This window comes from Castor canadensis, chromosome 18 (assembly GCF_047511655.1).
Source record: "Castor canadensis chromosome 18, mCasCan1.hap1v2, whole genome shotgun sequence".
In the NCBI taxonomy this organism is placed as follows: domain Eukaryota; kingdom Metazoa; phylum Chordata; class Mammalia; order Rodentia; family Castoridae; genus Castor; species Castor canadensis.
In genome coordinates, this window is record NC_133403.1 from 28,535,265 (window position 1) to 28,677,672 (window position 142,408).

A 142,408-nucleotide genomic window follows, 5' to 3' on the forward strand; every position below is an offset into this window, starting at 1 on the left:
TCTGCCAGGCAGAAACAGGGCAGAAGCACAGGCTCTGGGTCACGTAACCCCAAGTCAATGCTCGTTTGAAATAATGTCCACCTCAGAGAGTTGACATGAGAAATAAAGGGATTACAAATGGAGGGCCTGGCACCAAGCACAGGTGCTCAATAGATGAATTCAGTGCATTTGTCCAGACCTCTTCAGAAGAGTCTTGGAGAGTGCAAAAACCAAAAAAAAACAACCCAACTTGAGCTCAATGAAGGGCAGACAAGGCCCTCGTGTGGCCGAAAGTCAACCTGCCTGGAAAAGGAGTCTGTGTAAGTTAAAGAAAACATCCTTTTCTGGTAGCTGGCCTACCAGGTTGCAATGCTTGGGCTGAGGGCGTGCTGTTTGGGCTGTTCGTGGGCCACATCTGATGTGCAGAATTCAGCTCAACTTTCAGAGGATGTTAACTAGACAAGAAATCTCATATTAAAATCACAAGGCAGTGGGGAATTGTGGTGTTGCCACATATAAGGGAGAGACAGGCCCAGTTTGGAGGGCCCCTGAATTACACAGATCACACCGCACAGGACAATTTGACATGGTTCCACCCAGGGTTCTAATTTGAGATTCTGATGGAGGCGCTGGCCTGTGGTGTCCTCCAGACTGGAGGGTGCGGCCTTTGAAGTTCTGTGCTTTCCACCAGAAGTCAGAACATGGAAGTTTTTTTAAACAAAGGAGGTATATTTAAGAGGCAGCCAGCTTGTGCCTGAACAAAAAAGCCACCATTAGAAAAACCAACACATCTTACTTTTGAAGCTTTCAGGATCGTGTTTCCACTACAAAACGGGACTTTCTTTACTGAGATTTGTGATGTGGGTAGTGCAAAATGTGTGCACCTCTGGACAGGAGGAACAGCATTGAACGCGCTATCTGCCCTGAACCAGAGATGAATGTTTTAAACAATTTTAGGGGCACTGTACATGTACAGACAGTTCAGAATAAACCACTTAAATGTCACACCGGTGGAGGACAGAGAACTGACAAGGTTTTTCCCTATGGCTGCTTGACTCATCCCACACCACACAGAACCAGGAGGCTCTCAAAGTTTGGGGGTGTTGGCACCCAGACTGAAGTCAGACACTTGGGCCTAGAAATCTGCATTTTAAAACTCATTCCAAGAGCTCCTCACACATCTGGTTCACAGGGTATAGTGCATTACCTCAGCCAATGTTCCTTGGACTTTAGGATCTCCCAAATCGGTAGTTCCAAAAGGAACCGCGACCCATTCTGAGTTGTCTAGTACACTGCGGTAGCACAGTGACAGTGATAGCCATTTCCTTTCCCTCGCTTCCTAAGGCACTACAGTTCCGAAAAGCTGTTCACGGCCTTTATCGTCTGGTGGTGAAGAAAGCTAGGTATGTCACTGTCCTCTAGCTTTAGACGCCCCAGGGAGCTTTGGGCAGCACTCAAAGCAAAGGATCCAAGAGACAGGCTTACTAGAGAAAAACGTCATCTTCTATTACATTCTTTTATTATTATATACGTACATATGCAGATCTGGCTTATGTACAGTAACCGGCTCTATCAAGTAATCAGACCAAGGCATTCTACTGGTAATCTTCAAAGCAGGTTTAGGAAAAACTAAGTATTTATGAACTTCAGACTCAAAAATTAAGACTTCATGATTGATTTTAGCTCTGAAGCCGCACACAATCCAACATATATACATGAACTGCATTAAGGCAATAAAAGTGAGCTGAAAGAAAGCACAGGATTCACAATAATTCAATGATGTATTTTGCTTGTGTTAGTGTAACAGTGTGCATGGCAAATACTGTGACTATCTCAGAGCTTCTCTGCCGTGTGCGAGGCCTCTGAACATCTAGGTGAGTGCACGGTAGGCAGGGCAGGGGCAGATGGCTGCCATTCTGGATGGCGCATCATCCACAGCTCATTTCTTCTCTGTCTCTCCTTTGGATTCCTGTTTCAGTTTGTAATCAGCCAGGGCAGCCTTGATTGCATCCTCTGCCAGCACTAGAAGGAACAGAACAAAGAGAGACTAAGGTTCTTGATACTGGAGAGACAGTCTCAGGAAGAGACCTTTCTGAGCCAGAGGACACTGTGCTGGGGGAGCAGCTGGCTAGCTGCTTCCTGAGCGCCATGGCTCCTGCAGGTGGCTCTGGGGACTCAGCCTGGGTTCCTGGGCTAGTTCCTTTCACCTTTTCTGTAAAACTAGGCTAGTCCTTTTCCTGCTGGGAAACTAAAAGGATGTCCAGAAAGTGCCTGGCATAGCAGGGATAGAACAGTATCAGTTTCTGTCTGCTCCTGTGAAAGTTTGGACTAAATGCTGAGAGGCTGGGCTTGCTGGCCTATCTTTAGTCATGCTGAACCGTTGCTAGATAGCGCTTATCATGTTATCCTCTTGTCATCCCAAGTTGGAAAGCTTTCATTTAGGAACTGATACTAAAAGTGAGGGAAGGTGAAAGTTGAGAGTGGGAATGACAGCAGAAAGCAAGCAGCAGATAACACAGTTGAAGGCTTTAGTACCCAAGGCCAAACAAAAAAGCACAGGTTTTCCTGGAACCGTGTGAAGATGTTTTCAAGCTCTGACCTTTTTTTCTTCATGAGTACTTAGAATTACAGCTCAAGTTCCCATCCCAGCTCCTGGCTCTTCTCCTGAGCCTTCCTTACCCAGCCAGGAAGTCTATTCTCTGTTGACTTGTTTTAATGCAGCACTGGAGTTAAAGTGGAGTTAAACTCAAGGTTTTTGTTGCTAGGCAAATGCTCTTCCACTGAGCTATAGCACCAGCCCTTTTAGCTTTAGTAATTTTTCAGATAAGGTTTTGCAATTTTGCCTGGGCTGGCCTGGACCGCCATCCTTCTCCTTATGGCCTCCTGTGTGGCTGGGACCACAGCTGTGTGCCACCATACCCAGCTTATTTGTTGAGATGTAGTCTCGGTAACTTTTTGCTTGGGCTAGCCTTGAACCCTGATCCCCCAATCCCTGCCTTCTGAGTAGCTGGGATTACAGACATGAACCACTGTACCTGGCCTCTGGGATGAATTTTAACTAATTAGGTCAGCAAGCCTCCAGCAGTGTGTAAAGGCAAAAGTCCCTGAGAAGGGTTAGCATACAATCTAACACAGCGACTGAACTGGAGAGCCACGTGCAAGTTTACTCTTAGGACCGCGCATAGGGTGTTGCATAGCCAGGCTTTCACTCTCCACTCACAGATGCAGACACCAGCAGTTGACAGCATCTGGCCCAGAAGTGAGGAAATGCATGATGAACGGGGTGATGATGAAGGCTGAGTTTTCTCTTCTATTTGTCCTAACTCTGCTCTAAAGTTATGGGAACAGCAAAGATTCTGAACAAAGAATCTGTTCAGTTTGGCTCTCCTGCTTATTTTGAGACCCTACTTCCACTCTGTAAGAGGAGAGTGGTGGCATCTGCTGAGTGCTCGGGGCCACCTGAGGCTTCCAAACGATGCCATCAAGTCTTAGTGTGGCTCCAGTGCACAGCACCTGGCACAACTCTTAAGAGCCCTTGGCTGTGAGTGTATAGGGCTCTACCCTCAGAAGGCTACAGAGACAGACTCTGTGCGCTCTATTTCACAGGGGCCCCATGACCTACGAGGACCTCGTCACCCATGTGAGTTGACATGACTGCTGAGTGTCCTGCTGGCTGACTCACTGGAGCAGTGCAGTTTCACAGGGGGCAAGCAGAGCTCTTTGGCGATGTCTGTGTTTTTGATGGTCAACGCTTCCTCCACCTGAAGGAAAGAGGAACAGTGTCAGTGAAGCTTTATCTTGAAAGGGCCAGATAGTAAAAAGGAAGGCCAAAGAGACCCTCAGGGTAGGTTGCTGGGGGATGATTTCTGCTTAGTAAATCAAAACGAAGAACTGAGAGTCTTCTCAGGATGCCCACTTGTGCGCCAAAGCTGTAGCTGGGATCGAAAGTATTATTACACACACCTGCAATGTTTGCCTGGGTCAGCAAGAACGGCCAGGACACTTCCGCTAGAGAAGTGTCTGAGGGATCTGCTGGAGGCCAAACCAGTCTTTTTTTTTTTAAAGAAGGTGATTTCCTATGCTTGGGCTCTGGGCTGAGCTGTTTAGACTTGTCCTCTGCCTAAAGTAAACAATCTCTGCAAGAAGATGCCTGAAATCTGGGGACAGCCGCGGGGGATGAGGTGAGGCAGGAGGTCCTTGCCCATGCAGAATGGAGCCCCCAGCATTAAGGAAAGCCAGATTTCCAAATAGCCAGACTCCCAGGCTAGTTGTTGAAAACTCAGCTGTGAGGATCTCAAAGGCTCTCCCCTCATTCTGATCACAATTCAGGGCTCCCTGAAGCATGCATGCCTTGTCTTATTTCCCTTTCCCTGAGGTTAGTCCTTAACCAGGCACCACCTCAGAACCACCTCCTTCCAGAACAGAGTGGGCCTTGTGTTTTCCTGGCCTGCAGGAGCTTGCCAGCCAGAAGTCCCAAGCCACAGGAAGCAGGTGGCATGAGGCCTGGCAAATTGCTTTGCCTAGCACCCCAAGCCTGCTCCTCCATGACTCAGCTTGCTGAAGCAGGTCCCTTGGGGTTGCAAGGATGAGCACCCCATAGGCTGGCTTTTCAGAGCAGTTTTAATGGCAACTGGATTTTAGGAAGTCCAGCTCTTCACAGACTTTCCATGCCCACCACTGCTGGGGAAAAAGACTTTGCTAGAGAAAACGATGGAAAAGATGTTCTGGACTGCCCTTTTTTGCACTCAGAAGGCCTTGCAGACCAGGCACCTGGACCACTGCTCCCATCACTCTGTTTACCCTCACTCACACTTGCGGTATTTTTGATTTTTTATTCCCTTTTTAAATACAGGCTAGCTTATTCCACCACTCTGTAAGCCACCTGGAATCGTTCCTGAAACAGGATGGGAGGAAATAAACAAGAAAATAACTATTATACGTCACCCCGACCCTCCACAGGACTCAGACTCCTGAGAAACTTAAGAACATTAGTGACTCTAGAGAAGGCCAAAGATTCCTTTTGCAACTATATTTTGTTAGAGGGACAGGCAAAGAGCATTTTTCGATGCAATTGACAAAACACCACCCAACTTTCTGAACAAATAAAAATGATCAATAAAAACCCCAAATAACTTAACAAAATGGTCCATAATCATAACTCCCAATGGAGAAATGTAATCAATATCAATTAATTTCTCCCTGAGAAATTAAAACAGATTTTTTGAAAGAAATCTTTTTTTTTTTTTTTTTTTTTGATTCACTAGGCCTTTTGGAGAGCCAGGGTAGCAGAGAATGTGACTTAATTCTATCAAATTTGCAAGCAACCTTACCGTCTTCCCTTTCACCCATTCAGTGGCTAATGAGCTGGAGGCAATTGCAGAACCACAGCCAAATGTTTTAAACCTGGCATCCACAATCTTCCCCTTTTCATCTACTTGAATCTAGAAAAGAGACAGGAGTTCAGTTGGGATTTCTGGGGCTGCCCTCTAGAACCCAAGAGATGGGGGCCCTGGGAGGCCTTCCTCACGAGCTCTGGGATTACTGTCCACACTGGAAATTATGCTAGTAACTACTACTGACTTCACATTCTTTTAAAGCACTCAGCCATGAAAAGTGAAACTTAGGAACAACTGTATAGGGCTAGCTGGTAAAGATAAGCTGGAAAATGACTTCCCTGCACTGTAGTTTTATTTTGTTTGCAACCCTAGCCTGCTGTTTGGTTATGAATTCCTGTTTGAGGAAGTCTACTCACAGATGCCAGGGCAGTCTGCCTCCTTAAGACACTGGGAGAGCCTGCAACCAAGGTCTTGGGTTAATACTTTGCCTTGGGTGCCAGATACACTTAGGTTCCCTCCTGCCTCAATTCTGTGTTTCAGGATAGGTGTGAAGATCTCTGTGAGCTGCCACACACTATGAAGGAGACTGAGGATAAAGATATGGTTTACCCACTACCTTTGTGTCACTTCCAGGCTGGGGAGAGGTTTGTTTTGGTGCACTTTCCATCTCACTGGGCAGTGCTAGCTCACTGCAGTTTTCCTTTGCTCAGCAAAATTCACAAAATCTTCAACCCAGCTGAAGGTGGAAATTTAAACTGGTACTGCTCTAGTCATTTACAACAGACTCATCCCTGCTCACAGCAGTAAAGATGGAGCTCATGTGGAATGCCTTCTGTGCCAATGCTTTGCCAATATGAAGCACTCTGTAAGCAAAGGGATTGAGGTTATCACTGTCACACGTGAGCCACTTGGTACCTGTAATTTCATGACATCGCCACATGCTGGAGCACCCACCAATCCAGTTCCAACATTTTTAGATGTCTTGTCAAGGGACCCCACATTTCTGGGATTTTCATAATGATCCACGACCTGAAATGACAAGGTTAAGAGAAATCACGATCACTTTACTGGTACTGGTTTCCCCTGAAGTCAGCACCCTGCACCTGGCGGAGTAGGAATACTCACGTCAAGAGTACCATTTATCTCTGGCGGTACTGGGGTTTGAACTCAGGGCCTCAAGCTGGAAGAGCACCATGTGTGACTCCAACTCTTTTTGTACCTCCCCTCTAACCACCTTCAGAGAATGGAGATTCTATCTGAGATACTGGCAAAAAGACAGTGGTAATGTCTTAGATCCATAGGGTTTTCAACCACACGAAATCACTTGACTTTTACACAACCACATCACCAAGATCTGGGCTCAAAAACCATTTGTGGTAGTTCCACATAAAGTAATCCTCAAACAAGAAAGATTCTTTAACACTATGGCCCTGGAAATGGACGGCTTTCCCAAAGCCTCAACGTGACTGCTTCAGAGGAACAATGCTATGGAATAAATCTGTGTCTATTAAAATAAAAACAGCCCTGAAATCATCACGGCGCAGCAGCACCCCCTGGTGTTGAAAGGTTGTAACCCACTTCCTTAGCGCTGTAAATAAAGGTCAACAAAACATTCCCCGTGTGGGGGAGTGAAGTCCTTGGCTTTTAAAAGGCAAGCCTAACTATTAAACACTCACCAGAATAGGCACCCGCAAGTCTTTGCTAACCTTGAGGTTTACCAGTTAACAGTAAGCACCCAGATCTTCTAGTCGTCCCCCACTTCCCATACGACCACCGATTTTGATCCTAAATCCCAGGGACCCACAAGATAATCTACAATCTGAACTTTTTTGCATGATTGGCAACATTCTTTAGTTGTTGCCCAAATGTATCTATCTCACGTCCTGGGCGCTCTACGCCCCAGAAGGCAAGGGGCCACAAACTGCGCATCTATCCCTCCTGCCGTCCGCCAAAACCCACAACTGTGCTTGCAGGCTCCGCGCCTGACTCCTTTGGGAACCATCGCACCCCCTACACCCGCTCCGCGTGTTGGGCCTATGTGCCAGGAACCCCGCCCAGGGCTCCACACACGTTACCTCTTGCAGGGGACATCTGGGGTCACAGGTCCAGCGAGGGGCCGTGACTTGTCCACGGTCACTAAGCAGTGACCGGGCTGACGCCGGAGCCCCCCAGCTCAGTGAAAGTCCTAACAGAACCTAACATTCCGGACTGTCGACAAGTTTGAACTAGGGACGCACGAAGTGGCGGACAGCGGCGGGCGCACTAGAATTCACCGCCCGATCATCGGTAGCTGTTGTTCGGGTACAGCTGCCGTGGGTATCGCTGGAGGCTGGGGAAGGTAAATCGAGGCAGAGAAGTGGGGGCGGGCCGCCTCTCCCAGCCCAGGGACCTGCCTGGAGCCTGGTCCCTTCGCTGTCCGTGCAACCGCTTTGCCCGCTCCTACCTTCTTGTGATAGAGCCGGGCCGGAGCTGACAGCTCCCGGGCGGGCAGGCGGGGGCTCCGCAGCAGCAGCGCGGACGCCGCCCGCCTCAGACAGCCAGCTCCAGCCGCCGCCATCTTGCCGGCCTGCCAGAGGCGCCGAGGGGCGGGGCGCGCTGTCGAGTCGCTCTGACGTCACCGCGGCTTCGCGCCTGCGCTCTTCAGCTCCAAGCACGTGTCTCCCTCTTGGCCCCGCCTTGGCCACGCCCCTTGGGGGCGCGGACGGGTGCGGAGCGGGAAGGTCTGAAGTCGCGCAGGGCCGGATTCTGCGTAGGAATTCTCAGGCTAATGGAGTGCAGGACTCAAGTTCACGTTCAAAGGCTCGCAGCTGGAATGCAGTGCAGGGGACTACTCAGGCCGCCTTTCCTAACCTTACATTGCAAAGGCCGCTTTTCCTAACCTTTTTTTGAAGCGAAGGAAGCTGACCTGAAGACCTGCCCAAGGTCTCTCAGAGAATTAGGTTCATTTGGGATTAGAATTTGAATAATCCTGGGTTAAACTGTTGGTTCTGGCTTTGTAGCCTTAGACGAAGGACGTCGACTCGCTAAGATTCCTTCTTTTCTTTTGTACTAAGTTAAGGACAGTGCTTTCATCCATAGAGCAAATTAATACGTGTTGACTACCACTGTGTCTAAGGTGCTCTACTGGACCCTGGGACGCCTACGGAAAGTGAACCAGACATAATTCCTGCCTCATTAATCCTGCTAATGAGGGAGAAAGGGAGAAAACAGAAAAATATCCCAATACTTTCCTACCTCAAAAATGGGAAGCTTAATTAAGGGACACAAAACACCATGCCCTGATTTTTAAGAAATACGTTTTTGTCTATTTTTGTATAAAACAATAGCAAACGGTTACCATTTTTATGATGGGTTGTTTCTAAAGCAATGCTTATTATAATTTATTAATATTGGCTTGCCGAATATGAGTTTATAAAATCGGAAAATTCACGTGTAAACATCCAAGTAGGTTAAATATAGGGAGTCCATCAGAAAATAGATCTTTTTCTCATGAATAGTACAGACGGTCCTTTTCCGAGGACTTGGAGTTTTCCTCTGTATTGCTCGGTTGCTGGGAAACTGAACCACGCTCCAGGGCCGAGTAGGTGTTAAAGCATTATTCCAAAAAAAAAAAAAAAATCCTCTTTGACCTTCTCAAGATGGCGTGAAGCCCTCCACTGCAGGCATCACGCTCACTCCATGACTTCCTCTATGGCCTCCACTTCCTGCCCAAAGACCCAACTGCTGTCCGACGTTGTGACGGAACACATGCTATGTTGACGGGTTTTTTTCTTTGATAGAGGTCTTTCGAAGTATATAAAAATATTATAAATTGCGTGTATTTGGTGATTTTCCCATCATCCAACTCTCCCAACTTCCCTTCCGCTGGCAAGAAAGCGGGATTTTGATCAGGCGCGCGCCTTGGACAGCCCTATTTCAGCGGGTCTTAGGCGGCGGGGGGGAAAGACCTGAGAGTCACTGGAAGCGCAAGATGGCGACCGCGGCCGCAGCCTCGGCTTCCGAGTCGGAGGCTGAGCCCAAGGCGGGGCCCAAAACTGAGGAAGAGGTGGATGAAGTTAAGACGGCTAGGACGAGGAGGAAGATGTTGACCCTCGAGTTAGGGTGGGACCAACAGGAGGAAGGTGTGAGCGAGAGCGACGGGGATGAGGAGTACGCCATAGCTTCCTCCGCCGAGAATTCCCCCGGGGAGTACGAGTGGGAGTACGACGAGGAGGAGGAGAAAAACCAGCTGGAGATCGAGCGTCTGGAGGAGCAGGTGCGCCTGGGGGTGGACGACGGGCGCCTTCCCTAAGGTCCCCAGGCTCTGGCCCGCCTCCGTGCTCCTCCGCGGCAGTGATGAAGCCGCCGGAGTCGCCCGCCCGCTGTCACCCACGGGGCTCCTGTCACCGGGCGCTAGGGCCCGCCTGGGCTCTTCCAGCGCTGGCCCGTAGAATCCTTGCCGACCCCGGGAGGGAGGTGGTGTTACACTCCTGCAAGTGCGATCCGACCCAGACCTCCCCAACAGCACGGTTAAACCATGTCCCGACAGTCGAAGGAAAATCCCATTCGTAAGAGACTCACTTTCTTGTAGGGATAACGGCGATGATGGAATGTGATGTAGCAGGAAAGGTACTGACCCAGGCGGTGGTGGAAATGGAAAGATAGACGTTTCCGCGTCTGAGAGTTAAGGCCCTCATTCTCTTCCTACGATTCCATTCATCCTAGGGCGAATTTCTTAACTTCTTTGAGCCTTGGCGTACATCGGGAGCTACAGTTCCCACATGATAGAATTCATGATAACTACAAAGCTGTACTTGGTACCTAGTAGTGATGTGATTTCTGATCCATAACTTACGGGGTGGCGATACCTTCTGTATAAATAACCCAGGGTCCTAGCAGGAAGCAGTTGGCAAAAACTCAAATGAGGATTAATTGAGCAAATACCAATAAAGGGATGACTGTGATTAAAAAGCGTGGGCAGGAGAACCAGGAGTGAAGGTCCAACTACTAACCTTAGGCAGGAAGGGAGAAAGGAGATGAATGGCAAGTGCGGGGGGCACCTGAGAGCTGCTGAGGGATTGGGGAAGAGTCTCTGCCCTCCCTCCTGCTTTCCTCCGTCCAGACTTCTGTGCCTCCCTCTGGGCAAACACATCTCCAAGCCGGAGAGCCAGAGCCCAAATGTCTACCCTGGGAGCACAGAACAGGGAGGAGAGTGGAGTAGATTTGGAGCTGTTGGCCTGAAAGAGATTGGGCACATTCTCTCTCTCTCTCTTTCTCTCTGTCTCTCTCTCTGTCCTTCCACTGTCTCTTATCTCTCGATGGGATTGGGGTTTGAACTCAAGGCGTGGTGCTTGAAAAGCAGGTGTTCTACGACTTGAGCCACACTTCCAATGCCACAGTCTCATTTTACAGATGAGGAAACAGGCTCAGAAGAAGCCATGACGTCCTTTGTCCTTTCCTTAAAGTCATTCAAAATGGAATTTGAACCCTTTAAAGTTATCTGTGGGCCAGACACCACATTCACCATGCAACTTGTGGCTACCCCAGCTTACTCACATAACCTTGCTGTCACTTTTCATAATGTCCCCTCTGGCATGGGTCTTTTTGTTCAGCTAGGAAATGATACCCACTGGTAGAGTTTGTCCCTTGTCATCACTCTGATTGTCAAAGGAGCCAGTTGGGGCAGGCAGGTGGTTAGTTTCTCCTTTTTATAAGTGCTGATCATTTAGTCTTATTTAGCAAATACTGTGCGGTATGGCATGTCAGACTGATGTGTCTCTGCCCTTTATTGAACTGTTTCGTTAGGCTGCTAGCCTGGACCTTTCCGTGAGCATACTGTTTACTGACTTGGAGGAAATGGGGTCACCTGTCTTAGAGGGGAAGGGAGGCTGGAAGCAGAGGGGTTCCGTCCTTGGTGAGAGGCCTCAACTTCCTGTAGGGGGCGGGTCAGAGCAGAGGTCTCCTAACTGTGGGCGCCCTGCCCCGCCCCAGCTCACTGAGGGTGGGATGGAGCTCAGAAGGTGTCTACACAGGATAGAATCTGTCAAGTGATGGAGACTCTTTGCCGTATTCTGTTTGTCCTGGGGTCTAGATAGCGGCTTTCCCGTTTTTCTCACCCTCCCTCCCACTTTATTCTAACCCCTCAGCCTCTCCTCCTGCTGTAACTACACTTAGGGTAGTTACAAGTAGGCCTGTGAAGAATGTGATACTAGGGTTTGAACTCAGGGCCTCATGCTTGCTTTGTCTCTACACTTGAGTCATGCCTTCAGCCATTTTTTGCTTTGGTTATTTTTCCTATAGAGTCTTGAGTTTTTGCCTGGGGGTTGGGCTTTAACAGCCATCCTCCTACCTCCATCTTCTGTGTAGCTAGGACCACAGGCAAGTATCACCACACCAAGCTTATTTGTTGAGATGGGGTCTTGTTAACTTTTTGTCCTGGCTGGCTTTGAACCATGATCCTGTAACTCTTCTCCAGCTGGGTTTACAAGTGTGAGCCACTGTGCCTGGCTGAAATGTCTCTCGTGAACCCAGTTCAGTATGCATTTAATACGAATACATTTAGAGTACTTCTTCGTAATTCCATGTAAATATCTTCATTTGGCTAAAAAGTCAGGAGTTTGGACCAGAAGCCACCCTAGAGGCAGTTTCTCCACATTAGTGACTTTTATGCCTTTTTCTCCTGCTGCCTTACACTCCGTACTCATGGGAAGGCACTTGTATAGGTATTTCTGACACTAGCTAGCAAGGACTCTTCCACTACTGTTTGTGTCAGAAAAACACATTTGGACTCAGGTGCATGGACAGAGGTGACAACTGTGAATGTTCTTTAATGAAGAAATGAAGAAAGCATGCCTTTCATCAACTGTACTTTTTAAATTTGTATCTTTTCCATTTTATTAGGATATATTTATTGTGACATTTCTGAATAGCCTTACCATCAACTATACTTTAACTTTTTTATTTGAGACATTGTCTTACTATGTAGCCCAGCTGGCTCCAAACTCATGATCCTCCTGCTTCAGCCTCCTGAGTGCTGGGATTACTGCCATGCGCCACCACGCCTAGCTTAAGTGCTGTTATTTTGTATGTCATGCTTGACACCTGATTTTGAAAGTATGTCATGATAACCCACATGAGATCCAGAGCTTTGCTCCATCACTCCCATAGCACCAATGAGGAAAGTTGAGAGTGGGGAGGGCTTCGATAAGTTGTCTCCTGACCTGGGCCAGTGCTTTGCAACCCATCATGTGCTCATCGGATGGGTTTGGCTTGTCACATTTTGTGAATCATGAGCAGGAGAACATCACTAAAAGTTTTAGAGCTTTTTTCCTAATTACTGAGCATGTTCTTATGGTTACTCATTCTTTATTCATCTTTTCTAGTTCCCCTATATAGAAGAATTTCACTAAGTACTGTTTTTCAAACTAGGGTCACAGTATGGGTCATGGACTTATTTCATCAGGTAGCAACCAGTGCCACCACAGTTGTGTACTTTTCATCCACATGTGGCTGTTTCTTGGCTCTGTTTCCTATTCCGTTGGTCAGTTTGTCTTATCTTGTGCCAGTTCCATAAGTCCAACTTCTTATTCCTGAGGCCCCATATCTTACAGGACAAATCCTCCTACCTGATTTTTTTTTTTTTTTTTGGTGGTACTGGGTTTGAATTCAGGTCTTCAGGCTTGTTAGGCAGACACTCTACTTCTTGAGCTACTACTTCTTCTAGTCCTTTTTGCTCTGGTTATTTTATAGATAGGGTCTTGCGTTTTGCCCATGTGGACCTGGACCACAGTGCTTCTATTTTGTGCTTCTGCCATAGCTGGGATGACTGTTATGCACCACCACACCCAGCTTTTTTCTATTGAGATGGGGTCTTATGACCTTTTTGTTGTTATTTTTTTGCCTGAGCTGGCCTGGAACCATGATCCTCCTGATCTCAGCCTCCCACATAGCTTGGTATGAGAGCCATGTGCCTCTGTGTCCAGCTGTTGGTTGAAATGGTGTCTCTTGAGCTGTTGGCTTGGGTTGATGTCTAACAGTGATCTTCCTGATCCCAGCGTCCCAAGTAGCTAGGTGTGAGCCACTGGCGCCTGGCAGCCTTCACCTATGAAAGACATTTGAGCTGCTTGTTGCTAGGGCCAACACTACTATGACCATCATGTGCAGGTGTGGGTGAATGAGCTTTTCTCTGTCTCTGGGCACATGGCCAAGAGTGCACTTGCCAGGTGTGGAGATGGTAGTAGTGTGTTGAATTTCCATACTGTTTTCAGATGTTACCTTCCTACAAGCAGTGTCTGAGGTATGAGTGGTCCAGTGTTTTTGCCATCATCACTAGCTTTTGGTGTTGTCTCTGTTTTTTATTTTAGCCATTCTCAAAGCTGTGTAACGACATTGTGGTTTTAATTTGCATTTCCTTGCTGGCTAATAGTGTTGAATACCTGTTTATGTGTGCCTGTTTGCCATCTGTGTGTCCTCCTTGGTAAAATGTTTTATTTTTTAATTGGAGTTTTTTTATGATTGAATTCAGAATTACATCTTTTAGCTATTAGTCTTTGGTTAGCTTGCAAGTTATTTTTCCCATGCTGTAGCTAGGTTTTTCATCCTCTTAGGGCCTTTTATAAGAACAAAAGTTTTAATTTTAAAGAGGTCCAATTTAATCATTTTTTCCTTTTGTTAATTATGATTTTGGTATCAAGGAATTCTACCTAACTGTTGTTCCTGAAGATTTTCTCCAATGTGTTTTCTGGATATTTGATAGTTTTATGTTTATCCTTAAACCTGTAAAGCATTTGGAGTTACTTTTTGTGTAAGATGTGATGTTTAAGTCAAGGTTTATTAACTTTTTTTTTTGGTGGGACTGGGATTTAAACTCAGGGCTTCATGCATGCGTAGCAGGTGCTCTACCACTTGAGCACACCTTCAGTTCACTTTGCTCTGGTTATTTTTGAGATGGGTCTCTTGAACTATTTGCCCAGCTAGCCTTGAAAGGTAATCCTCCCATCTCAGCCTCCCAAGTAGCTAGGATTACAGGTGTGAGCTACTGGTATCCAGCTAGATCAGGTTTATTTATTTATTCTCTCCCTCTCCCTCTTCTATTCCCACTGCCACTCATCCCAGTGTGTAATCCAGGCTGGCCTTGAACACGAGATCCTCCTGCCTCCGCCTCCCTAGTGTTGGAATTACAGGCATATGCAACCATGCCTAGCTGCTTTTTGCCTGTAGATACCCTGTTGCTCCAGCATCATTTGTTGAAAAGGCCCTTAGCTTCCCTGAAATACATTTGCATTTTAGTCAACTATTTTTGCATATGTATATGGGTCTATTACTAGGTTTTATTTTCTTCCATTTGTCTTTATCTAATATTCTGCCAATTTCACACTATCTCGATCATTGTAGCTATATTGTAGGTGTTGATATCAGGTAGAATGATCCTTACCACTTTCCTTTTTAGAGACTTATTCTAAGACCTGTGCTATTCCATGTAAATTTTAGAATAAACTTGTCTACATCTGCAAAAAGTTCTTGTTGGGATTATGATAGGAGTTTTATTAAAGTAATTCAATTTGGGGAGAATTTACGTCTTTCCTTTTTTTCTTTTTTTGGCAGTGCTAGGGTTGAACTCAGGGCCTCATGCTTGCTAGATAGGTACTCTGTGACTTGAGCCACTCTGCCAGCCCTTCTTTCCTATTCTTTTGTGGTAATTTTGTATCTAAGTATTTGATGTTTTTGAAGTGATTGTAAGTAGTACTGTGTTTTTAATTTTGGCCTTTATATGTTCAATATGTTTTGTATATTGATCTTGCGTTCTGTGACCTTGCTTACCTCATTCTAGGCAGTTTTTAATTTTTGTTTTGATTCCTTGGGATTTTTTATATATACAGTCATGTCATCTACGTATCAGTCAGTTTTATTTCTCCCTTTCTAATCTCTGTGCTTTTTTTCCTTTTGCTTGTCTTACTGAACAGGTTTCAACTTCTAGAACTCTGTTGAAGAGGACTGGTGAGGGTCCCGATTTTAGGAGGAAAGTAGTCAGCTTTTTCTCATATGAATGATGTTAGCTGTAGGTTTGGAACAGATGCTTGTTATTAGGTTGAGGTAGTTCCCCTCTATTCCTAACTTGCTGAGAGTTTTTATCATGAGTGCTTGTTAGGTTTTGTCCAATGTGTTTTCTGCATCCACTGATAGCACGATTTTTCTTTTTCAGCCTGCTGCTATAGTGGATTAAAGTGATTAATTTTCTTATATTGAATTAGTCTTGCATATCTGGAACAAATCTCACTTGTTTTTATACATTGATATACTGGGTTTAGTTCTTTTAAGTCTCCCTCTGCTCTGTCGCAGCTGCATCCTATTTATTTTGATTTGCTGTATTTTCATTCTGTGTAGTTTTAAATTTACTTTGCAACACTCCCTTTGACCTGTAGATTATTTAGAAGTGGCATTGCTTAATTTCCAAGTGTTTATAGATTTTCCTGTTATTGGCTTCTAGTTTGAGTCCAGTGTGGACAGAACATCTTTGTATGATTTCGTTTCTTTTCATTTTGTTCAGGTTTGCTTTATAGCCTAGGATGTGGTCTTGTTGAATGCTCCATGGTCACTTGAGAAAATATGTATTGTGGTGTTGTTAGGTGGAATGTTCTGTTTTTAAAATTAGATCGTGTTTGGGTTTGGGCTCTATATTCTTGCTAAATTTTCTGTCTAGTAGTTGCTGGAAGAAGGATGTCTAGTCCTCAAATAAAATTGTGGGTATGTCTTTCTTCTTTCAGCTCTGTCAGCTTGTACTTCCTGAATTATGAGGTGTCAAAATTGTTTAGGATTGTGATGTCTTGGTAGATTGCTTCTTTTATCATTATGTGATTCTCTTTTGTCTTTGCTAATTTTCTTTGCTTTGAAGTCCACTTTATGTGATATTAATATATCTGTCTTGACTTATTTTAATCCATGCTTGCACTTATGTCTTTGCTTGTCCTTTTACTTTGAATCTGTATCTTTGATTTTTTTTCTTTTGGTGGGACTGGGGTTTGAACTCAGGGCTTCACACTTGCAAAGCAGGCACTCTTCCACTGAGCCACACCTTCAGTCCATTTTGCTGTGGTTATTTTGAAGATGAGGTCTCTTGAACTATTTGCCCCAGACTGGTCTCAAACTGTGATCCTCCAGTCTCAGCCTCTCAAGTATCTAGGATTATAGGTGTCTTTGAATTTGAGGTGAGTTTCATGTGATCAGTATGCAGTTAGGTTTTATTTTTATCTATTCTGCCTTGTAATTAGTATGTAGACTGTTTACATTTAACTTAAGTATCCATATGGTTGGTGTTATTCTCTGTTTCCTTTGTTTCTCATTCTTCTGTTTTTTCTTCTCTTGGCTTCCTGTGGGTTATTTGAACATTTTAAGGGCACCGTCTTGATTTGTTTACAGTGATTTTTAATTTTTTGTGCTACTGGGGTTTGAACTCAGGGCCTTTACTTTAATCTAGTCCACCAGTCCTATTTTTGTGATGGATTTTTTTGAGATAGGGTCTCATGAACTGTTTGTCTGGGCTGGCTTCAAACCTCGATCCTCCTGATCTCTACCTCCTGAGTAGCTAGGCTTACAGGCGTGAGCCACTAGTGCCTGGGTTTTAATGTTTTGTTTTGAATAATTTCTTTTTGTTTGCTTTGGTTATTAATATATACCAATTCAACTGATGTGGTATTATTCTTTTACTACTTGAGAAGGGTGGAAAGCTTTCATTTTGGCCTCTTTTCCAGTCTCACTTTTGTAGATCACTGTCTTGGGTAGCAGATGGTCTTAAAATGTCTGTGTCCTCATTGTATATGATTTAGAAACCCTCCGCCCCTGAGGAGACAAGGATTATCTATTGGGCTTACCCATATTTCTGCTCTTTCTCTGTTCTTTCTTCCTGTCTGAGCTCCAAGAGTCCTTCTTCTATCATTTCTTTTGTTTGAAGTTCTTCATACATTCTTTGGATGTTCTTCAAGGATACATCTTCTAATGATATTCTTTTAGTTGTCCTTTGTCTCAGATGTCTGATGACTTTAAAAATATTTCAACTTGTTTTTTAACTTTTAGTTTGAAAAATTTCAAATGTAAAAATAAGCCTTTATATGCTTGTATTCAGCTTCAATAGATACCAGCTGTTTTAGAGAAACCTGATCACTGTGTGTGAGAACTGACTGGTAGGCAGAAGGGGCTATGAGCCTGAAGACAGCAGATAGAGCCAAGATTGCAAAAAGTGCAGTTACTGGGAACTTATGGATAGAAGCATGGCTTGGGTGGCATCAAGACATGGGTGGATCCCTGCATCCCAAGGCAGGATGAAAGGGGTTTAGAAGGCTGGGCCACGACCAACCAGAATGTACCTGGCCTTTCCCGAAAACTTTTAACATGACCTATATCAGCTATAAACAGTCTGTACATCATTGACTGGTACTGACTGTCTTTACAGCTTTGTCCTTACAGGGCTTGGGTTGTGTGCCAGGGTTACCTGGAGGGCAAAATGATGGTTATGACCAAGATGGCTGTAGTCATGTCAAGCTGGATTCCTACTCCAACCTGTTGCCATTGTCATTTCTTTAATATAGGGATTTTCATCTTTTGTTTAGTAAAATAAAAGAGCTCTTGCAGTGCAGCTGTCGTTTGCTAAATTACTCTTTTTAAAAATATTTTTTTTGGTGGGACTGGGGTTTGACCTCAGGGCTTTGCAAAGCTGGTGCTCTACTGCTGAGTCACACCTCCAGTCCATTTTATTCTGGGTTATTTTGGAGATGGGGTCTTGGAACTATTTGCCTGGGCTGGCCTAAAACCACGATCCTCCCAATCTTAGAAAAGTAGCTAGGATTACAGGCGTGAGCCACCAGTGGCTGGTTGCTAAATTACCTTTTAAAATCCTTACATGAGCCTATCAGCTAGCCTGGCAGTGTTCCGATTTTATAGATGAGGAAATGGAGGCTCAGGAAAATTGCTCACTTTCTGTTTGTTTTGTTGAATGTCTCCTTCATTTCAGAGGACCCAAGTGTCTTCTTACAAGAACTGTAAGAATGATGGGGCTTTATGTTTATTGTAAAAAACTCCTGTTGTGTCATATTTTATCATCGTCTTCCTGAGCGCAACTGTCGCATTGCCATTTCAGTGACTCTCCCACGAAGCACATTAATTTTGTTTGTGGCAGAAAAGTGCTGTTAGATTGAAAAAGGCCCAGGAGGATAAGCAGGAGATGGCTCATTGTTAGCACAGGTTTTAGTCGAGAGAAGAAGCCAGCAGATACTGGAGCCCACTGTCACTTACAGACTGCAGATAGTTATAGGAGGGTAGTGGGAAAGTGCTGGGAAACTGGCTAGGCCTGAGGATTTTGTGATTGGCTTGTTGCTAGGGGTAGGCGGTGATTAGGTCAGTTACTCAGCTAACTCTTGCCCCTGTTGACAGTGTCAGAAAGTGGATTTTTATCACTCTTTGGGGCCAGGTGTGATTTTTCCAGTAAGTGAGGGGGTGTTTCCAATCAGCTGCCCACAAAGGGGAGGGGTATACTCCTAACATAGCAGTCACCAGAGGCTATTTTGTGGCTGGCATTTAAAAGACCAACCTTGGCTACTTGTTCTTTTAGCTGTCCATCAATGTCTACGACTACAACTGCCATGTAGACCTGATCAAGCTGCTCCGCCTGGAAGGGGAGCTCACCAAAGTGAGGACGGCTCGCCAGAAGATGAGCGAGATCTTTCCCTTGACCGAAGGTAATGCTTCCTTGATGCACAGAGAATTGATGAGTGCACTTTTTTTTTTTAGTGCTGAAAAAATAGAAAATTTGGAACATATAGCACAGTGGAAAGAAAGGCTATCATTAAGAGTTAGCTATTTTAGGTTCTTGTCTTGTAGTTTTTTTGCAAAACGTTGTGATTGTGCAACACAGATTCACGTTTGAGTCCTGGTTTCTTTTATCCTAATACTAGGATGAAGTTTTTTCTATGTAATTAGAATTATGTAATTCTAATGTTATCCTGGTCTCTTTCCTATTCCAGTATGTATGCACTTAACCCATTCTCTCAGAACCCGAAAATTGTAAATGTAATCAATTAAACTTAGGAAGTTTAATGACAATGTTTCATATGTTAATTGTTACACAGCAGTTGTGCATTTAGGTTATTTCTATATATTTGCTTACTAGAAGCATAGTTGCCCTAGGCAACTTTGTAGTAAGTCTTCATGAATATTCTTAAGTGCTCTTTTGGGCCGGAGTTGGAAAACCAGTTTCTAGGCCCAGCTGTGTCCCTGTTTCCTCCAGCAAAATGCTGCTGAGTGTAGATGCTGAAATTACATTGTCCTGGTTCATTCCTAGCTTGACTGCTCACTAACTTTGAGGCCTTATGCACATCATGGAAACAGTCTAAGACTCAGCTCTCCTAGCAGTAAAAAGAGGGTAAGAGTAGTTTCTGTCATGCAGTGTGGGACAGAAGAGGATAAGCTGTTTGTAACAACACTTAACACAGTGGGCAGGTTGTAAAGCCTTAGATGGATGCCAGTATCATTAATGTCACTGTCACCTACCTTACAGGGTTGAGATAAAGACTGAATGCAAAAAAAAAAAAAAAATTACACACACACATACCTACCCTTTGCAAAATATAAAATGCCTAATAGGTGTGGGCTATAATGATTTTAGTAATTGCATCTTATTTAGAAGCATAACTTCTTGTGTGTGCTTGGTTCTAGTTTTAAGAATTGTATTTCTGTGAACTGGGTAGTTAAAATGGATGAAATATTTGTGTGTGGTGTTTCCCGATAAAGCCTGCCCTTAGCACACCTTTGGTGGTGGTGATAACACAGTGGTGCTGTTCTCCTAGAGCTCTGGCTGGAGTGGCTGCACGATGAGATCAGCATGGCCCTGGACGGCCTGGACCGCGAGCACGTGTATGAGCTCTTCGAGAGAGCCGTGAAGGATTACATCTGTGAGTTCTGGGGATGGTGGCTAGGGGCCTGGCAGTGCCACCTAGATCAGTCTTTGCTGTCCTGGATTATGTTATGAGATGCTGCTACCTGGAAAACAGAGCATTGGCCTACCAAGTAGAAAAATTTAAGTCTGGTTTTCTTTGTCATTATCTTTTATATTCAATTGAGGTATTTGGTTTTAATATAAAAGTGGAAATAGTAGCAAGGAATGAATTTCACCCTCTTCATCATTCTCACTTATCTATCTTCACCTACCCCTAGCCCTTTTTAGCTTTAGTTATTTTTCAGTTAGGGTCTCTCATGTTTTGCCTGGGGTTGGCCTCAGACTGCAATCCTACTTAGGCCTCCCATTTAGCTGGGGTCATAGGCATATACCATCACGCCCAGCTTATTTGTTGAGATGGGGTTTCACTGATTGCCTGAGTAGTTAGGATTACAGGCATGCCTCACCACGACCAGCTAGTATTTTTAGTTTAAAAGGTTAGTGGATAGGCCTCTGAAATTTTTTTCACATACCTGGAAAGTGACTTAATAAGCAGAAAGAACTGATGCATTCATGGAGATTAGTCTGGTTTTGCTGGGGACATGGCTCAGGTGGTAAAGTGCTTGACTGTGATGTTCAAATCCCAGAACTGCCAGCAACAACAAATCATATAATTAGTCACTTTGGTCTTAAAGACCCAGGGGTGAGTATAGAAAAAGGTTTAAAAGAAAGTGAAAGAACCAGGCAATCACGTTTCTTCTTTTTGTTTGAAGATCATTAAAAATGGAACTTTAAAATACAGATTTCTAGGCAGGCTCTCTACCACCTGAGCCATACCCACTCACCCTGAGCCCACTAAAATATAGATTTCTAATGACAGGCTTAATGCTTTTAATTTATTCTTTCACTTTGACCAGAAGATGTGAAAAAGAATTAGGGTTCAAAAGTAAAGAATTCTAGGCTCTGAGAGTTTTCTGAAGAGCGACTCAACTTTATAACCATTGTCCTTGAAGTCCAATAGGGTTTCTTCAGGATTTTTCACCCCTGTGCTGGGGATCAAAGCCAGCACCTTATGTATGCTATGCACTGCTATGCCATTGAGCTGCATCCCCAGCCTCCTTCAGTTTTAGTAAACGAGCTTTATATTGCAGTTGTCTTACTACCTGTGGCATATACTGTTTATGCAGCAAAATCTCAACAGTATTCCTAGTCCGAATGTGTATTAGGACGTGATTCTTTTCAGGCCAGAGTATTAGGCAAATTGGGATGCATCTTGATGATGCTCTTTTTTGCATGAATGGGCACTTTTTTGGTGGGCACATGTCCCGTTATCCTTTTACGTATCTGTTTGGTATTTGGGTATATTGTGTCCTGAACTAATGCAATGTTTCTCATTTTTAGGCCCTAATATTTGGCTAGAATATGGCCAGTACTCTGTTGGTGGTATTGGTCAGAAAGGTGGCCTTGAGAAAGTTCGCTCTGTGTTTGAAAGGGCTCTGTCATCCGTCGGCTTACACATGACCAAAGGACTGGCCATCTGGGAGGCGTACCGAGAATTTGAAAGTGCCATTGTGGAAGCTGCTCGGGTAAGTGCCAAAATCTCTGTGGCCCAAGCTTGCCTCTGAGTGGTGAGGGACTGTCCTTGTCACTTCTTTGGATGTGTTACTTTGAAACAAATATCTAAAATGAGTCTTAGAGTTAATATGGTTAAGCAAATGGTCTGCCAGTCTGTTAGTGGATGGGCAGTAAAACAAATAAAGCCAGTAGTCTGTGGAGTAGCAAGGATGATTTCTTTGATTTAAAAGCAAATGACTGCTTTTTTCTCTTGAAATTTAAAAATAGAACTATATAGTTATGTGGTTCCAAGTTGAATGTACAAGAATAGCGTTGTCACTAAATATAGATACAGATCTATATGTACATGTCTCTCTAGCATTGTAGAAATGTGGCATGTGTCATGTTTAATTATAACTGAGGGGAGATTGACCTCATCAGAATTGCACTTTAGACTGTGAGTTACAGAATCTCACAGCTGTGTCCTCTAACTGCAGGTGAGTAATCGACACGTACTAGAGCCCTCTAATGCATACATCATTCATTAGAGGCTGAGCATAAACTGAAAATCCAAATCCAAAATGCTGTAAAGTCTAAAACTTTCTGAGCACTGACATGATACCACAAATGGAAAATTCCACACATGACTTCATGACAGTGGATCGCAGTCAAAATACAGGTGCTCCAACGATATTGTATAAAATTACTATTGGGCTGTATGTATAAAGTTTATGAAGCATAAATGAACCTTGTGTTTGGATTTGGCTTCTGTCTCCAAGATATCTTATGTATATGCACATATTCTAAAATTTGAAAAGATCTGAAATTCAAAACTTCTGAAGTAGCCCCAGTAACATCTTCATTTCATCCTGTTCAAAACTCTGCAGTGGGGCCTCCAGCTAAGCCAGAGTGAGGCACCACAGCTGAACCTCTGCCTGGCATCCGCAGCTCTCCAGTGTCAAATGTCATCCTTACATGGACTCTGCTTGCATTGTCCCCCAAACATTTTTTTTTTTTGAGACAGGCTCTTGCTTTGTAGCCCAGGCTGGCCTAGAACTCGAGATCCTTCTGCCTCTGTCTCCTGCCTTGTACTGGGCAGCACTGTGCCACCACATGAGGTATGAGGCTGCCTCAAACATTCTGGCACTTTCTTGCCACTGTACTTTTACTCACCCTGTTCCTTCACCTGGAAGTCATGGCCTGCAGGCTCTCCAATGTGCTCACTTCTACATGAGTCTTTCATCATTTCCTCCTTGGATAACAGCCACTCACTCCTAAAACCAGCATGAGCAGGCCAAGCGATACTGTGATCCTTCACTTTATGAGACTTTGGTTCTTCCATATTGCAGTCATTTGATAGCTTTCTTATACTCCATTCTCCATTCCCTGTCATAAACCCTTGCATGCAGAGATGACGTTTCTTTTTGTGCACTTCCTAGCATTTGGCATGATACTTTGTGAATAAGGTGTCATAGAATGGTTTTAGTTTGAATTGAAAATTTGTTGAGATGTTTTTTGAAGTAGAAAGAACCAAAGTTTGTCATTTACTACTGATTTGCTTCTTTAGCCCATAGCTGGCTTCCTTTCCCCTTTTGACCGGGAACAAACCTTTGATTCACAGCTTGAGAAAGTGCACAGTCTCTTCCGGCGACAGTTGGCGATCCCGCTCTATGGTAAGAGAAACTGACTTGTCAGTAGCCAGTCCTTTGTGGTTTTAAAATGCTTCCCCATTTCCAGTATCCTCTGAGTGAGGTTGGGTCATTCTGGATGAGCTCCTTAGGAAAATCCTACTTTGACTTGTTAATGCCCAAGAGGGTCAGAGGCAGGACTAGCAGCCAGACACCCTGGCACCCAGTTGAGATCTCTTTCCTACTTCAAGGCATAATTGGAAAGGGAGAGATGGGGTCTCTGCAAGGAATAGGGAAGCTATTGAATAAGAGTTTTATTATTATTAAGTATTTTCCCTCTAGGAGAAGCCCATGCCATGTAGGGATTTTTACATGGGTGATATCAGTCCTCTGTGAGGTGATTTACTTAAAAAATACAGTTAATCACAAGTATTCATGTCTGAATTTCTTGGGGTTTGGTAAAAAGTCTGTCTTCTGGGAGAGTATATTTTGGCAAGACAAGTCCCTGTGACTGTGAGCTGTGAGCTTGGGTGGCCCTGGGAGGACTTTTCAGTGTGGGAGGCACTTGGCCCTGCCCTTGTCTGTCCCCTAGGCACTGTTATGCTTTGTCCACACTCAGAGCCTTTGGCAACTTCACTTAAGCCCAGCTGTTATTTCCCTTTTAACTTCATGGTTTATTTGGATTTGAAATAATATATTAGAAAGTAACTGTGTAATCGAATTATTGGGTGACATGCAGAAAAGGCCAGCACTGAACTGGTTTGTAGATTCCATCTCACACACTGGCATGAGACTGCCTGGCTGCCTGATTAAAAGCCTTGCTCCTCTGTTCCTGTGGACAAGTTACTCACCCCTCATTTTCTTCTACTGCATAATGAGGATTACAGTAGAACCTACCTTGTAGACTTGTGAGGATCAGATGAGGTAATGGATGTGATGTTAGGACATGACTTGAAATACTAGGTAAGTGTTGTTAAAAAGTATTGCTCGTAGCTTCACTGACTCTGGTTCACTAGCTGGTAGGATTGCTTGGCATACTGTTTTGTGAGAAATTCTAAGACCAAGTCTGGGCTCAGCAGAAGAACTCAGAATCTAATCAGAAAGAGCCATCATGGCCACAGATATGGGAGGGGCTAGTGGTACATGAGTCCCATGGCTTTTTCTATGTTTGGGTTGATAAAACCCAATGGCAAGACCCATGGGGCTGAATTTATCTTTTACTAGATATGGAGGCCACATTTGCAGAGTATGAAGAATGGTCAGAACACCCAATACCAGAGTTGGTAATACAGAACTATAACAAAGCACTACAGCAGCTGGAGAAATACAAACCCTATGAGGAGGCACTGGTAAGTTTTGACTGCTTTTCTAGTAGATTCTCCACAAACATTTCCCTGATCAATAGTTGCAAATTAAACAATATGACAGAAGTTTGTTTTATTGTGAATATAGAGTGTATAAATGTGTATATTCAGTTTACATTCTAATAATAAAGTGAACGTCCGTGTACCCACCACCCAGGTTAAGAAATAGGACATTGCCAGTACCTTAGACGCCTCCTATGTGCCCTCCGATTGCCTCCTCCTCCCTCTCCCGAGAGGTAACCACTGTCCTGACTTTTGTGATGATCATTCCCTTGCTTTTCTTTATAGTTTTACAACCTATGAACATCTCCTTAATTAATATATTGTTTAATTTTGCTTGTTTTTGAACTTTTATATAAGGGATTCATGTTGTATATCTTTCATGCAACACATATTTGGGTTTTACTCGTGTAGATAAAAGTGTAGTTACGGTTCATTTGTTTTCACTGCATAAAGTTGTGTATTCCACAGTTTTTTAATCTGTGGGGCTGGGTAGTTGGGTCATTTCCAGTCTTTTGCTAGGAGGAGCAGTGTTCTGAGCATTGTTGAGTGTTACCTCCTGGCACATATGGAAGAGTCCCTCCAGAATATGTGTACTTGAGAGCAGAACTGCCAGAGCAGAGGCTTTTCAGGTTGTCACTTCGCACCCTGCCAAACTTCTCATTGCTGTGCCAGTCATGTCTATTAACATACCTAAATTTTAGCCCCTCTGATGAGATTTCAGTTTTAATTTGCATTTTTCTTGTTTGCTAATGAAGCTGAGCATCTTTTCATGTTTATTGGCCATTCAGATTTCCTTTTTGGTGAAGTGCTTGTTAAAGTCTTTGGCTTAAAAAGTTTTTTCATTTGTCTTTTTTCTGATTGCTTCCTGGGAGTCCTGGGTCTTAATCCTTGTATGTATGCAAAAGTCCCCCTTCCCCACTCCTGTTCCTCCACTCTCCCCTGAGCCAAGTTTGTGGCTTGTCTTTTCCTTTTTTAAAAATGGTATCTTTTGATAGTGGTTCTTAATTATCTCTATTTTCTTCTTAAGTTTTGTGTTCTTCATTTCATGTTAGGTCTTCATCCAGCTGGAGTTGGTTTTGTGTTTAATCTGAGCTATAGCCCATTTTCATTTTCTGGTGTGGAGAACCTGTTGTTCTGGTCCTGACTCTCATGGTTTCATCCACTCTGCCTTGCCACATGTGGCAGAGATGAGCTGTCCTCTTACGGGCTTCTAGGTTCTCCATTCTATCCCGTTGGTTTGAATTACATTGTCATGATGACGATAGTCTTATGCTGTTTTGATCTTGGATTGTTTAGATCCTGTCCACTTTGTTCCTCTTCTAGAGAGGTTTGGCTTTCTTTAGCTGTTGGTGCTTCCACCAAACATAGAATCAACTTTTTAAATTCTGTTGCGTTTTTGTTGAGAATTGTATTGAATCTATAGCTTAATTTGAGGAAGAATTTACGTCTTGTCTTTCTGTAAAGTTTTGTAATAATTTTACATATTTGTCCAATGTGGTACTCGTTTGAAGCCAGGACTTGGTGCTTGTTAGGCAAGTGCTCTTATCACTTGAAATTCCTCCAACCCTTTTATTAGTATTTTGTTTCTGAGACAGAAGTTCATTAACTTTGCCTCAACTAGCCTCAAATTGGCCATCTTCCTGTCTCTCCTGAGTGGCTGGGGTTACAGGCATGTGCCACCACTCCCAGCTTGAAAACATTTTTTTGTGGGACTGAATTTGAACTCAGGGCTCTGAGCTTGCAAAGCAGACACTCTACTGCTAGAGCCAGACCTCTTTGAAAACATTTTTTAGATGTATTTCTAAATGGTTTTAGATATACTTCTAAAGACTTTAATTTCTTTAAAATTTATTTTTTAAGAGTTTTATTTTCTTGGCACATAAAATGTGATTGATACTTCAATTTTTTATGTATCAAACTTGCTAAATTTTAATTATTAATTTATAGTCTTGTATATTCTCTGTTGGCAATATTATATGCAAATGGAATTTTTTTCCCTTTGTGTTCTTAGCGTAAGACTTTTGCTTCTGTTTTCTTGAGTTTGTTTTGTCTTTTTTTTTCTTTTTGATAGTACTAGGGTTTGAACTGAGAACCTCACACTTGCTAGAAAGATGCTCTCCCTCTTGAGCCAGCCTTGTTTTGCCTTTTAGTTTGGCTCTCACCAGGCATCATTGTTAACACTATATTATACAGTCACAGTTTGTTTGCGTTTACTTTGTGCATTTCCTGCTTTCTTTGCTCTGCCTTCTTGTAGCTTGGATCTTTCATCTAATACCACTTTTCTTTGGCGTGGAGTATAGCCTGTATTCTCTTGCACTGGAGATCCTTGGTAAGATTTTCTCTGGTTTTGTCTGTTGAAAAGCTGCTTTCCTTCCTGAAAGTCATTTTCTTAGGATATAGATTCTGCACTGACAGTTATGTTCTCAACAACTGAATGCTTCTTTCTGTCCTTTGGCTTCTTTTGTTGCCATTGGGAAGTTGGTTGTCTAACTCTTGCTTCTTTGAAGGTGATAATTGTTTTTTGTCTGGCTTTTGTTTAAGATTTATTGGTTTGATGTTCTATAATTTCATTACTATAGGTCTAGGGATAGATAGCTTTTTATTTATTCTGTTGGCGAATCCTTAGGCTTCATGAATCTGTTGTCACTGTCTTTCTTGCAATACTGAGTGACAGTGTAGACTTTGCGAGTTGGGCTATCTCAGGTTTGAGCCCTAGCTTTCCCACTAACTCTGACTCTGGGTTCAGCACCAGTCCCTGTGTCTCAGTTTCCCTGAATGTGAGTGGGGGTAGTAGTAAGACTTGACCCAATGTGTTTTGAAAATCAAAATCTTACTATGTGTTAAAGCCAGCAAATATTTACATTTCCTTGGTTTGCTGCCCTCTCTCAGATTTTATCCTTAGTATTTCTTGTTTCTTTCTAAGTTCGTTGATGATTTTAAAGATGTTTTTAATATTTAACCCAGGTGTTTGAATGTTTTCAATGGCACAGTGTGTCTGGATAACTAATTCACCATCATTCCTGGAAACCAAGGCTATAAAACATCCTATTTCTATGTATAGAGTACATGCTGTCTCTGGCTGGTCCACATGTGCCCCTCTCCCTTCTTTTTCACACGTAGCTGCCTTCTAAGTATTTGTATTTCACAAAGCCTTGACAGTGAAGTCTTCAACCAGTTCCATTTTTTTTTTCTTTTGTTAGTGAATTTATTATATAAAATAATGTTTTGTTTTTTTTTTTTTTTCATTTTTCTTTTATTATTCATATGTGCATACAAGGCTTGGTTTATTTCTCCCCCCTGCCCCCACCCCCTCCCTTACCACCCACTCCACCCCCTCCCGCTCCCCCCCTCAATACCCAGCAGAAACTATTTTGCCCTTATCTCTAATTTTGTTGTAGAGAGAGTATAAGCAATAATAGGAAGGAACAAGGGGTTTTGCTGGTTGAGATAAGGATAGCTATACAGGGCATTGACTCACATTGATTTCCTGTGTGTGGGTGTTACCTTCTAGGTTAATTCTTTTTAATCTAACCTTTTCTCTAGTTCCTGGTCCCCTTTTCCTATTGGCTTCAGTTGCTTTAAGGTATCTGCTTTAGTTTCTCTGCATTAAGGGCAACAAATGCTAGCTAGTTTTTTAGGTGTCTTAGCTATCCTCACCCCTCCCTTGTGTGCTCTCGCTTTTATCATGTGCTCATAGTCCAATCCCCTTGTTGTGTTTGCCCTTGATCTAATGTCCACATATGAGGGAGAACATACGATTTTTGGTCTTTTGAGCCAGGCTAACCTCACTCAGAATGATGTTCTCCAATTCCATCCATTTACCAGCAAATGATAACATTTCGTTCTTCTTCATGGCTGCATAAAATTCCATTGTGTATAGATACCACATTTTCTTAATCCATTCGTCAGTGCTGGGGCATCTTGGCTGTTTCCATAACTTGGCTATTGTGAATAGTGCCGCAATAAACATGGATGTGCAGGTGCCTCTGGAGTAACAGTCTTTTGGGTATATCCCCAAGAGTGGTATTGCTGGATCAAATGGTAGATCGATGTCCATCTTTTTAAGTAGCCTCCAAATTTTTTTCCAGAGTGGTTGTACTAGTCTACATTCCCACCAACAGTGTAAGAGGGTTCCTTTTTCCCCGCATCCTCGCCAACACCTGTTGTTGGTGGTGTTGCTGATGATGGCTATTCTAACAGGGGTGAGGTGGAATCTTAGTGTGGTTTTAATTTGCATTTCCTTTATTGCTAGAGATGGTGAGCATTTTTTCATGTGTTTTCTGGCCATTTGAATTTCTTCTTTTTTTTTTTTTCATTTTTCTTTTATTATTCATATGTGCATACAAGGCTTGGTTCATTTCTCCCCCCTGCCCCCACCCCCTCCCTTACCACCCACTCCACCCCCTCCCGCTCCCCCCCTCAATACCCAGCAGAAACTATTTTGCCCTTATCTCTAATTTTGTTGTAGAGAGAGTATAAGCAATAATAGGAAGGAACAAGGGGTTTTGCTGGTTGAGATAAGGATAGCTATACAGGGCATTGACTCACATTGATTTCCTGTGTGTGGGTGTTACCTTCTAGGTTAATTCTTTTTGATCTAACCTTTTCTCTAGTTCCTGGTCCCCTTTTCCTATTGGCCTCAGTTGCTTTAAGGTATCTGCTTTAGTTTCTCTGCGTTAAGGGCAACAAATGCTAGCTAGTTTTTTAGGTGTCTTACCTATCCTCACCCCTCCCTTGTGTGCTCTCGCTTTTATCATGTGCTCATAGTCCAATCCCCTTGTTGTGTTTGCCCTTGATCTAATGTCCACATATGAGGGAGAACATACGATTTTTGGTCTTTTGAGCCAGGCTAACCTCACTCAGAATGATGTTCTCCAATTCCATCCATTTACCAGCGAATGATAACATTTCGTTCTTCTTCATGGCTGCATAAAATTCCATTGTGTATAGATACCACATTTTCTTAATCCATTCGTCAGTGCTGGGACATCTTGGCTGTTTCCATAACTTGGCTATTGTAAATAGTGCCGCAATAAACATGGATGTGCAGGTGCCTCTGGAGTAACAGTCTTTTGGGTATATCCCCAAGAGTGGTATTGCTGGATCAAATGGTAGATCGATGTCCATCTTTTTAAGTAGCCTCCAAACTTTTTTCCAGAGTGGTTGTACTAGTCTACATTCCCACCAACAGTGTAAAAGGGTTCCTTTTTCCCCACATCCTCGCCAACACCTGTTGTTGGTGGTGTTGCTGATGATGGCTATTCTAACAGGGGTGAGGTGGAATCTTAGTGTGGTTTTAATTTGCATTTCCTTTATTGCTAGAGATGGTGAGCATTTTTTCATGTGTTTTCTGGCCATTTGAATTTCTTCTTTTGAGAAAGTTCTGTTTAGTTCACATGCCCATTTCTTTATTGGTTCATTAGTTTTGGGAGAATTTAGTTTTTTAAGTTCCCTGTATATTCTGGTTATCAGTCCTTTGTCTGATGTATAGTTGGCAAATATTTTCTCCCACTCTGTGGGTGTTCTCTTCAGTTTAGAGACCATTTCTTTTGATGAACAGAAGCTTTTTAGTTTTATGAGGTCCCATTTATCTATGCTATCTCTTAGTTGCTGTGCTGCTGGAGTTTCATTGAGAAAGTTCTTACCTATACCTACTAACTCCAGAGTATTTCCTACTCTTTCTTGTATCAACTTAAGAGTTTGGGGTCTGATATTAAGATCCTTGATCCATTTTGAGTTAATCTTGGTATAGGGTGATATACATGGATCTAGTTTCAGTTTTTTGCAGACTGCTAACCAGTTTTCCCAGCAGTTTTTGTTGAAGAGGCTGCTATTTCTCCATCGTATATTTTTAGCTCCTTTGTCAAAGATAAGTTGCTTATAGTTGTGTGGCTTCATATCTGGATCCTCTATTCTGTTCCACTGGTCTTCATGTCTGTTTTTGTGCCAGTACCATGCTGTTTTTATTATTATTGCTTTGTAATATAGTTTGAAGTCAGGTATTGTGATACCTCCTGCATTGTTCTTTTGACTGAGTATTGCCTTGGCTATTCGTGGCCTCTTGTGTTTCCATATAAATTTAACAGTAGATTTTTCAATCTCTTTGATGAATGTCATTGGAATTTTGATGGGAATTGCATTAAACATGTAGATTACTTTTGGGAGTATAGACATTTTTACTATGTTGATTCTACCAATCCATGAGCATGGGAGATCTCTCCACTTTCTATAGTCTTCCTCAATCTCTTTCTTCAGAAGTGTATAGTTTTCCTTGTAGAGGTCTTTCACATCTTTTGTTAGGTTTACACCTAGGTATTTGATTTTGTTTGAGGCTATTGTAAATGGAATTGTTTTCATACATTCTTTTTCCGTTTGCTCATTGTTAGTGTATAGAAATGCTAATGATTTTTCTATGTTGATTTTATATCCTGCTACCTTGCTATAGCTATTGATGATGTCTAGAAGCTTCTGAGTAGAGTTTTTTGGGTCTTTAAGGTATAGGATCATGTCGTCTGCAAATAGGGATATTTTGACAGTTTCTTTACCTATTTGTATTCCTTTTATTCCTTCTTCTTGCCTAATTGCTCTGGCTAGGAATTCCAGTACTATGTCGAATAGGAGTGGAGATAGTGGGCATCCTTGTCTGGTTCCTGATTTTAGAGGGAATGGTTTTAATTTTTCTCCGTTAAGTATAATGCTGGCTGTAGGTTTGTCATATATAGCTTTTATAATGTTGAGGAACTTTCCTTCTATTCCTAGTTTTCTTAGAGCTTTTATCATGAAATGATGTTGGATCTTATCAAAGGCTTTTTCTGCATCTATTGAGATGATCAAGTGGTTTTTGTCTTTGCTTCTGTTAATGTGGTTTATTACGTTTATTGATTTTCGTATGTTGAACCACCCCTGCATCCCTGGGATGAAGCCTACCTGGTCGTGGTGAATAATCTTTTTGATGTGTTGCTGAATTCGATTTGCCATTATTTTGTTGAGGATTTTTGCATCAATGTTCATTAAGGAGATTGGCCTATAGTTCTCCTTTTTGGAGGTGTCTTTGCCTGGTTTTGGGATAAGTGTAATAGTGGCTTCATAAAATGTGTTTGGCAGTTTTCCTTCCCTTTCTATTTCATGGAACAGTTTAAGGAGGGTTGGTATCAGTTCTTCTTTAAAGGTCTGATAGAATTCAGCAGAGAATCCATCAGGTCCTGGACTTTTCTTTTTGGGGAGACTCTTGATTGCTGCTTCAATTTCATTTTGTGTTATAGGTCTATTCAGGTGATTAATTTCCTCTTGGTTCAGTTTTGGATGATCATATGTATCTAGAAATCTGTCCATTTCTTTTAGATTTTCAAATTTATTTGAATATAGGTTCTCAAAGTAGTCTCTGATGATTTCCTGGACTTCCATGGTGTTTGTTGTTATCTCCCCTTTTGCATTCCTGATTCTACTAATTTGGGTTTTTTCTCTCCTCATTTTAGTCAGGTTTGCCAGGGGTCTATCGATCTTGTTTATTTTTTCAAAGAACCAACTTTTTGTTTCATTAATTCTTTGTATGGTTTTTTTGGTTTCTATTTCGTTGATTTCAGCTCTTATTTTTATTATTTCTCTCCTTCTATTTGTTTTGGGATTTGCTTGTTCTTGTTTTTCTAGGAGTTTGAGATGTATCATTAGGTCATTGATTTGGGATCTTTCAATCTTTTTAATATATGCACTCATGGCTATAAACTTTCCTCTCAAGACTGCCTTAGCTGTGTCCCATAGGTTCTGGTAGGTTGTGTTTTCATTTTCATTGACTTCTAGGAACTTTTTAATTTCCTCTTTTATTGCATCGATGATCCATTCTTCATTAAGTAATGAGTTATTTAGTTTCCAGCTGTTTGCATGTTTTTTGTCTTTACTTTTGTTGTTGAGTTCTACTTTTACTGCATTGTGGTCAGATAGTATGCATGGTATTATTTCTATTTTCTTATATTTGCTGAGGCTTGCTTTGTGCCCTAGGATATGATCTATTTTGGAGAAGGTTCCATGGGCTGCTGAGAAGAATGTATATTGTGTAGAGGTTGGATGAAATGTTCTGTAGACATCTACTAGGTCCACTTGATCTATTGCATATTTTAGATTTTGGATTTCTTTATTGAGTTTTTGTTTGGATGACCTATCTATTGATGATAATGGAGTGTTAAAGTCTCCCACAACCACTGTGTTGGCGTTTATATATGCTTTTAGGTCTTTCAGGGTATGTTTGATGAAATTGGGTGCGTTGACATTGGGTGCGTACAGATTGATGATTATTATTTCCTTTTGGTCTATTTCCCCTTTTATTAGTATGGAATGTCCTCCTTTATCTCGTTTGATCAATGTAGGTTTGAAGTCTACTTTGTCAGAGATAAGTATTGCTACTCCTGCTTGTTTTCGGGGGCCATTGGCTTGGTAAATCTTCTTCCAGCCTTTCATCCTAAGCATATGCTTATTTCTGTCGGTGAGATGAGTCTCCTGTAAGCAACAAATTGTTGGATCTTCTTTTTTAATCCATTTTGTCAAACGGTGTCTTTTGATGGGTGAATTAAGTCCATTAACATTAAGTGTTAGTACTGATAGGTATGTGGTGATTCCTGCCATTTAGTTATCTTAGTTGTTTGAAGGTTTGATTGTGTGTACCTAACTTGATGTTACTCTCTACTGTCTTGCTTTTTCTTATCCTGTGGTTTGGTGCTGCCTGCCTTTTCATGGTTAAGTTGGGTGTCACTTTCTGTGTGCAGGATCCCTTGCAGAATCTTTTGTAATGGTGGCTTTGTGGTCACATATTGTTTTAGTTTCTGCTTATCATGGAAGACTTTTATTGCTCCATCTATTTTGAATGATAGCTTTGCTGGGTAGAGTATCCTGGGGTTGAAGTTATTTTCATTCAGTGCCCGGAAGATCTCACCCCACGCTCTTCTTGCTTTTAATGTTTCTGTTGAGAAGTCTGCTGTGATTTTGATGGGTTTACCTTTGTATGTTACTTGTTTTTTCTCTCTTGCAGCCTTCAATATTCTTTCCTTAGTTTCTGAACTTGTTGTTTTGATGATGATATGTCGTGGAGTAGTTCTGTTTTGATGTGGTCTGTTTGGTGTCCTGGAGGCCTCTTGCATTTGTATGGGAATATCTTTCTCTAGATTTGGGAAATTTTCCGTTATTATTTTGTTGAATATATTACGCATTCCCTTCGCTTGCACCTCTTCTCCTTCTTCGATGCCCATGATTCTCAAGTTTGGTCTTTTGATGGAGTCAGTGAGTTCTTGCATTTTCTTTTCACAGGTCTTGAGTTGTTTAATTAGTAGTTCTTCAGTTTTTCCTTTAATTACCATTTCATCTTCAAGTTCTGAGATTCTGTCTTCTGTTTGTTCTATTCTGCTGGATTGGCCTTCCGTTTTGTTTTGCAGTTCTGTTTCGTTCTTTTTTCTGAGGTTTTCCATATCCTGGCTGTTTTCTTCTTTATTGTTGTCTATTTTTGTCCTGAGTTCATTTATCCATTTATTCATTGTGTTCTCTCTTTCACTTTGGTGTTTATACAGTGCTTCTATGGTTTCCTTTATTTCTTCTTTTGCTTTTTCAAATTCTCTATTTTTATTGTCTTGGAATTTCTTGAGTGTCTCCTGTACATTTTGGTTGACCCTATCCAGTATCATCTCTATAAAATTCTCATTGAGTACTTGTAGTATGTCTTCTTTTAAATTATTCTTGTAGGCTTCATTGGGTCCTTTGGCATAGTTTATCTTCATTTTTTTGGAGTCTGGATCTGAGTTTCTGTTCTCTTCATTCCCCTCTGGTTCCTGTACTAATTTTTTGCTGTGGGGAAACTGGTTTCCTTGTTTTTTCTGTCTTCCTGTCATTGTCTTTGGTGTTGTTACTGTCCCTGTACTGTTTGTAATTAAGTATTTTCTAGCTTGTAATAATAACAATGGTAATATTGAGAATGGAAGAGTGAGCTGAGATGGAAAGCAAGAAGTTAAAGAAAAGGGGAAAACAAATATACAGACAAGAGGGAGAAAGCAGAACAAGGTATCAGACAAGAGAGTTTCAAAGGTATAAACAGGGAGTGTTAGTGTACTAATCGACAGTAAGCTGAACAGACAATAGAGTGACAGAGAGAGGATTGCAAATCAAAGATAAAAAAAAATAAAAAATAAGTATATGAAAGTAATATCTATTTATAAAAATGAATTAAAATAAAATGGAAAATAGAAAATTAAAAAAAACAAAAAAAACCAAAAAACCAAAAAACTTCCAAGTTTATATGCAATGCAATTTCAGTCTTAATAATTTGGATGTCCGTCTCAATCTCCAGTCCTGGAGTTGGTGCCTCAGATGTTGTTCTGTAGTTGTCTCATCAAAGGGGATGCATAAAGTAGAACAAAAGTACACTCACACACACACAGAAGAAAAAAAAAAAAAAGCCCCACCAAGTGTCCCCAGTTCAAATGCAATACAGTTTCAGTAAGTTTTTCGGCTTGCAGGTGTAATTCGGTTGTTCTCTCATCAAAGGTAGGGAGAAAAAAAAAAAAAAAGCGTCTGGAGGCAGTTCTGAGAGTGGTATCTGCAACTGTGGCTTGCCTGCCTGCTGCTCTCAGCCTGTAGCTGGCGGCGTTATTTATGCAGATCTCTGGGGTGAGCTAGCGCTCACCTGGTCCCACAGGCTTTGTTTGCTCAGAGTTCTCCTGTGCGGGGGAGGGGGGCCTCTGCTACAGGCTTTTCCCTTTCCAAGCACTGGGAAAGGCGACACTGCCCCGCGTTGTCAGGCCTGCGTGTTTATTTACAGTTCACGTGGGAAGTGGGTCTTCCCTCCTCTCACAAGCGTCCCCGCTCCTGGTTGCTGGCGCGCCCCGCTCCCGCCAGAGCCTCTCCGGCCCCCCGGCTCGTTTATTACAGTCCCGGGAAGGCTTCCCTTCCCCCAATCTTCAGCGCTCAGGGCGCCCCACCCTCTTTCCAGCGTGTCTTAACTGTTCTTATTGCTTAGTACTCAGTTTCTCTTTTTTTCCCGGGTGGAGGTCAGTCTGTCCAGGGGGCTATGCTGCTCTGGCCCAGGCTTGTCTGTGGGGGAACCGCGGTACCGCGAAGCTCACCTGGTCCGCGTCTTCCCAAGCCGTATGGGCGCCGGCCACTGGCGGCCCGGGGGCCTCCTCGGTTCTCCGTTTAACGTGAAGTGGAGATTCTCTGCGCCGGCTGGAGGTGTGGAGGAGTCAAAGTTATGCCTTTTCTCCGTGATTATGCCTGCAAAGTGTGTCTCCAGCGTCTCTCCAAGATTTCACTATAGGAGGGTCGCTTTCTGCTTCCTACCTCTAGCCGCCATCTTGGAATCACTTCCCAGTTCCATTTTGTTATGGTCGACAGCAGAGTGTGACTGAAGAGAAAGCGAGCAGAATGAGAGGATTCTGTCTAAAAATAATTTTGATCATGTGTCTTTGGATTGGTTAACATTCAGCACAGCCTCCTCCGTCTTTGGCCAGTGCCTGTACTCTGGTAGGGTCTGGTGTTTGGAATGAGCTACTTGAAGTAGCACACACCACTGCATTTTTCCAGTTTGGTTGCCTTCACTCTGATCAGTGAGTTCTGTTTTGGAAGGTTGGTCAGCAGTGGTGCTACTCTTTCACTCACTTCCTGCTTTGTGGGCAATTTAAACTTCCCAAGGTCCAGGAATGCATGTAGAAGAGGGTCTTGCAACCCTGGTAATCACTGCCATAGGAGGCACTTTGGACCAGTGGGAAGACTCCCTATGCTCATCAAATTATAGATTGCATCGCATCGTGGAGTAGTTCTGAGAGGGAGGATTTGGTGGTTCTGATTTGGTCTAGCCACTCCTGCAACATTTATTTCATTTGCAGATATTTTGTGCTTTCTGGCAGTAGCAAGTAGCTACATTTAACTTGGGTGCAATTTTCCTGTGCTCCAGTTGGAAGCAGAGGCACCGAGGCTGGCAGAATATCAAGCATACATTGACTTTGAGATGAAGCTTGGTGATCCGGCTCGCATTCAGCTGATCTTTGAGCGTGCCCTAGTGGAGAACTGCCTTGTCCCAGACTTGTGGATCCGTTACAGTCAGTACCTAGTAAGATAACTTCTCTGATTTTGTTTTTGCCAATTTAGAGCCTTTTATGTTAAGAATGTTCCCCATTTCCCCTCTGCTTTTTCTCCCTTTTTTTCCATCCCGCTTTTCTCCTCTTTGCCAGCTTGCTTAGGAATTTTGTCTCATTTGAAGTTACATTAAACTGATCACTAACTACAGAAATTTTGCTTATAACCTTACTATTGAGGACTTAATTCTTTAATCTTTTTTTTTTTGGTGGTACTGGTATTTGAACTCAGGGCCTCACGCTTGCTAGGTAGGTACTCTACCCACTTGAGCCACTCTGCCAGCCCTGTTTTATGTTGTGCATTTTTGAGATAGGGGCTGGAGAAATATTTGGCTGGGACTGCCTTCAAACTGGGATCCTCCTGAGTAGCTAGGATTCCAGGCATGAGCCATTGGTGCCTGACTTCTTTAATCTTTTTATTATGGACAAGATGTAAACATATGAAAGTAGACAAATTAGTAAATGAAGCCTCAACAGAGATTAACAATTACAGCTCTAGTTTGGTTTCATGGTTTCACCTATATGCTTATCTGCTTTCCCCACCTGAGTTATTTTGAAGCAAATCCGGAAGTCATGTTTCATTGGTAAATGTTTCAGTATGAATGTGTAAAAGATCCTCTGTGTGTAAAAGGATCCAGTTGAGGTTCATACACACTAGGATTGGTTATTGTCTTTTAAGGCCCTTTTAACCTATAGGCTCCTCCTACCCTACCCTTCTTCTCTTCCACTCCCCTGGGAATTACTTTGTTGAAGAAACCAGACCACAAGAGGCATTTTACTTATTTTTTAAATTCTTTTGAGATGGGGGTCTCGCTATGCAGCCCAGACTAGCCTCAAACTTGCAGTTTTTCTTTCTTGGCCTCCTGAGTGCTCAGATTACAGGTGTGTGCCACCGTACTTGACCTTCATAAGAGGCATTTTTTTGGAGTGGGGTGTGGTACTGAGGTTTGAACTCAGGGCTTCATGCTTCCTAGGTAGGCACTTTACTACTTGAGCCACTCCGCCAGCCTTGTAAGAGAGTTTTAAAGGAAGTTGCTCCTGTCGATTGGTTGTGCTGGCAATGGCTCATTGATGTTGAAATTTCATCTTCTCATCCTGGAATTCTGTGTCATAGGACCGGCAGCTGAGAGTGAAGGATTTGGTTTTATCTGTGCACAGCCGTGCTGTTAGAAACTGCCCCTGGACGGTGGCCCTGTGGAGTCGGTACCTCTTTGCCATGGAGAGACATGGAGTTGATCATCAAGAGATTTCTGGTGGGAATGTTTTTGTGGGAAGACATCTGAGGTTTTTTTTTTTTAAGATAGAGTCTTACTGTATAAGTCAGGCTGGTCTTGAGCCTTGTGTCAGCTTCCCTAGTGCTGAGATTCTAGGTGTGAGCCCCTGGGCCTGGTGACTTATAAGTGTTTTCTTCCAAGTGAGAAGCAGACATGTAATGACACCATTAAATTAGCCTAACTCAAGGTTTTATTTGGAATATTGAGTTCTAATGACAAAAAGGGCTTTCAGAGACAGATAAACTGCTCATAGCTGGCTTCCTAGAGCTTCTTAACATTTTTATTCTTACTGTGATTTTCTTCTCTCTCTCTCCTTTTTTTTCCTCCCTCTGGGATTGGGGGTTTGAACACAGGGCTTTGCACTTGCAAAGCAGGTGCTCTACTGCTTGAGCCACACCTCCAGTCCATTTTGCTCGTTTATTTTAGAGATAGGGGAGGTCTTATGGACTATTTGCTTAGACTGGTCTCGAACCTCAGTCCTTCCAATTTCAACCTCCCAAGTAGCCAGGATTACAGGCTTGAGGCACTGGTACCTGGCTTCACTATGATTTTCTAAGTTGTGGTCTGTTCTCTAAACTTATTTGAACTAGACTCTTATTGCAGGGCATTTTGTGAAAGTAGCCCTTTCTAGACACAGTGCTGTAAGAACTTCCCTTTTAAACATTTTTCTCTTGCTCATTTTATCTTTCTGCATCCTGTTTTTATTTGATTTTTATTTTTGTGGTGCTAGGGATCCACCCCCAGGCCTTGTGCATCTGTTATTAGTATTAAAGCAATATAGTATTTTATCATTAGTGGAGTTTGATAATTTTTATGAGCTTTTTTGAATTGGCAGTGAATCTTGACTTCTCGTCCACCTCCAGTGACCTTTGAGAAAGCTCTGAGCGCTGGCTTCATCCAGGCCGCTGATTATGTGGAAATTTGGCAGGCATACCTTGACTACCTGAGGAGAAGGGTTGACTTCAGGCAAGGTATTTAAGTGCATGTGTTTCATTTGCAACTGGAATTTTCCCTAACACGTCTCTGGTGAGAGGGCTCAGTTTCCCCAAATACACTGTGATTGGGTAAATGATGCACACCAATCATTGGTGACTTTCTGCCAGAAATTTTAGCAATATATGACTTTAACAAGTCTCGCTGTGGACTTAAAGAAGAGAATGATGGTCCTTATGTTTTATGCTGGGTCCTGGCAACCTCTGTTGCCTTATCTTTCACTTTCCACTTCTGACCCTTTTAAAAATCCCAAATCCTTTTAAAAAATAAGACTGCTGTGTTTCTTTTAGATCGCTGAATCCTCTATCCTCCCCACCCCCCAAAAGGCAACTAGAAAAACCCTGACTTGTACGCTGTGTCAACTCTACTTCATGCAAGTGTCTTTCAGCCATGTATTGCCTGCATGTGTCACCCCACTTAGAGGACATCCCCCCCACCATGTGGTTTGCCCACAGAGCCCTGTGCTCATCTCTGTCATTGTGCTGTCCATCTATGTTGTATTCTGCTCCTGTGTCTTTCTCTTTTAATTTGTGATGATATAGGGACTGGCAGTTATTTTTGGTACTGGGGTTTGAACTCAGGGTCTTCACCTTGAGCCATTCCACCAGTCCTGTTTTTGTGAAGGGTTTTTCAAGATAGGGTCTCCCCGAACTGTTTGCCTGGGCTGGCTTTGAACTTTGATCCTCCTGATCTGTGCCTCTTGAATAGCCAGGATTATAGGCGTGAGCCACTGGAGCCTGGCAGCAGTTTTAGTTCTGTGTCTTCTTCATGACAAAATTCATTAGTGGGTCTTCAGGCCGTGTAGGTGCAGGATTCAGAAAGAAGACAAGGCTGTGTGACTTTGTAAAGTCTTTCTTGCACTTTCCGACAGATTCCAGTAAGGAGCTAGAAGAGCTGCGGTCCACATTCGCTCGCGCTTTGGAGTATTTGCAGCAGGAGGTTGAAGAGCGTAAGTCTGGTCCTGACCTGCTGCTCTAGTTATGTTACCTGTTCTTGGCTGGTGTACCTTTTCAGCCAAGGGGTACTTGGGAATTTCTTCCTAATTTTCACAATTCTGTTCTTGAAGGTTTCAATGAGAATGGAGATCCAAGTTGCATGATCATGCAGAACTGGGCCCGGATTGAGGTATGTGTTTTTTGACAAATCTCTCAACTTCATCTGCTTTTGAAGGAGTTTTGTTTAAGTAGTGTTCTATTAGACATGAATAAAAACTGGATCAAAATCCCACTGGTGGTCTAGGCCCTGCAAGGATTTGTGTTATTTACTCATTGAGGTGCACATTAGTTTTTCTCTTGGTGAAAACAGCCTCCATCCAGAAGTTGCGCAGTACATGTCCAAATTCTGGATATATTTTTTCGTGGAGGTACCAGGGTTTGAACGGAGGTCCTTACACTGGCTAGGCAGGTGCTTTACCACTTAAGCCACTCTGCCAGCCTCATACATTCTTTTATTTACTTCTTCAGTCCCTCCCCATTGCTTTAGGCATGAGAATGTGCCAAGTGTGTCCCATTTGCCTAACTCTGCCAGGTACCAGGGAAGCAGATGGATACAGTCTTTGCTTACTAAAGCTTTAATTCAGTGCAGAAGACAGATTGGATAAATAGAAGATAGAGGAAATTCAGTATCATTACTGAGCCAAGGACACTAAGCTAAGTGAGACATTGACTCTGTCCTTGATCAACTGGTAGGATTATAAAATTCAAATCATGTTTTATACTCTGAGGGAGAATTAGGCTGAAGAAGGTAACATTTGCTAGGTTGTTTCTCTGTAGGATATTTGTGTTGGAACGTTTTAAGGATGAGGAAACTGAGGCTCACAGAGGTTATATGATGTTAGTTGCCCAAGTTGCATGGTTTGTAAATGGCAGAGGTGACATTTAATACTAGAATAGCCTGTCTTTCTCTGCATTGCTCTCAAATTATACATCTGTAGTTAAGCTTGATAAAAATAAACAAAATAAACAACTACCCAGTTTGAGTGAGTGCTGGGCTCTTGCTCTGTGTTCACAAGAGGTATTGGTAAACCTTCTTTTCTCCCCCACTGCTGGGTTGGGAAGAAGGTCTTGCCCACACTAGGCTAGCTCTACACTGCTGAGCTACCCCTCAGCCTGAAGGCAGACCTTATGAGAGTTGTCACTGCAGAAAGGTAGAAGGGCTCGGTCTGGGCACTGTGCCACTAGAGGGAAACCTGGGTCCTGTCTAGGGATTAATGCAACACTGATAGTCATGAGGTCTTCTTATGTATTGTCTGTTTGCAATGGGTGTCCATGTCAGAAGGTTGGGGTCCTTTCCTAACTGAGCTTGCTGATGCTTTTTAGGCTCGACTGTGCAATAATATGCAGAAAGCTCGGGAACTCTGGGACAGCATCATGACCAAAGGAAACGCCAAATATGCCAACATGTGGCTTGAGTATTACAACCTGGAAAGGTAACTGACCTGGGGTGGGTGGGTCTGTGCTTGTCAGGGCAGTGCCTGCCCTCGTCCTGGGCCTGCTACTTAGAAGGGGCTCCTTCCTTCCTCCTGTCTCTCACAGTAGGTGCCTAGAATTGGGTAAGGCTAGAGAACCAAACAGTACTTTGTGCTTGGGGCTCTTATAGCCATGGATTTTTTAAAAGTTGTTTTTATTTTTGACCATGAGTCTTTTGACTTTTGGAGGTATATTTTTTTAAATTATACTTGCTTTTATAGGAAAATAGAAAATACTAAAAAGCAAAGAAAAGAAAATCTAAATTACTTGGAACCATTGTCTAACACTTAACTAAATGGTTTGGGTATATTTTTTCAGACTTTTTGATGTTTAAATTTTTTTAAAAATGAAATTGTTACTACAGCATATATGTTACAGACTTTTCAAACTGTTTGAATTAATAAATGATGCCTGGTAATAGTTATAACAAGAAGATAAAAAGAATGTGACCAGCTTTTTTATTCATGTATTTTGAACATTATAAGTCAAATATATTTTTACACTACCTTTTTCATTTTCTGAATATGTTTTTTCTATTTGAACAATCATGTGTGCCCAAATAAAATAGAGCATGTACAAAAATATGTGACAGGCTCTTCCATTCCCATGCCCAGATGTGACCACCCTGAAGCCTTGTTGAATATTCCTCTGGATCACAGGTTTTGGTTTCAGGACCCCTTTTACTCTTAAAATGTAAAGACCCAAAAGAGCTTTCTGTTTATATCAATATTTGCCTTTCAGGAAATAATAGGAAGACATTAAAAAAACCTTTTTTTGAGGTCTGACTACTTTCCAGCCCAAAATAATTGTGTGAGAAAAGTGGCGTGTTCCGACATTTTTCCAAGTATCTTCAGTTTAGTTCAGTTATCTTCTCATGGCTGCTTCTGCTTCACTCTGTTGTGACGTATTGTTTTCATGGAAGAGCATGAAGAACAATTGGTCTCTGTGCTGCTTTTAAGTAAAAACAGTGTACCATGAAAACAGTAGCTATTTCTGCTCATAATTCACTTTTCTGTGCAGCAGGCATTGTCTTTCAGCATGCAGAAGAAGTGCTGTATGTGTCCTTCTCATTTTGTCACACAATATCAAAAAGGGATGTACTGCTCTGCTTTGTGCTAAGGGTCACAGTTGCTTTTGCACCATCCATGCAAATGCAAACGTAGTGAAGAAGTTAGTACTGTTGTAAAAGGAGTTCTGATTGTACAGACCTCCTGAGAGCATCCTATAGGACAGAGGTCTCAGGTCTCTGGAGCAGACTTTGAGAACCACTGCTGTGAGTTTTTCCTGAGTATCCTAATACATATTTATATTTGTATATGTAATTGATGAGATTAACAGTATATTTTCCATGTTGGGACAAAAAGACTTGACTCTAGACTTGGAATTAGTGGTTTTCCCCTCTGGCAGGACTGCATAGAATTTCTCCAGGACCTTTATCAGTTACATAGAGTTGATGGGCAGCCCCCTCTTGTGGGCTGCACGTGTGAGTTCTGTCAAGGCAGAAAACCTGGCTGCAGGCCGCTGTTGGTGTAATTCCCAGGCACACCTGCCTGGCTAGGGGAGAGCATGGTATAGAGGGCTCCTTCTTTTGTGACTGGAGAAAGGAGGAGCTATCATGGGTGGTTCTGAAAGCTGGGGTTCCTCACAAACTTCACTGGAGAGCTTCCACCTGTGGGAAGACAGCCCTTCCCTTCCTGTTCCTTTTGCTCTGTGCTCTGGTGGCAGCAGCTGTTTGTTTTTTGCTCTAGGGCCCATGGTGACACACAGCACTGCCGGAAAGCTCTGCACCGGGCTGTCCAGTGCACCAGTGACTACCCTGAGCATGTCTGCGAAGTGTTGCTTACTATGGAGAGGACAGAAGGTAGGACCCTTGGCCCTCTGCTTCTGGCTTGGAGTCTGGCCTATTGGCTGATTGGTCACCACTGGGAGCATCTGGTCAGAGTCTGTAAGGACAGACGGCCGTGGCCACTGCCTCACAGTGGCTCTGTATGGTTGACACTCTAACAAGTGTCATGAGGCACTTGTTAGTGGGAGTAAGCTCTCCTGCAGTTCTTCTCCCACTCTCTAGCTGCTAGAGGGCTCTGTGATGGAGCCCTGGTGCAGGGCTTTCATAATTCTTATCATGTAGGACATTTAGCTGCAGTCCTGGCCTTTACCCGTTAGATGCTGGAGCAGCTCTCCCCACCCAACCAAACATGTCCTTTGCCAGGGAGGGTCCCCCAGTGAAAGACCACAGCTCTAGTGCAGTGTCAGCACAGCAAAGGAGCTCAGAGAAGCAGACTGCTTGGTGGGCTCTTTGGTTACTTGATGAATTTTTAAGCCTTCAGTATCAAGCTGTAGAACTAGAGCCAATAGGAAAATAGGATCAATTTATCCAAGGGCACTGACCTGGATTTGGGGTATGAGATCCTCAGACCTGGAGATTACATGCCCAAACAACAACAGAAAAAAGTAGCTCTTAAAATTCTTCAGTGTTAATGTGAATGCCCCATACAGTTTCATTAGAATGTCTTCATAGTCTCACCATTGACAGCCCATCAGAGGTCAGATTCTTGTTTTCAGGTCTCTTTTCTGAAGGAGAATGGACACTAAGCATGCCTGGAAGGACTATTTGGATTCCATACAAGCCTGAGCGGATTAAATGTCCTTAAAATGAGGAGCCAACTCATTGCAGTTCTCATTGTCATAAGGGAGAGATCTTTTGTGGAGGTGTGGGAAATTGAGGAAATGTTCTATCATTATAGTCCTTCAAAACTCTAAGGAGTGACAGGTTTACTTCTTTTCCTGTTTAGGTACATTAGAAGATTGGGATATGGCCATCCAGAAAACTGAGACTCGGTTAGCGCGTGTGAATGAGCAGAGAATGAAGGTAATGATGACGGTTGCTTGGTGTCTACCTCTGTTTTTGGGGGGTGGAGTTATACTGGGGTTTGAACTCAGGTCTTTGTGCTTCTTAGGCAGGCGCTGTACCACTTGAGCCACACCCCAAGCCCTGTTTGGAGCCTTTTACATCTCCTTTGTTTCTGTTCAGTATGAAAGTTTCTTGTCAAAACCTTTTAGGCCTTCATAAGAAGTATATGTTATTCATGGAGTATCAATTATAAAAGGTTGGAATCAGTATTTAAACTTGTATCATCTTTTTAAGATTATTTTAAAATTTTGGGTTTAATAATAAGTACTTTTTTGTACATTGGGTGAATCTATCCTCTGCTCTTGCCAGGCATACACTCTACCACTAGAGCCTCTCTACCAGCGCTTTTTGCTTTGGTTATTTTTGAGATAGGGTCTTGCTTTATGCCCCAGGCCAGCCTGAATTGTGATCCTCCTGTTTGTGCTTCCCTCACGTAGCCAGGATGACAGCCATGTGCTATTCCTGGTGGGCTAGAGGAATGATGGCACTTACTTGAGTGGAGTAGATAAAAAAGAATAGAAAAGTGCATTTGGCCTATCAGTGGAATACGAACATCCCAGCCCTCTTAGGGTCCCAGTTTTATAGATAGACTTTTCTTTCTCTTGGTGTATAATGATTAAGGTACTGTAAACCAACCATAGACTTGAGATCCAGAATCCTAAGCTGCCTGAGTGGGTTCCCTAAGGAACCCTTTCTAGGGTCTCCTCTTCTTCAAGTAGAACATTTCCACTCCGCATCCCTCTATCTCATATCTCACCGTACGCCAGACGGTTCCTGTATCAGTGCACCCACGCATGTACCCTGCTCCCACTTTTCTAGGCTGCGGAGAAGGAGGCAGCCCTTGCACAGCAAGAGGAAGAAAAGACTGAACAGCGAAAGAGGGTGCGAGCTGAGAAGAGAGCACTGAAAAAGAAGAAAAAAGCCCCAGGCACAGACAAGCGCAAAGCAGATGAGGATGAGAAAGAGTGGGGTGATGAGGAAGAAGGTAAAGTTTGACTTTTTACTTCCAAGTTTTACTTGGAAATGTCTCAAACTTACAGAAAAGTTGCAAAAATAGTACAGAGTGTTTCTTTTTCCTCAACTATTTGCGAATAATCTGCCAGCATCATGCTCATCACCCTTCCATCACTGCAGGGTGTGCACCTTGCAGACACAGGCATTATCATACAGTACAGTTCAACCTTCAAACACTATTTTGCGCGTTCCTGCCATCCAGTCCTCATACCCTGCCCACTGTCTGCCATTTCTTCTAGTAGTGTCCTTCATAGTAGAAGGAGCCATTTCAGGACTGCATGTTGTCCTGTACCGAGTCTCTTTTAGGCTGGAGCATTTCTCAGTCTTCTTTGACTCATGACCTGGACACTTTTGAAGGGGACTGGTGAGTTACTTGTAGAGTGTACTGCAGTGCAGGTTTGGCTGGAGTTTCCTTGTGTTGAGTGTCTCTGGTAGGAGAAGTGCCCAAGTGTACCCTTTCCTCATTGTGTCCTCTCCGTGGCCTGGAATTTTGGTATGTTCCATTACTGGGACATATCAAGGTGGCTGCCTGGCTTCTCCATTAAGTTACTCCTTTCCCATTGGTAATTATTAGGTATTTGATGAGTGCTAACCTAGTACTCTGAGACTAGACAAATATCCTACTTCTCACCATACTTCCAATTATTCATCCTTTTATCTTTGTCATGACCGTGGGTCCCTATTTCTTCATAGTTAGCATCTGTTAGTGTCGGTATTTATGTTGATGCTCTACTTATCCCACTTTGGCTAGCACCCCTTGACCTGTCATTTGGTCACTTCCCTACTTTCAGGCATGCAGTACCCCAGGGTGATCTTGTGCTTTCCGTGACTCAGTCCTGGAGTCCACTGTTCCTCTCAGGGTCCTCTGAGTGGCATGCAGTACTTAGCAGGTTCTGATGGGGTATTGTGCTCCCCTGCCCTTGGAGCGTTAGAGCCTGGGAGTGTGTGTTTACGTCTATGTTTACTCCTGGAACTGTCTGAGTCTACACTGGTCCCTCCATTTCCAGCTAACACACAGGGTTCATTCTGCTTTTCTCTTTTTCCTCTGACTTTGTGAGCCCTGGCTGCTGTTATCCTCAGCATGTTCATTTATTCTGTTAGTCCCTCAATGTGTGTCACCAGCTCCTGTCCCTGTCCCCCAGCACCCTCTTTACCCCACTGGGCTTCCCACATCGGGTGGCAGGCACTGCCCTGCTCATATACCATCATCTGTCTGTTAGGGCTCCGTGCCCTCCACCAGGCTACCACCACATCCTTCCTGCTGGGAGCCCTTTTGTTCCTGCTCACTCAGGATCTCATACCCCATGCCAGCCCCTATCATCATCCCGTGTGTGCATGTCCTCTTCTCACTCATGCTCCAGGAGCTGCACCATCCACTGCAGCCTACCCTGCATAGTGTCTGCCTTGCTTGGCCTGTGTAATGGTTTTGACTTGGTAGAATTTTCCAGCTAGTGTTCTTGTCACTTACGTAATTTCAAGGATGGGCAGGTATGGGTCAGATTTGTTCTCAGTAAATTCATGCAAGGTAAAGAATTGTCTTGAGATATTAAAGAACTCTGAATATCTTCCTAGGATATCTGTGTCAGGCATAGGGACTCTAACATGCTGATTTTGCCATTGACATTTCTTGCACACTTTTTTTGGGCCTTCAAAATGATGGAGGGCGGTCTGCTGCCTGTCAGAACCCGCAGGGTAGCAGGGAAAGGCACATGGGATGTGTAACTGCAGTAGTGTGTATCAGGACCATAGAAGCTGTCCTTGTGAGTTGCAATGGCTGCAGAGGACAGCACTGGGGTCAGCTGTCTGCCAGAAGAGGTTCATGGGGAAGGATGCAGCACCAGGGTAGGAGTGAGGACTGTCGTACGGGAAAGAAGGGAGGGGTGCACTGGACAGACAGCCAGTGTTAGCAGAGCATGAAGACACTATGGCCTGGCATTTTCTTTGAGCAGCAAAGAATTGGGTGTGAGATCAGGTACCTGGCAGAGGGTGGGGCAGTGGTAGAGGAGGTTGGGGCAAGCTGGGCCCTGGTGCAGGACACTTTTCAGTGCAGCAGGGAGGGCTTAGACTTCATTGGGAAGGCAGTGCACTCATTGATGGAAAGGTCTGTATGCAGGAGGGCGATACCAGCTGAGCTTTGACACTGGCCCTCTGGAGGCAGTGGTGAAGACAGGTTGGAGTGTGGTTAAGTCTCTTGAGGCCACATGGCAATACTGAAAGGGTCCAATACTGGACCCTTTGTAGTGCTTTCTGAAGGCTGATCCATAGAGCACACCCACGCAGCTGCCCAGGTCACCTGCAGACCTGCTTTTGTAGGAGAGGAGCCCTGGACTCTGCCCACCTGAGTTTGAGACGCTCTGACTCAGGTGATTAAGCGTGGACAATGGGGATTTATGTTATTACTTGGGCTTGACGTTGCCCTTTCACTCGAGTGTAGTTGGGGCTCAGAAAGTTGTGGGGCAGGTCAGGAGGGCCACAAAAGAGTTCTCGGGAGCATGGCGCCTGCCCTCCCGTGCAGGTCGTGCCCTTTGTTTGTGGTGGGAAGAACACTTCTGCTGCACACTGCATCACAAGTTCACTGAAGAGAAGGAATAATTAACCAGTTACTGTTGCTCCTTCTCTTTTGAAAACCTGCAGAGCAGCCTTCCAAACGCCGAAGGATGGAGAACAGCGTGCCCCTGGCTGGAGCAGCTCCAGCTATGGAAGAGGAAGCAGGGCTGACTAGGAAATGTGCAGCCGTGGATGTCGCTCCCCCTTCAAAGCAGAAAGAGAAGGCAGCCTCCCTGAAGCGGGACATGCCCAAGGTGGCCCATGACAGCAGTAAGGACAGCATCACTGTCTTTGTCAGCAACCTGCCTTACAGCATGGGGGAGCCCGAAGCGAAGCTCAGGCCAGTCTTCGAGGCCTGTGGGGAGGTGGTGGAGATCCGCCCCATCTTCAGCAACCGTGGTGACTTCCGAGGCTACTGCTATGTGCAATTCAAAGAGGAGAAGTCAGCCCTGCAGGCCCTGGAGCTGGACCGCAAGAACGTGGAAGGGAGGCCAATGTTTGTTTCCCCCTGTGTGGACAAAAGCAAAAACCCCGATTTTAAGGTACGCTTATGGGAAAAGCATGTCTTTGCCATAGGCCACTTTGTTCCTGCAGTGCTCATTGGTGCCACACACACTGCGTTCTCACATGGTAGGAAGCAGCCTTACTTGGGAACCTGGTCTGACTCATGGGGAGGTCGCTCCCAGCTCACACTGGGTTGACTAGGGATGAGAATAGAATGAGGCGTTGTGGTGCTGGCCACTCTCCACTGAGTGCTCAGGTGTCGTGACGAGACTGTGAAGCACGCCCTGTATTTCCAAAGTGGCTCCTCCGCAGAACTCTGTGAGTGGCTGCTTTTATTCTGCTCATTTCACAGTGAAGGGAGTGGAGGCCGGGAGGCTCGCTGGCGTCCCTGGGTAACTCTGTAATAAGGCTTTGAGGCCAAGGTCGACTCTGGGCTGCTGGGCAGGCACAGTCCTGTGGGGGCCAAGCACGAGTGCCGGGGCTCATTGGGGTTGCGGTCTCTGTTTCTGCCTTGTGCAGGTGTTCAGATACAGCACTGCCCTGGAGAGACACAAGCTGTTCATCTCAGGCCTGCCCTTCTCCTGCACTGAAGAGGAGCTACAAGACATCTGTAAGGCTCATGGCACCGTGAAGGACCTCAGGCTGGTCACCACCCGGGCTGGCAAACCAAAGGTGAGCATCAGCTCAGCGGTGCGGGGTCTGAGTGCGCTCTGTGGTTCTGCTGCTCTGGCTCCTGTGCTGCGCAAGGGTTTTCTAGTGCTAGGCTGCGCTCCCAGTTCACCTGCCAGAGACATGGTGATCTAATGGGAACGTAAGCTGATGGAGTTTGGGACCTCTCTTAGCCAATTGTACTAAGAAATCATAAGGCATTTGGAACATGAATTATCAGACTTCATAGGAGCCTCAATGGTGACACATGCTGTGGGGCCGAGGCAGAAGGCTGTGAGGGGAACCTGGGCCAGCCTCCTCCTCCTCCCTGCCCCCTTTTTCCTCTCTGTGTCCTGTTAGGTCCTTGCTCTACCACATATTGAGTGGCGTTTTAAGTGTGATCTGGATCCCCTGTCAAGCCTTGCCCCCTATCCAGGCTGCAGGAGAGGTGAAGGGTATAAAGGAAAGGAGGGGCCACAGGGACAAAACATGGGATCCCTGGGCTGCTTTTCTGTGTCCAGTCCACCTTCTTGGGGTTTTGCTGGACTTACACAGGTCTGTTACTCTTGTGGTGCAAGCACAAGATGTTCTGAACCCAAAGGGAGAGGTTTCTAATGCCACAGGCAGTTAACAGCCACGGGAAGTAGAGGGGCCAGGGAATAAACCTGTACTTAGAGGATGGCAGTGGCAGGAAGATGACCTGGGTGTTAGCTCTGCAAAGTCTGCTACTGTCTGAAGGAAGCCTGGCTGCCTGATTCATGGGAGGAAGTCGCATCTGGGTCGGTGTCCTCTGACCTAGCACTGAATCTCTCTCGTATGATTCAGGGTCTGGCCTACGTGGAGTACGAAAATGAATCCCAGGCGTCGCAGGCTGTAATGAAGATGGATGGCATGACCATCAAAGAAAACGTCATCAAGGTGGCGATCAGCAATCCCCCTCAGAGGAAAGTCCCTGAGAAGTCTGAGGCGAGGAAAGCACCAGGTGGCCCCATGATGCCGAGACAGATATACGGAGCGTAAGTGTTGCATGCAGATTTGTCCCCACCAACACAGAGCGATGGAGTCGTTTTGGTAGTGCAGTGAATTAGGATAGCAAAGCCGGTGATCTCTGTGGTTCCGCCAGAGCAAGTCCCCAAAGGGCACAAGTCTGTGGCAGTTTACACCTGTCATTTATTTATATTATTGTTCCTATTTCATATTTCTCATTTGCATGTTTTTTTGGTGTTGGGGATTGAACTCACATCCTCACTTTTGCCGGGCAAGTACTGTATCACTAGACCCATGTCCCCAGCTCTTACTTGTATCTTTTAACTTTGGGTAATAATCTTGGCTTATCTTCACAACTAAATCTGGGGCTGGATTCCTTGCTTGGAAAGAGTACATTGTGTTTGCTCTTGCAGGCGTGGGAAGGGGAGGACCCAGCTCTCCCTGCTGCCTCGAGCCCTCCAACGCCCGAGTGGTGCAGCTCCTCAGGCCGAGAATGGCCCTGCTCCACGTCCAGAAGTTGCCACCTCTGCAGCCACCGAGGCACCCAAGATGTCCAATGCCGATTTTGCCAAGTTGCTCCTGAGAAAGTGAATGGGACTCTGAGAGATGGGAAATGCCTTACTTCATGCTGGCCGGGTAGACCCCTGCCACCCAGCAGCACCCTGGGAGCTGAGGGCTGGGCGCAGTGCTGGTGCTCCTAGAAAGGGCAGGTGTTCCATGCACAGGGTGGAAGTGCTCCCTCACATTGAGGGCGGGAAGAGGTCGGCCCAGGTGATCGTTCCGAGATCCTTCTGTGTCCTGGAGTCCTAGAGTGACGAGCAGCAGTGACCCTGGAACGTGGCTTCTGAGACCCACTTGTCCCAACCTTTTGCCACCTCTGATCCTTTTTATAAGACACTTCTCTCACACTCCACACCCATGTGCCCTCATTCTTTAAGTTTTAAAAGCAAATGGCAGATGCTAGTCACACACCAGAATGGCCTATTTTAGTAATGTGTGGGGAGGGGAAATCACACACACAAAAACCACTTGATGGTTTTTTGTCCAAGGGGCTGAGAGGTTTTTCTTTTACATATTTGTAAATGACAGGTCAGCCTGTTTTCTGTTTCCTAAAAGCAAAGTATTTGCAACATTTGTTTTCTCTTGGAGTTCTGTACCACCTGCTGTGGACCTTTTTTTTTGCCTAGTGATTAGTGGATGTATTTTCTGTCTGAACATTGGGTTTCAGCCCTTTGGTTTTGTATAAGATGCCATGTCGAGTACAAACGTAAATTCTCCCCATTTAGCTTTGTTTATTAAACTGAAGTTCTCTTCAAAAAGCCTTGTGCAAAAGTATTGGGATGTTACTCACTCACAGATGTGTATTTTGAGATGGGTGTACCTTGCTTTATCCAATAGACGTGTAAATAGAACTTTTGTAAGTCAAATCCTGGTGTCACTTTGATTTAATTATTTCATCAGTGAGCCGTCTTCAGTTTTAAATTTGAGATTACAGCAGTTTGACCCTGGCTTTTAAGCTCTTTTACCTGTCATTTTTTTATCAGGTAGTTACTGCTTTGAAGGTAGCATTGGCAGTTCAGTAGGGAAACTTACTCTATAAAGGCACTTTGGAGAAAACCATCGGGAATACTTTTGTGTGTAATGGAAAGCAGCTCATTTGTAAGTGTAAGTTTTGGTGTATCAGGAAGGCTTCTCTGTATTTGGTTTTTGCAGTATTGGGTTGGAAACGAAGGCTTTTGCTCTACCACTGAGCTATACCTACAGCCTACATTTTTTTGTTGTTGTTGTTTTGTTTTTGTGGTACTTGGGTTTAAACTTAAGGCCTTGTTAGCAGTGGCTCTACCTCTTTTTTTTTTTTTAACTGTGATTTGAACTCAGGGCCTCATGCTTGCTTGGCAGGTGCTCTGCCACTCTCAGCTAATGCCCCAGACCTTTTTTCTTTTTGTTGTGAGTAGGGTCTCATGTTTTTACTCAGGTCTTGGGGATGACAGGCACATACCACCACACCCAGCTTTTTGGCTGGGCTGGCTTCAAACCATGAGCCTCCTCATCTCTGCCTCTTACAGCTGGTATTATAGGGCGAGCCACTGTGCCAGCTATGCTGTACCTTGGATTATGACCCTAGGCCTTTTGTTTTTAGTTTGTTTTTCAGATAAAGTCTCCTGATTTTTCAAGGGCCGGCCTTTGGACTGAGATCCTTCTACATCCTGAGGAGCCAGGATTATAGGTAGGCAGCACCATACCCAGCCCAGCCTACATATTTTTTTTTGGTAGGACTGGGCTTTGAACTCAGGGCTTCACACTGGCAAAGCACGTATGCTACCACTTGAGCCACATCTCTTCCCATTTTTTGCTCTGGTTATTTTGGAGATGGGGTCTCGCAAACTGTTTGCCAAAAAGTCTGGCTCTGAACTGTGATCCTCCTGATCTCAGCCTCCCAAGTAGCCAGGATTACAGGTGTGAGCCACTGATGCCTGGTGTACATTTTTCTTTTTTTTAAACCGAACATTTTTTGTTTGTTTGCAGACAAAGTCTTACTATGTAGCCTAGGTTGGCCTCAAACTTCTAATCCTCCTGCCTCTTCTTCCTCAGTACTGGGGCTAAGGTGACTGGCAACTTAACATTTTTTAATGGAAAAATTTGAACAGATTAAAAGGTAGAACTATAAAATAAAGTTCTCCATCCCTGTCATTGAGTTTTCAGCATTCGAGTCAGCCTGTCTCACTTGGTTTCCACCAACCCCTCCGCTTTCTCCTCCTCAGTTACATCGAGAAGTATCCCAGACATCAGCACGCTCATCCAGTAATACTACAGCATGTCTCTAAGAGATAGGGACGTAAGGGCCTTATTAACGCCCTTAGAGACACAGGTAGTAATACTTTCATGCCTCAGCTGACCGGCCACATTCCAGGTTTTCTACTGTCGGATGAATGTCAGTTTTCCCTCTCTCTAACTGGTCATTACGTGATAAGCCTCTTTTTTTTTTTTTTTCATTTTTCTTTTATTATTCATATGTGCATACAAGGCTTGGTTCATTTCTCCCCCCTGCCCCCACCCCCTCCCTTACCACCCACTCCGCCCCCTCCCTCTCCCCCCCCTCAATACCCAGCAGAAACTATTTTGCCCTTATTTCTAATTTTGTTGTAGAGAGAGTATAAGCAATAATAGGAAGGAACAAGGGGTTTTGCTGGTTGAGATAAGGATAGCTATACAGGGCATTGACTCACATTGATTTCCTGTGCGTGGGTGTTACCTTCTAGGTTAATTCTTTTTGATCTAACCTTTTCTCTAGTACCTGTTCCCCTTTTCCTATTGGCCTCAGTTGCTTTAAGGTATCTGCTTTAGTTTCTCTGCGTTAAGGGCAACAAATGCTAGCTAGTTTTTTAGGTGTCTTACCTATCCTCACCCCTCCCTTGTGTGCTCTCGCTTTTATCATGTGCTCAAAGTCCAATCCCCTTGTTGTGTTTGCCCTTGATCTAATGTCCACATATGAGGGAGAACATATGATTTTTGGTTTTTTGAGCCAGGCTAACCTCACTCAGAATGATGTTCTCCAATTCCATCCATTTACCAGCGAATGATAACATTTCGTTCTTCTTCATGATGTGATAGCCTCTTAAGTCCTTTAACATGTGGGGTCCCTTCCCATCTTTCTTTTTTTTTTTCCAGTACTGTGGTTTGAACTTTAGGCCTCGCAGTTGCTAGGTGAGTTCTTGACTGTTTAAGCCACGCCCCCCAACCCCTTTGCTATCGTTTTTCAGATAGACTTGCATCTTTGCCCTGGCTGGCCTGGACCTCGTCCTCCTATTTTTGACTTCCCTCATGGCTGGGATCACAGGTGTAGGCCAACTTCCTGATTGAGACTGGGTCTCACTCACTTTTTGCCTGGGCTGGCCTCCAACTGCAATCCTCCCGGTCTCGGTCTCCTGGGTATTCAGTATTAAAGGCACAAGCCTCCATATCTGGCAGTTTTTGTTTTTTTGTAGTACTGGGGTTTGAACTCAGGGCTTTCTGCTTGCTAGGCAGGGAATCTAACACCTGAGCCATGGCATCAGCCCCCATCTTTTTTGTCTACACAAAATAGACTCTAGATTAAACAGCAGCTGTGGGCAGTAGGAGCCTTGCTGTGGCACAGGTTCCTCCTAGGTCAGTTTCAGATGGCTTTGAACCCTGTTCTGCTGGCGAGCAGATGGACACTCAGAGGGAGCCTGCAGGTGGGCCTGACCTGTGAAGAGCTGTGAGCATTGAGTCCCACTGCGGGTTCATTTGGCTTTGCTTCTGGCTGCCTACAGGAACTGTAGTGTTTGGCACTGGTGGCCGGTAACCTGGCCTGGGTCATGTTCTCTCTCGGCAGGGCTTATGAAAGAGGTGAGCTTTTCCAGACTAGAGCAGAACCCATGTTAGGTGCAGGGTGTTCACTTGTAGAAATGGCTTTCCAGGAACATACTTGTTTTCCCCAGAAAAATAAAAAATCCCTGGTAAAGACAAACACGAAAGACCATTTTAAATCTTAGTGAGAAATTGGTAACTCACCCCATTGACCTAGGTAGGCAGTGTGTGCAGCCAGTTCTGTCTGCTTGCCTTCTGACATGGCTATCTTAGATCTGTTCTTCCAGATCAAGATCAAGAGCTGGTTGACAGAATCCCCTCTTCTTCCTTAGGATAAATGGAAACACCTCTCGAGTAAGACCGTGAAGTCCCAAACGTTTATGTAATAAAATACTTTATTAGAATCAGTAATTTGTTAAAGTAATATCCTTCGGACACAGGTAAAGTGCATGTTCTCTCACTGTAGGACAAAGCAGACACTCCTCTCAGACTTCCTTGGTATGTGTATAATACCAAGTCAGAAGAGTTCAGGTTTGAGACACACCTGTGGCAGCACACAAGTATGCAAACATTTTTATTCAGGTTTGAAGAACTATCACTTGGAGCCATTTCATGTATCTTGCTTTTCTTAACAGAAAACTGTTCTGAAGTGCAATTTATACAACTGAGTTACCATTATAAACACTTGCTACAGCTGAGTAGGAATCTCCTGTCAGGAACTGAACCTTCAAATCAAAGATTTGACAACCCCTGTGTGTTTACCATCTACAACACTGACAAAGTGCATCACAGTGTTAGACATTGCAGGCTCTGTCACCGAGAAAGAAACCTAGTGATTTCCAGCCATTCTGACTAAATAGCAGCAAATGGGCACTTACGCCATACGATTGAGAGAGAAGATTCTATTTCCGTAAGATGACAACTTGGAAACCCAGCCATATTACATATGGCATTGTATCATTTTACAAGTTGCTAGAAAACTAAGGCCACTTGAGGCGATCCCTTCTGCCTACCCAAGGGGATTCTGGACAGTATACTGGCTTTACCGGGTGGTGGCTGGGGCGGTTAAGTGGATAAAAGTACATGAAAAAAGGGACAGGTCTTGGCTCTGGTCACAGGTTTTCCTTGGTTTTAATTCATTATCAGATATGTTTATTTGGGGTTGATGTGACATCTTAAGATACTTTTTGTTTTTCTTTGCAGTCTTGGGAACGGGACCCAGGGTCTTGCACATGCTAGGCAAGTTACCTCAGAGCCCCAGCCCTTCAGATCTGTCCTTTAACATTTACTCAAGAGTGAGGGGTAAGGGCAGACCCACTTTGTAGCAAGATACAGTTGTCGGGTGACAAGCCCAGAAATATCTGGTCCTGAGTTGCTACAAATGAAATGTAAGAGACCTTGAAAGAAAGAAAACCAAACCTGCCACTGCCCCTTAATGAGAAAAATAGTCTCATTATGAAAAAATAGCCTCTGGCACTCAAGTCTACCAGTTAAGTATGGCTCAAAGGGTCTTCTGTAAATAAGCAAGGTATCCAATTAGAAATAATGGCATTCATTTCATAGGTCGTATCTCAAAAGGCTGCTTGCTCTGCCAGCAACAGCCACCACAGTGATCTCTTGGCAGGGGGCAGAAACTTCAGAAAGTAGCTTTGACCATTTCTCAGAACCGGGGCAGCCCTCCGCAGGATGGCCACTTTTTAGTTAGACTTACAGGACCATTTCAGAGACTTGGAGTCCTCCTGTGGTACTGGGCTTTGTCCCACAGCTTTGCCTCTCTCCCCCACCTTAGTGCAAATTCTGCCCAGAACCTGGGTTCTGATCACACTGGAGTGTCACTGCCTCTACAGTGTGTGGGGACTCAGGAGCGCCCACCAGCACAGACACAGGGACACCATACAACACTCAAAAGAAGAAAATAAATAACTTCACTAAATTATAAATTATCTTAAGAGATAAGGCTTAATAATTTAGCTTTTTTCTTTTTTAACTAAAAAATTTTTGGAGGTAAAGAACGTTTAAAGGTCTCCTTTTTGGCTTTTGGACATAACCAGGTTTCTAGAAAGCTGTTTCTTTGATCCCCTGTCCCTCTGGCTTTTCTTGTCACCAAGGAAGAACTGACAGGGTTAGGGCCTCACAGGAAGTGTCTCCTTGAACCCGGAGTGGTTGGGTTTGGCTTCTGGCAGTGCCACCGAGTACTCGGTGGTGGCCAAGAGCAGAGTGTCCAGGGTGGTCTCAGTGCACTTGGCAATGAAGCGGATGAAGGGCCTTACATCGCCCTCGTTGGCGACTTCCAGCGCGTGGTAGTACTCGGATCTCTGCTCCTTGCGGATGGTGATGGGGGGGTAGCCAGCCTGCATCAGGATGAGGCTCATAAGCAGGCGGGAGGTCCTTCCATTGCCGTCAATGAAGGGGTGGATGTAAACCAGTTTGTAATGAGCTAAGGCTGCAAACTCAACTGGGTGCAGACTCATGGCGTCCTCTGAGTTAAGCCACTGGATGAACTCCTGCATCTGCTTCTCTACTTCCTGCGGATGCGGAGGGACGTAGTGTCCCACCAGGACCTGGGTCGTCCGAAACCTGCCGGCCTCCACCGGGTCCACGTACCCCAGCACCCGCCTGTGGATCTCTAACACGTCGCGGATGGTGACGGAGCCGAGGCGAGAGAGCAGCGTGGTGTTGATGTACCTCATCGCTGTGTGCATGCCGATCACCTCATTCTGCTCCTCCAGGCTCTTCCCTGGCACGGCATAGCGGGTCTCCAGGATGTGCCTGATCTCCGAGAGCGTGAGGGTGCTGCCCTCGATGGCCACCGTGTGGTAGATGTGGTGGTAGTACGTCTCCTCCAGGACCCTGCGCAGGGCCGAACTGCCCTTGGGGATGGACATGACCTTCTTCACCTTGCTGTCAATGATGCTAAATTGCCGCTGGTCAATCTCCTCCACTAGCGGCAGCATCCGGTCCCGGTTGACCAGCGCCTTCTCGTGGAAGGGCGAGAGCATCAGCGCTCTGGTGTACAAGTAATCGGCCTGGATGATGTCCTTGTCTTCTTCCGAGAAGATGCCGAACTCGTTGAGCGCATCCACGAAGTGTGGGTCCATCTTGAGGGCATGCAGGAAGAGCTTGCGGGCTTTCTCCCGCTTGCCCTGGCGCTTCATCTCCAGGGCTTGGTTCAGAGCTGCTCTGGCTTCCAACTTGCCTGCTAGAAGACAGCAAAGGCTCGGTCAGGAGGGCAGGTGGCAAAGAATGGTGAGGAAGTGGTCCCTGTGCAGGTGTCCAGGGAAACCCCAGTCAGCCCATGTCCCTGGACTCAGCGCACATCCCAGCCATGCATGGCTGGTACCGCTGTCCCATACCCTCCCTCTCGGGCCCATCGGGTAGGATGCTGGTGGTCATCTGTGAGTCCCAAGCCATTCTCTGCACCCTGGAAGGCAGCAGCTGGGCTGCCTTGCTGCCTGCCTTCTGCTGGGACATGCAAAGAGCTGGGCATTTGATATCCCTGGGCCTTTTGCAGCCACAGCTCCCAGCAGGTGGCCTCTCCTACTTCTTCCCTAGTTCATCCCATGGTGGCACTGGTCCCTGTCCCTCCTCTTCAGGTCTAGGGGTGCTTCTGGCTCCCATTCAGGCCAATCTCTGGGGGCTTCACCATTGCTGGACTGTTTTCTTTAAATCCACTTGTTCCATTTTGAACCCCCCCCCCCCACCTCAGGGACATCTGGCAGTCTGGAGCCATGTTTGGTTGTCACAATGGGGGATGTGTGTTGCTGGCATCTGGTGGTAGAGTCAAGGATGCCACTCGGCATCTCCAAATGTAGATTGGAGGAACCTTACTCTCCCTCCCATGCCTTTCTCCTTGTGTCATAACCATTTACAGCACAGGCACCACTTCCTGCAGGGAGCCTTCCTGGTGTGCTCCTCCAGCCATAACAGACACTTTGTCTCAGTCACCTATCTGGGAACTCAGGGCTGACATATTTACCACGTTGCCCCCATGCTCTGCACACAAAGCAGGCCCTCTATAAATATCTGTCCAGCTAACAAGCTGAGGGAAAGGCCAGTCTGTCTTACCTGGAGATGCCTTGGTCTTGACCACCAGCAGCCCTGAGTCCCTGGAGGTGACACTGAGCTCTGTGGACGGGCTGGTGCGCTTGGTGACAGAATGCTGCACCCTGTCCAGTTTGCTTCTGAGCAGGTAGAAGCCTTTGAGCATGGCCAAACACTGTTCCTCGACAGCCCCCAGGGGCAACAGCAAGGCCAGCAGTGACCCAAGTGCCATGCTCAGTAGTGTCAACCACAAGACACGGCCCCAGACCGAGACCCATTTTGGTTCAGTCACTGCCATCACTGAAGTCATCGGCATGAGAGTCATCTGGACTCAGGGGTGGGCCCCCTGCACATGTCAAGTCAGCCAAAGCACAGCAGGACCTGAAAGAAACCGAGAATCATAGAGCAGAGGCAGGGAAGTGGACACGCTCCCGACACTGTGTGACCTCAGATGGGCCAGGACAGTGACAGAAGTGTCACTGGAGCACTTACTACATGCCAAGTCCTGCTCTAAGCACTAAGTTATCACATATTATCTCCCACTATCTAGGGGCTGTTTTCACCCCATTCTTCAGATGAGGTGAAGTCCCTCAGCCAAAGTCACCCAGTGAGCAAAGGACAACTTTAGGACTTGGGCTCTGGAAAGTCATAGCTCTAAAATACCCTCTTCCACCACAGATCTCTGGCCTCTGACCGCCCAGCCCCGGTGGGACACAACAGGTCACGCACCCACCCCGACTGGCCACGGCAGTTCTGAGCCCCATTCTTTGATAAGCACAGCTGTTTGGTCTAATTTATGGGTACATGGGTGACGGCCTCTTCCTACCCTCACCCTGCTACTCCACTGTGGTGCCACCATACTGTTCTCCCTTCTAGCCTGCCCTTCCTGGCCTGTCTAGCAGGGATCTTGCTGAGAGGTCAGGCAGAGTCTCTAAAGGAACCTAACCTTTGGCTCCAGTGGGTGACTGTCCCACCTCAGTGACAATGGGCCTGTGCTTGGGGCTGGCTGGGGGAGTGAAGAGCCAGGTATTCAAGCACCATTATGCCAAAACAAGCATTTATTGGGCAACTATGGTGTGCTGGGCACTGAGCTGGGTGCTAGCCTCACTATCTCATTTCATCCTGACACCACGCTGGAGCTCCATTTCACAGATGAAGGGAACCAAGGCACTGACAGAGCCAAGTTGGGTTCTAGAAGGCCCCAGGGAGTAAACAGACATCAGGAATGAAACTCGGGGAGTCTGGGCCCAGGGCCCCAGGTCTTCAGTTCTACCACATTACCAAGCGGGGACTGTGCACCTGCTCCGGCCCAGATGCCTGGCTGATCACAGGGCTCGGGTCTTTCTAGACAGCCGCGCCCGGGGCCACAGGGCATCTGACGGCTTGGTGCAGGTGGTCAGGGCGGGCTTCCCGTAGACAGGCTCCTGGACCCGGCTGTAAAGGCAAGGAGGACTTCGCCGGTGCCAGGGAGTGCAAGAGAAGGAGAGCGTTCCCTGAGGGGGGAAACTGAGGCCGGGAGAAGCGAAAGGACTGCGGTAAGGTCACTCTGCTGAACCGGCTCTTTGCTAACCCCGCCCAGGGCTCGCGGCAGAGCCCTTCGGCTTTGCCCCCACCTCACCGCGCGTGACTGCCATACCTTCCCACCGCCCTCCCGGCGCTTGCAGGCCCCGCGGCAACCGCTTCCCCGGACCTCCTCGGCCGCCAGTCTTCTGGCCCCGCCCTCGGCGACTCGCCATTGGACAGCCTGCCGACCTCGTCGCGGCGGATTGGCTCTGCTCACTTGTCCGTCCCTCGCATTTCCGGGTTCCCGCATCGGTGTCTGCATCCCAGGGAAAGGCCCGCCGTGGGCCACTCCCATTGGCTGTTCTGGTGTTGAGCGCTTGTGTGCAGTAGCCAATAAGCAACGAAGGGGCGGGGCCTAGCTAAGAGGCCGGAGCAGCGGGCGCGGAAAACCCGGCGTGGACGCGAGTTTGGGACTCGCTAGGTGTCACTTCCATCAACTGCCCTCCTCAGGTCTCCTGGTCCCGGGGCTCTCGTGTGCCTCAGTGTCCTCGAGTGTGACATGAAGCTGCTGATTGTTTCCACCTCGTCACCTGTTAGTCTTGACGACCTCATTTTTAGCCTCCACTCTATGCAGCTGGCTTTTCATGTTCTTTTCCATTCTCTACCCCTCTCTCTTTTAGTCCCTGACTTTTTCATTTGCATCCTCCCCAAGGTCATGGTCTTTCGCTCTCCAGAGAGAGTGTTCCTGGAAGAGAGCTGAGGCCTCCATGTTAACCCACAAATCCTGAAATTCCACACCCAGGGACGTGCCCTACAAACGCCGAGAGCGTCACGCGGTGGCATGCGACACCTCGCCTCGGGCTCACGCTGGCCTCCACTTCTCCCAGTGGCTTTGGGCAAGTTGCTCGGAACCTCGGGGTCTCCATTTGTAAAGTGGGAACAGTCTACCTTACTTTTACCCTCAAGTTCCGGATTTGCTAAAGGCTTGGCGCTTTAAGATACAGACGCCCCTTGGAGTCACACGGCCCTGGGTTCAAATCCCCGCTCTCTGTCACCTAAGAGACTTGATCTTGACGGCGTTTGCTTTTCTGTAAATGGTAAGGGTTCCACTTTACAGGGTCGTGTGCCACTCTGTCATCTGGCACAGAGCAAATGCTTGATCAGTATCACCTGTCACAGTTCTTTCTAGAAAAAAACACCAGGTCCTTGCTGCTTGTTTTCTCCTTCACGGAAGAAAGTGCCAGCCGTGCAAGATGTGCCAACCACACTGCACCCCCACTGGTCTCCTCCTGATTCTGCTTCAGGGAAACTGGTGCACAGCACAAAATGAAGGGTCCAGGCCCAGGCCAGAGTTGGGACTGATGGGGCATTGCCAAGCAGGGGTGAACAGCTTCCGTCCTTGCCAGTTGGGCTCCAGGCTTGTATGTTGAAACTCAACTCCCACGCCGCAGTCTGGAGCGTGGCCTTGGTAGATGCTCAGGAGACCTGGCCGCCTTGAACTTAAAGCACCGGAAGCAGGACAGACTCGAGTCCTTAAGAAACAAAATCAGGACAGTGGGTATTTCGGTGACTTGTTTTTAATCTTTTGAACAGAGGGGATTGAGCATTGTTCTCTCAGGTCTGTGAATTTTCCTTCTGATGGCACTCACGAGATAACATCAGGGTAAAAACCTTCCCTGGAGGAGGTCGGCCATGCCGCTGGCTTATGGGGAACAGCTGCTGTGGGAGAAAATGGAGACTCTGGGGTGGACAGATGCTGTTCAGAGGCAAGGCCACCACCTTGAGCAAGTCACATACCCGCCAGAGTTGGGTATGGTGGGGCTGTGGAGCTGTGCTCACACCTAGGTATAAAGTGACATAATCGCCATGTTTAAAGGTATCCTCCTCTCTCTGCTCCTTAGGAGTTTAATGAGCTTAGGCCACTGGTAGCAAATCCAGAAGTTATGCAGTGACTGCTAATGAGTAAAACTGCCTGGGCATGACACAATACGGAGGGGTGGCAAGTGTGGAATTTGAGAACACAGGCCTTGTTTAAATTAGCAGCTGCTCTGCTCTAGCCCACGTTTATTATGCCAGGATGCAGTCCAACCATTGACAGAATTTCCAACTTCTCAAAATAAATATCAAGGAGTGGAGGTGTGGCTCACGTGGTAAAGCACCTGCTTTGCAAGTATGACGACCTGAGTTCAAACCCCAGTTCCACCAAAGCAAAACAAAACAAAACAAAGAAATATCAAGCCAGATGCCAGTGGCTCAAGTTTGTAATCCTAGTTACTCCAGAGACAGAGATCAGGAGGATCACAGTTCAAAGCCAGCCAGGGCAAATAGTTTGAGAGATCCTATCTTGGAAAAAAAACTCATCACACACACATAAAGCGTTGCTGGAATGGTTCAAGGCGGCCTTGAGTTCAAACCCCAGTACTGCAAAAAAAAAAAAAAAAAGAAAGAAAGAAAGAAAGAAAGCAAACGTCAAGGTTATATTTTAAGTAAAATCTCTAGTTTTTTTTTTTTGAGAGACAGTGTTTCAATATATAGCACAAGCTGGCCTGGAACCCACAATTTTCCTGCCTCAGCCTTCTGAGTGCTAGGATTACAGGAGTACACCACCATACCCAGCCCTTTTTTCAGATTTTTAAGTCCGCCTGCTGGCTCTAGGAGGCTGCCAGAGTGTAATGGCATTTTAGGCTTTTAAGGTTGACAGGGAAGGTTGCAGGGAACAGAGGAAGAAACACCACCAATGACTGTGTCATCAAACAGAGCCCTGTGTGGACACCAGGGGGCGGTAATTACCCGGCATCACTTTTCTCATTCAGTCTCCTTATCAGCAGAACGCACTCGATTTTCTTTCTCAACTTTGTCTGCATTCAGCTGTGTTGAATGCACAAAATATGGTCCCTGAAGCGATATTGAAAAGTTGGCTTTCTCCATTTAAGCCTTCTGTATTCGGTGGAAATTACCTCCCTGTGGCCCACGGAGGAGTTTTCTAAAAGCTCACCTTTGCACATGGCAAAGAACCTAGAAGGTCGCTGCATGGGAAATGTGTCCATTATGCAAAACAAGGGAACAAGGCGACTCCTACTGCTTGGGGAAAACAAGCCCTCAACTTGAGGCTAGGTTGGCTCCAGAGTGTCTCAAGTTCACTAGAAGGAAAATAAACTCTACCTGCTCTTGCTCTCCTCAGTCAAGCTTCCTCTCATGCCCCAGCCTTCCTGGATTGTTTTCTCCCCCTAACTTACTGCTGCTGTGAAAGAAGAGACCCCCGACCCTGGCAGCCTTTCCCCATTTGGGGTCAGACCCAGTTTCCGAGGCTTCCCCAAGAAAGGGTTTTCGGGACCCCAGGTGAGTGTCCCTTTGCTGACTGCTCCTTCTCTGCCTTCAGACTGGGTTTCTCATGTTACGTGATGTCAAATTCATTGTCATAGAATTCACGTGTGCAAATAGGTTTTGTGGTAGAACGCCTGCCTAGCAAGTGCAAGCCCTGAGTTCAAACCCCAGTACCACAAAAAAGAAAAAAAAAAACAAAGAAAAAAAAAAGGATGACAGCCAAGATGCTGTAAGGCGCTGTAGCCTGAGACCTGTTCCCAAGGTGGCTCACTCATGTGTCTGGGGCCAGCACTTCAGTTCCTGCCCATCCAGGTGGCTACTTGCATGTCCTCACAATATGGTGATGGGCTTCTCCCTGCGTGATCCAGAAGGATGATGTCTTCTATGATCTAACTTTGGATGTCATCTTTGCCTTACTCTGTTTCGACACAGATCAACCTTGGTGCAAGGTGGGAGGGGGCTCCAGCAGGTCCACCAGGAGAAAAGAGGCAGTGTGCCATTTTGGAGGGTCCAAACCTATAACTGCCACCTCTTCTTTCCCCACTCCCAACAAGTCTTCCTGACTGTCTGGCAGAGTGGACTTTAGTGGTGGAGCCTTCAGGTGCCTGAGGCAGGGACTTCTGCAGGTGTGACTCACTGGTTGCCTGCCTTTGCCCAGTTGTGTGGTCAGCGTTTCCCAGCTGAGCTCCTCCAACTGGCCCAAGAAGCTGCCTACGCCTTCCTAAAAAAGGGGTCCCGTTGACATGGAGACTGACTCAGGTGCTCACTATGCTGTTTTAGATCACAGCCTCTCAAAGCTGTGACTAACACTTCTTCCTTCCTGCATGGGGACAATGATTCAGCTTGGTCCCAGAGGGGCCACTACAGCTCCCTCCCCCCATGTCTCTTCTCCAGTCCCTCTGCCTGCTCAGGTGCCCAGGGCCTGGGGGCTGCTGGGCAGAGGGGCTGTGGACCTCCCTGGTCCAGACCTCTGTTTCTTTTATTTTTATTTATTTTTATTGTTTTATTATTCATATGTGCATACAAGGCTTGGTTCATTTCTCCCCCCTGCCCCCACCCCTCCCTTACCACCCACTCCGCCCTCTCCCTCTCCCCCCCACCCCCTCAATACCCAGCAGAAACTATTTTGCCCTTATCTCTAATTTTGTTGTAGAGAGAGTATAAGCAATAATAGGAAGGAACAAGGGTTTTTGCTGGTTGAGATGAGGATAGCTATACAGGGCATTGACTCACATTAATTTCCTGTGCGTGTGTGTTGCCTTCTAGGTTAATTCTTTTTGATCTAACCTTTTCTCTAGTTCCTGGTCCCCTTCTCCTATTGGCCTCAGTTGCTTTAAGGTATCTGCTTTAGTTTCTCTGCGTTAAGGGCAACAAGTGCTAGCTAGTTTTTTAGGTGTCTTACCTATCCTCACCCCTTCCTTGTGTGCTCTCGCTTTTATCATGTGCTCAAAGTCCAATCCCATTGTTGTGTTTGCCCTTGATCTAATGTCCGCATATGAGGGAGAAAATACAATTTTTGCAGACCTCTGTTTCTTGGATGCATCCCACATACCACCCTGCATCTGGAAAGCTCTCCATGGTAGCTCCCTGTTGTCATAGCGACGTGGAGCCATGGAAATTAACATGGGTGCCTGGTTGGCCAAGAAAGCCAGGCTTTTTTTTCATACTCAGTCTCTTTTAAAGAGATAAGAATTCCTAGGAGGGCTTTGACCAACATCAAAGGGTTTATTTCAGATGTTCAGGAAATGTTCTTTAAGAAATTATTGGGGAATGAGTACAGCCCTAATCAGAGAGATGGTTTTGGCTTTGGGGCTCTTAAGGGAGCCAGAGAAGTAAGTTGAGGCAACTTGAAAACAACCAAACAGCTTTGAGATAAACTCACATTTGTAGTGTTTTTGGTATACTCACAGAATAGTGAAAACATCATCACAATCATTTTCATTACCCCAAAAGGAAACCCAAAAGCCACTGGTGGTCATTGCCGGCTGCTCCCCGCAGTCCTGCATGCTACTCTGTGTGGGTCTCCGTTCTGGGTGTTTCCTCAAATGGAATCGTATGGTGTGTGGTCTTTTGTGACCGGTTCCTTTCAGGACTTTTAGTCCTGCCTCTTTAAGGCTCTCCATGGTTTCTGGATAAAGGTATTTCCATTCTCTTTGAGAACAATTCTTTGGTTGAGGGTGTCGCTACAAAACTAGCACCTGTAATGGAGGACAGCAGGGTCCCTTCCTGTGCCTTCCTTAGTCTTCCTGGGTGCGCTGAGACTCTTTGAGAAAAAGGGATCCTTTAGGAGCATGAGGGAGCAGATGTCACCCTTACATTGAGTTCAGCTACTTCTCAAAATTTCCTTTTTTGAGAGAATTATAATCATGAGCAGTGGAAATTTACGTGTTCCAGGCACCATACTGGGCAGCCTGGGAGTTAAGATTGTTTCATTAAGCCGGGTGCCAGTGCTCATGCCTGTAATCCTAGCTACTCAAGAGGCAGAGATCAGGAGGATGGCGATTTCAAGCCAGCCTGGGCAAATAGTTCAAGAGACCCTATCTCGAAAATACCCAACAAAACAGGGCTGGCGGAGTGGCTCAAGTTTGAGGCGCTGAAAAAAAAAAAGATCGTCTCATTGTTTCAGACCCTTTTAATTTTTCTCTCTTTATGGATTCAGTTAGTTTCACCTTTTTGTTTCCTGCAAATGTTTTGCAGAGCCTATTACTTGGGTCATTTTTCTACTTTTCAGCCATAAATAATGATCTCACTTTTTACTCTCTGCTATTTAGAATATTTCATGTATTTATTTCTTCTCCTTCTCCTCCTCCCTCCTCCCTCCTTCCTCTCCTCTTCCTTCCTCCTTCTTCTTCCTCTTCCTCCTCCTTCTTTTTAATTTTTATAAGCAGGGTTCCCATTGGGGCAGCCCACTGTGCGGTATGTACCCCATCAGGTTTCGATCCTGCTATAACAAAAGGAGGGTTATGGGTTTTGAACTCCTGGGCTTTTTCCCAAGCGATCTTCCTGCCTCACCCTCCCAAGTAGCTGGGAATACAGGCATGCACCACCACGCCTGGCTTACTTGTTTCTTTTTTATATGAAGGGAGAGAGCTCTATTCTCTCAGTTGAGGGTGAGAAGACAGATGGCACCTCTGGCTGGAAATGCATCCCGTGGGTCAAGAGTATAGCAGGGCTCTCATCTTTGGCAAACACAATAGGCTGCAAGGATGGATGGGAGGTGCAGTATGCCCACAGCACGCCGTTTTGGAGTCACTGAGCCAGGGCATGCAGAAGCAGGTGGGCTAGCGTTCACCAGCAGAGTGCTAACAGGAACAGGTGGAGGCAAATTAGCATTGTCTCTTGAGTGGCACCTGAGGGAAGACTGGTACTTCTAGACAGTTCTATGCTCTGAAGAGCAAGGGTAGACAGAGTGTCCTCTCTGGTCCTGTGCCAGACGCTTGGACTTCCTCCTGCTTTGCTTGGCAAGGCTCAGACATTGCTTACTGCCATCTCTCCACCTGTGAGAGGTACAGAGATCCTCTGCTGAGGGGACAGTAGGGATTTCCTTCTCTAGCATCACCCCACCTTCCTAGTGGGACCTCGATCAGGGTTTCCATCAGCATCTTCTCTGTTACCCCAGGAAGCCATCAGCGAGGGGCTTGGTCATCCTTGCCAAGTCCAAACAAAGGGGTCTGAACTGGAGCTGGGGCGTGGGGTTCCCTCATACGCTGTCTTCCCCAGACATGTCCCACCCAGGTAGTCAACTATGCTAACTGTACTAAGGCCGCTGTTTGTGGGTTTTCCTTTCCTCCCATCTTCTTTTCCTGGGGCTTCTTGGTTTTTTTTTGGCGGCACTGGGGTTTGAACTCAGGGCCTCATGCTTGCTAGGCACATGCTCTACCACTTCAGCCACTCCACCAGCCCTATCCTGGGGCTTCTTATTTCTCTTTTGGAAGCCAAGAGATGAAAGTTTTACTTTTTCATTGAGTTATTGACTAAATCAGGAACTGTACATCGCTATCTTTCTATGTGCCAGGCACAAGGTGACACATGGAGGTCTCTGGTTCTGTGCACTTGTGAGGAATGCTTTCCTGTTCCACAGTTTTGACTCCTGCAATCCTAGAAAGGAAAAGGGGAGAAAAGACTTAGCCAAAAACGCAGCTGCCAAAACAAAATAAGGCAGCCCCTCCCCCCACACCTTTGGAAGACTTTCTTGTCCTCAGAGGCTCCCAAGCCAATGGAGTTTAGGAAGGACGGTGACACTTATGCATTCGTTTATTTCTGTATTTTTTTCCTTTTTTTTTGATGGTACTGGGGCTTGAACTCAGGGTCTTATGTTTGCTGGCAGTCACTCTACTACTTGACCCACTCTGCCAGCCCTTTGGGCATTATTTTAAATTCTGCCCAAACACCATGTAGTACTCACTTTTTTTTTTTGGCAGTACTAGGGATTGAACTCAAGGCCAGGGGCTTGCTAGACAGGTATTCCACCACTTGAGCCACACCCCTTCCCAATCCTTTTTGCTTTAGTTATTGTTAAGATAGGGTCTCCCGTCTTTGCGTGGGGCTGGCCTTATCTGTGATCCAGATCCTCTTACCTATGCCTCCAGCATAGCTGGAATTACAGACATCCACCATCACATCTGGCTAATTTGTTGAGTTGGGATCTTGCTAGCTTTTTTTTTTTCCCCTGTGATCTCCTCTTGAGTAGTTGGGGCGATGGGCGTGAGCCACTGTACCTGGCCCCTGTTTGTTTTTTTACAGTTTTTATTGTGGGGAAGTATATATAACATAAAATTACCATTGTAATCATTTTTAAGTGTACAATTCAGTAGCACGAGGCACATTTATATACGGTTTTGCCATTACCAACACCGTCTGGTAAAATTAAAACACTGTATGCACTACTGAACACCGTCCCCATTACCCTCTCCCCTACCCCCAGCAACCACGGTCCTATTTCTGTCTGTAGGAACCCGAGCACTCTGAGTACCTTCTGTGAGGGGTGAATGCAGTGTTTGCTCTTTTGTGACTCAGCACAGCAATCTCGAGGTTTATCTGTGTTGTAGCAAATGTCAGAATTCCCTCCCTTTTATAGGCTGAGTAATATTCATTAAAAATTTCTTGTACTTATTTCTTTATTTAGTGGTGCTGGGATTTGAACTCAGGGCCTCGAGCTTGCTAGAGAGGTGTTCTACCCAAGGCTGAGGAATGTGCTTGCTGCTCACTCAGAAGTGTCCTTACCTGAAGCAGAGACAGACTGGTGTCGGGTGGCTGGCTTGAAAAAGTTATTAGGGTAGAAAAAGAGGAAACTTTTAATTCTAAAATACTTTATTCTTCCCTTTATTCTAGCTTATGCACACTAGCATTCAATGTACTCGTTTGTGTTCCATAGATTACTTTTCTGATATTAACATCGAGTTACTCAAAGCCAATGTTAATTGATTAGCAATAGGGGCTTACGTAGTTGAAATCTCACATCGTTTTTTCTGCACAAATTCCCTCTTTTGGTTGATTTTAAAGGGAGAATTTCGACACTGGGTGGGGGGCGGCAGAGCACAGAGCTTTCCAGACTGATGATCCTCCTCCTGTCACTAATTCTTCATCAGTTTCTCGTTAGGATCTGTCTCGAGGCCTTCCCAAACGGAAGTTAGTGTTTATAGAAACTACTTTTTACCCCTAATATTTTATCCGACTGCATACTACTTAACTGAAGTGTGTAATTACAACTTGCATAAACAAGTTTAAGAGCCAGCATTTAATTTTGGCAAGCATACAGCCCAACCAAGGGCAGCCGGAGGCTTACTTGGCTCTATGGTTGGGTGTGTAATGACGTCATCTACTTATGGGAACACAACAGACAAATCCAAGTTCTTCGTGAACAGGCCAAGACTCTTCAAGCATCAGGATGATAAAAGACAAGAAAAGACATGTTGGAGGACACCAAGGAACTATGACAACTGAACATGTGGCTGATTCTCAGTTACATCCATTTACTCATCCTCAGAAAGGACTTTACTGAGCAGGCGTGGTGGTGCATGCCTGTAATCCCAGCTACTTGGGAGGCAGGAAGATCCTAAATTTGAGGCCAGCTCGGGGATGATGGAGGGGGAGTTAGCAAGATGCTATCTTAAAAACAAAATAAAAACAAAAGGGCTGGGATGTGGCTCAGTTAGTAGAGTTCAATGCACAGTACCAAGAAGAAAAATAACTTTATAGAGACAATGAAAGGAAACTTACCTCCATTGTGGCCTGTGGATTGCGATGGTAGTAACAAATCAGTGTCATTTTCTACTCCGAGGCTGTATTAAGGTGCTACAGGAGAACCACGTGTGATGGGTCCTGGATCCTCCATCAGAAAGAGGCCATGAGTGCGGAATGGTGAAACTTGAGTCTGTAGCCTAATCACATGACAGCCATGTTAATTTCCTGGTGCTAATAGTCACAAATTGTTATGTAGGATATTGACATTAGGGGAAGTTGGTGAAAGACATTGGGAGACTCCATGTATTCATTTCTTAAGTATAAAGCATTTCAGAATAAAACCTTTTTAAAACATAGATTCCCCAGAAGACTAAGGCAGGAGGAGCTCAAGATAGAGGCTAATGTGTGCTGTGTAGTGAGTTCCAGCCCCTGTCTCAAAAAGCCAAACCAAGCCAAACCTGAACAAAAACGACTTCTAACACACTGAAACACAGAGACTCACACACAGACACACAGACAAGCACACAGACACACAGATAAACACAAACACAGTCAGACAAGACACCGATGCACAGAGACACACAGAAAAACAGACCCAACACACAGACAGACACACAGACACACACAGACACAGATACACAGATAGACACACAGATACAACACACAGACACACAAACACACAGACAGACTCATACACAAACACACAGACACAGGTACACACAGACGCAAGACACACAGACAGACACAACACACACACACAGACATACACAGACACAAGACACACACAGACACACAGACACAAGACACATACAGACGCATTCAGACATACACACAGGCAGACACACAGACTCATATAGACACACACTCAGACTCACACAGAGACACAGACACGGCCATCTTTGCAGGTACACACTCACTCACTGCTGGGCGTCAACCCCAGGACATTTGGATTCCTTAACTCAGACCTTGCTGAGCTCCCATATTTCTAACACTGCCCAGGTCACAGTGACCCTGTGCTGCCCACAGGGTGCGTGTGTGTGGCATGGCAGGGCCGATGCTAGTTATTTACTCATTTCTGTTTCAATGTTTCTGAGAAACATTGCTGTGACTCTGCTCTCAGACATGTGTGTCCAGGTGTCCTGAGTGAGTGTCCCCTCCTTGCTCTTCCCCAGGGGCCTGCAGTTTGCAAGCTCTGAGGTCATGGTAAGCACTGGCCTTCAAGAGGTGGTGCATCCCAGGAGCGTCAGTAAGCCCTGGGCTCCACTGGGAACAAAGCAGCCAGTGACACCTTCAAAGGTCCCGCACGGCCACACTGGGGACTCCAGGCCAGACACAGACACACAGTGTTGGCCGTGCAGGAGTTGGAAGGCAGGACCCACAGCTCGCCCTGTCTTCAGTTGCAGGCCAGAGGCCATCTCTGGGACAGGGTTCAGATGCTTCAAGGGTGGCCTTGGAGGAGCACAGAGACCTGGGAGTTCTAAGGTCGTTCCTGGTGCCTGTGGGACTGGGATGAAACCGTGGGTTTTTCTCGGGTGAGAAATACAGAAACAGGAGGCACAGGACTGGGATCCCAGAGCTGGGGTAAGCCAGTGGCCTCCCTGTGGCTACAGGAAAAGCTGGGACCACCTTTCCTGGTATTAGCCTTGAGGCTGGTTGCCCCTAAATGAAGCCATAGGTCCCTTGACAGATCAGGTTTGTCCCTCTGTGTCCCTCCAGTTTTGGCTTCCTGCCTGGGTGCCCAGATACCTTTAACCAATTGCGCACCCTGTCGTACCTTGGCGTTTCTCTAGATTGTGACAAGCCCATTCATTCAACAGTCACAGAGGCATTAGCTGAGCCAGGCACTGTCAAGTGCAGGAAAGAAACAACGAGCAAAATAAAACAGTTAAATGATGCGGTGTCCTAGACAGCGGTAAGTGCTACGGAAAAATGAAGTGCGAGGGAGTTATTTGCACATGGAGGTGGTGAGGGAAGGGTGTGATGGGCAGGGGAACAGCATGTGTGAGAGCTCTGAGGTAGGAGGTCACTGATGGGTTTGTGGAGCAGCAAGGAGCTCAAAGCTCTTGGGAAGGAAGGGTGAGGGTGAATAGATGAGGGTCAACAGATGGGTGGCCACACATCTATTGCAAGGATTTGACTTTTGTCAAAGTCAGAGGGGCAGTTCATGGAGAAGAGACCCCACTCATTGTTACTTAAAGGATGAGACAAAACTCTGCACATCCTGATCCCATGGACTTGGGCGAAAGCTGCCATCTCTCTGGACCTCAGTTTACCCTTGCCTTAAATGGTGACAATACCAAGAACTGCCTTATCTTCTTGTCATTGGCAAGTGCCCCATTTGTCCTCTGGCCCCATGCCCTCCTCTCCAGCTCATGCTCTGGAGTGCCATTTTGTCACCTGTGAGGTCAAATATTGAAATCTACAAGCAAGTTCGGGGGCTGCATGCACCCCAACAACCGTTCTGCTTGGACAGACACCTTTCACCTGGAATGTTCCTCCCCATCCCTGCTACTCAGAGCAAAGTCCTGCTCCCCTCAGCGCTCTCTGCTCCCTCCTCAGGAGCTCACCTAGGGAGGACCGCCCTGTGTGGTCAGAAGGCCTGGCCTTTCCCTGAGCACCTGGCCCTCTTGTACCGAATTCTTTGTCTAACATCTCCCTCCACAGCACAGCTCGTGTGGGCAGGCCTTGTCTGCTGACCTCAGCTGCACACTGCTGGAACCTCCCAGATAGTTCTAGAATATTCGTCTATGACAAACCCACCTTGGATCAGGGCTGGCAAGATTCTTACTGAGCCTGCAGTTTCTGTTTATGAAAGCCCTCTCGTGGTTGTCTTTCAGCGTTTTGAGGGTGTTTCTTGGGGCATTGGACTGTCCCTGACAAGAGTTTTCTTCCAAGCAAACATGGAGGTCAACAGAGAGAGAGAAACTTCTAGGTGCAGACAAGGAGGTAGCGAGTGGATGGCTGGACTCACACTGTCACCCTGGCACCTCAATGTGCTACAGATATTTCACTTTGCACTACTGGACTGAGTTATCTGAGCCACGGAGGGTTAAACCTCCAGAGCTGGCCCTTCTGGCCTCCCATGGAAAGAGCCGAGAGGCCCTTGGGACCTGCACAGAGGGCAGGTGTGATGTGAATCACAGAGAACAGCACACGACAATAATATTTTTATGTGGCTCCTGGAGGAGTGGCTAGAAGCCTCAGTAGTTATAATAATAACAATACTAGCATTTGTGCAGAAATTATGGTAGGAATCCCCTTGGCATGCCTCCTGTCACGGGGGCATCACGATACCCAGTAGAGTGTGTGTATGGGTTTGTGCTTTCTGTCTCTGCTATGGGACAGGATGAGGAGGTCACATGATGTCAGGGCCTCACAAGCTTTGCCGCCAAATCTTAACCCCACTGTGTTCGTTGTTCAGTGATAAAACCCCAGTAAATTTCCAGGAAGACCCTGGAAGGTATGCACTTCTGAAATGGTAAGAGGCAGTTGTGTGCCATGGTTGGAAGAAGAGGTTGGCTTGCGGGCCAAGACTGTCTGTCTCCTGTTTTTATAGATAAAACTTTATTGGCACACAGCCATACCCATTTATTCACATGCTACCTGTTGCAGAGCTGAGTAGTTCAAGCTGAGACTTGTATGGGCCACCAAGCCTAAAATACAGACTGTCTCTGACTTAGGATGGATCAACAGGGTTTTTTAATGTCTTATTTATTTATTTAACAATTTTTTTTATTAGGATATATTTGCTGTGTGGGGGATTCGTGGTGGCAATTCTAAATAGGCTTACATTGTACACTGGTTAGATCGTCCCTCAACCCCCTCCCACCCTACTTACAGCAATTGCAAGAGGTTTCATTGTTCTATTTCTGAGCAGAAGTTTTTGAATTTATGGTAGCACAAAAGCCCTACACATTCAGTAGAAGGTGAACTTGAATTTGAACCCCTTCTAGGTTAGTGATGTGTGCTCTGATCATCATAGGTGACACAAGCAGAGCAGTAAGCATAGCTCCCTGCTAAGTTGGGATGTTGGGTAGATTGGGTGCATCTGATGCATTTTCAAGCTAGGCCAAATCTTTATTGGGATGTCATCCCATACAAGTGGGTGAACGTCTGTTTGTTGGGCCCTCTACACAATTAGGTTCTCAAACCTTGCTCAGCTCCAGGCTCTGCAGATGATGTAGAGGGGAAATCCCAGCTCTGCCACTGACTAGTCATGTGGCCTTTGGCGAGTGACTTGCTGCAGTGTCCTCATCTGTGAAATGGGGACACTCCCCGATGGTGACTACAAGGCTTACTGGAGCCATGAGTGAGTTCCTGGGGCGGGGTGGCGTTGCTCCTCTGGGAATGACAATGTCCCTAGTGGGGTCCTGGCTGGGATCCTGGTAGGCAAACCCTGCAGTTGAAGTCTGGGGCACACAGTCCTTCAGATTGTCAGAGAGCGCTTCCAGCAGTGATTTCCACAGGTCCCTAGGTCAAGTTGGTATGCTGGGTCCTTTGTGGGATCTCAGGCCCCAAGATTTAAGAGAAGCTGTGAACTAGGCTGCCCTAAATCCCCCTTAACCAGGGGAATTTGTAACCATCTGAAGGGATGTTGGTAGAGAAGATATAAGCCTCAGCTCACAGGACAGCCATTAGGTCACGGGCGTGCCTATGGCTGAGAGGTTCTGTGACCTTAAGGCCATTTCTCACAAGACATATGCAAAGTGACTCCTGGTAGCTGTTAATGTTAGAATGAAATGGGCCAGTGTGGGTTGCAGGACTTGGCCTGGTGGTTAAGATATTGACTCTGAAGACTGACCTGGGTTCAAATGTGAACTCTGTCATATTCCAGCTGTGTGACTTCTAGCAAATGACATCACCTCTCTGATTCTGTTTCCCTAGCTGTCAAATGGAACAAACAATGCTACCTATAGCAAGTTAAATCGAGAAGAAACCCTTCTGCTTTGTGAATCACACGTATCATTTATGTAACACTTTCCTTTAGGTAAGCTTTTAAACATGTAGCATTGTTCTTGGGCAATAATGTTGGTGACAACCTAGGTACAAAATGGTTTTTCCTGTCACACCCAAGTCCTTTTGCTTTTGGTTTGTTTTTCAGATCAGGTCTCGCACTTTTGCCTGCGGCTGGACTTGGACCATGATCCTCCTACCAGTATTCACGTCCTAAAATAGCTGGGATTACAGGTATGTGTGAGCACACTCTGCTCTGTGCTTTTATAATTATTAGCCTGGGCAGTCATGAATGTGGGGTCCTCAGGCTGGAAGAGACCATGTTGAACAGCAGCAGCCCTAGCTTCCCGACCTTGGATCCAGGTCTTTCTGAGGGACCTCTTTCTGAGCTCTTGGTGTAGGGCTAGACTGAGATGATCCTGACAATGGGGGAAAGCTGAGGCCCAGGAGGGGACGCTGACTTAGCTCTTCCTCATTACAGCTGCAGGCATCTTTGTGGAGGGGATGGCAGGCATTTGGACACATAGACACTTCCAGCTGTCTGCCATAAATGTTCCACACTTGCTGGCTTTCCGGGAACATAAGCCTGCTGTCAATGGGCTTGGGCAGAGCCTGCATTTGCTGTGTTTTCTGTTCTTGTTTAGTTATTACATTAAGCCTCCTGTGATTACAGAATCGACAGCTGGTAAGGCTTTGCAGTGGCATGAAATTAAGTTAGTTCATTTTAATGTCTAAACCGAGCAGGGCAGGAATTCGCCTGGTGAAAACTGTCTCCCTTATCTCTGTTTGTGCATCTGTGTTTGGTGCTTGCCTCTGATGTCTTAAAGCTTGATTTTTCCCCATTTTATCCAGGGAAGACAGGGGATTGGCTCCCATTGCTAGATTCCAGAAGGGACTTTGGCCTTTAATTTTTTTAGAAGGAAGAAGGACTCAAGAGCAGCTGTGACTAGATCAGTGGTCTAGCCCCAGCTTTGAGTTTCATGCTGTGTTGTTTTTGGCTTTCCCTCTCTGGGCCTCAGTATCCTCAACTGGTAAGTGAGGGATTGAAAACAGATAGGTGTTCATCTCCGGGAGATGCTTTGGACATTTAGTATAGGACAATGTTTCATTGCAGGCTTGGGTGAGGGATTGTCTCATGTTAAACATCCTTGTCCTTGGGCATCCCCGGACATCGGTGTTCCCAACCAATGACAATCAAAAACACTTCCACACAGTGCGGATGCCTCTGTAGCAAGCACAGTCAGCATCCCACTCACATCCGTACATCCCTTCACCATTCTCATTCTCACTGTCTCCCAGTGAACATGCCCTCCTGGGCCACCAGCAGACAGCGCCAGGCTGCCAAGAGCCATTGGGCTGGCAATTTAGGTTGATTCCCCACCTGTGGGAGCTCTTAGCCAATGACTGGGAGTTGTGAGGGGCTAAATGCTCCAGCCCCCTCACCTCTGCCTGGCTCAACTCTGGGACGAGACTCATATTGTCCCCAGGGCCCCCTGGGGGACTGATTTATGGTTGACCCTTGTAGGACTTTGCCTTCTGGCTTGTCATGGGAATGCACTCTAATGAATCACTTTTACACCAACTTTTACTCTAGAGAGGAGACCATAGAACTCTCTGGTGATAAATACCAAGCAAGATGATTTCACTGATTTACTTATTCATCTGACAACTCTTTGGTGTCTGATGTGTGCCAGGTCCAGAGCTGGGTGTGAGAGGTAATTTTAAGTGTTATCTTGAGTGGGCTGAGGGGTTCCCAGAGGACACTATTTCTGGATGTGTCTGTTTCTAAAAGAGTTTAGCATTTCAATTTGTGGACTGATTAAAGAAGATCCAGACTGGCATACACCTATAATCCCAGTTACTTAGGAGGCAGCGGTAGGAGGATCACGATCCAAGGTCAGTTCAGGCAATAGTGTGAGGATCACGATCCAAGGTCAGTTCAGGCAATAGTGTGAGGATCACGATCCAAGGTCAGTTCAGGCAATAGTGTGAGAACTTACTTGAAAAATAAACTAAAAAGCAAAAGGACAGGGAGGGTGGCTCAAGTGGTAGAGTGCCAAACTTGAGGCGCTGAGTTCAGTGCCCAGTCCTGGCCCCCCAAAAAGAGAAGACTCAGCCTTCCCTGTGCTGATAAGCATCATCCAGTCCACAAGGGCCTCCGTGGCACCCACGGGTGGGGCGGAAAGATGAGTTATCTCTGTTTCTCTTCTTGAGCTGAGGCAGTCATCTCCTGCCTTCAGAAATCTGAGCTCCTAGTCTGGGCCTTTGAACTCTGGATGTCAGTGAGCTCTGCCCTTTTCCTCCACTCTCTGTTTGGTTCCCAGGCTTTTGGCCTTGGACTGTGAGTTACCATGTCAGCTGTAACTGCTTCTTAGACCTTGTACTTGAACCGAATCACCCCACTGTTTTTTTCTGGTTCTCTGGCCTATAGATGGCAGATCTTGAGATTTCTTGATCTCTCTCTCTCTCTCTCTCCCTCTCTCTCTCTGTATCTATCTATCTATCTACATATATACATGCACATATATATATTCCATTTCTTTGGGGAACTCTGACTAATACAACTATGAACATGATTTAGATCTGCTTGGTGGCACTCATTAACTAACAAGGCTGACAAATGATGACAATTCATATGATGTCCTGTGATGAAAACATCTAAGGTGTTATGGCAGAGAACAAAAAGTGGTCATGGGTTTTATTTGTGTTGCCTAACTGGGGGTGATGTTAGTGTAGGGCTTCCATGAAGAAGGAACATTTATGTTGATATATTTATTTATTTATTTGAAGTTTTTTTTAAAAATTTTTTTATTGTTTTATTATTCATATGTGTATACAAGGCTTGGGTCATTTCTCCCCCCTGCCCCCACCCCCACCCTTACCACCCACTCCGCCCCCTTCCTCTCCCCCCCACCCCCTCAATACCCGGCAGAAACTATTTTGCCCTTATTTCTAATTTTGTTGAAGCGAGAGTATATATGCTGATATATTTAAAGGAGGAAAAGGACTGAGTGAGCCATGTTAGGAGGTGGGAAAAGATCTTTCCGGGCAGATGGAATAGCAGGTGGAAAGGACCACAGGAGGAAAGGGCTGGACATGGTAGAGAATAGATTAAAGACAGAGGGGCTAGAGAGGAGGGATGTTGAGGAAGAGAGAAGCTAGGAAGAGTTGAGGATAGGGAGTATGGGGACAGGTCTTGAGTGATCTTGTAAACTGTGATGAGGAACTTGGATTTTATTCTGAGGGTGATGGGAAGCCATTGGAGGCTTTAAGATGGAGTAACTTGATTTAGTTTATATTTGAGAAGATTACTCTGGCTTTGGATAGAAGATGGACCAGAAGGGGAAGTGCATCAGTGAGGGTCTGGCCTAGGTGTTTCAAACAGAGGGTACCTAATGCAGGGAATTGGTTATACATGTGTTTGAGCAGCTGAGAAGTCAAATAGGAGACAGTGACATGATGCAGAAATGATCAAAAGCAGGATTCTTCTTTGTAATCACAGCCAGGTGGATGCAGTGAGGAGGTGATTAATCAGGAACCCAGAAGTGGAGCAACTTGGCAGAAGCAGAACCATGGTTGGGGCTGCCCTACTGAAGCTAGGACCCCTACTGGAGCTGGAACCCTGGGGTGGAACCATGGAGCAGAGGCAGATGCTGCCCAGGATATCACTTGGGATAAGTGGAGGGTCCCAAATATCCATGTTTCTCTCTTCATTCCTCCCTCTAGACTTCCACTGGTGCCTGGATCTGCTCAGACACCAGAGAGCAGAGGAGCCTGGGAAGTAGAGTTTCTTGCAATGTAGAGTTGGCTGGGAGGGGTAGGAATGCAATCTGAGCACAAACAGGCAAATGGCTGGCACAGGGGCCAGAAGAAACTCCCACAAGTGTGCAAGTGAGAGACTTATAATGGTGAGGTGGAGAAATGCAGGTGCAGACTGAGGTCTACTGTGGACCTAGAACCAGCCAAGCTTGGGGGTGGTGAAGGAGAGGGAGGAATGATGAAGGATTCTGAGGTGGTTTTTCCTTGAGCTACTGGCAGATGGGATAGTTTTCAGGTGAAACCAACATGCAGGGCTTGAGTGTCACCCACCAGGGTTCCTCATGGGCTTCTCTTACTCACTAACCCAGTCAGTGAAATACTTGCAGGCCCTGCAGCCTCATTTCTGATGGGAATCTTATCATAAGGGATGAAGTCCCATTGACCTGTTCCCACTCTTGACACCCGCTGGGGTCACGAGCAGCTTCCCAGGATGACCAGAATTCTTATGTTGTAATGCTCAGAGCAGACTCTGGGGTTCAGAGCACCTACTCTGAATAACCATGCATAATCCACTCATTTCTGTCCTCATAGTGAGTTATGAGGAGTTGTCATAGTGATTAAGTTTCAATCCGATTCCAACCATGGAGCCTTGGGAAATTTACAGAACTTCTATGAGCTTCTGTTTTCTTTTTTTTGGAAAATGGGAATTGTATTTGTTAGGACTTTCTTATCCCTAGTGACAGAAACCCAAAGTGACTGGAGGAAACAGTAACAGAGGGAATGTATTAGAAAACTGATGGCTCCATGGGGGAGGAGGGAGACAATGCAGGACATGAGCCAGCCCCGGGGTACAATGTGTGTACATACAATGTATGTCACAGCAAAACCTCCTGTGTAACTATCACATATTAATAGAAATGTTGTAAGAAAAAGCTCACAACGTCACTGAAATGTGAAGTTGGGGGAGGGTAAAGACACAGTCAGATCCCACCAACTGGAACATGGACTGGACTCTACAGTGCTCCTCTGTCCCCTGTTCATCCCTGTTTCTCTCCGTGCACTCATTGCTCTTCTTTCTCTGCAGTCTGAGCTTCCTCATCTCCCCAGCCCACATGGAAGACGTGGCTGTTGTAGCTTCAGGGTTTTATATGAAAGTAAGATGAGTCATCCAGAAAGAGTTTGACTTGTTGCCACATTCCCGAGGAAGGATATCACTGGCCCATTTGTGATCAGGTGATCATCCCTGAGCCAATCAGCTGTGGCTGAGGGGCAGGATCACATAGTAACATAGCTACTCCTGTTACAGTCATGATCATTTGGGAGGGGGTGGGGTAATCCCCAGAAGTGGGCACGGGGTAGACAATCCATAGAATGTCACACTATCTCAATGGTAATAGTGCTTGTCACAAGTGTGGCTGTGACAAATGTAATAGTTGCTAGCATAGTCTCTGATGCATAGTGAGTGCTCCATAAATAAAGACAGTCCAGAATTAATATGGTAAGTCAAGCTGGAAGCTGGTGGCTTATGCCTGTGATCCTAGCTCCTTGGGAGGCTGAGATCAGGAGGATTGCAGTTCAAGGCCAGCTCAGGCAAATAGTTCATGAGACCCTATCTCAAAATGTGCAACACAAAAAAAAGGACTGGTGAAGTGGCTCAAGTAGTAGAGCACCTGCCTAACAAGTGTGAGGCCCTGAGTTCAAGCCCCAGTACTGTCCTCCCCAAATATAGTTATACATATATACATATATTTGTAAATAAAAAATATAGTTAATCCACTTAGCCTTCTACACATTGTACCCAAACTAGTCTACCTTCAATATGCTCAGCACACTTCATTAGCCTACAGTTGGGCAAATCATCTCTCACAAAAGCAATTTTTAATAAAGTGCTGAAAATCTCATGTAATCTATTAAATGCTGTGCTGAGAGTGAAAGATAGAGTGGTTGTGTTGGGCGCTTTTTTGCACCATCATAACATCATGGGTGCGAGATGTCGTGGGGGAATCCATGGACGCTCTAGAGGGTTCTTGCTCTCAGAACACTCTCAAGAATAAGAGGCTGGAGCACTGGAGGTATGGGCAGGAAAGAAACTGTATTGATAGAGAAAGGCTGAGTGGAGAGATGAACAGCAGGGTCTTGAAACCGAGTGTCCTCTGGGTGCTGGAGTTGGGGATCAATCTATCTATCGATCTATCAATCTATCTATTGATCTATCTATCTGGGTATATATATATATCTATATATATCTGCCCTAACCTAAAGGACAGTTCGTAGTGGAGTCCTATAGGTCCATTCTTGGCACACATAGTCCTTTGGCTGAGCTGGTTCCTCTGCTTCTCCCAGGTCACGTGCGTGGGGACTTCTGCATTCCTAAGATGTCATGGTGCTGATTTATATTATGGGACTGCTACAGTAAAGTCAAAGAATTGTAAGTCGAGCCATCATTAAGTTGTATTAACTGTTATCATAATTACTGTTTTCATTAAAACCTGATCAAAGTCATCCTTCAGGCCAGCACAGTATTCATAGAATCAACTGACACGGAGTAAAGAAACCTGGAGGACAGCATTAGGGTATGAAGCCAGAGGACAGGAAATGTCTTCTGACATGCCAGTTATTTCCTCTGAGCTCTTGGGGAAGGTACCAGGATATTGTATTCATATTTGCTTCTCCTTCCTGCAAAGGAGAGCATGAATGTCACTTTCACAGATGAAAATGGAAAGGGAGCGTTCTCCAAAGACTGAGTCAAAGGGATAAGCTGAATGAGGAGCCAGATTTCAGCCCCACTCTGTGCACGTTTGTGAAGATCTTAAAAAATGTCGTTCAGCTCCTTGAACAGGTCCTCAAATCTTGTTTACCCCCCTTGCCATCCCACCCCCACCATCTGCTTCTGTTGACCTCTTTTGGTTGCAAATGACAAACATTCCTTACATGTTTAATTACTGTATCTGAGTAGGACAGGAAAGGAAGGACTGACAACTGAAGCCATAGGTCAACCAGTGTTCTTGGGACTCTTTCTACATGTCTACCCTTCTTGGCTCTGTTTTTTTCTCTCTCTCTCTTTTTTTTGACAGTGCTGGGGTTTGAACGCAGGGCCTTATGCTTGATAGAGCCACTCCGCCAGTTCATCTGCTTCACTTTATGTGTTGATTTTATTTTTTCAGGTTTCTTTTGAATGACAGAACATGTGACTGGCAGACCAAATTCCAGCATTGTCACTCCAGAGACTTCCCAGGAAAGAATTCTGATTGGCCCTGTTCAAGTCACATGACTGCCCCTAAGCCAGATTGGCTTGGGAGGTAGGGATCTTTTCTAGACCCTGCCTATTGCTATGGAAGCTGTGGTTAACAGCTCCAGGAGATGCACATAGAATAGAAAAGTACCTACTGGGAAGACCAAGACTACAGTATTCACTACAGTTTCTCCCAGATAGTTGTTGAGCACAAAGGATTTAAGAAGGCTCAGAAAGCTTTTATACTTGTTTTAGGGGGAGCAAAGGAACTACAACCTGTTTTGTAGTGTTAGGACCCGGAATCCTATTCCCCCGAGAGACAGAGAGCCAGGCGTGAATGCAATCTACAAAGCAGAGTTTATTGGGCCGGCTAGCCAGGGTCGAGCTCCCACACGGACACGCAGGACCGGTTAGGAAAACACGACCCTGAGCCTCTTTAGGGGAAATCTTATATAGACCGCGGTGGTGTGCATATTTTCGTTATCAACATTGGGCAAGCAGGCAGAGCACATCTTGCACGTACCTCACATCTTGCACGTACCTCACATCTTGCATGTACCTCCCGCTCACATTCCTCACATTCTATATGCCCTAACCGAGCCCTGCCGCATTGCTTATCTTATCTACACGGGGTGTTTGGTACTGGTTTCTCCAACAAGGGGGTTGGGGCCCGCTGAGGCCTCCTATTCCTTTCATTCCCCCCTTTTCTTACGGCCTAAATTGAGGAATCATTCTCAAGGGGATGAAGAGCCTGATATTGTTGGCGGAGGACCAGAAGTTGGATAGTATTAATTCGACTTTTGACAAAAGTCCTAAGTCGGTTTAGAATCCAGGGTCCTATGGTAACAAGTAATAGGATGATTATTATTGGCCCTGTCAGTGCAGATAAAAGGGTAGCCAACCATGGGGACTGGTTAAACCAAGACTCGAACCAGCTTTCCCCGGCCTCTCTTTCTCGTTTTCTTTGTTCCAGACTCTTTTGAAGTTTAGACATGGAGTCACGAACAACTCCGGTATGGTCAGCGTAAAAACAACATTTTTCCCCTAGAGCAACACATAGTCCCCTCTTTTGGAGGAACAACAAATCCAGACCTCGTCGGTTTTGAAGTACTACCTCAGACAGAGAAGTGAGGGATTTTTCTAGGTGGCTAATGGAGGTTTTTATTCTCTCTATATCTTTGTCTATGGCTGCGTGCAGCGAAGACATCCCTTTATGTTGAGTGGCCAGGGAGGCTATGCCGGTCCCTGCCCCAGCCACCCCTAAGCTAAGCAGGGTAGCAATGGTTAAAGTAGAAATAGGCTTTCTTTCTTTTTTTTTTTTTTTTAACCATTTTTGTATTCCAGTATGAATATAGACTCTCCTCTGAATGATAGAGGATGCGGGGCAGCACAGCCACCATGACACAAAATTCTTTGGAGCTGTTAAACACCTTAGTTGATAGGCAAGGGGTGAGCCCAGACCGTGAGCATAGCCACCATCCCTCGCCCTTTGGAACTACCCATTTAATAGTGCTGCCCCAGTTGTTGTTTCCTTTTGTAACAACAGTACACAAACCTTGTCTATCCCTTGGCACCTTCCCTAAGCAGGTTCCTTGGCCACTTACCTGTCGCATGGTTAAACCTCTTTTACGGTTTCCCCAGGCACATTGGGTGGGGTTGTCACTAGTTGAGTTATCATAGGTGATATTTAGCCCTATTGCCTCATAGAATGGGGGCCTCACATTGTAGCACAGCCAGCAGGAGGTAGTCATGTTAGGGTTGGTGTGGTTTAACGTCAGGAATGCAGCGTCCACCATGTCCCAGAGGGGGTCTTTAGACCCGGTCCTGAGACTGGGTTTTGGGTTTCCCCTGGGAGGGCGGGTTTTTAATGGTCTTGGAGTTGTTACATTAACCAGAGCTGTGGTAAAGGAAAGGTGGTGAGTTGTGGAAGGTCGGGGAGGTGGCTTTACATAGGGTGGCCTAAGTACCCTATTAGGGCCTAATGCTGTGGATGGTGGCCCTGTGGGCTCAATTTTTAATCTGACTACTATGGTTGAGCCAGGATATCCAGTTGTATAAAACACAAGTCTCCATATCTTTCCTTGTATCCAGCCAGGGGTGTCCTTTTTGCCAGCTTCAGTGAAAGTGACCTTGATTTTATCTAGATCTGTGGGCCAGCAACCCCGGTTGGAACTCGGAAGGCTTCGACCCCCAAAACCTGTGCCCCCCATGAAAATCGGGCCCCCCCCCCACTGCCTCTCCAGGGTGTTATCCTTGGTGCCCCATTTACAAATGCAAATGTGAGCAGGTCTGGCTTTGATACTGCCCATTTTGAGTCACATCGTTAGATGTGACGCATGCCCATGACTTACAGAAAGAGTGTTGTATCCCCCCACAGTCTTTGTTCTTTTGGTGCCCTGGGCAGGCATAAAAACCCCAGCGTCGAGCTATGTCTGGGGCGGTGGCCTTGTAGGCAGGATTGATGTCTTTGAAGCAGAATTGTAGTTTTGGCCACCAAGTTCCCAAGGGGGCAATGTGAGTGGTCTCATTGAGGGTGGTGTGTGTCTCCCCATCGGTAAGTATCCAGGTTTGTTTATAAGGCTGGTGAGGGTTGGTTTCAGCAAGGCTCCCGCTCTGGGCAGTGAGCAGGATCAGGGAGATCATCCAGTTTATTCGTGTTGGTTCCTGAAGACTCTGCATGTTTTTGGGGCCGCAAGAGCTTCAGCTTCAATGGGTTGTCTGGGTGCCGCCGTACAGTCCACTCTCTGGCCTCTTCGTGTTTCTGATGATTGGCTCGACGCACGTGGGAGTAATGGATCCAAGGTCCGATGCCGTCAACCTTGAGGGCGGTAGGGGTAGTAAACAGTACAACATAAGGTCCTTTCCATCTAGGCTCTAGGGTTTTGGATTGATGCCATTTAACCCATACCATGTCACCCGGGACTATGTCATGTTCCGGAGCCGGGTCCCTCTTAACAGCGTGGTATGCTTGAATTAAGGGCCAAATCCGTTGTTGCGCTTTAGCTAAAGCCTGCAACATGGTCAGGTAATTTGGGGCCAGATCACCTAGTTCTGGGCTTAAGGTCCTCTGAATGATGGGGGGTGGAGCCCCATACAAGATCTCAAAGGGGGTTAGCCCATGGACATAAGGGGAGTTCCGGACTCGGAAGATGGCCAAGGGAAGGAGCGTCACCCAATCACCGCCAGTCTCCAGGGCCAATTTGGCTAAAGTCTCCTTTAGTGTCCTGTTTATCCTTTCTACTTGCCCTGAGCTCTGGGGGTTATATTCACAATGTAGCTTCCAATTGGCCCCCATAGTCTGGGCTAGTCCCTGCAGGACTTTACTAACAAAAGCCGGACCGTTATCTGACCCAATTGCCTCGGGCACCCCATATCTGGGTATGATTTCCTCTAGCAAAGCCTTTGCCACTACTTGACTCGTCTCTTTCTTTGTAGGAAAAGCCTCCACCCAGCCTGAAAAGGTATCTATAAATACCAGCAAATATTTGTACCCAAACTTTCCCGGTTTTACCTCAGTAAAATCCACTTCCCAACTTCTTCCCGGAGCCCTCCCCCGTTCCCGAGTACCTGTATGGTGCCCCTCCCTTCGTCCTGGTTTCATGATTGTGCAGCTGGCACAATCTTCCACAATTTGGCGGACTGCTATGGTCTGGTTCGGAAATCGGAGCTACGCAGATGTCAACAAGTCTAGTAATTTTTTCTGCCCAAATGGGTGGACTTATGTAAGTTAGCCAACAGGAATCGTCCGAGTTTTTCAGGCAGAATTAACTTGCCTTCCAAGTCGCTTTTCCATCCGTCTTCCCCTTCTCTAAAGGGGGAGTGGGCTCTCATCCAAGTGAAATCCTCTGTGGAGTATTCTGGTCCGGTGGGGGGGGTAGCGGAGGGAGCTCTGGGACCGGTATGTCTATCGCTGCAACCGTGGAAGGTTGCCCTGTCTCCATGGGAGGACTCACCATTGCTACTCTCTTTGCTTCTTGATCTGCTCTGTTGTTACCGATAGCTTCCGGCGTCTTGGCAGACTGGTGGCCTGGGACATACATCACTGCCACTGCCTTTGGTTTTTTTCACTGCCATTAATAGACGCTGGACTTTAGCTAGGTTCTTTAGATGTTTTCCTTCTGCTGTGCGGAATCCTCTTTCGCGATAGATGGCCCCGTGAACATGGATGGTACCGAAAGCATAGCGGCTATCGGTGTAGATATTGACTCGCTTTCCTTTTGCCCTCTCCAGGGCCTCTGCCAAGGCAATTAATTCCGCTTTTTGGGCTGATGTTCCGGGTGGGAGGGCGCTACTCCATACCGTATTTCCTTCTTGGTCGACTATAGCTGCCCCTGCCCTTCGGGCTCCATCTTGGAAAAAACTGCTTCCATCCGTGTACCAGTTTAATTTGCAGCCGGACAGGGGGGTATCCTTTAGGTCAGCCCGTACCTGTGTAGCTTCGGAGAGGAATTCTTTGCAGTTATGTACAGGTGTCTGTAGTTCCGGGTTAGGCAACAAGGTGGCAGGGTTCAGGACTACGGGATCTGTGAATGTGATCCGAGGGGAATCCAACAAGAGCCCCTGGTAGTGAGTGAGCCTGGCATTCATCATCCATTTCCCAGGGGGTTGTTTAAGGATTCCCTCCACCAGGTGAGGGGCCGTTACCCAGAGGGCCTGTCCAAAGGTTAGTTTATCGGCTTCTCTCACCAGCACGGCAATGGCCGCTATGATGCGGAGGCAGGGGGGCCAACCTGCCGCTACTGCGTCTAATTTCTTGGAAAAGTATGCCACTGGTCTCTTCCAGGGACCTAGCTGTTGGGTCAAGACTCCTTTGGCTACCCCCTTTTTCTCATCTACAAACAGAGTGAATGGTCTTGTAGGATCTGGCAAGGCTAAGGCAGGGGCCTGTAAAAGAGCGTCTTTTAGCTGAACAAAAGCCTGTTGTTCTCTCTCTTCCCAACTCCAATCCGGAGCTTCTTTGGTAGCCTCATATAGGGGTCTGGCTATTTCCGCAAATCCTGGAATCCAGAGTCTACAGAACCCCGTGGAGCCCAGGAATTCTCTCACCCCCCTAGTGGATGTCGGGGATGGGATAGCCAGAATAGTCTGTTTCATGGCATCAGTCAGCCATCTTGCCCCATCTGCAATCCGATAACCCAAATATGTCACTGACCTTTTACAGATGTGAGTTTTCTTGGCACTTGCCCGATACCCCAGCTCACCTAATTCCGTTAGCAGGTGTTCAGTAGCCTTGATGCACTCCTCTCGGGTTTCTGCCGCTAACAGTAAGTCATCAACATACTGTAATAGAGTGACTCGTGGGTGGCCCCGACGAAAAGGTTCCAGGTCCTGGCTCAGGGCCTCATTAAACAGGGTGGGAGAGTTTTTAAATCCTTGCGGCAGTCTGGTCCAAGTGAGCTGTCCGGATTGGCCCCCATCTTCTTGCCATTCGAAAGCAAATAGCGGCTGACTAATTTCTGATAATGGAATGCTGAAGAAAGCATCTTTCAAATCAAGGGTTGTATACCATACTTGCGAGGGGGGTAGGTGGCTGAGCAAGGTATAGGGATTCGGAATGGTGGGATGAATGTCCTCCGTCCACTCGTTTACCTTTCGTAGGTCTTGCACAGGCCTATAGTCCCCGCTTCCCGGCTTTCGGACGGGGAGCAGAGGAGTATTCCAGGCAGACTGACAAGGCCGCAGTACTCCTTCCTTTATTAGCCTGTGGATATGAGGGGCTATGTCTCTTCGGGCCTCCTCAGGCATAGGATACTGTTTTACCCGAATGGGGAGAGCAGAAGCCTTCAATTGTATAACTACAGGCGGGAGGTGTTTGGCGAGGCCGGTTCCCGCGGTCTCTGCCCAGGCCGTGGGAAATCTTTTTACCCAATGAGTCATGTCCCCTCCTGGTTCCTGTTGACTCTCAAACAGACGATGCTCGTCAGCCAATGATAGAGACAAGACATGAATCGGGCTCCCTTTTCGATCAGTCACAATTATTCCATCTGGTTCAAAATGGATATGGGCCCCTATTTTGGTGAGTAGGTCCCGTCTGAGCAGGGGAGCGGGGCTCTCAGGGACGACCAAGAAGGAGTGTGTGACCTGGTGTTTTCCTAAGTTCACCTTTTTTTTGGTAGTCCATGTACATAACTGCGTACCGGTGGCCCCCTGAACAACACTTGTTCGTGCCTTGTTCAAAGGTCCATGTGCCTTGTTTAAAACCGAATATTGGGTGCCGGTATCCACCATGAACCCCATCGGCTTCCCCTCCACATGTATTGTTACCCAGGACTCGGGGAGGGGGTCCGAGCCCCGTCTCCTTCAGTCCTCTTCTCCGGCTAGGAGGACTCTGGCCTGCTCTACTGCTCGTTCCCTTTCCCTGTTCTCCCCCGGTCTCCTTCCAAACCCTCTTTTTTCCTTTAACTTAGGACATTCTCTCTTCCAATGCCCAGTTTCCTTACAGTAAAAACAGTGTTCCTTATCCGGGGTTCTGGCGTGGCCCCCTCCCCTGGGTTGGTCCCGGACACCCGCTAGAAAAATACGGGCCATTTCTCTCTGTTGCTTTCGGTTTTTCTTAGCCTGGAACTCCCGGTCCTCCTTTCTCAATTTCTCCTGGGCCTCCCTGTCTTCCTTTCTCCGTCTTTCCTCCCTTTTTTTTGGAGTTTCCCTAGCGGTAAAGACCCTTTCCGCTACCTGTAGCATTTCCCTTGTAGTCATCTCCCCTAAGTTTTCCTGCTTATTGAGTTTTCTCCTAATGTCTGGAGCTGCCTGATTGATGAATGAGAGTACCACAGCAGACCGGTGGAGGTCCGCCTCAGGGTCAATAGGGGTGTACTGACGGTATGCCTCATAGAAGCGCTCTAAGAAACCGGCCGGGCTTTCGTTTTCCCTTTTGCAAAATTGGTGGGCCTTCTAGCGGCCGCTCGGAGACCGGCCATAAGAGTTTGGCGGTAGATTCGAAGACGCTCCCTACCTTCTGCGGTCCCGAAATCCCAATCAGGGCAGTGTAGGGGAAAAGCCTCGTCTATGGCTGGTTGGAGAGTTGTGGGTCTCCCGTTATCCCCCAAGACGTTCTTCCTCGCTTCGTTGAGGATGTGCTCTCGTTCCTCCATCGTAAAAAGAGTATTGAGCAGCTGATGACAGTCATCCCAAGTGGGACGGTGTGTATGCATGATGGACTCCAAGAGATCTATGAGACACTTGGGGTCTTCAGAAAAGGGCGGGTTCTGCGTCCTCCAGTTATATAGATCACTGGAGGAGAAGGGCCAGTACTGAAACTGTTGCCCTCCTCCCGGTCCCCCTTGGCCCACCATCCGGACTGGAAGTGTAGGGACAGTTTCCTCCCCCTGTGTTGATGAGGAGGGCCCGTCTTCCCCTTCCCTTTCCCGGATCCCTCGGGGGCGAAGTCTTCGACCCATTTCTCCTCCTGCTGCCAGTCCTGTTGAGGAGGATGAGGAAATTTCCTCCTCCGGGGCACTGGCTTGGCTAGGGGGAGTCATATATGGAGGCGGCCAATCTTCCTCTGCCCCTGCGAGGGATGGGTAAAGGGGGGAACTCTCTGGTAAGACTGGAGATGGTGAAGGAGATGCCCTAATTTGAGGACCGGTCAAGGTGGGAAGAGGAAGTTTTTCCTCCTCCTTTATGACCAAGGCGGGCGTGACTGGGGTTTTAACCCCGGGGGCTGAACTGGAGGGGTGGGTCAGAAAAACTGTTAACCAAGGGGGAGGGTTCCTCACCAGATCCTCCCAAACCAAAATGTAAGGAGCTTGGTCTGGATGGCCTCGATTGTCTGGCTGAAAAATGACTGCTTTAACCTTAGTGATCATGTCTAGGGAGAGGGAACCTTGAATGGGCCACCCGATTCCAAAGGTGGGCCACTCTGTAGAACAAAAGGTGTCGAACTTACCTTTCTTGATGACCAGACCCACATTTAAGGCCCTTTCTTTAACTTCTGAAAAGTGAGAAAGGATCAAAGACTTTGGGGTTGTTTGTCCCTGTCCCATTGTGGAAGGAGAATCAACCACCAAGAGAGAGAGAACAAAAAGGGTGAAGACAACAATAATTCCACACACACAAAACACTCTCCAGCACTCGCTCGGACCGGTCCTTCTCTCACACTGGTGCGCACCCCATTCAACCTCCTCACCGTCCAACTGGGATATCAGGCCGAAAGGCGTCCACTTGATGGGTGGTCGGTCAACTAGTTCAATTAGTTCTTCACCTGGTGCCAGGGTTCCTAAAATGCTCGAGCCCAAATGAGAGGAAAGCCTCTCCCAATAGGACCCTGTGGTCCTCTTTGCGAGATTCCCAGAATGAATCTCCCTGGGGATTGGCCGAATCCCCGCTGCGGCCCAAATGGAACACTCAAGTTCCTCCAAATGAGGGTCTGGGATCCCCTCCCAACGCCTAGGACTTGGGGTCGCCCCTGCTTTCTCGCAGGCAGGTTCTGTCTCTCGAGAAAAAATGAAATCTCGGTGGAACCTCCAAATGTTAGGACCCGGAATCCTATTCCCCCGAGAGACAGAGCCAGGCGTGAATGCAATCAACAAAGCAGAGTTTATTGGGCTGGCTAGCCAGGGTCGAGCTCCCACACGGACACGCAGGACCGGTTAGGAAAACACGACCCTGAGCTTCTTTAGGGGAAATCTTATATAGACCGCGGTGGTGTGCATATTTTCGTTATCAACATTGGGCAAGCAGGCAGAGCACATCTTGCACATACCTCACATCTTGCACGTACCTCACATCTTGCCTGTACCTCACATCTTGCACGTACCTCCCGCTCACATTCCCCACATTCTATATGCCCTAACCGAGCCCTGCCGCATTGCTTATCTTATCTACATGGGGTGTTTGGTACTGGTTTCTCCAACAAGGGGGTTGGGGCCCGCTGAGGCCTCCTATTCCTTTCAGTAGTACTCCAAGGATAGGAGAGATAACTGGATAGATGAGGTGAAGGTACAGACAACAGACAAAGAATTGAAGAAAAGCAGTGACACATCTGTGGATTAGGAATCCTAGTCACTCAGACTTAGCAGGGTGCCCTGGACTGCCACTCAGAGGATCCACCATCCCTCCAAGACAGGGGCCTGGTTCTTGGGAGGTGGCTTCTTTCTTGACAGGCCATCAAAAGAGGTAAGGTCAGCTATGAACTGCATAGCCAGTCCCTGCCTCAAAGTCAATCAACATGGAAGGCCACATTGCTCTGGTCCACGGTGGGGCTGTCATTCTAACCATGGCTGCACTGGCTGGTTCTGAGCAGACTGTGACCACCTTTGCAGGTGCCACCTACATGGAATGTCTCAGGCATGTGACACACCATTGGAGACCTTCTCAAAAGACTTGTGTGTGCCGCCTTGAGGCTCAAGGAAGTCAGTGTCGCAGGGTGGTCCTGGTCCATGGGAGGCAGGAACTGAAGGGTCAGCATATCTCCCATTCTCCCTCCAAAATGGTCAGTTCTGAGATGCACTTCCCAGACTCCTTTAAAGATCCAGGGGACAGACATCCCACCACGGATGGCTGCATCCTTGTGTGAGCTCTTCCTTCTTCCTTGTTCACTCCCTTCCTCCTTTTATCTGAGATCATTCTCTAAGTCAACAACCTGCACAAAAAACAGTGCTTTCAGTGGAACTGCTTCCTGTTTTCACCATTATTACGAACAGTGCTGTAATGAGCATCTTTATACTAAAAACCTTTTACGATGCAAAAATAATTCTGAAGAATAAATTCCCTGAAGTGTGATTGCTAGGTTAAAGGGGTTTGTCCATTTACTGATGTGATAGCTGTTCCTAAATTGCCCTCCAAAGCTGCGTTAGGAATTTGATTTTCACAGCTTCCCTGATGTTGAATCTTACTAAGCTTAAAAAAATTTTTTTTTGAGACAAGCTAGCCTGGAACTCGAGATCCTTCTGCTTCAGCCTCTCAAGTGCTGGGATTATAGGAATGAATCACCATGCCTGGCTACCCTTTAAAATTTTTGACAAGTGAATGAGGGAAAAACAGCACTTCATGTGTTTTATTTACAGATCTCAGTGGTCATTTGTATACTGAAATTGCCCGTTTATGTCTTTTCCTTATTTTTTTCTGTTAGGTTTCTGAAAATCTTCTCATGGATTGTAGTAGTTCTTTCTTTTTAAAAATTTCTCTGTATGTTGCAGATTTCTTCTTCTTCTTCTTTTTTTTTTTTTGTGGCAGTACTGGGGTTTGAATTCCATGCCTCACACTTGCTAGGCAGGTGCTCTACCCCCTGAGCTACTCCACCAGCTCTGGATTTTTTTCTTCTCACTTTGTTATTTTGCATTATGCATCATTAATTTTTTTTTTTTGCTACATAGAAGCTTAAATTTTGATGTGGTAAAGTAAGTCAGAATCTTTTCCTTTGTAATTCTGGAATTCACATAATGTTTTAAAAAGTTCTGACCCCACAGTTATAAAATACACTTTGGGATTTTCCTTTTTTTAAATTTTATTTTATTGTTTTTATATTACTTATACATGTATACATTTTTTGGGCCACCTCCCCTCTCCTTGGGATTTTCTTCAAGGATGGTGATAGCTTTTTTTTTTCTTAACATTCAACTGGAATTAATTTTAGCTGTTGTTTTATTCAGCCCTCACAACAACCTTGTCCATTTGGGCAAAAAGTCTGGGACTTTGCCCTAACATACTGGAAGAGAAATGGAGATGCTGTGTGGTTAAGAGGTTTTCCCTGGGCCGTTTGGTAAGTTGAGAACGTGAACTTGGATGTTAGAGCCTTTAGCCCTGTCTGTCTGTGTCTGAGAACACTGAATACCCTTGCCCTCCTAATAAATAGCATTTTAATTCTTTAAAGATCCTCCCTCCCCATGACCAAATAACCAGCCTGCTCTTATAAAAGAGAAATGACTATAGAAGGATGAAACAGCATCACCCAGGCCTTCAGAATGTCCCTGGTCTTTATCTTGGCACAGTCCCTTCACTTAGCACCCACTCTCTTGGCTTATTCTCATTCCAAACCTTTCTACCTGTGGGCATCTGTAGTGTCACCCTATCCACAATCTTCTCTCCCAGAATGTCACCACAGTGTTGTTTATAAATGAGAGTTTTGAATGAAGTCTGATGCATCTGGTTAAGTAAGTGATGGTGGAACCATGTGTTGGAACATCAAGGAGACATCAAACTGCTGTGCAAATGCTCCTACTGAGCCCAGGGACTCACTGTGTATTGAGAAGCACAAGGGTCACCCCACAAACTCCCATGGAATAGTGATTATGTCAGGGCTGAGGCAAGTGGGGAGCCTGTGCCATACTTGCAAGGGACTGCCATGGCCCAACTCTAGTTGAGTCCATGCTTTGGCTATATAGGACAGACGTTGCCTTTTCCAGGAACCCAGCAAGCTGCCTTTTAATGAGAAGGTTTTGGAATGTGAAATTTCAGCAGTTGAGTAGATTTGAACAAAGCCTGTCCTTCAGGCTCAATCCCACCTGGTTTATAACCTCTGGTAATAACAACTATGGTGATGAAGATAATGGTAGTGGCAGTGATGACGATGATGGTGATGGTGATGGTGATGAAATGGTGGTGGTGATGGTGGTGGTGGTGGTGATGATGGTAACGGTGATGATGGGGATGATGGTGGTGGTGATTATGGTGATGGTGGTGATGGTGATGGTGATGATGGTGATGGTGTGATGATGATGATGGTGATGACAGTGGTGGTGGTGACGGTGATGGTGGTGGTAATGACGGTAACAGTGATGATGGGGGTGATGGTGGTGATTATGGTGATGGTGGTGGTGGTGATGGTGATGGTGATGATGGTGATGACAGAGGTGGTGGTGACGGTGATGGTGGTGGTAATGACGGTAACAGTGATGATGGGGGTGATTGTGCTGGTGATGATGGTGGTGGTGATTATGGTGATGGTGATGACAATGGTGGTGGTGGTGATGGCAATGATGTTGATGGCAACAATGGTGGAGATGATGACAATGGTGATAATGATGGTGATGCAATGGTGATGGTGGTAATGACAACAGTGATGGTGATAATGGTGACAGTGGTGATGAAGATAACGGTGATATTGGTGATTATGATTGTGGTGGTGATGATGACAGTAATGGTGGTGATTATGGTGGTGATGATAGTGGTGGCGATGATGATGGTGGTGATGGTGGTGGCGATGCTGATGATAAAAATATTGTCACAGGACTTTTCAATGCCAGGGGCTGTCTTTCGTGCTTTATGTGAACTAACCCATTTAATTCTTGTGACCACCCTTCCAGATAGGCATTATTATAATTCCCACATTGCATATGAGGAAACTGAGGCTCAGAGAGGTGCTATTTGTCTCAGCTCACACAGCGAGGAAGTGTAGAGTCAGTATCCACGTCCATATTTGGCTCCAGCATCCGCACACCTGCTGCCTCTTCTCCACTGTTCTCTGAGTAGGAGGTGGCCCTATTTTTGTTTAAAAACATGCAGTCTGGGTGGAGATACCTTAATACATAGATTGTTTATTTCATCTTCAGGAGATCTTCTTAAAACCTATGCATTGAACTATTTTATACACTGACTATATAAGCAGGACAGGGGAGAGTAGAGTGTGATTTTAGCCAAGGGGGTGGCCTTGGCCTGGTCCCGTGGGGTGCACTGGAGTGTACCTTACTAAATTCTTCCCATGCCTAGGAAAGGGGCAGACCTAGCATTCACGTGCACTTGTCACCCATCAGTTACAGGCTCCTGGGAGAAATGCTCAGGTACTTCTGGCCCTTGGCAATGCCAAGAAAGAATGTAGTCATAGATGGGCCAAAGGAAAATCACAGGATCTGAGATGATGATGGGGGCACTGCAGGAGAGGTAAGTGGGATCTGCCTGGATCTGGTCAGGGCACCTCATCAATGGCAGACCTGGATTAAGGTGAGAGACATTGGCATGTCTTGGAAAGATGGCTGTCAGGATTGTGGCTGACTTGGTGTTTTCTTCTTACTGTAGGATCTTGGGCAGATAACATATGAGCAAATGGAGGAGGTGTTTGGCTCCCTGTTCCAGAGCTTTGTAAAGTGTAAACACAAGGTGTTTACCTGTCTCTGGATTGAGGATTTGTATATCTCATGTCTTTGTTTTCAATTGCATGGGATTTTGCTCAGGTTTCTATAACAAAATGTTGGAGACTAGGTGCTTAAACAACAGAAATTAATTTTTTTCCAGTTGTGCTGAGGCCTCTCTCCTAGGTTTGCAGACCGTGGCCTTCTCACTGTGTCCTCACATGGCCTTTTCTCTGTGTGTGTGGGGGGAGAGACACCCCTGGTGTGCCTTCCTTTTCTTGTAAGGACTCCAGTCCTGCTGGATTAGGACCTCACCCTTATGATTTCATTTAACCTTACTTACCTCCCTAAAGGCCCCACCTCCACATATTGGGGGTTAGGGCTTTACCATGATTTCTTTTCTGGTAGGGGGACATGACTAAGGCCATAAAACGTATGTAAATTTCTTGTGTAATACACAATAGTGTTCAGTAAGTGCTCAGTCAGGTCCATCTGTCCGTCCTTCTTTCTTTCCTTCCTTCCTTCCTTCCTTTTTCTTTCTCCTCCCTCCCTCCCTCCCTCCCTCCCTTCCTTCTTCCCTTGTCTTTCCTCCCTCCCTCCCTCCCTTCCTCTTTTCCTCCCTCCTTTCCTTCCCTTTCTTTCCTCCTTCCCTCTCTCCCTCCCTCTCTCTCCCTTCCTACCTCTTTCCTCTCTTTCTTACTTCCCTCCTTCCTGTCTTCCCTCCCTCCCTCCCTTCATATATTCTATGCCAGGCACAGTCTGGGCTGGGAAAAGAGAGGTAAACGAGACAGACACACAGTGTGTGCATCATGTCCTTTGCCCATGGTGAGGCAAAAGCAATAAACTGGAGATTGAGCCTGAGGTTCCCAGATGCAGTGTTTGAAACAGGCCTAAAAATCTCATCTGCCTCATGGATGTGTTTGTTTGGGCCTGACTGGGCGTATTTTCTTTCTAAAAGTGGCTAGCTTTAAAAAAGTGCCCCATCCCTAGCTTCTCGTGAAATGCTGAGGCGAGGTATTCTAGGTAGAGGGTCTGCTGACCTGGGCTGCATGGCTGCCACCCTGGGAGAGGCCTGGTCTGATTCAGTAATTTAATACCTGCCTGTTTCTTGTAGGTACTAAGATTTGTGACTGTAGGTTTAACTAAGTATGAGACTAACTGAAGAACCTGATTTCAGACTCTCACATTTCCCATTTGGAGAACAAGGTCAAGAAAGAATTTTTTTTTTTTTTTTTTTTTTTTTTTTTTTTTTGCAGTACCGGGGCCTTCACTTTGAGCCACTCCACCAACCCTATTTTTGTGAAGGATTTTTTTTGAGATAGAGTCTCATGAACATTTTTTTCAGGCTGGTTTTGAACTGTGATCCTCCTGATCTTTTCCTCCTGAGTAGCTAGGATTACAGGCATGAGCCACCAGTGCCTGGCAAGAATCTTGTTTTTATTCTTTTCCCATGGGCTTTAGAAAAATGGATGTGTGGTGACAGTGGGGCTGGGGGGGATTGGGTATTGTTTCTGGCTGCATTCATGGCCCCAGCTGACGTCCTCCTTGTATTGATGGCCACTGTTCTATGACTTTTTGTCCCTGTTTGTTCTGATTTGGACATGACCATGTGACTTGCTTTGGCTAATAAAACTTGCAAACATAACACAAGCAGAGACTGGAGAACGTGCTTGTATCTGTCCCCTTGCTCTCTTGATACCTGCAGTCCCCATGAGAACGTGTCTGGGTTAGCCAAAAACAGAGCAAAATTCTGGGGAAATAGGAGGAACACATGCCAGTGAGACAGACGAGAGGGAAAGGGCTCAGTTGTCCCGACTGGGTACAACTGCCAGCAGCCAGCAGCCAGCAGACATGTGGGTGGGCTCAGGTGCAGCAGAATTGCCAGCCTGCCAGCAAAACTGTGGGCAGCAATGAAAAAACTAGTTTGAAGTCATTGAGTTTTGGGGGTATTTGTTACACAGCAATATTGTGGCAGTAGATAGCTGATACATTTATATTCTGTACAAATTCCTCCCTCCCGGCTTTGTTTACTTTCTCCTCCCTCCTTTCCTCTTCCTAAAACCATAGTTATTGAGCACCTCTGATGTGAAAGGGACCCAATGCCAAATGAAACTAGATTGGTTCCTGACTTAGACTTTTGATAATAATGTCCTTACCTAGTTCAGTCACACACCTTGAAAGAAGGAATTTCAATAAGTGTCATGGTTAGAACAATGCACTTCACTCTTGGTGCATCTGGGATGAGTTTCCCATTGAATTGTCCCCTCATTCATTGCAGAAATTGTCACTGGTAGAAATAGCTCTTCCCAACAATGGCAATCATTGCAAAACGATGTGTAAACCTGGCTTGTCCTCAAGATATTATGTAAAGAGGGGGCAATGCTTTGTATGTTTTTATAAGGTAGGGAGAGTTTTATATACTATAAATTTTGATGTGTTGTAAATCACACTTTTGTCTCAGGCCTGTACGAGAAAAAGAGAGCAATGGTTCTCTGAGTTCTGGGAAACATATGTTAAATAAAACTGGTGGCTTGCTTCTTGGCTGGCTATTTTCTCTAACCATGTGAAGTGATGTCAACATCCACATCTTAAGGGCAAACTTCCAAGTTCTCCTTCCTTCTCACCGCAGAGCTTGCTGGGTTCTCTGGACTCCAGCCCATGTCCTGGTTGTGCCTGTCGTCCTATGCTCCCAGATGGCCCATCTGAGTGCAGGTGAATTAGGGAAGCCAGCGACACTTGACTCCAGGTTCCTCCGGCCTCCTTCTTCCCCTTGGTTGTCATATCCAAAGGACTGTATCTGAGTCAGGTTGCTATAGGAAAACGCTGGAGATTGGGAGACTTATTAACAACAGAAATTTATTGCTTACAGTCCTGGAGGTTGGGAAGTCGGAGATCAAGGTGCCTGCAGATTCAAGGTCTGGTGTGGGCCTGTTTCCTGGTTCATAGGTGGCACTTTCTGGCAGGGTCCTTACATGTGGGAAGGGCCAGTCTTCTTTTTTGTTTTTTGTTGGTGGGATTGGGGTTTGAACTCAGGGCTAGGATTATAAGTGTGAGCCACTGGTGCTTGGCTCAGTCTTCTCTTTTCTTTTTGAGTCAGGGTCTTGCTATGTAGCCTAGGCTGGCCTCAAACTGGACATCCTCCTGCTCAGCCTTCTCAGTGCTGGGATTACAGGTGTGGACCACAGTGCCTGGCTCTCATCTTGTTTTTAAGGGCACTAATCTTATTCATGAGGACTAGGCCTCCATGACTTATCTCCCACTTTGGGGATGAAGATTTCAACACACGGATTTGGGGGAGATATAGGCAGCCTGACTTTCCAGCTGCGGTAGACATACTTCTTAATGAAAGTGGGAAGATATTCCCTTTCTAGCCTCCACTTCCCATCTGTAAAGTTGCCCAATGGTAACTCACAGCCACGGTCGCCATAGAATTCTACCAATAAACTTACGCTGTGAATTCCTCTGCTGGGTTTGTGCGTTTGTTGGATGCATGTTGGTGATGGAAGGCAGCAGGCGATAGGTTCTAGTGGTGACATTTTTGGCAGTGAGAAGGTCATTTTGGCTTGGGGACTTTGGTGTCCCAGTGATGTGGTGGACCTTGCTTGTTGCCTATAATTAAAGGAAAGAAATCTGACCTGGTCTTAAATCCGGTTTGGGTCATGGGCAAGTCGAGTCCACTCTTGGCTTCGGCTTCTTCCTTGGTACAATGAGGGGCTATTCCGGTCCTGACATTCTGGAACTGATTAAAGCCAATAATAACCTTGCCGAAGTGTTTGAGAGTGAAAGAGAAATTTTTTCCCTCCAACTCCTCATCTTCATTTCAGAAGAAGAACCCAGAGTGTGTGAATCAAGATTCTTTTGATTGAAAGCCCTAGAAAGTCAGCTCAAATAAGCTGAAGTAAGGTTAATTTTCTGGTTCAAAGGACTGAAAATTTCAGAGGACGGGTTTCAGGCATGGCTGCATCCAGGTGTGCATCAGATGGCATCGCCAGTCGGTCTCTTTGTCTCTCAGTGATTCTTTCCTCAGTTGACCCGACACAGCTTCTCCCCACGCGGTGGTGACAATGTCCATCTGTAGTGCCAGACCTTTACCTGCCAGTTTAGCAACACTGGCAGAAAGAGAGAGCCTTTTCCACAGGTGTTCTAGCAAAAATCCTGTCACTGAATGTGTCTGGCTTAGCTTGAGTCACACAGTCACCTCTGAAGCCCTTCCTCACTTTCCTCATGCATCTGATGGGGGCAGCAGGAATCATTTTGTTTTTCTCAGAGCCGATGCCAGGATCTGTGAGATCGAGGACAGCTGGGGACAGAAGGCCAGGCTCTGCACAAACCCACCGCTGTGCTTCTCTCCCTGCTATGGGCTCCTTTCTTCTCCCTGGGCTGGCTGGGTGGATGTCACCATCACTCCAAGGGCCACCCAGAGCACAGGGCTGTATGAAGAGCTCTGCCCAACATTAATTGCAATGTTCCAAAAACAACTCGGGGGGCCAAATGTCACTTCTCTGAGTGCCCAGGAGCCATTTCTGGGAACCAGGGAGTCACATGGCGTTTATCCACCGTGCATGGCTCTTGGTTTAGGGAGTGAGTTTACAAGGCTCTACAAGCTGGGCTCTGGGAAATTAAGTTGTTTGCATTTTGACTCAGCCCTCATCCTGTCGCCAGCCGGGATTTATGGGGCCATAAAGAATTGAGCATCGCTTGCTGGAAGCCTCGCTTACACCTGCCCGCCTATGTCCTCGCCAGGAAGCCTTTTCTAGGAGCTCCAGGTTCAGCCGTTAGCATGTGTCAGTCACCCATTGTGCATAGGGGTCTTGGGGGGTCATGGTGAGCAGCCCAGACGTGGGATCTGCCCTCTTGTTGCTTCCTAAGGAGATAGGCATTGCCACATGGTTTCACAAATGAATACAAAATTGTAAAATGTGGCTGGGTGTGGTGTCACATGCCTGTAATGTGTGATTTGGGAGGCTTAGCCAGGAGGATCATGAGTTCGAAGCCAGCCTGGGCTATCTAGGGAGAGCTTGTAAAACCAGAACTGTGGGAGAATAAATGTCTGTTGTTTAAAGCTACCAAATTCGTGATGATTTGTTATGGCAACCCTAGGAAGCTAATACAGGAAGTTTGATAAGGATTTCTGACCTTACTTGCGAAATCAAGGAAGGCTTCCCCGAGGAAGTGACTTTTGAGGTGGCAAATGTAGGATAAGAAAGATTTTGATTGGCAAAACAGACTTCCACAGATGGCAGAAGATTGATGTGAGGGTGGGACTAGAGAGGAGACAAGTGTTTTATGCAGAAACACTGCAAAGCACTGAGGTGGGAGGAACTTCTCTTGTTTATTCCATGGCTGCTCTCACACATTCTCCTTTCAGTTTTGCAGAAACATCAGCTCTGTCTCAGACCTCAGGACCTTTGCACTCGCTGTTCCTGTAACCCAGGACATTCTCATCTCCCCATCTTTGACTTGCCTGGCTCCTTCTCATCGTATGTGAGCTGGAATGGAACCTTTTCGTGAAGCTTTTCATGACCACCCTAATTAAATACAGCCATCGTTGTTTATCTCGTCACCAGTTTGTTCCCTTCCTTCCATTTAAAATACTCACAATGACAGCTCAGGAGCCAAGCTCCTCTGTGCTCAAGCATGGTGTTAGCTGTTTTACATGTAGGATTTCATTTCATCTTCACACCATGCTATGGAATGAAAACCATTTTGTTTTTCAATGTCCATTTCTCAGATGGGAATAACTGAGGCGTAGGGAGCTAATGTAACAAGGTGGTAAGAAGTGGAGCTGGGATTTGAACCCAAACAGCTCAGCTCCAGAGCCGTACTTTTTTTTTTTTTTTGGTGGTGGTACTGGGGTTTGAATTCAGGGCCTGGTGCTTGCAAGCCAGGCACTCTCCCACTTGAGCCACTCCAGCTCTTTTATGCTTTAGTTATTTTTTAGATGGGGTCTCATATTTCTTAGAGCTCAGCCTCAGTTGGATCCTCCTACTTACGGAGCTGGGACCAGATGTGCACCACCACACCTGGCTTATTGGTTGAGATGGGGGTCTTGCTAATTTTTTTGCCCAGACTGGCCACCAACCACAATCTTCTGACCTCCACCTCCTGAATAGCTAGGATTACAGGTATGAGCTACAGTTCCTGGTCTGCCATATTTGTGGGAGCAGTTCAGTGAGATAGGGAAGGGAAGAAAGCTGATGCAGTGTGTCATTGGACCTGTTACCCCTGTGGGCAGCTGGAGCTTAACCCTATAGAAGAACTTGGGGTGACAGTGTAGAACATGTACCCCCAGGAGCTGGGGATTTGGGGTGCTCATGTACCACCTCCCGTGAGGCATTGATGGAGGACCCTGGGGTGCTGAACTCTCAGTGTCCTGTCAATGGGGAGTGTGGGTTTAGAAGCCCAGATGGCAGGAGATGGGAGTGGGGCCTCCCACATGGGCAGAGGGACATCTGGGGCAGACGGTCACTGAGGATGCTGGTTCCAAGCTGGGCCAGTCAGGGGATGTCTTCCTGGAATTTGAATCTTGAGCACAAAGATCAAGAAACAACTGGAGTTCATTAATCTCTCCACCCCAGTGCCCGCCCCTAGAGCCAAGTGACCCGTTTAAGCTTCAGACCTGAAGTTTATGACTGAATCTTCCCCCTGAAGACAGGGTGTACGAGATGTCTTCATTTTCTAAATCTAGGGTGACCTGGCTGAGTCCTGTCCTGCCTGGCTGGCCAGGTGTTTGTCTTTCCTTAGGTTAAGAGACTACAGTGTCATGAGTGTCCCCTACTCTTGGGCTGGGGAGTTTCTCTTTGCCTGTGAGTCTTTTGGGGAATGTCCATGAGTCTGCCATGTGGCACCTGTCGGCAATGACAACACTATTATAAGGGGCTCTCTGGGGAGTGTCCTGGCGTTGTGTACACCCAGCATTTGTCACATTGTCACATGGGGCTGAACCTCTGGTAACCACTGGGCAGGGGCCTCCTGACTAGCTGTGTGATTGGTGAGCAGGGGCTGGGTGAGCCTTGCTCATTTCTGACTTTCCAGCTGTGCTCGGCACATAGTCGGTTCTTTGTACCATCTACTAGGTGGGTTGCTGGGTTTGAAGCAGCTCTGCGTCAGCTTGTGGTTTGAATGTGAAATGGCCATAAGAGGCTCATGTGTTGACGACTGGGCTCCAGCTGGTGGCGCTGTTGAGATGGGGCTGATTGAACCTTGAGGTGCTAACCTGATGAATGGGTCATCCCACTGAGGAGCTCATAGCTGAGTGGCCTGGATGAAGTGGATCACCTTGGCATTCTCTTTGAAGGGCATATCTTGTCCCCAGCCCCTTCCTGTCTCCTGCTTTCTGCCTCACCATGAGGTGAGCCACAGTGCTCTACCTTGTCCTTCCTTCTGTGATGCTCTGCTTTACCACATCTGGACCCAGAAGCAATGGAGTCAAGTGACCACGGAAACCTGTGAGATGTGAGCCTTTCTTCCTCTAATGTATCACTGTCTTTTGTCACAGTGAGGAAAAAAGCTAACACATTGCTTTATCCTTCTCTGTAACGGTGGACTGTCACCTCTCTGTCCTCAGTTTCTCTGACTTGGGGCTGAACTCTCTGCATTCAGGGTCTGCTAGAGGATCTCACTTTCTGCCCTCTTTTCATTGGGCAGGTCATGTGACTTGTTGTAGCCAATGAGCTTCCAGTGAAAATGATGGGCATGGCTCTGGGGCAAGATGCTCCCGACTTTCCCCCCTCATAGGCCATGGCAACCTTGGCTGAGTCCTGTGGACATGGGGTACAGTCCTAGTCGAAAGAAGCATGAGCAAGATGTAGGCCCTTGTTGTAAGTCACTAACTTTGTGGACTGATTGTTATTGCACTTAGCATGACCTGTCTTGCCTGATGTCACCTGGTGTGCTGTGAGAGCAGGGTGCTGGGGGAAGAACAGAAGCAAGGAGGCCTGGGAATAAGCCCTCTCATTTCTGGAGGTGACAGATGACAGTGCTGGGCCTGGGGCAACAAGGAATGGCTTCAGTTCCATGACAATGGACAAGGATAGGGGAAGAAAGCCCAAACTGAAGGTTGCCTATGTCCCCCATGTGAAGGACATCCAGACGAGGAAGTGGCCACAAGCTGATGTTTGAGAATAAATTCCACTCATCTCTCTCACTTTTCAGAACAAAGGAAAGTTCACATAAGAGAATGGAGAAGCCTAGGCCTGCCCCTCCCCTTGCCAAGGTGCTTTCTGATGGTGACGTCAATGATAACCAACCCAGCAATGGCAGTTGAGTGGCCTCACAGCGGGTGGTAGGGACTTGGTGACTACATTACCTGGGTCTTCACAAAGAGGTAAGAAGGAGACCCGAGTTCCTCTGCTTGTGTTCACGCTTTCCTCCCTGCTGGGTGCAGTCTCGGCCCAATTGGAACATGGCTTTTTAGGACAGCTGCATGGAAATAGGGTACCAGGGAACTCCGTTAGGAGAGTGGTGTCTGGGGAGAAGAAAGAGAAATGCAATTTAGCACTGTGGGTTCTCATTAAAGTGATCCGGCATCTCTGCCAAGGAGCAGCACCATTTAGACCAGGCAAAGAAGAGGTAGGCCTTGCAGATGGATCCCAGGGACCAGAGAAGAGGGTCACATGGCTAAGGTCAGGTCAGCTTTGGGTGTGTGGCTTTTCTGCTCTCCTGGCTGTCTCTCTCTGGAGAGCCTAGAAGCTGGGCAAAGGTGTCATCTTGTGTCCCTAGGGTCCCAATGTGGTCGCCAGTAGGCCCGAGGGACTATTTAAATTCACTGAAAGTAAATAAATGAAAAGTTAAATAAAATGAAAAAATTCAGTTTCTTAATTACAACAGACACATTCTAAGTATTGAATGGCCCCTGTGGCTGGTGGTGACCCCACTGGACAGAACACTCCGAACACTTCCACCACCATGGTAAGTTCTATTGGACTGTTGGGTAAAATGAAAGATATTCAAACAAGAAGTGAAGGGCTAGATGTGGGGGCTTGTGCCTGTAATCCCAGCTACTCTGGAGGCAGAGATCAGGAGGATCGTGCTTTGAGGCCAACCCAGGCAAAAAATTAGTGAGACCCCCCCCATGTCAATCAGTAAAAAGCTGGGTGTAGTGGGGCCATCTGTCATCCCAGCTACATGGGAAGTATAAATGGGAGGGTGGAGGTCCAGGTCAGCCTGGGCACAAAAGTGAGACTCTGTCCCATAAAGACCTAAAATGCAAAGGGTGTGGTCAAGTGGTAGAGCACCTGTCTAACAAACACAAGGCCCTGAGTTCAAACCCCAGTACTGCCTTTTCCCCCCAAAAAAGTGGAGGACTCTCCAGTGACTCTTTGGAACTCATATGCCTCTCACCTCTGTCTCCCACTGAGATGCAGAACTGGACTGAGAACTCGGATCTCACTTAATCCTGGCACTGCTCACGTGTCCCTTAATCTCTGTGCAGGCTGCAAACTCCTGAGGCTGGCTGCTCTGAGGCAGCTCAGTTTGCTATTTCCCGAGCAAGGGGAGAGTATGCTAGAAACTCTCGGTGTTTGCCCACCCACTCTAGCTAGTCATCAGCTGAAGATGCTCTCCCCAGCATTGCCCACCTGCCCTGGGTAACCAGACATGGACAGCGTGAGGAGACTGGAGGTACTCACCTGTAATCCCAGCTCTGGGGAGGCAAAGACAGGAGGATGGTGGGGCGTTCAAGACTAGCCTGGGCTGTATAGTAAGATCCTGTCTCAAAAAAACAACAAAAAAGTGTATATGTATTTGTATATGTGTGTATATATATGTAGATGCGTGTATACATGTATATATATTTGCATATATGTATACATATTTGTACATCTCCATCTGTCTGTCTATCCCATAACATCTGACCTTGGCCACATGCTCCTTGCCCTCTGGTCCCTATGATTCATCTGTAATGACATATATATATGTATGTGTATGTATTTATACATGCATATATGTATACAGAGATGTATAGGTATGTATATATAGTATATTTGTTTATGTTTACATGTATATTTATATATGTACACATGTATATATAATTAGGTCGTTCCACTCCCCAGAATATATCATGTCCATGATTTCCATGGATTTAGAATAAAGTTTCCATTTCACTGAGGCCTCTAGGGCTCCTGTGACCCGTGTGTCCTCCTCCCCAACATCGCCTCCCTGTGCAGTCTTCTGTGGCCATCACCACTGTCCCCAGCAAATTCCTTGCCTGCTTTCCTGACTGTTGCTAGAGGCCTCCTGGACTGTCAGGTTCAAGAAGGAAGAGCAAGCTCGTTTTATTCCTCACTCCATACCCAGTGGCTGACTTGGTCTCCTGACATACAATAAATGTCTGCAGCGAAAGAAGGAATGACCTTGAGAGTGACGCTTAACCTCTTCCAATCTCCATTTTCTCACCTATAAAATGGGAGTACAGTAGAATGACTTTGCGATGTTACTGTAAGGCAGAAACAGTCCTGTTGACACTCAAATTGGGAGTTATTATTATTGACTGGTAACAAGTTCAAGGTACGTAACCAGTTCCCTCCAGAGCCAAATTGAAATTAAGTTGCCAACCTGGTACCCCGCCACCCCTGAATAAAAAAGGATAAACTATAGAACAGGGACATGCTTCTGGATAATAAAACTACTGGGATCAGGCCATCGACCCTGACACATTCCGGCTATCCACTCCTTGGACCCATTGAAGGTTCACCGTTTGTCCCAGCAATGGTCTTTTGTAGTAGAAGGACCTCTTTCAGGATCGCCTCTGTGTGTTGTCCTGTCTCTTGAATCTCCTTCAGTTTGGAACATTCCTCTGTCTTTCTTTGACTTTCTTGACCCGGAAGGTCATCGTTTTGTAGAACGTCCTCAGTGAGTTTGCCTGCTATGCTAATGTGACTAGATTCAAGTCAGGTGTCTTTGGCAGGAGTGACACCCGAGTGACACCCAAGTGACGCTGTTGAATCTGCCAGGTGGCTGTGGTTTCAGCTCTTCTCGGTATGGTAATGATCACTTTAGCCACCTGATTAAGGGGCTGTCTGCCCACAGAGGACATCTCCACTGTGAACTTACCTTTTCCTCTGTCACTGGGAAGTGTTTTGTTGGGGAGGTTCTTTGAAACTGTGTATCTCATTTGTCATCAAATGTCATCTATTTATATAATTATGAAGTCACTGTATTATTTTATCTAGTGGGTTATAATCAATTATGATCGTCATTGTTTTTGGAGGGACTGGGGTTTGAACTCAGGGCTTCATGCTTGAAAAGCAGGTGCTCTACTGCTTGAGCCACACCTCCAGTCCATTTTGTTCTGGTTATTTTGGAGATGAGGTTTCCTAAACTATTTGTCTGGGCTGGCCTGGAACTTGGATTCTTCTAATCTCAGCCTCCCAAGTAGCTAGGATTACAGGTGTGAACCACTGGCCTGGCTTGCCATTTGATCCTTCATTTTGGCCAGTGAGGACCATTTGAGCTGTCTTCTGCATGCCTTATGATACTTTGAATGCCCCTCGCAGTCTGGCACAAGATATTCCATGTTCTTCTGTCCTTTCCCTGAGCTGGTCTTGGAATCCATCATGTTCTCAAAAGAGCCCTAGTTCAATTTAGCAGAGAATATCTGGAAATAAAGGTGTTGACACTGGGTGTGTTTATCACGCCAGTGGACAAGAAAAGAGTGTGTGCATATGCACACATGTGCAATCTGTATTACTTGTAGACCTTTTTTCTTTAGATTGGAAAACTTAGTCATGTTGAAACCTGCTTCCAGTCCATCACTATGGAGTTCATTTTGGTTTTCTCCCTTCTGTGATGGTGAGAAATCCATTCATCAGCTGGGAATGGTGGTACATGCCTATAATCTCAGCTATTCTGTAGGTAGAGGTAAGAGGATCACAATCTGAGGCCAGCCTGGGCAAAAGTACGTGACCCTATCTGAAAAACAAAACTAAAGAAGCAAAAGGACTAGGGGTGTGGTTCAAGTGGTAGAGCACCTGCTTAGTGAGCGTGAAGCCTCAGGTTCAATCGTTAGCCACACACACACACACACACACACACACCCACTCATGCCAGGTATCAGTGCTCACGTCTGTAATCCTAGCTACTCAGGAGGCAGAGATCAGGAGGGTCTCAGTTTGAAACGAGCCTGGGCAAATAGTTCAAGAGATCCTATCTTGAAAAAAACTCAACACAAAAAAGGGATGGTGGAGTAGCTCAAGGGGTAGAGTGCCTGCTTAGTAAGTGAGAGGCCCTGAGTTCAAAACCCCAGTACCGTAAAGAAGAAAAAACCTATTCATCCTCATCGTATTCCATTATTAGATCAATGTAGTGCTTTTCCTGCCACCCCTGCCTTGCATGGACGCTGTTGTCACCCTACCTGAGCTCTCTCATTCCATCTTGAGTGGATGGACACATGCTCACCCTGCCTGGGCTTGGACTTGGTGTCGTCATGGTCATTGCTCTTGTTATGTTGTTGTTCTCGGGGGATGGTGGAACCGGGAGTGGGGAAGGTGCTTCTGTCCTGTCCTTTAGGTGTCCTGTCCTGATGTAGCCAGAGGGGCTAGAGGCTCATGGGTACATGTGGTTTTTGTAATATTCATAGGATGCTTCTTCTACCCAGCCTGCAGTAAGAGGTCAAAGCAATTAAAAAATCTTTGATAATTCGTCATCGTTCAGACACGGATGGCAGATTCCAAGAGCCAAGTCTGTTATTCTCTGTCACCTCCCCCGCAGAAGCTACAGAAGGGAAAGTACGTGTAGCTGAAACTATCCTCGCTCCCTCTCTATAAAGAGGAAAGTCAGCTGCTCTAATAATCATAAATATTAATGGATAGCCAATTTCACTCAGTTAAAATGACAATCTATAATTTTGCCTCAGTGCTTCATGGAGGCCATTTCAATGACTGCTGAATGGGGTGGGTGCTTTCTAACACTTGCAGGGTTGGCTTAGCTCCTATGCCCGATCACTGGCTTCTATGCAGGCTGGACCCCCAGTCTGTCCCTGACCAATTCTCAGCTCCTAGGGCGTGCACTTTTCTGGTTGTAGGGCCCAGGTCTGTTGCTGCCATGGGGACTTGATGAGCCTCTCCACAGTCACTTTCATGGAAATGACTTCCGCGTCCCTGATCCACAGGGTCCTTGAGGTGTGTGCCCCGTGGCATACTTTTCATGCTAGTTCTTCCTCTTGTGGCCACAGTGATTTAGCTAAAGGGGAACTGAATCTTGGTAGAGCCATTCCTCTGGGAATTTGGGATTGGAATTGAGAATATCCAATGCTGGAAGGATGCTTTGGAATAAAAATGTGACTCAGGATTGTGGGAAGCTAGCTTATCTTCTGTCATCTGCACTGGGTGACCCAAGAGCAGGTGATAAATAGCCCAGGGGCAGACATAGGGAAGGAGCAGGTCCTGGGGCCCTCTGCCTGCTTGGTCAGGTCTCTCCTGAGCCATGGTTTCCTTGAAGAACTCTTTACATTCCATTCCGTTCCGTTCTGTTCCCTTCCCTTCCCTTCCCCTTTTCTTTCCCCTTCCCTCCTCCTCCTTTTCCCTTCCCTCCCCCTTCCCTTCTCTTCCTCTCCTTTCTACTCCCCTCCCTTGCCTTCCCCTCCCTTCCAAGTGCTCTACCACTTGGGTCATACCTCCAATCCATTTGCTTTTTTAGTTTCATTTTTCAGATAAGTTCTTGTGTTTTTGCCTGGGCCAACCTCCCAGCAGTGATCCTTTAACCTCTGCCTCTTGAGTAACTGGGATTATAGGCGTGTACTAACACATCAAGCTATTTTTTGGCAGTACTGGTGTTTGAACTCAGGGCCTTGTGCTTGCTAGGCAGGAGCTCTACCACTTGAGTCATGCCCCTACCCCCACCCAGGGTGATTTTGAGATGGGGTCTCACTAACTTGCCTGGGTCTCACATCTCTGCTTCCCAACTAACTGGAATTATAAGTATGGACACTACACTTGGTCCTTTTATTTCTAATGTCAATTTGAGGCATTCTGTTACTTCCAATCAAGGAGTCACAACTAACCCAGTTGTCAAAAGGCAGAACTCTGTTTTTATTCCTGAGGCCTGATGAGGCCTTTCTGCTTGTCCCCTCTGTTCTCAGCAGCATAGCTGTACCAGGAGAAAGGCCCAGACTAGGCCAGGGAATGGATGGTCAGTCATAGCCTCCAGCCTCCAGGCTCTCTTTGTATCTGTCCATGGACAATTCTGTTAAAAAAGGAAAAACAAGGCAGCATAAGATTGGTCTAGTGGAGAAAACCACTTGGTGGCATTGATCCACAGAGCAGGTTGCCTGACGTGTTGTTTCCCCAGTCAGTTGTCTGGGGCTCCCGCAGACATAGCTGCTGTGTTTGAGCCTGCCTGAATCATTTTCCCACTGTGGTTTTCTTAGCACTCATCACGACCTAACATTATAACACATATTTAAAATTTTATATTATGTATTTGTCAATCGATTGACTCTGTCAACTAAAGCAGGCACCTGTCTGTCTTTGCTTCTTGTTGCACCCAGTATCTACAAAGGGCCTGGCACATTCTAGGGGAAATGATATTTAAATGAATGAGTTTAAGCCTTTGTTAATCCTCAAGGAGAGGCTCTAGCTAGTGACTCAAAACATGACAGGGAACCGAATGTCCTTTGGTTTAATTGTCTTCCGGGTGCACATGGATGAGCGCTTTTCTTGGATGTGTCCAGAGAATGTGGCTTGGAACTCAGTCTTCAGATTTGGCAACCTAAGTTTAAATCTCAGCTGTGTCACACTGGCTGTGTGCCCCTTGGTAAACTTGCTGCATCCCTTCATCATTGGATGGGGATAATAACAGCTTCCCTCTCATTGGATGACTGTGCGAACTCAAAGAGCCAATGAATGTGTTGCTTAGCCTTTCAACTGGCAGGGCACCTGCTCAGTGTATGGCCAGATATCACCCCGTGGTTGAATAGCATGGTTCATCTGTTCAGTAACTCATGAGTTGGTTTGTTAATTCAGCCAATGTGTATCGAATATTTGTGTGGGCTGGAGTTCAGGAGCGTGAACATGGTGGTAAGAGAATTTGCCATTCCCGGGAGAATTGGCATCAGGAAGAGAACTCTCAGAGAAATGCCTAAGACACAGTTATCTCGTGGGATCTTCAGGGCCACCAGCACAGGTCATTAGGATGGGGTACTGAGGTAGGACCCAGAGCAGTGCTGGATGACTTAGAGAAATCGTGGAGTTGGAAGCTTTGGATTTTGGATTCAGCTTGCTGGCTTGAGCTTGGGAAATGTGCTTCACTTTGAGTAGACTTTTCCCACCTGAACCACATGGTGGGGGGCAGCTGACCAGTGGCCTCAAGCCTGAACCATCATCAGTATCATTTGGGGGGTGCATTCTGATGTGTGGTCCAGGACTGGCTTGCAGAGGGATTCCGCGTGTGGCAGGAGTCATGTTGCAGCGATTCCGAGGCAGGCCATGGGGACACTTGGAGGAATCGTGAACTAAACGCGGATGACAAATTCCTCTCTTTGTTCCAGGACAGTGCAGTCCTCACCCTTAATACTCTGCCTTTTTAGAAGTTGAAGATACGGTGTCGCCTCTAACCCTCTAATTTCCCTCCTCTTCCTCACGCAGACTCCAGCTCTCCGGGGAGCTGTCCAAGGTCTTGAAATGAGTCCTATTGACATCTTCCTGGTGACCATTTCCAAAGGCTTTCCACAAAGCCACCTCTCCCTGTTCAGTCCTCCCGGCCTTCTCTCTGCTTCAAAGAAGAAAGCTGTGTTCTTCTTCCATGTCGAGTTGTCAGCACGCTGGTTTCCATGACAGCAGAGAGGAGGATGAAAGCCAGGCTTCCGCCTATGGTGGAATTAGCAGTCGCCCTCTTGAGGAACAAATAATGATACCAGGAGGGTCCTAGAACTGGGAGAGCATTGGTTTTTGATTCATTCAGCCACATGGTATGAGGTTTCAGGAAGAAGAAGGTATGAGGAGTGCTGGGAGGAGTTTGCAAGGGCTTTTCATGGGGGGAAGTGTGCAAATCTTGGGTAAAACAATGCCTCACTCTGTAAAATTTGTGCTACTACTTTACATCCTCAATATAACCTGTGGATTATATGCAGCGGGAGCCTAGCCCTCAGGTGGAAAGTGACTTGTTGATGCTAGCTTCGTGCAGTATCTGATGCCTGGGGCTTCTCGTCCCCATTGAACTGGGACTTCTACCACAGTGGTTAAGATACAGCTGTCCTCCTCCTTATCACCAGGAGTCACTAGACCCCTGTCCCGTTCCCTTCCAACCCTGATCACAGTGACTCACTTGAGAAGCCAGTCTTGGCTAGAGAGCGATCATGAACTGAAGGGCTATTCTCTCAGGTCAAGGTTACTTCTGGAGATTGTACTCTACACCAAACTATGACACCAATGGCAAAGAGCTGATGCTTTGCCAGATTAGGGAGGGAAAGTGTGTTTGAATACAGGCGCTCTCTCCTGTTCTTACACTCTTTCTATTCATACAGCCTGGTTGGGGCTGGGCTAGTTTCATGTTCTAGATACTTAAGACACCTCTAGGCAGTAGGTACTATTATTATTCACATTTTGTAGACGAAGATTATGAGGTCCAGAGAGGCAGAACTGGGATTTGAACGCAGGTCACCTCCCGCTCCAAATGGACAGGAGTATCAAGTTCAATTGAACAAAAACCAGGATAGGCTGGGCACAGTGGCTTAAGTCTATAATATGAGCTACTCAGGAGGCAAAGATTGTGAGGCCAGCTGGGGCAAAAAGGTCGAGAGGCCCCATCTCAACCAATAAAAGCTGTGTGTGGTGTTGTGCACCAGCTATGTGAGAAGCATAAATACGAGGATTATGGGCCAGACTTGGCCTTAGCAGAAACTTGAGACACTATTTGAAAAATACCTAAAGCAAATAGGGCTAGGGACATCACTTAAGTATAGAGCGCCTGCCTAGCAAGCGGGAGGCCCTGAGTTCAAATCCTAGAACAAAGAAAAAAAAAAACAACAAACCAAACCAACTCAGGGTAAATCATCCAAGACACCCAGTTTTCCTGAAGCCAAAGGTTGGGGCACATCTGCAATGTTAATTATGGTTTTTTTCTTTGTTCCAGAGGAGTTTTGGATCATAGAAAGGCTTATGGAGAAGCGTTTGGATTGGGTTTGTTTAGCAAGGGGGAAATGTGGACAGGGTGGTAAATACAGGGCCTCTTAGTCACAGCAAAAACCCAGGTTCATATTTTGCTACCCTGGGTGGGGGGTGGAATGCGGGGCTGGCAGCATCTTCACACTTCCCTCCACACCCTCCAGAAGGTTGGTTGGCAATGACAGGTTGAGGTTTTATCTTTGCAGAGACTCCAGAAGTGTGATCAAAGGAAAGAATTGGGGCCATGCCATCATAAGGTGTCAGAACTGTCAAATCTCAGAGAACAGTCCTGATAAGTGTGTCTCTAAATGTGACACCCCCAGGGGCCTGCACAGGTGCTGTATTAGTCAGACTAAGCTCACTTACGCTGCAGTAATAAACGAGGCCAGAAGTCTTTGTGGCTCATCACAGCAAAGCTTTAGCCCTCTCATGCAAATGCTCATGGAAGCTAATTGAGCTAATTGGCTCTCCAGGATGGCTCGTTCTTCCTGCAATCACTCTAGGACTCTGATGCCACCACCGCACTGTGTAGCTTCCAGGTCCTGAAGACAGGGGAAGAGAGAATCGAAGGACTGTGTATGTTAAAGAAAAAGTGACCACAGACACCGAATTTAAAAAATCATTGCTCTTACCGGGCACTGGTGGCTCACACCTGTAATCCTAGCAACTCAGGAGGCAGAGATTCAGGAGGCTCTCAGTTCAAAGCCAGCCAGGGCAAATAAGTTTACAAGACCCTCTCTCAAAAACACACAGAACCCAAAAGGGCTGGAGGAGTGGCTCAAGTGGTAGAGCACCTGCCTAGCAAGTGTGAAGCCCTGAGTTCAAACCCCAGTACTGCCAAAAATAAAGATTGCTCTACAATTGACTCTCCCAGTTTTTTGATTGATTGCATTATAAGCTGTAAATATTTCTAAGATTCTAAAGATTATTTTACAACATTATTAACTTAAAAGATGTGACTATCACAATAATTCGAAGGAATCAACTATTACATAAAATAAGTAACTTGGAATAACTACTTTGCATTAATTAGAATCTTTATTTTATTATTATTTTTTGAGACAGCATCTCACTCTGTAGCCCAGGCTGACCTCAAATTCATGGTCCCCTTGGGATTATGGACATGGGTTACCTCCTGGGTTTTATTTTTTTATTTACTTTTTATTTCGTTTTGAAACAGGGTCTCACTAAAAATCTTTGCGCTAAGAACTGACATGATGGAAAAAGGTATTCACCAGAATAGTGTAGTTTTGCTAGCATATCACAATATAGACTATTTTGAATCCCTAACAGAGGTCAAGATCCTCTTGAGGATTTGCCCTGAGGTCAGCAGGGAGAAGGTGCCTCAGGAAGGACGAGGCAGCCTGTGGACAGCACAGGGAGGCAGCCAGGCTGGAAGCAAAGTCTCAAAGGCTGTTAGAAAGGGCTTCTGAAACACATTTGAAAGATGCCCAAAACAAAGCCCAAACATACTCATACACAAAGACCCACAAACACATAAAGACACAAATTTACACACAGGTCCAAGCACAGGCGGGTGCATCCATGAAGATACACCAGCCACTCCTCCGTGTGGTTAATCTCCTCAAGGGTGGGAGGACAGACTGAAAGGTCTCAGAGGCCCCCTGGAGTATAGAAATCTGCCCATCTCTCTCCCGCTGGCACCCCATAAATATTTCCCAGTCCTGGCCTACCTCCCAGCAGCCATCCTTGCTGTTATTGTTCCCAGGCTTTTGGATTTAGGTGCTGGACTGGTCTGCTTTTCCCACCTGACAGGACCAAATCCTCCTCCTGCCCCCAGCCCCTGGAGGTTGCAGAATCAATTCTGAAATCTTGACAGATAGTGGGATCTGGCAGATTAGCAATGGCTGACTTGAACTGGGTCTTGGGCTTTGTGGAGCAAGGCAAAGGGTTCCTGCTGCAGACTGGGACAGATCCACACCCTGCTTAAGTGTGGCCTGCACAGCCTGTGCTGTGGTCTCCAGTGCAACCCAGACTCCATGGCTCTGGGAACAAGAAAATTAAGGCAGAAACCAAATGCGTAGGCTTGGAGATTTCAGGATTTCCTGTGCATAGCTCAAGACACTCAGCCTGCCTGCGTGTGAGTCTGAGCTCAGCTGGTAGGTGGCTCTGTGATTCTGAGCTACTTACCGAACCTCTCTGAGCCTCAGTTTCCCTGTTTATAAAATGGGATGATAATGGTTCTTCCTTCGTGGGACTATCATGGATAGCTGATATATGGACCATTTTAGGATAGCGCCAGATCCAATAGACAAAGTCCGTAAGTGTTGGCTGTTCTCCTTAGACTTATTACAGTGCCATGAGAGATGGTACAGCTTCAGAGAAGGAATGGCTGTCATGTCCCATCCACCTCATTAGAGGCTCTGGGTCTTCCAAAGGCAGCATCACAGACTCACTGGGCACTCAGGACCTGCAGGCTTTGTTTGGCTAGCTCACTTTCCTGGGTGTCTGGGGCTGTGGACATGGATGTCACCAGAATGAGCTACTGGTTGGTCTCCCATTCTTACTCTGGTCCCCCTGCCTTCCCTGTCCTCCCTTGCTTTCTTCTCAGAGATTTATTTGGGTATCCATCAGGGTAGACCAGGTGTCTGTCCTGGTGCTGTTTGTATTGTAATTAGGAAGAGATGTTCAACAAATAAAAAGAGAAGTGACAAGATAGCTCCCGATAGCTCAGCAGGCTGCTGAGCTGGAAGTTAGGCTCTCCAAGGAGGTGACATCTGAGTTGAGACTTGAAAGAAGGGAAGGATCAGGCTGGGCAGACACCTGGAGGCTGAGGATTACAGCAAAGGGGAACCAGTACAATGGCCTCGGGGGGCCTAGAGTGGGGAGTTTGAAGTTTTCATGTGGGAAGAAAGAGGGCAGGGGGCTGGGTGATGTGGTACATGCCTTGTAATTCCAGTGACCTGGTAGGTGGAGATGGGAGAATCAAAGTTCAAGAACAACCTGGACAAAAAGTTAGCAAGACCTTATCTTAAAAACAAGATCAGGCAGCGTGGCTCATGCCTGCAATCTTAGCTACTTGGGAGGTAGAGAGCAGGAGGATCATGGTTCGAGGCCAGCATAGGCAAATAATTTGCTAGACTCCACCTCAACCAATTAAAGCTGCCATCCCATCTTCATGGGAAATGTAAATAGGGTCCCAGTCCATGCTAGCCTGGACATAAACTTGAGACTATTAAAAAAAATAACAAAAACAAAAAGTGCTGGGGGTAGAGCCTTTGCGTAGCAAGCACAGGGCCCTGAGTTCAAACTCTAGTACAGTGAAGAAGAAGAGGAAGAGGAAGAAGAAAGAAGGACAGGGCAAGTGAGGAGGGCGATGGGTGCATGTCTGTGGGAGATAAGGTGGGGGATCACACTGATCGTGTCCTGACTGCCTCCTTGACCAGGATGAGAAATGAAGGTTTTATTTTAAGTGTGGCCAGAAGTCATGTGCTGGAGGCCCCTAGCTGAGAGAGACACACGATCCAATTTATATTTTAAAAGGACTCTAACTGGTGTGTGCCCGTGGCCTGTGGAGGGCAAGGGTGGAGGCTGGAGGAGCAGGGAGAAGCAACCTCAGACACCCACTGCCAAGAACAGGGTGGCACAGCAGGAAGGAAGAGATGGCTTCTCAGTGTGTGTTGAAGGAAGAGCCAGCAGGGCTTTCTGACAGACTGGATTGGATTGGGGTTAAGGGGACAGACTTGAACTTGTCTGTCTCAATTTGGGCTCTGCTCTATTTTAATGTTAGCCTTTTTCCTTTTATGAGGGATAAATTCTTGTTCCTCCGGGAGGGCAGATGGAAGGAGTTGAGGTGGAGATCCCTCTCTCCTTGTCTCAGAATGACTGATGGCAGAGACCGTTACCTACTCATTAAGCAGTGCTGGCAAAATCCAGTCCCCCCATCCTGTCCCTGGTGTCTTCACTGTGGAACATGCACAACTGAGGGTCGAAGCCGAGGGAGGCTCTGAGGACCATTAGAGTCACATGTGGTGAGACAGAAGCACGTGTGGTTGGGTTGCTTAGGGAGTATTCATCTCTTTGCTAGCTGGCCCTCCTTTCTCGTCTCTGTTATGGTTCAGAGGGACCCTTTTCTCCTCAGATGATACCAAAAACAGAGTGATGGATAAGACCTGGCAGATGACGCCTGCCTCCCCCGCCTCCCCCCTGCCCACCCTGAGTCTCAATACCCCATAGCTGGGGAAAGAACGGGAGGATATGGGAGTGCTGTTCTGGTCAGGAAGAATTGTATGGAGGCCACTGGGAAGTAGAGAGGATGGGGAGGTGCTTCCAGCCTGAATGGCAGGGAGAGGGGACCAGGCACTGAGTGCTGGGTTATCCTGGAGGGGACCTGCCTCCTGAGCCGTCATCTGTGAACCACCTCACATCCAAGCATCCTGACGTCTCCTCAGCCCTCTGGAAAAAGGGTGGGAGGTGAATGGACACATTGTGGGGGGAGAAAAAAGAGCTATGGTTTGGATCTGGAATGTCCCCAAAAGCCCATGTGTTGGTGGCCAGCCTGTGATGCTGCTGGGAGGTGGTGGAACCTTTGGGAGGTGGGGCCTAGTGGGAGGATGTCAGGGCATTAGGGCGTGTCCTGGAAAGCCACTGGCCCCTCCTTTCCTTTCCTTTCCCCCATGTGCTTCCACCACAATCTGGTGTGCTGCCATAGGCCCCAAAGCAACAGGGCCAGGTGACCATGGACTGAAGCCTCTGACACCGAAACAAACCTTTCCTCTGATAAGCCGTTCATCTCAGATGTTTATCACCACGATGGGAAGCTGCCTGACAAGCAATAATCTTGCTCCTCATCCAGGGGGGAGCTCACCAGAAGTATTGGGAAATTTCCCATGAGCTGAACAGTGAGGATTCCTCTGTCACTGATGGCTACACCTCTGGACCCAGTGGTTCTGCCTGGGGACTCTTTTGACCTCTATGAAAGCAGAAGCATGTCCAAGGATGTTTAATAAGTGTTCCCTGCCTCTGGACCATCCTAACTTCCCATTAACTGAATAAATTCTGGCACACCCATATTATGGAATATCATGCAGCTATGAAGAAGGACAAGCTCAATCTCCGTGTCACCTTGATGGAATGTCCTAATGCACAAAGAAGTGGAAAAGGTGAGTTGCAGAACCATGGGTATAGTATTTTCTTTTTGTGAGGAAGAAGACACAGAGGGAACTGTATGATACTCTGTCAATATTGGTAACTTCAAGGCAGGCGTGGGGTTGGAAAACAGAGAAGGGAGAGAGTTGATTTTTGAATAATATATTTCACATATTATCATGAGTATGCGTTACTTTTGTAATTTTAAAAAACCAAATGCTTTTTTCCCAGTACTGTAACTTGGAATCGAACTCAGGACCTCATGCTTGCTAGACAAGTGCTTTTCCACTTGAGCCACACCCTCGCCCTCTAACTCACATTTTTAAAAGTTCAAGGTGTTCTCAGAAGTTCAAGCCTAGAAGAGTGGTGTATATGAACCCCAGTGCCTGGCCCCGGAAGGCATTTCAATGAACGATTGAAAGAGGAAGAGTGAGCTGGGAGCCAGTGGCTCACGCCTGTAATCCTCGCTACTTGGGAGGCAAAGATCAGGAAGATCGTGGTTCAAAGCCAGGCCCGGGCAAATAGTTCATGGGACCCTTGAAAATACCTAACACAAAAAGGGCTGGTGGAGTGGCTCAAGGTGCAGGCCCTGAGTTCAAGCCCCAGTACGGCCAGAAAAGAAAGAGGAAGAGTATTTGGCGCATTGTTTTGCCTCTTGGACAGTTTGTAAACTCTCATAAAACTGGAGCCTGGAGGTGGTCATCAGTAACAAATAGCTCATCACTGGCGATCCAGATCGAGCACAAACTGTCCCATCCTCCAGCCTTGGCCCTTGTGAAATGTGGCCCTGCTCCAGCAGGTGTGGGTCCAGGCTTGCATTCCAGCTGACAGCTTGGAAATGAGTGACCTCCTGTGACCATCGCCTGCCAGTGTGGTTCACGGTTCCTCTGCTGCATGTGAGCGAGTCCTGGGTGCTGCTGTGACGTTCAGTCCCGGCAGCTGTGAAAGGGAGAGTGATGTCACCCTCAGTGCAGTGCCGGGAAGAGTCAGCAGAGCAGCTCCTGGTGGATGGAACCTCTTAAAAATAGCTCCCTTTCTTCCCTGACCTGCTCCTCACTCCTCAGCCACATTCTGACTTTGCTGCAGGGCGAGTGCTACGTGGTGGACGGTGCGGGCAGCTGGAGGGGGCGTGGGTGGGGGTCTTGCCTCCTCCAGAGCTAGAGGGTCCTCAGTCATGGGTCACAGACAGGCTGCTCTGGGCTTTCCTGGTCCCCTTTCCTATCATCTGAGTCACATTGAGCCATTCATACTTCTATCTCACAGGTGAGATGGTGTCATAACGGCCACGTTTACTGCAATGTAGTGGGGAACTTCCAGTTTTCTGGTCGGCCAAAGGACGGAGTGATTTTAGACTAGGAGCTGTTGTTAAAGTACACTTTCCCTCATTCATAAAAGTGTGTGCTCAATGCATAATGCATGGAAAAGAGAGGAGGATACAAAGACAGTAAAATATCCCTCTAGAATTCCTTGACAAAAGTACCACCAGCAACACACAAACACACACACTATATACACACATGCACATGTGTAAATATGCAAAATAGTGCACCGCATAGGCTTCTAGCCCCAATTCTTTTCATGTAACAATATATTGGGACTGTACTTCTACATCTATAAATATTCAATACCATGATTTTTTTCCTAAATAGAAAAATTTCAATCAAAACAAAATGTTAAAAAAAAAATCAAGATCCCTGTCTTGGTCAGTTTTCTGTTGCTATAACTGTATGCCACAGACTGAATAACTTATAAAGAATAAAGGTTGATTCAGCTTGTAGTTCAAGAGTGTATCTGGCAAGGGCCTTCCTGCTGCATTGGAACGTGGTGGAAGGCATGGCATGGTGTTTGAGTCTGGGTCTCTCTTCCTCTTTTCACAAAGCCACTAATACCATCACGAGGGCCCCACCCTCATGACGTCATCTAACTCTAATTTTCTCCCAAAGGCTCCACCCAGTCCCACCTCTTAATACCTGCAGTGTGGGTTTAATTTTAATATGAGTTTTGGTGGGGAAATTCAAACTGTAGCACCCTCTTATTATCACAACTTTCAGGGATAATGACTAGCACTTTAGAATAAGAGCTGAGTTTTTCCCCTAGGTGTGCATGTTGGAAGGCAAGCTCGATTGGGTCTTGGCTGGCTGAATCACTCCTTGCCTGGAAGAATGTTTGGCATGTAGATAAATATTGTTGAATGTGAAAAATACAAATGCACCTTTAATGGGGTTCCTGGAGTAGAGACCATTTCTATATTTGTTTCCCAAAGCTTAGAAATTCCTCACTTAACACGTTCTGTGCCTCTCCTCTTTTCTGGGAAGGAGACTGGATTTTGTTCTGAGAAGAACCAGCCCTGGATTCTCAGAGTGAGCATTTGGTGAGGAAAAAAATAAGCATGCTCTCTATCCATGGTTCTTGGGGGAGGCCCTGAAAGTCCAAATGTTGAAGGCACAGATGGAACTGCTGAGACTTGTGAAGAGGACTGTGGTGTCAGCAGAATGGGCTCCTGAAGGGCTGCAGAAAAATTTGTTTCCAAACTTGAGCTTGTCGACTCAGACCTGATCGTGTTTGGTTGCTTTTGGGAGATGAGGTGTAAATTTTCCTTCAAATATTTATTTGCTCACTGGACTTGGAGCCTGAGAACCAGACAGTGGCAGTAGGAATAAGTGAACCACACCTTCCCTTCACCTGAGACTGGAGGAGAAGGGGTGAGTTTGGCACAGAGCCTCCAAGTGTGGCAGCTCAGATCTTAATGTCCCCAGTGGGCCCTGGGTCTAAGGCTTGGTCACCAGTCTGTGGTGCTATGGGGAAGTAGGGCCTAATGGAAGAAAGTTAGGCCATTGGGGCTGTCACATTGAAGGCATTATTAGATCTCACCTCTTCTTCTCTCTGCTTTCCAGGCACCACGTGAAGTGAGCAGCCTCCTCCACTATGTACTCCACCATGACGTTCTGTGCTGCCACAAGCCCAAAGCAACAGGGCCATGTGACCATGGACTGAAACCACTGCAACTGGGAGTCAAAATAAATCTTTTCTTCTTTTAAGTTGTTTATCTCAGGTTTTTTTGTCACAGTGACAGGAAGTTGACTAATACACCAGTGTTGGCCTCCCTCCTAGTAGTAATGTACTAGACCCAACAGGTGGACTTAGAAATGTCCTGTGGCTATGCCACTGTCTCACTAGGACTCATGGTGGGTGATGACAGGATGTCCCCTGTAGGAGAGAAGTTCACATGGTTCTTCAGGAGGCAGTGTTGGTCTCTAGGAGGCCTTGTTGACAGGTCCTTTTTCCTGTCTCTCTTGTCCTTGAGGGAACTGGGAGGAGTGGCAACTCCCAGAGTATCCTCAGTGTTGGGTGAACACACTCTTGCCCCGTTGAGACCACTCAAACAGGAACTTCTGAGTAAAGAGCTTGGGATGTGAGATCTTGGCTACCTCTCTTAGTGAGCTGTAAATTAATCTCCACGGTATCAAACATCTGTCCTCTTGTCCTGTTGCCTGTACTGGTGCCTCACAGGTCGAGGATCTATTGACATTTCAAATGCAAATACCCTTTGACTTAGACATACCACTTATAGGAATCTTGTCTAAAGAAATATTTTATGATGGACAAAGAAGAAGGTATTGATATTCTTTGCAGCATTGTGATAGTGTAAAACTGGAAATAAACTACGTGCCCATCGACTGGGGACTATTAGATAAACCATGGTATCTCTTCACTACTGTGAGGCAGATCTATTCACACTGACATGGAAGCTTCTCTGACAAAATTGATGGACAGTAACACACAGAAAATGATCTTACTTTTGCAAGAAAAAGAATGTGAAATGTGTTTCCAAATGTATGTAACTGTGTAGGAGAGCTCTAAATATACTGACCTTAATTACTCTCTCCCAAGTGCTCAGAGGTGTGGCCTCTGGGAGACGCTTGGATCCTGAGGGCTCTGACCTCGTGAGTGGATTCGTCCCTTCATGGATTCATAACTTAGTGGGCTGTTGGGAGGAGGTGGGAGGAAGGGGTCATTGGGGATGTGCTCTTGAAGGGTTTATTTTGTCCCACCACTTCCTCTTTCTCTCTTTGCCTCCTGGCTACCAGGAGGAAAGCAGCTTTCTTTTACCACACACTTCTGCCATGATGTTCTGCCTTACCAAGGGCCCAGAAACAACAGAGCCAAGTGACCATGGATTGCAACCATAAGCCAAAATAAAATCACCTGGTTCAAGCCTAATAGTGACCAGATGAGCTGTGGCTGGAACTCCCGTTCTGTAAGCGAGGAATGCAGACACACTCCAGGAGTGCTCTGTAGACGGAGCCCAGTAGGAATGGCAGACCTAGGATTGTGCAGGGCAGTGGGACAACGAGATAAGGCATAAGGGACTGATTTATCTGAAAGGTGGAATCAGGATTTGAACTATTATTGTAATTGCTTCCACTCCTTCCCCTTTTAAAACTTATTTTTTGGTGATACTGGGGTTTGAACTCAGGGCCTCATGCTTGCTGGGCAAGTTCTCTTCCACTTGAGCCACGCCCTCAGTGGCTTTTACTATGTTTTTCAGACAAGGTCTCAAGGTAACTTTGTGGGGACTAGCCTCAGGCCCCTTCCTCCTACCTACACCTCCCATGTGCCATCATGTCTACTCTGTTTTTGTTTTGTTTTGTTTTTTAATTTTTATTTTTCTACTCTGTTTTTTGAGTTAGGGCCTTGCTAAATTTTTTTCCTGGGCTGGTCTCAGACCACAATCTTCAGATCTCCACCTCCCGAGTAGCTGGGATTACAGGTATGCATCCCTATTCCTAGCCTGAAAAGACTGTTATATATTCACAGTTTGCTAAGGCCTGGAGCCTTTATATAATGCTACATATAAAGCAAAATGAGGGTCATACTATGCATTGTGTGCACCAGCTGCTGTTTCATGTAATACTTTATGAAATACTGTTCAGCCTTTGGAAAAAGATAAGGTGTGTACGATTTGCATTGTGGTCCAGTCGGTGGGAGGATTATAATTTGCACCTCTAATCCCCTAGGGGGCATCTGTGTCACTAGCTAAACAACGCTGCAGGAGCCTTCTTGGCCTGGAGTGTCTATTCATCCGGGGAGCTTGTAAACGTGTAGATTCTTTTTAGCTTTTATTAGCATATTATTGTTGTACAGGGAGAACATCGTGACATTTACGTAAGTGCTTACAATATATCTTAATTGGATTCGCCCCCTCCCTCTTTTTCCCTTATTCCCCGTCCCCCCTTCTTAGAACAATTTCAACAGTTTTCCTTGTTCTGTTTTCATACATGAATACAAGATACCTCCACCACGTTTGCCCTCCCACTCCTGGACAGGACCTGTTTTACCTTCCTTTCTGACCTTCATTTTAAAAAAAAGACTTTTTTTTTGTTTACGATAGTTACACAGGGGATTTCATTGTGACATTTCCATATATACATGTATTATACCCCAAATTGGTTCATCCCCTCCATTATTCTCCTTTCTCCCCCAGTCCCTTTCTTATGGTGACGTCAACAGGTTTCAGTGTTCCATGTTCATACTTGTGTAAACACGTAGATTCTGGGCACACTGCTTCGTTACAAATCTCTCCTGCCCTCAACCCTAATAGTTCAAAACAATGAGCATTCATTGCCTCACATGGTCTTACAGAGTCAAGAGTTAGGGAAACTCATGGCTGGTTGGTTCTGGCTCGTGATCAGAGCCTGGCCATGGCTGGGGGCTTCCTTTCCAAGGTGGTTCTCTCCAATGGCAGTCACGCCTGTGCTGGCTGATGGCAGAGTTTTGGTTCAATTCTTCATAAGGTGGTTTGAGTATCCAACTGTCACAGAACAGATGATCCAAGAGAGAGCAAGCTGAAAGCTACAATTTCTTTTATGGCCTGGCTGCAGAAGTTACTCTAGCTCTTCTGCAAATTCCATTGGTTAAACAGATCCACCCAGGTCAAGGTGGGAGGGGCCTATACAGGCCATGAAAACCAGGGATAGCCACTAGAGGCCATCGTGGAGGCTGCATGCCACAGCTTGGGATACACTCTAATTTTATAGTGTGTAGACCTCCAGAATCTTCCCTTTTAACAAGTGCCCAGTTGACTCTGTTGTGGGCACCCTGAGAACCAGATTTCAGAAGACACCAGTGTATCCCTCATTGGATCCATATATAAGAATGTTCTAGGATGAATGCCCAGAAGTGGATTTCCCCCTTCTTAATGCCAGGCTTAAGGCCATTGCTGCCTCCATCACACTGCTACTCAGACAGGGAGGCCTCAGCCTACACTTGGGATACCGAGCCTTGGGGAATCCTTCGGCTACACCAGTTGACTGTCATTTTTTTCTGCCACTTCTGTTTGCCAGTTTTGAGAATGTAGGTTGAACAGCAAGGGGTATAATATTGAATACATAGTACAGGGACAAGTGCCATTTTGTCTTCTTCCCTAACCTCAATTGAACACCACAGCAGGTGGTAGTGGGAGAGTTGTGAGTCAGAAAAGTGCCCTGGCTCAGCACAGAAGTCCTGTCTGGTGACAGCAAAATGGGTTCTTGCCTTGGGCAGCGGGAGCCAGGAGGCAGAGGCACTGTTTGGTACCCATGGTTTGTGTACACAGAGGAAGAGTTTGGACAGTCCTGAAAACAACCTGTTGGCCTATAAGGAAGACACAGGGTAGACCCTCTCGGTGGCTAAGAACCCCAACTTTGGAGTCAGACAGACTAGGAGGTTGGGCCCCTTGTTTGGTTATGAGCATGAGGGAGGTACCTGACCTTTCTGGGCCTCAATATCCTCATGTTGAAAATGGAAGCAATTATTACAATAGGTGTGTATAACTTTGAGATTGAAATAAAGAGTGAAAACCCCAAATAATCATGTTGGGGGATTAGATGATAGGTGGGGATGGTGCAGGACCATGGGTCTTGGGTGCCACTCAGTATGCCTTTCCCAGCTGTTAGCATCACTCTGATTTCTTGTAGGAGTGTGCTACCTATGCTGAATCAATATGGTTTGGGTTAGTCCTATTCCTGGCTCCTTAGATAGGCAACTTTAGCCCTGGCCAATCAGAGCACTTATTGCATCTCCCAGCCACAATGATTTGTTTAAGGAAGGCACATGACACCAGCAGGTCCAATCAGTGTGAATTCTAGGACTTCTGAGAGAGAGGGATTAAGTGAGTGTTCTTTTTGTGCTGGGGGTCCTGAGCTGATCAGGACCTGCTGTCAGTCATTGGGTTATGATGGCAGACACAGCCACCTGAGAGTGAAGCCAGCACAGATGCAGAAAAATGAAGAAGAACCAAGTCCTGATGCTGTCTTTTGAGCACCTAGATCAAGCCACACCTGAACTTCCAAGTTATGCTGTCCAGTAAATTCCTCTTTAGGCATAAGGCAGTTGAAGCTGGCAAAATCTTGACTGATGTTTAATGACTGAGGTAAAATCATTTTAGAATGCATTAGCTGAAATTGTCTGGATTCAGGTTTCATGCATTTGATATATTTAATAAGGGTGAAGCAAAGATATTTTTATGGGACTGTCTGCCATCCCCTTTGGGAGAAAGAATTATTTTATTTGTTAAGAGAAGCCAGACATCTGGCCACTCTCAGAGAATTAACCAACTCTGTTTCTCAAAGCATGGACCTGTCTTCAGAATGGTATGTCAGCTCTCGAGGCTGAGCATGCAGTGAGCACTGACTGTCTACGAGACACTCTGCCAAAATTAGCTTGCTTCTGACTTACAGGGGAAAAACTCAGCCCATCCTTACATTGGCAGCATTTATAGTTTTGGGTATTTCTTTCATCCCTTTCCCATTAGATCACTGGCTCTTGCTTCTGACTTATCTTAGAGTTTGGTATGAGATAATAGTTGATTTAGCATGAAATCTGATGCGACAGGATAATTCATCGAGGTATTAATTTGTGTTTTGTTTTGCTTCAGGAAAAGGATCAGAGTGGTGATTTGTAAGTTCTCTTTGGTGCTGGATACAGTGAGGAAAAAGGAAAGAGAAGGGATACTGGCTAGGGACACAATGTCCACTACTGTTGGTGCTCAATAATTGTTTCCTTTTCTCTTTCCTCTTCTGTCTTGGTAGACCATCATGACAAACCAGAAGAGCAGTCATTTGCAGCAGTAGAACTCTTTCAAAGTGTATCAAATTCCACTCCAGAGCCAATGCTCCCCACACAAGGCTTGTGGGTTCATCTCAAGCCAAGAGCAAGGTGGGGCGGGAGCATGGGGCTCGGACTCCTCACCTATCACGGGATGGGGCCTGCAAAAGTCAGCGATGTGCGTCCCAGATGCAGGCCAGGCACTGCAGAGCCTCTTCTAAGCAGGCCCCCTGTTGTCTCATGGAATGTGGACCACGCTGTTCCCCTTCAGTTTGTAATTTGTGGCCAATGGCTTGAAGTGGGTGTGAGAGAGACAAGTGACTTTGAGGAACAAAAAAAAGGCAGGGACAGTGAGAAAGGAGGGTGATTCCTCAGCACCAGAGCTCTGTAGGCGCCTTGATTCAGTGCATCACAGTGCAGGGGAGATGGCCACACCTGTGCTGGTGCTCAGGGCTGGGGTAACTGGAAGAAGCTGGGCACTGGCCTCTTGGACTCAGCCTTCACAGACTTCTGCAGCCTAAATTACAGGAACTGGCAGAGTTAGACCATGTTCCATAAGCGAGTTCACAGGATACTGAAGCCCAAGCGCAGGCTTATTTTCACAGCCTTAGAATCTCTCAGATTCTAAGAGAGGTGGAAGACAGCCCCAAAACATGGCGGCTGAATTTCTTGCCAACTCCATAGAATGGGGGCTCTGAGTAGATTTTAAAAAATGCGCATGATATAAATTACAAGTTTCATTTTGCCAGCTGTGCTATTATTTATTGAATGTTTACCAGCACAGACACTGTGTCAAATAGTCTAACTTACAGGGTTGTCTTTACTTTTCAAAACAACCCCATGATATTTAGGTAATCCAGCATTTTATAGACAGGGTAATTGAATCTGAGAATCTCACTCTTAGTCTTTTGGGTTTTACCATTTTTGAGCCCAAGGGCTGGACTTCCAGCTCCCGCATCCATAGCTGTTTCTCTGAGAGCTGTCTGGCCACTGGAGTTCCCATGCATGGCCTGCCAGAAGTACCAAGAGTTAACGTGACCAGCAGTTCTCAAATAATGACCTGGGAGTTGGGGTTAAAAATACCCCAGATATCTGGCTGTCTGGGCAAATTACCACTGAGCCCGTGGTCAATGCTGGTCACTAGCATTTGGCTCAGTCGCCCACAGTGATAACCTTCTTCATAGACACCCTGTATTTTCCTTCTTTTCGCCACCTCTTGCTTCCTAAGGTCATCTTCTACATCAACCATTTGAACTTGAATTCTTGACTCAGAGTAAGGTTGGTTTTTGTTGTTGTTGTGTGTGGTCCTGGGATTGACCCCAGGGTCTTAAGCATATAGGTCAGACAAGCTCTATCACTCAAACCACACACCTGGTCTGTTTTATTTTATTTTACTCTTTTCAGATAGGGTCTCACTCACTTTTTGCCTAGGTTGACCTTGAACTCTCACAATCCTTTTGCCTCTGCCTTCCAAGTACCTGGGATTGATTACAGGTATGAAACACCATCCTCTGCCTCAGAGTAAGTTTTTTCTTTTTTTGTGGTACTGGGGTTTGAACTCAGGGCCTGCACCTCGAGCCACTCTACCAGCCCTTTTTTTTTTTTTTTTCCATTTAAAACTTTTTTTTTTTTTTCATTTTTCTTTTATTATTCATATGTGCATACAAGGCTTGGTTTATTTCTCCCCCCTGCCCCCACCCCCTCCCTTACCACCCACTCCACCCCCTCCCTTACCACCCACTCCACCCCCTCCCGCTCCCCCCCTCAATACCCAGCAGAAACTATTTTGCCCTTATCTCTAATTTTGTTGTAGAGTGAGTATAAGCAATAATAGGAAGGAACAACCAGCCCTTTTTTTGTGATGGGTTTTTTTGAGATGGAGTCTCCTGAACTATTTACCTGGGCTGGCTTTGAACTTGATCCTCCTGATCTCTGCTTCCTGAGCAGCTTCATAGCTAAGTTTTTGAGAATCCCAAACTAGGACACTTGCCTGTAGTAGATGATAAATTGCAGAGTTCAGATCTGAAGGCTGTTGGAGCCATCCCAAGTGCCTGGGCATTTAGCCACTGCACTAGAATGTTCTTTTGAAACTTGATATAGCAACACTTCAAGTATCTGCAATGACACGCAATGTACAAGTTCTCTGCTACTCTTGAACTTGCAAACAGTGATCTCATGGACCCGTGCTCGGGAAGGACACGTAAACTGCACAGATCTCCCTCCCCCCACCCCCATCTTCTTTACCATGGAATGGCAGGAGAGGGCGGTTTCCTCAAGCCAGTCCCAAGATAGAGTTCTGCGCTTTGGTGGCAGAGAAGGAAGAGCTCTGTCACTGGAGAAGAGGCTTTTTGCCCACGTGCAGGTTAGAAAGCATGCCACCTGAGTGCATCTCCTCCCGGCTGGCCATCTCTCAGCAGGGCTATGGACTAATTTCACCAGGGCTGTCTTCCAGGCCAGAGCTTCCTAGTTATCACAGAGGGAAGTACTGGGAGCCACAACCCCTGGCCTACCACTGTCATCCAGGCTGCACGTCACAGATCTCTGAATGCTGGTGGGTCATGGAGTCAGAGCCATTGGTTCCAGCAGCCGTTGAAGCTCGGCCATGCTGTGGATTTACAGGGTTTGTGTTTACTTGCTGGTGGCAGGGAAGGTAGTGACAGACCCCGGGAGGATCCTTCTACCTCCAGATGCCTGCTCTGCTGGCTCGCCATGACTCTCAGCAGAGAAGGAATTAGGAAGATTGAAAGAAAGAGTTTTCGAGCACGATTGCAATGGAAATGTACATTTGCTAACATGCAAGGTCTGCCAACTTTTCCTGTAAGACCCTGATGGTGAATCTTTGCAGCACTGCAAGCCACGTGGTCTCTGTTGAGCTATTCAGCCCTGCCATGGTAGCTCCCAAGCAGCCCGAGATATGAGTAAGTCAATGAGTGTGGCCTGGCTTTCATTCCACTCCATCTATGCAGCTGTAGTAAAGGAATTAGTTCTTCTCTAGTTGTGTGACTCCTTGTTCTGGAAGATTCTTTCCCACTCATATTCACAAGATTATAGAGAAGGCAGCCATGTTGCAGTGTAACCTCCATCTTTGGTCTCAGTAGATTGGTTTAGGGGTGAAAACTTGACCCAATTAGTCCTGCTGTGGTGGTTTAAAAAAAAATATATCCACAAATTCTTTTTTCAAGGGGTGGCCCTCTCTTGAAGGGAAATCCATAGAAGGATGATTTCCTTCTAGGGACTAGAGTGGTGGTACACAGCTTCCCAGGCTGGTGACAAAAAGGATGTTCTCAGTCTTGAATCCCTCACTTCCAGAGACACCAACTGCCATATATGAGGGCTCTCCAAAGGCCTGTGGACACCCACGGGGCAGGACCTGGAGCAACTAGTGCTGGCTTGTCACATATCCCAGGAACTATTTTGGCAATGGGTTCTGCAGCCCCAGTCAAGCCTTCTTATGGGTTCTGGAATGAACCCCTGGATTCCTGACCCACAGAACCTATGTGAGACCATAATCCACTCAGTTTGGTGTTATTTGTTATATAGTGGTAGATAACTGACCCAAGACTGTTCTTTTGGGGTCAGGACTGAGAGAGCCAGGCTAGGTGGGTCTAGGCTCTGTTAGTAGGCTCATTTCCCATCCATCATCAGGACCAGTGTCCTCAAAGAAGCCAGTTTTCAGAGCAAGAGAGTGAGATGAGACAGAGAGAGAGAAAAGAAGAAGGAGGAAGAGGAGCTCTCATGGGTGGGTGTTGCTTCTATCGCACTTCTACTTTTCTTGGTGCCAACACCCTGATTTCCTTTTGCAGGCACAACACTGTGAGGTCACATGGCTGGATAGAATTGACTCCACACGTGAGCTTCTGGGGTGAGTGTGTAATTTCAATAGTTTTAGCACCTATATAAGGGTTCCTGGATACAGCCTCTGGCATCTTCAGTGATGTGAGCCAGTGACTGTCTCTCTCCTTGACTTGGATCTCCCAAGTGAAAGAGACTCCACTGAAATAGGAGCAGAGATGAGCAACACAAGGAGATGAAGAAATATCTGATGATGTACAAAGTTCTGGATCTAGCCATACCTGAAACCCAGCCAAGTCCTACTTTTAAATAACAACTGCAAGGGCACAGCAAACATTTATTGCATGCTCATAAAAAACTCTAACTTTTGGTAATTTAATTTCTCTCACTTGCAACTGAGAAAGTCTTAAAGAGTTCAGTATCCATTACAAAAATGTCTGGAAGGGAGACAAGGAAGACAAAACTGAAATCAAGGTTTACAAAAAGACAAAAAGTAGTTATCATGCAAGATGGCGCGTGTATGTAGGGCACCCTGTGTGGGGCCTTAAAGGATTGTCTGAGAGCCTTCTGCAGAGTTAAGAATGGCAGGGATAGAGGTACTATTGGAAGGGGAAGGTTTTTCAATTGATAAACCACATTTCCTAGACACAATACCCAAATACAAGCAATATTATGAAAAACAGGTCACACTAAATGGAGGTCACATATGAGAGGGGAAGGGTAAAAGAAGAAAGTTATGAAGGTGAGTAGGGTTGATGTACTTCATACACAAGAATGAATATAGAATTTGTAAGCCCGTTGAAATCACCATAAGAAGGAGACGAAGGTAGAAAGGAGAAAAGTAGAGGAGCTGAACCAATTCAGGTTATAATACATATATACATGGAATTGTTACAGTGAAACTCTCTATCTTAAACAAACAAAAATGCCATGTTTTTCTACAAAGACAGAACACATCCTGTCTTGGGGTGGGGGGAGGGCTGGCACCAGTGGGAGGAGGGATGACATAAGGAAAGGGTGTAGGAGGGTGAATATGGTGGAAGTATGTACTCATGTGCAAATGGAGAAATGAGGCCCGTGGAAACTATTCCAGGAATGAGGGAAGGGGGATAAAGGAGAATGACAGAGGGGATGAATTCAAGTATGATATATTGTAAGAACTTCTGTAAATGTCACAGTGTATCCCCAGAACAGCAATAATAAAAAGTATAAAAAACAACCCAAATCAACTGATAAACCATATTCCTCATTTATTTCTGTATTTTTTCTCTTACATAATTTTTCCTTTTGGCCTAGCATACAAAGTTCAAGTCCTGCTTCCCTCCCTTCTTGGGAGTCCACTTTTAACACTCTAGAGTGCACCCTTGCAGGTTTTTTCTGTGCAATTAGACCCTGGGTATATAACTTGTGCTTATATGTAGCTCTGTGTTTCTTTTCTTTCAAACAATATTTATGCTATAAATAGATCCTGTGCACACAGAGAGACCTACTTCTTTATATTTTTTGCGTTTTTGAGACAGGGTCTCACTATGTAGCCCAGGCTGCTCTCAACTCACCATCTTCCCACCTCAGCTCCCTGAGTGCTGTGATTATAGGTATACACCACCATGCAGCTGGCCTACTTTTTTTTTTGGAGATACTGGGGTTTGAACACAGGGCTCACCCTTGCTAAGCAGGCCTTGTACCAGTTAGGGTACACACCAGCCCTGTTTTTCATTCATTAATTAGTTTATTAGTTTTTAGAGACAGTCTCGCGTTTTTGCCCAGGCAGCCTGTGCCTCCCCTGTACCCTGTTACCCCAGCTAACTTTTCCCTTGGCTGGTCTCGAATGGTGATCCTCCCGGTCTTCACCTCTAGAGTAGCTGGGATTACAGGTATGACTTTAATAATTCAACAGAACATTATGCATTCCCCATTTTTGGCCATTTAACGGTTTCCAGCTTTGTGTGAGTGTGTTTCATGCACAGCCATGTCCATAGAGATTTGTGCTGACATTTGTCTGCAGAGTAGAGCTGTGAGAGACTGCAGGTTTGCAGGCCTGATGGAGCCTGCCATTGTCCTCAGAAGAGGCTCTGCTCCTTTGAGCTTTCACCAGGAATGAGCCACAGTTACCCTCTATATTGTCAAGAGGGGACAATATGGTTTTTGCTAATCTGATTGGTGAAAAGATATCCTTTTGCTCTTTTAATTTGAATTTCCTTTACCTTGTCAATTCTCAAACAACTTCCTTTTTCTTGTAGCTGCTGACCCACCACTTCCTCCCACCCTCTGTCACCACATTTCCTTTCTGCTCCCAGGTGAGTGGTGAGCTGTGAGGACTCCTTTCACGTAGGAGGCCTGGGGGCTTCCTCCCCCCTACCAAGGGTATGGTTAGCTCCACTTAGACAGTGGCCGTAAGTCACTCACAGTGTCTTTCAGTGCTGCATTTAGAAATTAGGAAGATGACCTTGGTCATTTCAGGGGTGCAGGGGTTCTGGCCTTTCATCTTTGAGCTGTCCCTGGAGGACCTGCTGCCAGTGGGACCGGCTGAGAGATGAGTGAAGAGTGCTGAGGGCTGCAAGGATGTCTTGAAATGATAGTGATTTTTGTCATCAAGAGTCAAGGAAAGATGTGCAAGCCAGGGTGAGGGGTGCAGGTGTCGTCTTGGAGCAGGGGTGGGGTGGTGTAAGGGTGGGTGGAGATGAGGTGGGATAAGTAAATACTAATTCTGATGCAGCACACATGTCCAGGCAGAGCACCGAGGGTCTGAAGTGCAAGATCTCACTCAATCTGCCCCTCTATAAACGTGAAAACCAGGCTCAGAGAGTTGAGCTGCTTTGATTAGGATCAGCACATAGTTGGCAGGTGGCTGAGCCAGAAGTCTACCTCCTGTCCTCTTGCTGCTGCTCCCCCCCCTTTTTTTTGGGCAGTACTGGGAGGCAAGCACTCTACTGTTTGAATCACAGCCACAGCCCTTTTGCTTTTTGTTTATTTTCCAGGTAGAATCTTGTGATTTTTGTCCTCAGTCCCTGATCTGCCTAACTCTTCCTACTGAATAGCTGGTTTTACAGGCGTGCGTCACTATGCTCAGCCTGGGTCCAGCCTCAAGGTGAAATTTGACTTGTCCTGTACTGCTTAACGATGCATTTGGATGTATCACTTCACTGCACACAGATCACCTGTGAGGTGGGCTTACATCCTCATCTTACAGCAGAGGAAACAGATGCTCAGGAAAGGTAAGTGGGGTTCGACTCCAGCTTTCAATGTTCAGTTCAGTTATTTTGACTTCCTCTCATCTGAATAAACTGAAGCCCCTCAAGTTCAATATTTCTCTTGTTGAATGTTTATCTGAGCCTTGTAGACAAGCACAAACCACTATATACTAGCCAGCTTTGCCACACGCTGGCAGACACACGAAACCTTTGTAAAGAACAAAATGTTATTTTTCAGATGTCTGTAGCTGGAAAATCAGAAAATAGAAGCTACTGAGAAGGATGTTAAAATGATCCATGTGACAGATGATTTTGCGTGTCAACTTGACCGAGTTGAGGGTGCCTAGACACTTGGTCCAGCATTACTCCCTGTGTGTCTGTGAGGTAGTTCTGGATGAGATCACGGTTTGAATTCACAGATGGGGAAAGCCGTGGCCCTCATCCAGTCTACTAAAGACTGAAGAGAACAAAGAAAGCTGAGCCTGAGGTACTTCTCCTGCAACTGCCCGAGCAGGAGCCTAAGTCTTCTCCTTACCCAGGCCAGAACTTGCACCATTGGCTCTCCTGGGCTCCAGATGGCCGACCACAGAGCATGGGGCTTTTTGGCCTTCATAATGGCAAGAGCCAATTCCTATAATAACCCTCTTTCTGTGTGTTACACACATACACATGACACATACCACATGGACACACACACACACACACACACTCCCCCAACTCCACACACATGCCACACACATACGTGCCACACACACATATACCACACACACATATCACACACACAAGCACCACATCCCACACACTCACACACATATCACACACAAAACACACAGATGACACACATCATACAAACATACCATATAGACACACACCACACATGACACACAAACACACATGCATACCACATAGCACACACAAACACATCACACACATGACATGCACACACAAACACACACAACACATGCACCCTACACACATGACACCCCACACCACACATGACACATATACATGACACACAAACACACCACATAAACACACACCTATTGGTTCTGTTTATTTGGAGGATCGTGACTAATTCTACAATGCTACATTCCAGAGGTAAGATTTGTTTTTATTTCTTTGCTATATAGTATTCTAGACCTTTTCTATGTATACACACACACACGCACACGCACACACGCACACACACACACAGCCTTTGCATTTACCAACATATAGCAAATGCAGCTGAGTAACTAACATTCTTTTCAATTTTATGTGTTGAAGAAGTAATGTTTTAGTGAGTCTTAATCTCTTTGGGTAAACATGAGAGAGGGGCCTTTCCTCCTGGAGCTTACAGTCTAATTGTAAACACGCAATTATAAAAAAATGATAATTATATTTGTGATAAATGTTACAAAGCGAAAAGGAAAAAAATGCTGGGGTCTTCAAGAATATACACTGAGCCCACTGAATTTAACTCTGTTCTTGGAGAAGGAGACAGTGAAGCAGAGATGGAAAAGATTAGGACTTAGTAAGGAGAAGGGGAGGAAGGGCACTGTCACCAGGGGAACAGCATATGCAAAGGCTGGGAGGGAGGAAACAGCTGTCGAACAAACAGGAAGAAGGTGAGTGCAACTGTGGAGCCATGAGCAGGGAGAGGGGCAGGTCTGTGGGCAGGGGATGAACCTCCTTTCCTTTACAGAGTATAAAGAATTTAGCCTCAGTCTCAAGTCAATGGAAAGTCATTGAAGAATGGACAAGCAGGTGTGGGGCACTGTCAGTTATGCAGTCTAGGCAGATCTCTTCAGTGGGAAGACAAAAGTGGGGGTGGGTGTAGTGACACAGGACAGAAATGGTGTAACATGGAGCAATGATGGGACCCAGAGATATTTAGGAAGAAGAGGCAGGCATTGGTGTGTGCCTGAAAAGATGGAGGAGGTGAAGAAGAGGAAATAGCGGTGCTCTTGAACTCCATGGCTGCACAGAGGTGCCATCTTCTGATCAAAGCATGCAGGAAGAGGAGCCTGGCAGAGATGCAGATGCTCAGTGGAGTTCTTTACAAGTTAAGTTCAAGCATCTTTGAATGACATCCTCCACAGCCAAGCTCCGTGGTCTCTCCATCCATCCAATCCATCCATCCATCCATCCATCCATCCATCCATTATCCAGTCACCATTTCTCCTTCTTTTTTATTGAGTTTCCCCCAGTTGCCATTATTCTTCACCCTGCTGAGTGGGCATCTTATAATTTCTAAAGCAAATAAGGAGGTGGGTGGCAGGAACCAGCTCAAACTTCATTATGGAAACTCAACAACCAATTTTCTTCAGCTCTTGTAGCAGGGCAGAGAAAGGCCAGGCAAAGGAGGTGTGCAGGGAAACAGAGAGAATGGAGCAGTGTACTTTATCCCATTCTTCAACAGTCCTAGAATAGTAGTCACTCGGTCCAGTGCAGCTCAGTTGAAATCCACATATATATGTGCATATATATATATGGCAGGCTTAATGGTGCACACTGGAATTCTGCCTCCTTGGAAGAGATTCAGAAACCATCAAGAGGTGATCTGGAGCGGGGAGACCTTTTGTTTGAATAGAGGCAAAGGCACAAAGAAAATTAATTAGGACAAGTAATCAAAGCTAAATTAAATCCGCACGCTAAGCTGACATTCCACCAAGTGAGTAGGATTAAAGAGAAAATCTGTTTTCTTTTGCCCGCTCTTCAACCTTTTCCTAGTGTTGTTTTTCCCCTTCTGAAGGTAAAGAGAAGTCTTAAAAGCACCTCAGTGAGTGATGTGGAGTTCTCTCAGAGTTTTCAATTTGGCTGTATTGATTTATAAGGTCTTTTCAATTACTGAATTCTTCTCTGTGGCAGTGTGAGCGGCCCAAGTACGTGAGAACCATGCTCTATTGATCCCAGGTACTTAGAGAGGGGCATTTGTGTGTCTGCTGTAGATTGATGAAGTTGCAAATAATGAAGCTTCCCACGCAACATTTATTAAATGAAAATCTAGAATTCATTAACATGGGAACATGTCTTGTATTAGAAAAGAAGGGGAGGGGTGGAGAAAAAAATAGGAGCTTCAGTAGTTATCATGAGCATAATATATGAAGCAATTTGAATTCAAGGGAAAGGCAATTTGGAATCTTATTAAATTTTCTTCTCTCCTTTTATTTTGTGAGCACGGTTGGGTAGCTGCTGGGGAGCCATCGATCAAAACACAGGTGCGTGGGGAGATGGGGAAGGGAAAGGGACCTGTTCTCAACTCCTTGTTCTAGTTAAAAATCGGACCATCAGATAGTAGTTAGCATCTGCCTGAAGTGGGAACTTAATAAAAAGGAAGGAGAAATGGTCAATGAATGAATGAATGGATGGATGGATGTACGGATGAATGGATGAAGAATGAATGGATGAATGGATGAGTGAATGAATGAATGGATGAGTGAGTGAATGGATGAATGAGTGAACGGATGGGTGGGTGAGTGAACGGATGGGTGGGTGAGTGAACAGATGGGTGGGTGAGTGAACGGATGGATGGGTGAATGAATGGATAGGTGGGTGAATGAATGGATAGGTGGGTGAATGAATGGATAGGTGGGTGAATGGATGGATAGGTGGGTGAATGGATGGATAGGTGGGTGAATGGATGGATAGGTGGGTGAATGGATGGATGGGTGAATGGATGGATGGGTGAATGGGTGGATGGGTGAATGGATGGATGGGTGAATGGGTGGATGGGTGAATGGGTGGATGGATGGGCGAATGGGTGGATGGGTGAATGGATGGATGGGTGAATGGATGGATGGGTGAATGGATGGGTGAATGGGTGGATGGGTGAATGGATGGATGGGTGAATGGGTGGATGGGTGAATGGGTGGATGGATGGGCGAATGGGTGGATGGGTGAATGGATGGATGGGTGAATGGGTGGATGGGTGAATGGATGGATGGGTGAATGGATGGATGGGTGAATGGATGGATGGGTGAATGGGTGGATGGGTGAATGGGTGGATGGGTGAATGGATGGATGGGTGAATGGATGGATGGGTGAATGGATGAATGGAGAGACCACTGAGCATTGACTGTGGAAGTGGCCCTCCAGGCTCCATTCCCACTCTCTTCCACTATCTCTCACCAAATATTTCCTGAGAATGGACCAGGCACTGCATTAAGCACTGTATTCATTTCCTAGGGCTGTCCTAACAAATTGCTACTAACTAGGCAGCTCACAACAGTAGGGATTTATTCCCTCCTGGGTCTGGAGGCCAGAAGTTCAGAATCAAGGTGTTAACAAGCCCATGCCTGCTCATGGGAGAGTCCTACTGGGCCCCTTCCAGCTTCTGTGGCCCCAGGCATTCCTTGACTTATACCAGTATAACTCCAATTCCTGATGCTTTTCATGGTCCTTTTTTTCTGTGTGCTGGTGTCTCCACATCTTTCTTTCCTTATAAGGACACCAGTCACTGGATTTAGGGCCTGTTTCAATCCAGTAACGCACCTTAACTGAATAACAGCTCCAAAGATCCTGTTTCCAAACAAGGTCACATTCATGGCTTCTGGGCAGACATGAGTTTTGGGGTACACTAGTCAACCTAATACAGGCACTATGGGGGCACATAGATTGGTATGCACCCCCTGGGGGATAACAGTTGAGTCAGGAGATAAATCACACATGTCCCCGGAAACCTTCTAATTTAAGGTTGTTAAGCTGGGGAGAGCTTTGTGGTCCTGAATCCTTCTTGCAACTTAAGGAAACAGAAAAGATGTGCTCATTTTTAAAGATGAGGAAACCGAGGGTCAGAAAGGTGGCGTCACACAGCTAGGAAGGGCCATAGGTATGTCTCACTGATTCCTTTATGTGCTTACTGGAGGGAAGCTGGAAAACACACAAGCATAGAGAAAAAAGTTAGATTCCAACCACACACAGGGAAACACTGGGAAATTTTGGTGTGGAAACCTGAGCTTGCAGTGGGTACTTCTCCATCTTCTCTTCCCTATCTCCCTGGAAATCGAGCTTGGGCATCCACCCCAGTCCTGGCTATTGTGGATTAAGCCTGCACTGGCTCCATCAGGCATTTTACTGGGATTTGGAGCTCCAGCCTTCGTCTTGCTGAGGGATACCTGACATGGAGTAGTAAGAATGAGTCACACTACACCATGAAAGTCGAGGAGAGGGGACAATAGTGGGGGACTAGAAGGGAGAGAGGCCAGCTGGGAGCGAGTTTCAGAGATGATTCCTACAAGTCAACCACATCCTTATGACAAAGCTCCTTTTGCCAAATCAGCTGAGCTGCTCTGTGACTTAGGCTGGGCTTTCTCCTGATAAACCCACGATAAGTTGAAAATATCATTATATCAAAGAACACAGTTGATACACGTCGCCTACTGAACACCCCAGCCTAGCAACAGAGGATGCTAGACTGCCAATTGTGTCTCCTTGTGATTGTGGGTCTGAATGGGAGACTGTAAGGACAGTTGTACCACGTATGGCTAGCCTAAGGGAAAAGATCCAAGTCAAGATTCAAAGTCTACTTTCTACTGATGTGCATCACTTTTGCACCATCTCAAAGTCAAAAAACCCTAAGTGGAATCATTAGAAATCAGGGATTGTCTGTAGTTTGAAAGAATTTTTATTACTTGTTACAGAGAGTCCTGTGGCAATTGGCAGAAAAAAAAAAACTAATAACAACTTAAAATGTAAAGACATTTCTTTATTTATTTACCAAGATTCCTTGTAGAGAGTTCTGGAAGGTAGTTGTAAGATGGTTTAATGTCACTAAGGGCATATGTGTATTAACTATCTTTTTGACCTGCTGTCTTAGCTAGTAGGCAATAATTTCCCTTATGGTAACAAGATGGCTGCTGCAGCTCCAAGAATAGCATCCTCACAAGACTAAGACTGTTCAAAGCCTGGAAGGGAAGACAGCCAGAGTGGGCAAAGCACTTTATCTGCATGTACATCTCTCTTATTGGCGAAAAATTTCTCAGCAGATTCCCTGTATCTCATTGGTCAGGTCTAGGTTATGTACTCCACTTCCAGTCAATTCCTGGAAGACGGGGTCAGGCAGCCATGATTAGGACTTGACTAATCCTCCAGAGCTAAATATATTTATTCAATAGCACAAAATCAGGGCTCTAGGATTAAGGAAGTAAGGATATTAGAATGGTACCAGGAGGGTTACTAAAAAACCACCTCACAAGTCTAACTACTAAACAGAACCTAACGTTTTCCAGCTTATGATATTCAAAATAATGACTATCTTTCTGTTTCAATACATCCCAAAGTGCCTGATCCTATCCACTACACCATAGAACAAAAATTCTCAGCTGCACACAGTGATTTCTGGCGTGTGACACCTCCTTCCTCTTCTGTTGCCCTGGCAACAATGCTTTCTCTGACCCATTGTCAAGGACAATTGTCTTTGTCTTCCTTTCCCACTTCTTTGTTAGAGACTGTCGTAAGACTTAAGTTTCCAGAGAGGATTATTTACTTCTTTTCTGCCTCACCTGGCTTGTCTGCCCCTTCCTGAGGCCCCTGGAGGATGGACAGCCAACCCCAAAGGCTTGGCCAGGGAACTCAGGGGCCAAGGACAGTGCTTAAGCAAGTTACCTGAACTCCACCAGGACTCTCACTGTCCTCCCTGTGGACTGGGACAGAGAGGTCCATTCCGTGGAAGAATGGTTGACAGAGCCCAGCATACAGAGGATGCATGAGACACGGCAGCTGTTGCAGTGCTGTAGGATTTTCTCCAGGACTGGTTCCTCTCCTTCTTCCTGATTTCTTCTACAGGGGACAGATGAAGAGCAGGGATACTTGTCAATTTCCTCACCTGAACAGAGGAAAAATAAATGAGTCGTATGTAAAACATCCAGCATGCTGCAGGAACTTGGTAGTATGAGCAGTCATAACTAGCAGCTTCAATGCTTCATTACACATGTAATAATTATTTTTCTTGGCCTCCTAGGGGAGTTCTTGGTTTAGGTGGTGCTGGGGGTTGACCGTGGCCTGGACAAGCTCAGGTATGGACCCCTCTCCTGGCAGCTGAGACTGGTGCCTTTGACAGACAGTGGCGTGCCAGCATTTTAAACAGAACCTTGTGTCAAGTGGCTCCCAGCATCACAGAGCTAGGAGGGAACCAGGATTGGGAGGGGAGAGTTGCCAGGAGTAGATTTTGTCAGAAGAAGCAAGAACCAGCAAGTGCAAAGGGGCGTTGAGGTCCCTCTGTTGTGCTTACAAGGGACACAAGTTGTTTTAGGCACCCGTTCCTAAGAGATGTTGGAATGCTTGCAATTCAGTGGACAAAAATAAGCCCAGGCCCAGCTCCAAGCACCAAGCTCAGAGAGCTGTACTTAGTGAGCTCTGGGAGCAAAGACCCTCCAGCTTGATCAAATAGATAGGTCAATCAGGGGATTTAGGAAAGGGGGTGTTGGCTTCTATTTCTGGTTGATTTCAGCTTGGAGTGGCCAAAAATCTGGCTCTAGAGTCTAGACTTAAGTTTGAATCCCTGCTTCTCCTCTTGCCAACTGGTCAAGCTCAGGCAAGCCACTGGGCTTCTCTGAGTCACAGTTTCCATGAGAGTTGTACCTACCTTACTGGGTTGCTACAGGATTAAATGCACATGTAGTGCTTGTTATCCTATTATCCCCAGAACAGGCCTGCAAGGTAATGCAGGATCTTTGTGCTCATTTCACAGATGGGAAAACTGAGATTCAGAGAACTCCCCAAATGGCAGATGCTGGATCATAGTTATCTTTGTTCACTACCTATTATTATTATCATTATTTTTGGTAATACCTGGGTTTGAATTTGGAGCCTCAAGCTTGCTAGACAGTGCTGTATGCTTTATTTTTCACATAAGGTCTCCTGCCTTTTGCCTGGGCCAATCTCAGACCTCAATCCTCCTACCTATGTCTCCAAGGTAGCTGGTGTTTACAGGGATGCATACCCCACCATGCTTTGCTTCTTTGTTGAGATGGGGTCTTGCCCAAGCTGGCATTGAGCCATGATCCTTCAGATCTCAGCCTTCTGAGTAGCTGGGATTACGGGTATGAGCCACCTCCTCAGGTTGTCCACTACCAATTAGTTTGTCAATAAATGGTGGCATCACATGTCTGGTTTTTTTTCTTTTGCAGTGCTGGGGATTGAACCCAGGGCCTCCTTCATGCAAGGCACGTGCTCTGTGAGTGAGCTGCATCCACAGCCCACGTACCACTTTAGACATTTGACCACCAATTGTACTCATTCAAGGAGAGTGTTGAGTGAGTAAGTGAACAGTCTTACATCAGAATGAGGTTGAGGTCGCCTCAGATGGATCCTGGCTCTAAACCCTCTGCTGCATGTGTGATTTCCAGGAGGTGGGAGAGCCAGGGGGTATGAGAAGTATGCACATTCATCAGGGGGTAGTGGTGTGGCCATGTGCCAACATGGTACCAGCCTTCTCATGGGATGTGCAGTCACCCATGAGTGAAGTAATGCACAAATGCTATTACTTCCATTTCATAGGAGAATAAACAAAGCCTTCGGAGGATTAATGAACCTGCTCAAGCTTATCCATCTGGTGGAGTCAGAGCTGGGACTCCCACCTGGGATTGTCTGACACTGGTCTACGTCACCAGTACCTGTGCTCCATCACATTACTCAGAAAAGGTAAAGGACTCACCGAAGGTCATAGGGCAATCGGTGGTGCAGCTGAGGCAGGCCTAGGACCCCAGCCACCTTCCTTCAGTTCTGCCTTCTCTGTCCTTCAGGCCAAGGTCAAGCCTCTCCAGACTGAAGCCCACCTCACTGTCTCTAGGACCACTTCAAAGCCTAGGGGAAGGACAGAAAGCTATTCCCTTTGCATATCTGCTATGGCTGAGTGACTTTCCTGATTGGATCAAATTTCCAGGCAAAGCTTCAGTGTGCTGTGTACTTGGCAGTGCCAAGCCATGGTAGGCCGTGAGTGTCAGCAGTGAGGGAGCTGAGGCTTTGACAGTGACCCCCAATCACCAGTGTCAGAGCACTAGCCTGGGAAGGCAATGTTGACAGCACCATGTTTGGACCAGAGAGCAGGAGTGGGGTGAGGGGAAAACATGCCACTGTCCCTGACCCAAGTGGGCCTTGCGCTTTGTCATTTCAGACACCGTGGGCAACACAAGAAAGGAAGAAAACAAAAAGGGACCTTTGGTGGCCTTGTGGCCCATGGAATCCTGGAATAGAATTATTGTGTGTAGAAAGCATGCAGGACAAGTTTGTGGTCAGGAACAGACTTAGGAGGCAGAACTGGGTTGAACTAGCTGTGTGACCTTGAGTGATATTTGTAAGAATTTATTTATAAAATAACGATGTTACCTTTTATGTAGACTTGTCAGATAAGTACTCAATACACAGCCACCTTGGGGGACTCTGGAGCCATTTCTTCCTTCTACTTCACTCCCCCCCAGTCCTGACTGTTTGACATACGATAGCCAAGCTTGTCCTGAAGTGTTGTAACCCCTCTAGGTTGAGTGATTTATCTCGCACCATGCATGGGTCTTGGTACTCTAGACCCACAGGATCATCCCCAGGGTGACCAGGGGAATTTGGTCAGGATAAGGGATTTAAGCCCTGTCTGAGCCTGTTCACTTTGTATGATTCTTCAGACTTAGGGTTTGTACCCCTTTATAGGGGATATATATTGTTTTATCAACCAGACAAGTTTTGTGGGGATTTCTGTTCCTCTCCTCTCTGATTCTCTTGACTGATGAGGAATTAGGAGAGCGAGGTGGCCATATTTTTCCAACCTCACCAGTGACTGGCTGGGAGTGGGCACATGACCTCCAGCCAGCTAATCAGAGCTCTTCTCTTGGAGCTGGGTGTCAAGGAAGAACCAGAAGAGCCTTGTTCTTCCTGGTCACAGAGTCCAGGGGCTGTGTGCTCAGGTGGTCTGGTGGCTTGCTCTGAGCCTCGTATCCATCTGAGGGAATGTGCCTGATAATGCAGAGAGGATCAAAGTTGAAAGGCAGAGAGAGAGAGAGAGAGAGAGAGAGAGAGAAATAGAGATTGATTTTCTACTAGTCAGCCCTGAGGCCAACCCTGTGACAGATCACAGGGACCCAACCCTCCCTGAGGGCACATGGCTAGAGGATAAGCATTGTTAAATACCGTTAAGAATTTTAATTTCCTAGGTCTTTCTTGTGAACACCATTTAATTTTTTCCTCTGTGAATGAGCAAAACTGTCTAGCCTGTTTGGCCCCTTTTGATTAAAAGCTGGCAGACTCTTCTCTTAGGCCTGGCTGCCTTGATCAGGGAGCTGTCATCCAAATCCCTTCTTTGGCAACTAGATCCAAGCTTGTCTTGAAGTCTCCCAAACTCTCTGTGCTGAGTGCTTCTCTTTTTACCTATAGGTCAAGCAGCCCCTTCTTTGGCAACCTGACCCTCAGCAGTTGCCATTTGATGTGTATGTTTTCTTTTCCACCATTTTGAACACTCCACGATCCCTCTGAGAAAACTCTGTTCCAGCTGCAAGGACCATTACAATCATGACTTCCACTAAAGCCACAACTCCCACTTCAGAAGGCCTTGCTGCAGTCATGACTGCTTCTGGAAACCTGAACCTGGCTTTGGAAGACTCCACTCTGGGCAAGACAA

The 142,408-nt window shown here is 46.1% G+C and overlaps 3 protein-coding genes across 8 annotated transcripts; 1 reads left to right on the forward strand and 2 right to left on the reverse strand.

The window, feature by feature from the left end:
* Positions 1-1,476: 1,476 nt before the first annotated feature.
* On the reverse strand, positions 1,477-7,918 carry Iscu (iron-sulfur cluster assembly enzyme). The gene is made up of 5 exons (XM_020167100.2): positions 7,759-7,918; positions 6,231-6,344; positions 5,310-5,420; positions 3,662-3,740; positions 1,477-2,001 (listed from the first exon to the last, which is right to left on the reverse strand). The coding sequence occupies exons 1-5, from the start codon at positions 7,870-7,872 to the stop codon at positions 1,919-1,921; spliced, it is 501 nt and encodes a 166-aa protein (XP_020022689.1). The 5' UTR covers positions 7,873-7,918; the 3' UTR covers positions 1,477-1,918.
* A 1,329-nt stretch (positions 7,919-9,247) lies between these two features.
* Positions 9,248-51,646, forward strand: Sart3 (spliceosome associated factor 3, U4/U6 recycling protein). Of its 2 annotated transcripts, none has more exons than XM_074061205.1 (19): positions 9,248-9,570; positions 18,895-19,021; positions 20,129-20,233; positions 21,619-21,803; positions 23,339-23,444; positions 24,624-24,748; positions 36,693-36,848; positions 37,988-38,126; positions 39,011-39,118; positions 40,012-40,089; positions 40,207-40,265; positions 41,459-41,568; positions 43,357-43,469; positions 44,401-44,477; positions 45,339-45,504; positions 48,168-48,622; positions 49,104-49,256; positions 50,058-50,248; positions 50,633-51,646. In XM_074061205.1, exons 1-19 carry the CDS (start codon positions 9,286-9,288, stop codon positions 50,808-50,810), a joined length of 2,916 nt encoding a protein of 971 aa, XP_073917306.1. In that variant the 5' UTR covers positions 9,248-9,285; the 3' UTR covers positions 50,811-51,646. The 2 variants fall into 2 exon arrangements, with proteins under 2 accessions (XP_073917306.1, XP_020022691.2); XM_020167102.2 differs by having other exon boundaries at positions 23,393-23,444.
* Positions 51,647-55,667: 4,021 nt separating this feature from the next.
* On the reverse strand, positions 55,668-60,300 carry Ficd (FIC domain protein adenylyltransferase). 5 transcript variants are annotated; one of them, XM_074060617.1, is made up of 4 exons: positions 60,226-60,292; positions 59,871-60,095; positions 58,614-58,970; positions 55,668-57,747 (listed from the first exon to the last, which is right to left on the reverse strand). In XM_074060617.1, exons 3-4 carry the CDS (start codon positions 58,912-58,914, stop codon positions 56,672-56,674), a joined length of 1,377 nt encoding a protein of 458 aa, XP_073916718.1. In that variant the 5' UTR covers positions 58,915-58,970; positions 59,871-60,095; positions 60,226-60,292; the 3' UTR covers positions 55,668-56,671. The 5 variants fall into 5 exon arrangements, with proteins under 5 accessions (XP_073916718.1, XP_020022694.1, XP_020022693.1 ...); XM_020167105.2 differs by lacking the exon at positions 59,871-60,095 and having other exon boundaries at positions 55,668-57,744; positions 60,226-60,300; XM_020167104.2 differs by lacking the exon at positions 59,871-60,095 and having other exon boundaries at positions 60,226-60,300.
* Between the last annotated feature and the right edge of the window lie 82,108 nt (positions 60,301-142,408).

Bases quoted from the DNA above. Each gene is read 5' to 3' on its own strand.
- Sart3 (XM_074061205.1), top strand. From the start codon at position 9,286: ATGGCGACCGCGGCCGCAGCCTCGGCTTCCGAGTCGGAGGCTGAGCCC. The intron at 40,266-41,458 runs GTATGTGTTTTT...GATGCTTTTTAG, and splicing joins AGAACTGGGCCCGGATTGAG to GCTCGACTGTGCAATAATAT. The intron at 45,505-48,167 runs GTAAAGTTTGAC...GAAAACCTGCAG, and splicing joins GTGGGGTGATGAGGAAGAAG to AGCAGCCTTCCAAACGCCGA.
- Iscu (XM_020167100.2), bottom strand. From the start codon at position 7,872: ATGGCGGCGGCTGGAGCTGGCTGTCTGAGGCGGGCGGCGTCCGCGCTG. The intron at 6,345-7,758 runs GTAGGAGCGGGC...TTGTCATTTCAG, and splicing joins CCCGGCTCTATCACAAGAAG to GTCGTGGATCATTATGAAAA. The intron at 5,421-6,230 runs GTACCAAGTGGC...TCTCTTTTCTAG, and splicing joins GCGATGTCATGAAATTACAG to ATTCAAGTAGATGAAAAGGG.
- Ficd (XM_020167104.2), bottom strand. From the start codon at position 58,914: ATGACTCTCATGCCGATGACTTCAGTGATGGCAGTGACTGAACCAAAA. The intron at 57,748-58,613 runs GTAAGACAGACT...GCTGTCTTCTAG, and splicing joins CAAGACCAAGGCATCTCCAG to CAGGCAAGTTGGAAGCCAGA.